The 121080-nt window shown below is 41.2% G+C and overlaps 10 protein-coding genes across 23 annotated transcripts; 3 read left to right on the forward strand and 7 right to left on the reverse strand.

The window, feature by feature from the left end:
* Nucleotides 1-19211: 19211 nt before the first annotated feature.
* On the reverse strand, nt 19212-23318 carry cpb2 (carboxypeptidase B2 (plasma)). The gene is made up of 11 exons (XM_008427237.3): nt 22513-23318; nt 22156-22231; nt 21942-22066; nt 21760-21868; nt 21584-21685; nt 21095-21199; nt 20890-21000; nt 20277-20367; nt 19971-20173; nt 19801-19885; nt 19212-19728 (listed from the first exon to the last, which is right to left on the reverse strand). Exons 1-11 carry the CDS (start codon nt 22587-22589, stop codon nt 19505-19507), a joined length of 1308 nt encoding a protein of 435 aa, XP_008425459.2. The 5' UTR covers nt 22590-23318; the 3' UTR covers nt 19212-19504.
* On the forward strand, nt 22841-26053 carry alg11 (ALG11 alpha-1,2-mannosyltransferase). Its single transcript, XM_008427226.3, has 5 exons — nt 22841-22975; nt 23555-23776; nt 23903-24274; nt 24347-24912; nt 25245-26053. Exons 1-5 carry the CDS (start codon nt 22929-22931, stop codon nt 25526-25528), a joined length of 1491 nt encoding a protein of 496 aa, XP_008425448.1. The 5' UTR covers nt 22841-22928; the 3' UTR covers nt 25529-26053.
* Nucleotides 26054-26949: 896 nt separating this feature from the next.
* raph1b (Ras association (RalGDS/AF-6) and pleckstrin homology domains 1b) lies at nt 26950-64256 on the reverse strand. 5 transcript variants are annotated; one of them, XM_008427272.3, is made up of 18 exons: nt 63986-64256; nt 52282-52361; nt 42289-42408; nt 41947-42052; nt 41642-41836; nt 40470-40903; nt 39280-39366; nt 38627-38701; nt 36701-36778; nt 34794-34953; nt 34587-34708; nt 34295-34360; nt 34040-34183; nt 32981-33091; nt 32104-32202; nt 31896-32016; nt 31676-31812; nt 26950-31593 (listed from the first exon to the last, which is right to left on the reverse strand). In XM_008427272.3, exons 3-18 carry the CDS (start codon nt 42406-42408, stop codon nt 29065-29067), a joined length of 4584 nt encoding a protein of 1527 aa, XP_008425494.2. In that variant the 5' UTR covers nt 52282-52361; nt 63986-64256; the 3' UTR covers nt 26950-29064. The 5 variants fall into 5 exon arrangements, with proteins under 5 accessions (XP_008425494.2, XP_081472642.1, XP_017157628.2 ...); XM_081616516.1 differs by lacking the exon at nt 63986-64256 and adding an exon at nt 57877-57988; XM_017302139.2 differs by lacking the exon at nt 38627-38701.
* A 2221-nt stretch (nt 64257-66477) lies between these two features.
* On the forward strand, nt 66478-70499 carry LOC103475569 (uncharacterized). Its single transcript, XM_008427321.3, has 4 exons — nt 66478-66799; nt 67440-67781; nt 67862-68010; nt 70187-70499. Exons 1-4 carry the CDS (start codon nt 66736-66738, stop codon nt 70298-70300), a joined length of 669 nt encoding a protein of 222 aa, XP_008425543.2. The 5' UTR covers nt 66478-66735; the 3' UTR covers nt 70301-70499.
* An 802-nt stretch (nt 70500-71301) lies between these two features.
* Nucleotides 71302-78128, reverse strand: fastkd2 (FAST kinase domains 2). The gene is made up of 11 exons (XM_008427335.3): nt 76707-78128; nt 76521-76624; nt 76329-76437; nt 75858-75981; nt 75583-75722; nt 75336-75508; nt 74288-74445; nt 73951-74184; nt 73790-73871; nt 71831-71945; nt 71302-71531 (listed from the first exon to the last, which is right to left on the reverse strand). Exons 1-11 carry the CDS (start codon nt 77343-77345, stop codon nt 71412-71414), a joined length of 1998 nt encoding a protein of 665 aa, XP_008425557.2. The 5' UTR covers nt 77346-78128; the 3' UTR covers nt 71302-71411.
* mdh1b (malate dehydrogenase 1B, NAD (soluble)) lies at nt 78035-81793 on the forward strand. Of its 3 annotated transcripts, none has more exons than XM_008427350.3 (10): nt 78035-78123; nt 78221-78360; nt 78955-79089; nt 79565-79707; nt 79807-79975; nt 80043-80385; nt 80470-80611; nt 81086-81261; nt 81346-81485; nt 81719-81793. In XM_008427350.3, the coding sequence occupies exons 1-10, from the start codon at nt 78102-78104 to the stop codon at nt 81758-81760; spliced, it is 1452 nt and encodes a 483-aa protein (XP_008425572.1). In that variant the 5' UTR covers nt 78035-78101; the 3' UTR covers nt 81761-81793. The 3 variants fall into 3 exon arrangements, with proteins under 3 accessions (XP_008425572.1, XP_008425580.1, XP_008425587.1); XM_008427358.3 differs by having other exon boundaries at nt 78221-78333; XM_008427365.2 differs by lacking the exon at nt 78221-78360 and having other exon boundaries at nt 78039-78123.
* Nucleotides 81794-81929: 136 nt separating this feature from the next.
* Nucleotides 81930-89345, reverse strand: retreg2 (reticulophagy regulator family member 2). The gene is made up of 9 exons (XM_008427378.2): nt 88983-89345; nt 88505-88608; nt 87835-87865; nt 87487-87616; nt 87310-87394; nt 86580-86717; nt 86377-86474; nt 85824-85959; nt 81930-84446 (listed from the first exon to the last, which is right to left on the reverse strand). The coding sequence occupies exons 1-9, from the start codon at nt 89234-89236 to the stop codon at nt 83716-83718; spliced, it is 1707 nt and encodes a 568-aa protein (XP_008425600.1). The 5' UTR covers nt 89237-89345; the 3' UTR covers nt 81930-83715.
* Nucleotides 89346-90455: 1110 nt separating this feature from the next.
* On the reverse strand, nt 90456-94370 carry prkag3a (protein kinase, AMP-activated, gamma 3a non-catalytic subunit). 7 transcript variants are annotated; one of them, XM_008427420.3, is made up of 14 exons: nt 94207-94368; nt 94077-94116; nt 93841-93941; nt 92886-92975; nt 92670-92751; nt 92528-92586; nt 92154-92214; nt 92005-92059; nt 91789-91915; nt 91487-91652; nt 91361-91398; nt 91118-91264; nt 90839-91022; nt 90456-90627 (listed from the first exon to the last, which is right to left on the reverse strand). In XM_008427420.3, exons 1-13 carry the CDS (start codon nt 94222-94224, stop codon nt 90906-90908), a joined length of 1101 nt encoding a protein of 366 aa, XP_008425642.1. In that variant the 5' UTR covers nt 94225-94368; the 3' UTR covers nt 90456-90627; nt 90839-90905. The 7 variants fall into 7 exon arrangements, with proteins under 7 accessions (XP_008425642.1, XP_008425619.1, XP_008425612.1 ...); XM_008427397.3 differs by having other exon boundaries at nt 92169-92214; nt 93841-94116; nt 94207-94370; XM_008427390.3 differs by having other exon boundaries at nt 93841-94116; nt 94207-94370.
* A 457-nt stretch (nt 94371-94827) lies between these two features.
* On the reverse strand, nt 94828-98601 carry cnppd1 (cyclin Pas1/PHO80 domain containing 1). The gene is made up of 8 exons (XM_008427431.3): nt 98379-98601; nt 97854-97956; nt 97495-97576; nt 97289-97409; nt 97028-97156; nt 96877-96938; nt 96488-96605; nt 94828-96392 (listed from the first exon to the last, which is right to left on the reverse strand). Exons 1-8 carry the CDS (start codon nt 98439-98441, stop codon nt 95778-95780), a joined length of 1293 nt encoding a protein of 430 aa, XP_008425653.1. The 5' UTR covers nt 98442-98601; the 3' UTR covers nt 94828-95777.
* Nucleotides 98602-100103: 1502 nt separating this feature from the next.
* abcb6a (ATP binding cassette subfamily B member 6 (LAN blood group) a) lies at nt 100104-107870 on the reverse strand. 2 transcript variants are annotated; one of them, XM_008427443.3, is made up of 20 exons: nt 107735-107870; nt 105688-106205; nt 104568-104708; nt 104136-104325; nt 103967-104059; nt 103678-103870; nt 103469-103590; nt 102914-103023; nt 102718-102783; nt 102420-102545; nt 102267-102343; nt 102122-102185; nt 101962-102047; nt 101822-101879; nt 101628-101732; nt 101094-101268; nt 100847-100959; nt 100672-100766; nt 100440-100508; nt 100104-100355 (listed from the first exon to the last, which is right to left on the reverse strand). In XM_008427443.3, exons 1-20 carry the CDS (start codon nt 107763-107765, stop codon nt 100196-100198), a joined length of 2592 nt encoding a protein of 863 aa, XP_008425665.1. In that variant the 5' UTR covers nt 107766-107870; the 3' UTR covers nt 100104-100195. The 2 variants fall into 2 exon arrangements, with proteins under 2 accessions (XP_008425665.1, XP_008425673.1); XM_008427451.3 differs by lacking the exon at nt 107735-107870 and adding an exon at nt 106676-106967.
* Between the last annotated feature and the right edge of the window lie 13210 nt (nt 107871-121080).

Here is a 121080-nt window from a genome sequence, read left to right on the forward strand (position 1 = left end):
AAATTAAGTTGGATAAACTTAATACATTTAGTTGGATAAACTTAAATGAATTGCTTGTTACCTACAGAAGCAATTCAATTAAGTTGGTTCAACTATTTTCTTTTTAGAGTGTACTTTATGTGGATGTTATATTAATGAACAAAATAAACTAAATCCAGGGAAAACAAGAAAATCCAAAACACAATGAAACAGGGGAACAACTGGCAACATGGTGAGCAGGGTATAGTATAGGTATACTGCGCAGAACCCTCAAGAGGCCTCTGGACCGAGAACAGAGGATGAGAGAGAAAGAGACCAAGAGAGAAGGGATCTAGGCATATGCTGCCACCCCTGAAAAAAATCCCTGCCCCCCTCTTGCCACCCCATAGATATTTTTCTAGATCCGCTCCTGCATTTAATCAAGAGGGGTACTCAATTACGATCGCGTAAGGTTTTGAGTTGATCCCGGGGTATAGGTGACAAACTGAACGCCGCCAGGATGTTGTGACCAGCACGTCCTCTGATCCAATACATCTTATTAGGGGGAAAAAAATCAACAAAACGTGTTCAAATTAATGGCCCAACAAAATGAATAATTTCAGCACTCATGTTCACTTTCTGTTGAATTCATTTAAGTGGGTCAACCTTGTTTAGGTCGGCCCGGGCTTATATTGTTTATGTAACATAGTACGAGTTTTGTCAATGGACATCGAGGTTCTTACATTATTGTGAAGTAAACTATTTAAGTTTTTTTGTGTTATCAGATTTACAGCATTAATACTGATGTGTGTTCTGATATGTCCTCTTAAAGGCAAATCGACATATGAAACGGATGAGCTCGATCCTGACTGGGTTCCAGTGCTGAATAAGAGTCACTGCGAGGTAAACGCCACAACATCGGACCGACATGGGCGTCAATTAAAGAGACGATACAGCAAGACCGTTGTGGATCAACATGTTACAGAGACAGTTTTTACTATTTACCCCAGAAGAGGTAAATAATGAAAACAGAGTAGCGGAGGCAACAGAAAAGGAGCAAGTTGGAGAGGCTGAGGAGGAGGAAACGCCAGGAGAGGAGCTCAGCAAGGCTGCAGACTCAGAAGAGGAACAGGAACCATTTGTGTTGAAATACAGTTGGAAGAGGCTGTTTCCCTCATTTAACAATTTAATGCATTAAACATTCATGAAACATTTGATTCAAGCACTTCAAGTTGCATGTAAACAGGTGCATGTGTCATGCATGCCTTTACTACTCGCATATATGGTTAAAGGTTGATTTTTCTTTAAAAAGAATTATGCACAGTCTTTGCAGGCTAATATGCTAATGTTAGCATGTTGCTCCTGGGTCCAACATTAGCTAAAACCGCCACACCTTTTACTTGAGAGCCTTTAATGTTTTTGTCCATTGTTGTGGAAAAAAACTTGCCTTATTCGTTGGAGGTATTTGGCTATGGCTCCTTTCATTGTGACCTCTTTGAGGTTGCCATTTGCTTGTGGTATTCCCAGGTACTTGTAACTGTCCTCAATGTCTGCTATTGTTCCTTCTTCGAATGAGACCCCTTCTGTGTGGATGATCTTCCCTCTCTTTGTAACCATCCGCCACACTTCTCTAGTCCAAATGACATCTCAACGTCAGTGCTGTAGGTCCTGGTGGTGCGGATCAGTGAATCGATGTCTCGCTCGCTCTTGGAGTACAGCTTGATGCCATGCATGTAGAGGAGGAAACTTATGGTGGCTGCATTCTTGAGTCAGTATCCGTAGCAAGTCTCTTTTGAAGTTTAGAGCCATCCCATCCTTCCAAACAGCGATGGTGGTCAGATGAGCTTCCCCCCCCCCATTGCTCCTTTCCACCTGCCTCACCCGGAGAGCCAGGCCACTGCTGCTGGGACCTCTGTCCGTGGAACGCCGGCTCCTTCGTCCAAAGAGGCGCAGGCGATTCTTCTTTGTGGCTTAGCACAGGCGCAGGCGATTCTTTGTGTACAGAGCTACAGGTGATATGTTTTTCTTTTTGTTACCACCATTTGGATCACAGCCACGGGGGGGCGGCATCTGCCTGAGTCTGCTTACCAGCAAGTTTCTGGAGGTCCATATGGTGGCTAGGGTGAACCACATCTCTGTGAAGTCTTTTTTTGCTATTTTCCGGTGGCTCACCCCGTGCAGCACTAGCTGCGTGTCAAGGACCTCCCTTGCTGGCAAGTATGGGAATTGCAAGGAGCCAGCCTTTGCCCACAGGTCCACAGCAGCGCTGCACTCCCACAAAAGGTGCCTCACCGACTCCGGGTTGAGGGCAGATATCGCAGGAGTGCATGACGGCTCTGACCGGAAGGATCCCATGAGCCACCATCCTGGAGTCTGTTTGGAAGGATGGGATGGCTCGCGTTGATGATTTGGCTGAGGGGGTTCAGACCTATGCAGAACAGCAGTGGGGCAGAGCATCTCCTGGAAAGAATTATGATTCTTTCCAGAGTTTTTGATCTCTGCCCCATTTGATTGACACTTGTGCAAGTGGTTTGCAGTTGCAGTTTTTTTTTTTTTTACTGCAAACTGCAAACCACTTGCACAAGTGTCCACTGCTGTTCTGCATCTGAACCTCCTCAACCAAACCATCAACAAGACTGGCTACGGATACCAACTCAAGAATGGGGCCACCATTCATGTTACCCTAACCCTCCTCTAAATGGATGACATCAAGCTGTACGCCAAGAACGAGCGAGACATTGACTCACTAATACACACTGCCAGGATCTACAGCACTGACATTGGGATGTCATTCGGACTAGAGAAGTGTGGTCGGATGGAGGGAAAGTCATCCACACAGAAGGGGTCTCATTCGAAGAAGGAACAATAGCAGACATTGAGGACAGTTACAAGTACCTGGGAATACCACAAGCAAATGGGAACCTTGACCAGGTCACAAAGAAAGGAGCCACAACCAAATACCTCCAACGAATAAGGCAAATCCTGAGAAACCAGCTCCATGGTAAGAACAAGATCCGTGCAATAAACAGCTATGCCTTACCAGTAATCAGAGACCCTTGAGGAATAACTAGCTGGCCAATGGGGGAGATAAACTCCACAGATGTTAAGACTTGGAAACTACTAACCATGCATGGAGGGTTCCACCCCAAATCCAGCACCCTGACTAGACACGAGCCGCAAGGAAAAGGTCAATAAGGTAGGCGTTTCCTTGAGTTTTGGTTTTCTAAATTGAGGGAACCAAACCTTTAGAGAATCCTAAAGACCTTTATCGGAAATAAAGGCCCCTATTTAAAAAGCTGGACTCAATGAGAGCACATAACAGGCCCTAAACACTGGGCCTGGCTGCACATGGAACAGGCACTAAACACCAGAGCAATAGAGGATCAGATCTACCACACCAGACAAGACCCAAGGTGTAAGTTGTGCAAGAAGGCCCCTGAGACAGTCCAGCACATAACAGTAGGGTGCAAAATGCTGGCAGGGAAAGCATGCATGGAACGACATAAACAAGTGGCGGGCATAGCGTACAGGAACATCTGTGCAGAATATGGACTGGAAGATCAAAGTGGGGAACACCCACAAAGGTGGTGGAGAATGACTTCCAGAACCAGACAGACAAAATGGTAATGACAAACCAACCGGACCTTGTGGTGGTGGATAAACAACAGAGGAAAGCCGTTGTGGTGGATGTAGCAATACCAAGAGATTACAACATCAGGAAAAAGGAGCACGAGAAACTGGAGAAATACCAGGGCCTCAGAGAGGAACTGGAAAAGACCTGGAAGGTGAAGACCACAGTACCATACCAACTTTATTTATGAAGCACTTTATACACCAATAAATTGATTGAAAGAAGAAAACTGACCAGCAGTAGAAGGGTTAAGAACATGACAGAACCGAGCTGCAGCGCATGCTTTTGCTTTGTGCAAGTGCACAGGACAGCGTTCTCAAATAAAACAGGCATATGGTCTGAAAATAATGAGTCATCAATCACTAAACTAAAAACTGGTAGACCATAAGATAAAACCAGATCAAGAGTGTGACCATGCCCATGGGTAGCACCAGTCACACAGTGCACAAAATTAAAAGAATCGATAGCTTTAAGAAATGAATGAGCCATAGGTGAAGAAGGACAACAGACATTAATATTAAAATCACCAACAATGAGAACTCTGTCATACCTTGGCATGATATCAGCCATGAAATCAGAAAAGTCATTTATAAAGTTTTTGTTGTACTTTGGTGGCCGATAGACTGCCGCACACAGCACAGTGTGAGAACTGCCGAGTTCAGATAGGCTAATCTCAAAGCTAATCCCATAGTAGTTGTTTTACTGTTTACAAGTAAAATAACTTTTAAAAACAGTCACTATTCCTCCACCGGACCTCAACATCCTTGGAGCATTAAAATAGCCGCAGTTCCGCGGTTCAAGTTCTTTAAAAATGCTGGAGTCACCCAAACCACTCGTCCATGATTCTGTTATAAATAAAACATTCAATTAATGAGAAGAAAAGAAATCCCTAATGACCAAAGTTTTATTTGTCAGCGACCTGGCATTTACCAAACCGATCCTGGCAGAAATCGGCGGGTCTACACCATCAGCTGGTTTCCGGTACTCCTGGCAAAGAGGCCGCAGGTTGCTAGGATTCACCCTGTGTCTACAGGGCCGAAGAGCGCAGGGCCCCTCGGGGCAGTCACCTCCAAACTGGAGCAGTGGCCAAAACAGGATCCCAGGAACAGCATCAGACATCTCAGTCCAGAAATGTGCAGTTCTAGGCACAGCCAAGATACTGCGGCTCCCAGGTTTCTGGTAGAGGACCCGAGCTCAGAGGATGAAAGAGTCCACCTGCGGAAGGGTGAAAAGGGATTTTTTATAAATATACTGTGTGTATACACACAAATATACACACACTTTGAGTATCTTCAAGTAGGTTTGATTTTAACTAGTGTTTCACCTTGCAGTAAACTACATTATTTTTCTTATGTGCACAACTATCAAACGTTTCCCAAATACAATGTGACCCCAACACTGAAACTGTGAGTTTCTGTAACAGTATATGCTGAGTAACTCAAGGAAATAACATGAACATACAGTATTTAGGGCTCTCCAACAAGCACCATGATGTGCAGAAGTACTCACATCCCATAATTATTTATAGCATTTGCAATGCTGCAGCCACAAATTTCAAGATATTTTACAACAAAGATGATTACTACAGATCAACACAAAAACTGCTGCATAACTGTAAAGTGTAAGGAAAATAATTTGCAAACTTTCTACCTTTCTGATAACATTTTAAAACTTAGAAATCTGGCTCATTATCTGGCCCCGTCAGAGAACTTGGGAACAGGAAATTTAACAAGGCAAGTGATATCAGATCTGAACCTGTCTGAACAATATCAGATACATAGGGTACTCACAGAAAGGAACATTTAAGGCTGCTTTTAAAGGAGGTGTTTCTGCTTTTTAACAGAATTCCTTTAACTCAAAAGAGTTAATGCCAATTCTTAGGAGTTTAAGATTGTGGGTTTTTTTTCTAATTTCTGCCTTTGCAATGATTCTGCTTGAACATCTCTTTCTGTAAATATTTCTGTCTTTGTTCTGTAGACTATACTCGTTATCACAAAACATTAGGCAATATCAAGAACAGTTCGTTATAACTACAAAATTTCTGGAGAAATTTAAACAGGAGCTGCCAAAGTGTGCTCGTCGGTTGGAACCCAGCACTCTCATGCTAAAAATTAGCCTCAATGCTTATGTGACCAGCAGGTGGAGATCTTTTTAAAAGTAAGATGTACCCGAACACAGATTTAGCAGTGCACAATATTTTATTTAACAATTCTGTAAAACATTTCTTTTTAAAAACGAGGCTTTGTTAGCCTCGTTTTTAAACGAGGCTTTGTCCCTGTAATAAAAGGAACACAAGGAAAAAAGGACAGACAAGTTCAATTCTTCCAAACATGCAAAAGAAATTAGTAAAAAAAACATGCAATGCAAAAGAAATTAGTAAATCAAACAAACAAACAAAAAAGCACACAAATGAGTAACTTCAATCACAAAACAAAACTAAAAGAAAACAATGGAACAAATCGTTGTCATCCGCTTCCAAATGCCCTTCTATGGGGCCAGAGGAGTACTGCCCCGCCCACACAGCCGGCCCAATCCGCAACAAGTTTAGTTGAAAGCGGCCAAAACAACAGCAAGACAAGACAAGACAGCAGAGCGTCCAAAGCGCTGCAGTTCCAAACACAATCAGGTGCCTGAAACAGAAAACCCATTAACAGTGGATCCAGATAAAATAAATCAAAAGCCAAATAGCAGGTAGCTTATCCAGGGGTGGAAACACAGCCTAACCCGGGAGAAAGCGGGTCAGCAGGTGAGGACCAGACGAAAGCCGCACGCCACAGCAACCCCCCAGCTGCAGCCGGCAACGCCATCAGAGCAACACTGCAGAAACGCACGACAGGTGTAGCACCAAAAACCAACCATGATCTCAGCCACGGATAGCAAAATTGTCACTTATGATTGCAGACGAGTCGACCAAACCCACAAGCCGACATGTAGCCGCGGACCGTAGCAACAGTGGGAGGAACAAAGACGCACGCACCCTGCAGCGGCCCGCCCAACTATAAAAACAGTCGCCCCGCACACCAATCAACTTTGCCCGGTGCACAGAGTGGGGGGAGGGTGGAACACCATCCCACCACACTAAAGTAAGCTACAATGTACTAAATAGCATGTGGAGAGTCACAAGCATGCAGAGTAACATGGATTTACTCCATTCAGTATGTTAAAATTAGTGTACAAGGTGAAATTAGCCAAAAATGGTGATATTAGCCTAAATGCAGCCAGTGGCATGTGGGCTATAACTAGCATGTTGTCTTACAATAACTTCCTCCATACAGTGTGCTAAACATGGTTAATAAATAAACAAAATAATTTTAGGAAAAAGGCTACTGTTAATGTGAGCAGTAGTTACATTAGCAATGTTTGTGATAATGTTTGTACACTGCTTTCTGATTTTTACTTTTGCAAAAATAAAAATTAATTGTTTACTTCGTGGCACTTGGTTACCAGTAAACACACTCATCTCTTAGCAACAGATTAGCAACAAAAATTGTTATTGTTCAAAAAAACATAAGATTTCTTCTGCTGTTTTGAAACTTTTTTTTACTTATTTTACCTTAACAGGAATTGTGCAGTTGGTGAATTTTGCAGAAAAGTTAATTCTTTTTATCATTAGTGAAAAATATATTACAAAACACACATTCAACACAAAAGTAAAAATCTCAATTTATACTTCGTGGCAGTTCGTTACCAGAAAAATCCCCGCTTATCTCTTAACACCAAATAATAAGTAATATTGTTAATAAAACATAAGCTCTTTCAAAATACTACTTATCTGGTTAGACACAATAAATTTACAGTTGGCAAATTTTGCAAAAGTGAAAATCAGATGTTTATTTTGTGGAACTTTGTGGAACTTGGTTACCAGAAAACGCGATCATCTCTTAGCAACAGATTAACAGATTAGCAACAAAAAAATTTTATTGATCAAAAAAATATAAGATTTATTCTGCTCTTTGAAATACCACTTATTTTATACTTGTTAAGAATTGTGTAGTTGGTGAATTTTGTAGAAAAGTTCATTCTTTTTGTCATTAGTTTTAAATATTTTATAAAACATTCAACACAAAAGTAAAAATCTCGATTTTATACTTCGTTGCAGTTCGTTACCAGTAGAAAACGCTTATCTCTTAAAACCAAATTAGTAGCAAGTTTTATAGTTTATAAAACATAAGCTCTTTCGAAATAATGCTTACCTTATTAGATACAAGACATTTACCGTTGCCAAATTTTTCAAAAGTAAAAATCTGATGTTCACTTTGTGCAGTGGTGGGAAGTACTTCGTTACTGTACTTAAGTACAATTTTCGTGTATCTGTACTTTACTTAAGTAGATTTAATAATGGATACTTTCTACTTTTACTCCACTACATTTTACAGTAAGTATCTGTACTTTCTACTTCACTACATTTCTATAAAACTGTCGCGTTACTCGTTACATCCAAGTCTCGTTGCTCTTTTTTTCCGTTAAAATGTGAAGTTCAGGGACTTAAGGTGGCGCCGTAAAATCCGAGCAATAACGTGACTTAGTGTCTGTTGTCACCCATCGGCTCCACCTTTACTCGCACGCGGAGCTCCAGACATGCGCAGTGGTTTCCTCTGAGTGGGAGGAGATGTCTGTCTAATCGATAATGGCTGCATAAATCATAAGATATGGCGACATGTAAAATCAGCAGCGCTTCGCTTTCACAGACGGTGGGACTTTGTCCAACTTTTAGCGTCACTTGGAAGGAAAGCTTAATATAGAAAGGTAAGGTCTGTGGACGTGATGCTCACATGTTGCATCTGCGATGAAAAAAAGTTGTCATTCATGCGCTGAATTATTGTGTTGACTGAGGTGTCGCAAATATGGGACAAGCTGTGACCAAAGTCTGCAATATAGTGATATAACATTCAGGAACGATCCGATTCTTCTGGACGGATCTTTACTAAGTCCTAAGGACTGAAGCCTCACTGAGAGCCGTGCTTTGTTCTTGTGTACAGATATCTACTGCATATATATATATACACACACACATACACACATTTATTTAATCGCTGAATAAGTAAAAGTTGAACGTATGAACACAGAGCATGCTCATTGCTCATTGATTGATTTCGTCTCCTGTCATGGTGGCAAACATCGCAGTGGGAGGGAGGATGAAAACAGTCACGGTGCTCATTCTGCTTAGTTACTTGTTGCGCCGTTGGACAGTGTTCATAGTTGAACGTTATTTACCGTTAATTGCAATGTTTCAGTTGTGGTTTCTGACATGGGCAATATGGGCAACCGCCCAGGGCGTTATTTTTCTAGGGATGGCAGGAGACCCTATATCTCCTGCCAAGATGTTCCATCTTATTGTAGCACAGCGATGAAAGCAAAACAGAATGACGTGAGTTTTAATTGATACTGGTTAAATATATTTCAGCTCTAAGTATTTAATATCTAGGTGTTTTTATGGGAATGGGATCTTTCAGATCAATCTGAGAAACAATTTTGATAGGTAAACTTAATTTTATTGTGTCATTTAGCGCGGGGCGCTGGTCTTGGGTTCGGTGGTCTTGATGACAACTCTGCTACATGGCTCCTTGGTTGCCTCCCCTCACCTTCTTTCCATCCCCTTTCAGTTGGATTTCTTTCTAAATAAATGTCACTAATGAAGTTCATGCTATGTTAGGACAGGAGAAAAAATGTTTCCATCCCTGAAATTATGATCCATAGAATCACATATCTAGGTCTAAACTGTTACAGAGAATAAACACAATAAGAACACTTTTAATCTGTGGTTAAACGTGTTCCATTAAAATGGCACATTTAATGTATTAAAATTAAATACGATCGGCACACTTAATGATATTAGCGATTAGGTAATCCATTCAGCAAGTACTTTTACTTTTAATACTTAAGTATTTTTAAAAGCCAGTACTTTTTTACTTTTACTTAAGTAAAATGTTAATGTGGTACTTTGACTTTTACTTGAGTACATTTTTGACTGTGTATTTGTACTTTTACCTAAGTACATTTTTTGAGTACTTTCTCCACCACTGACTTTGTGGCACTTGGTTACCAGTAAACACACCCATGTCTTAGCAACAGGTTAGCAACAAATACTGTAATTGCTCAAAAAACATAAGATTTCTTCTGCTCTTTTGAAATAGGCCTACTACTTATCTTACACTATTAAACAAGATCTGTGCAGTTGCTGAATTTTGCATAAAAGTGTTATTTGTTTGTTTTTAGTGGTAAATATATTGTATAACAGACATTCAACACAAAAGTAAAAATCTGATTTATACTTCGTTGCAGTTCGTTACCTTTAGAAAACGCTCATCTCTTATCACCAAATTAATTATAGGTGTAGAGCAGTGTTTCCCAACCCTGGTCCTCAAGGCACACTGACCTGCATGATTTAGATGCTCCCCTGCATCATCAGCACACATAAATGCAATTGATGGCTGATTAACAGGGTTTTGCTGAATTGCAATTGCAATGGGGTGTGTTGAAGCAGGGGAACATCTAAAACATTGGTGTGTAAACATTGGTGTTTATGCTATGACAAAGATGGACTTTGTTTATTACAGGTTACTTCTGAAAGTGCTTGATTTCACTCGATTTTATTTTGGGGTATCTGAGTAATAATGCTGTACTCAAATGCACCCCAGATTTTTAAATAAAATAAATAAATAAGTAAAATGATAAGATTATTTTGATTCCCCAATAAAATGTCAGGCTGCAGTGATTTGATCTAGCAATTAAACTATAATAAATAACCAGTAGGTGAAACATGACAAACTATGGCTCAGTTCACCCAGGTGAAAAAAAGTATACTTCAGTATCTTTCAAACATACTTAAATTTGTGAAAGTACACTTTAAGTATACTAAGTAATAAGTGTACTATAAGTATATCTGAAGTATACTAAAAGTATACTTGTACCAATTTCGAAATTAGAACTTTAAACACACTTAAACATAATTGTACCAAAATACACTTTTAATATATGAAATAAAAGTATGCTTTAAGTGAACAAAATATATATATTTGCCCAAGTGTAAATATACACTTTCTCAAGTATATTTAAAATATATTTTGTGTATATTTAAAAATATATGCTCAAAATATAATTTTTTAAAATTCACTTAACACTACTTTAGATTATTAATTTCAGTATGTTTTAAATTACATCTCGGTGTAAATTTTAGGCTAATAAAGTATGCCTTAATTTTCTTTATTTAACCAGGTGAACCCCATTGAGATCCAGATCTCATTTTCAAGAGGGACCTGGGCAGAAGTCTGCATCACGCAGCAACCTGATTACAAAATAAAACTAATTGATACATATGCAGAAGTATGTCTTTTTGGCACCTTTAAAGTGTGTTTAATGTAATATGTAGGCATATTTTTAAGTACCTAAAAAGTATGAATTTTTAAGTGCCTTAATAATCTTTTACTATTTATTAAAATCGCATACAATAAAAAAAAAAGATAATCATGATGTAATTTTTAAGAAATTACCCAATCCATTTTCAGATGTGTGATGTAAAACCTGATAATCAACGGCATTAGTTCCAGTTCACACTCCAGACCAAATGGTGGCGGTATTGTCATTTATTTAAAAAACGCCACAAAGAGAAGAAATCGGACATTAAGCGCAAATCAGACATGCGCTTAATGTCCGATTTGCCATAACTATTTATTGAATTCATAGTCGCCAGCTGGGGTCGCAACAGGGGTGGCAAGGCTCTCATTTGGGGTGGCAAATGCCACCCCAGTAGATCCGCCCCTGTTTATGACAGGTGTTTATGACGGTGTCATGTCAGTCTTATTCACCCACCTTCAAATAAAGTGTTACCGACTGGGTTTATGTAGCATTTGTTTTTTAACAAAATATTTATACCTGTATTTCATAAAAATAATGTTTGACTTTTGGCATTTATTTTGAAGTATGTTGGTCCTCTTTACAACTATGATTTTCATGTTCAAAAGCAATTTTTTCATGTTCCATCTTATAGTAATAACTTAACAAAATTGTTTATTTGACTTCAAAGACTAGAGTCAAGACTGCTTTACATTTAATTTATACGTTGAAAATTTGTATAGTAAAATGCAATAAATTAGTTGTGATGTATGAAGATAAACATTAGCAAGCTCAAGAATATGTTTAGCTCTTAATATATAATAGCAAAGGTTAGTTATAAAAACTAGATGACATGTTAATTTATGGTCTTAAATTGCAAAATAAAGTCTGCAAATTGATTGTAGAATGGTTTCATTTTTACATCACTTTGCATGAGCTACTTTCAAACTAAGTGTTTTGGGTTCTACAACTACATTTTCTGTGGACTTAGAATTAAATTTTGTTTCAAAATTATGTTAATATATTAAATAAATTAACTTTAATATATTTTACACTATAATTAACATATGGTATAGAATACAGACTTCAATGGTTTGGATGACAACAGTATTTGGAAATCCATCATTCCATCCATTTTCTGCCGCTTATCTGGGAGTCGGAAGCTGTTTTTAAACGGCATTCGTTTTTAAACGAATGCCGTTTAAAAACAGCTTCAGAAGGGAGCCCCAGACTTCCCTCTCCCCAGCCACTTCTTCCAGCTCCTCCAGGGGAACCCCAAGGCGTTCCTAGGCCAGCCGAGAGACATAATCCCTCCAGCGTGTCTTGGGTCTTTCCCGAGGCCTCCTCCCGTATTGGAAATGTCCAAGATTTTTTTAAAAAGTTTGTGAATAAATCACAAAAGACAGAGTAAAAGGGAGATAATTTCAGTTTTGGGTTAACAAGAAATTGTAAAATTTAACATAAAAACTGTTAAATTATGGAAAATACTTTGATGGAAATTCTGAAAAAAATAAAAAATTAGATTAAATGTTTTTTTTCACAGAATTTCCGTCAGAAGTTTCCCGTAATTTAACAGTATTTTATTTCTATTTTTTCCATAAAAAACAGGGAAATGTCCTGGTAATTTTCTGCCAATACATTTTCTTGTATTTTTACGGAATTTCAGCAGAATTTTTCCGTAATTTAACTGTTTTTCTCCTGTAATTTAACATATACAAACTGTTAAATTATGGCCCACCACCACCACCACTTCAGGCGACATTTCCCATATTCTCAAACTCAAAGCTTGACATGTATGGGGCAACGTGAGAGTTCATCTATTAAACTGACTGACTACATAAACTAAATGCTGGATCATAGACATTTTTAATAAGCGTATTTGTGAGCATGCCTCTTTTTATTAAATTGAAATTAATTTTAGATTTTTGTATAACTTTTTTCAGGTTAACTTAGAAAGTGACTTGTTATTATTGCAGGTTAGTTTTCTAAACTACAAAAAAGTAACTGTTAGGGAAGTTCAAAAATGAAAATTTAACTGATATTGATATCCAATAGTAACACTACTGTTATGCCAGATTTACCAATACTTTTTTTTGTCAATTTTTATATATGATTACTCGATTAATCGTAAGAATAATCGATAGATTATGCGATTACTAAAATATTTGTTTACAAAAGCCCTGATAATATAAATAAAATAGCATTTATAGGTGGCTCGGGGGAATAACGTCTCTCCTTCGTCCCCCTCTTTCTGCAGCCAGACCTCCTCCCACTTCTTGCAATTCGCTGTCCGTCCGCCCCCCAGCACTCAATGGTACGCTAGATTGCCCCCACCCTCTTCGACCCCTCATATCTCACATCTACCTATACATTGAGGGGGGGGCTAGTGTACCACTCATGGTACACTAGGCCCCCCAATGTCTTTCCTTCGCCCCCCTCTTTCTGCAGCCAGACCTCCTCCCCTTTCTTGCAATTCGCTGTCCGTCCGCTCCCCCCTCCCCCCCCAGCACTCAACGGTACGCTAGATTGCCCCCACCCTCTTCGACCCCTCACATCTACCTATACATTGAGGGGGGGCTAGTGTACCACTCATGGTACACTAGGCCCCCCCAATGTCTTTCCTTTGCCCCCCTCCTTCTACAGCCAGAACTCCTCCCCCTTCTTGCAATACGCCGTCCGTCCACCCCACTCCCAGCTCTCAATGGTACGCTAGATCGCCCCCACCCTCTTTGACCCCTCACATCTACCTCTACATTGAGGTAGATGTGAGGTAGATGTCTCTCCTTCGTTCCCTCCTTCTTCGCTTTCCCCACCCCCCACCTCTCTAACGATATGTCAGCCCCCCACCTTCTCTCGTTCTTCTTCGAAACCCTTCTAGCCCCCCCAGTCCGCCACCGTTCTGTCGGCCCCCCGTTCTGACTCTTCGGTACACTCTACCCACATTGCTCTGACTGTAACAGCGGATGACTAAAAGTTTCCGGTATTCTCAGATTGAAAACTTGTAAGCACTCTTCAGGCCATAATCATCTGCTCCGGTAGGTTGCGAAGTTCTGCTGAGGAAACGCATCCAGTTTTGACTCTTCTGACAAGGTGTCCATCCGCTGGTGAGAAAAAATCCTGAAAACACCAATTGGGCATGAGGACCCAGAGGTCTGTCGTGAGACGGAGACAGGTCCTGACTCAGACAACTGTCCAGACACAGAAACTGATACTGACTCGAAGATCTGTCCAGACTCGAGGCAGGTCCTGATTCTGAGACAGGTCCTGACTCTGAGGCAGGTCCTGACTCAGACGTCTGTCCAAACTCTGAGACAGGTCCTAACTCTGAGGGAGGTCCTGACTCAAACATCTGTCCAGACTCTGAGACAGGTCCTGACCAGGAGGCTGGGCAAAACTCTGAGACAGGTCCTGACTCTGAGAAAGGTCCTGACTCACACATCAGTCCAGACTCTGAGACTGGTCTTGACTCGAGGCAGGTCCTTACTCTGAGGCAGGTCCAGACTCGAGGCAGGTCCTGACTCTGAGACAGGTCCTAACTCTGAGACAGGTCCAGACTCTGAGACAGGTCCAGACTCGAGGCAGGTCCTGACTCTGAGACAGGTCCTAACTCAGAGACAGGTCCAGACTCAGACATCTGTCCAGACTCTGAGACAGGTCCTGACTCACACATCAGTCCAGACTCTGAGACAGGTCTTGACTCAGAGGCAGGTCCTGACTCTGAGACAGGTCCTGACTCTGAGACAGGTCCTAACTCAGAGACAGGTCCTGACTCAGACATCTGTCCAGACTCTGAGACAGGTCCTGACTCAGACATCTGTCCAGACTCTGAGACAGGTCCAGACTCTGAGACAGGTCCTGACTCTGAGGCAGGCCCTAACTCTGAGGCAGGTCCCGTCTCAGAGGTCTGTCCTGACACTGAGGCAGGTCCTGTCTCAGAGGTCTGTCCTGACACTGAGGCAAGTCCTGACTCGGAGACAGGTCCAGACTCTGAGACAGGTCCTGACTCGGAGGCAGGCCCTAACTCTGAGGCAGGTCCTGACTCTGAGGCAGGTCTCGTCTCAGAGGTCTGTCCTGACACCGAGGCAGGTCCTGACTCAGAGACAGGTCCTAACTCTGAGACAGGTCCTGACTCTGACGCAGGTACCGTCGCAGAGGTCTGTCCTGACTCTGAGGCAGGTCCCGTCTCAGAGGTCTGTACTGACTCTGAAGCAGGTCCCATCTCAGAGGTCTGTCCTGACTCTGAGGCAGGTCTCGTCTCAGATGTCTGTCCTGACTCTGAGGCAGGTTCTGACTCAGAGACAGGTCCTAACTCTGAGACAGGTCCTGACTCCGACTCAGGTCCTGACTCTGACGCAGGTCCCGTCGCAGAGGTCTGTACTGACTCTGAAGCAGGTCCCATCTCAGAGGTCTGTCCTGACTCTGAGGCAGGTCTCGTCTCAGATGTCTGTCCTGACCCTGAGACGGGCCCTGACTCAGAGACAAGTCCTGACTCTGAGATGTGTCCCAACTCTGGGACAGGTCCTGACTCAGAGACCGGTCCTGACTCCTCTGAGTCAGTACCAGCCTCTGAGTTGACCAAATTTAGAGGCCCAGCTAAGCGTGGACTAAACACGTTTGGTCCACTCTTGCTGGGTTCTTGCCTCTCTTCTTTGTCTGAATCATCTCCACAACATGCAGCCTTTTTGATGAGCCCCCATGCCTTATGAAGAAAGGTGTCTCTGAGATTAATTTTCCTCGGTCGTGCCAGGGTTCTTGTAAAGCACTCCACAACCTTGTAAATGACAATTGGGTTGTTGCTTTTTATCATCTTGAAGAGTAACTCTCTAACCATATCTTCATTGCCCCAGAGAAGTTGCAAGATATCTTGGCAGACTTTTTTTTCCATTTTATCATAAAAGACAAAATCTATGTGCTTGACTTTTCTCCAGATTTTTCTAGCAAGCTTTCTCTGGACACGTTTGAGGTGCTTCAATTTGTAATCCGCACAGCTAGATCTGCTACTAGACTGGTAAATCAATCTCCAAACAATATTTTCCACCATAACCCTCCTTTCATCTTCTGTTCCACGTCTGAAACCCATTCTGTTTGCGTCCCTCAAAAATTGTTCAGGGTCCATGGTTGCCTGAGTATAATCCTCACTCAAGCAGTTTTCATCTGCGTACAAGTCCTCGTTAGGAAAAAAAGTCTTTCTGAACTTTCTTTTTGTTGATGTTAACATTTTCTTTGGAGGAACAGGATTCTCCAGGTGCTTTTTGAATTTTTCCACAATGACTTGGTGTCCTTCTGGGTAATCAAGTAGTGCAATTAAATGCAGTTCATTGGCAAAGTGGAATGCATCTCTCGCAATACTGTGGAAAATCCTTTCACCAAGCTCTTCTGACACCTCCGAGAGTATGTCCACATTTATATCTCCAGTTTCTCTCAAAAGCAAAATCAAAATTTGACTATGCTGATCCTCAAAGTTTGGTCTGACAAGATGCAGAGTTGGTCCATCTGCAGCCTTTTCAATCACTTCCCACAGAAGTTCACTGAGAAAGTATCTCTTTTTGTAATCTGGGCTTCTTTGACCTGGTTGAACTTTGTTGGAAAATGTTTTTTTCATTTTCGTCCAAAAGGAAACCTTAGGCTTCACATCCATTTCCCTCTGTGGGCTTTCGTCGTTCATCTTTATTGTGCTGAGCTAAAACGTCCAAATGAATCTTGCGTTGGCTAACCTGTTAACTGTTTTGTGGTAACTGATCAGAGAATTAACTGATCAGTTGGTGATGTCATGGACTCTTATGACATCATAAAGTCATCCTCAGAAGGGCCTCATGACACAGACATCATTTGAAGTCATGCTGATGACATCATTGTCAGAAGCATGGCAACTGTTGCTAAGGGTAAAAATAGCACGCAGTGAGCAGGCATTATGAAAAACAAAAATCTGTGGGCACTAAATACATTATTCCGCAACACAAAAGTCTTAAGTTTAATTCGTAGCACTTGGTTACCAGTAAACACACCCATCTCTTAGCAACAGGCTAGCAACAAAACGTCTTATTGATCAAAAAACATATTTCTTCTGCTCTTTGGAAATATCACTTATTTTATACTTAAGAATTGTGTAGTTGGTGAATTTTGTAGAAAAGTTCATTCTCTTTGTCATTAGTTTTAAATATTTTATAAAACATTCAACAGAAAAGTAAAAATCTCGATTTATACTTCGTTGCAGTTCGTTACCAGTAGAAAACGCTTATCTCTTAACATCAAATTAATTATAGGTGTAGAGCAGTGTTTCCCAACCCTGGTCCTCAAGGCAAACTGACCTGCATGTTTTAGATGCTCCCCTGCATCATCAGCACACATGATTGCAATTGATGGCTGATTAACAGGGTTTTGCTGAATTGCAATCATCTGAATGGGGTGTGTTGAAGCAGGGGAACATCTAAAACATCAAAGGTCAGTGTGCCTTGAGGACCAGGGTTGGGAAACACTGGTGTAGAGCAATAGGTGCCCTATATGCATTGCATGGAAGCATTGAAAAACAGTGTAAACATTGGTGTTTATGCTATGACAAAGATGGACTTTGTTTATTACAGGTTACTTCTGAAAGTGCTTGATTTCACTCAATTTTATTTTGGGGTATCTGAGTAATAATGCTGTACTCAAATGCACCCAGATTTTTAAATAAAATAAATAAATAAGTAAAATGATAAGATTATTTTGATTCCCCAATAAAATGTCAGGCTGCAGTGATTTGATCTAGCAATTAAACTATAATAAATAACCAGTAGGTGAAACATGACAAACTATGGCTCAGTTCACCCAGGTGAAAAAAAAGTATACTTCAGTATATTTCAAACATACTTAAATTTGTGAAAGTACACTTTAAGTATACTAAGTAATAAGTGTACTACCTATCTGAAGTATACTAAAAGTATTGTAGCGGCCTCTCGGACTGAACAGCCAAACGCAGGGAGTTTCAAACATTGACGCTGTGAAAACCAGGCACGTGCAGAGGGGGGAGCTGGGGGTGCTTGAGCACCTGCCGTTTTTGCTCCTTGCCTAGAAGTGCCCTTTTGGTCCATTTTTTTTATTTATTTTTTATTTTTTTTTGGTATTATTATTTCCTAAGCCCTCTTCTGACACATAAAAACATGTGCTAAAATTCTTTGCTTTTTGTTTCTTTTTTGTATTACATAATAAGCCGGTCACCTTGTTACCTTTGACCTTTGACCCTACCTGTGATGCATGACGCAGTTGCCTCTCGCGCAGTGAGATAAAGCGGCTAACTGGAGCTCAACGTAGCGAACGTTCCAGATTACAGAACAGTTTTTGGTGAATTAACTGTTCACTAAAACGTTTTTGGTGAATAAAGTGGAGTAGACTTGCTACTTGTCAGATGATGGAAAACGTTGAACGTTGTATTGTTTCTGCTTCAGCTCGGAGTGGCGGATTAAGTAGAGAGGTAATGACATGCAACGGACACTGACAGGCCTCTGCGTCTGCCTTTCTCTGAAGAACTACTGAGCGGGAGGAGACAACCAGGTGAGGAGAAACTGTTCTTATCTATCGATTCAGTATTTTATCATACAGACATTAGGCTGTTGTTGTTGTGATATTAGCTAGCTGCTAGCTAATGACTTTGCTAGCAAAGCTAGATAACTAAAAAATTCTTCCCTGTATTGTTAATGATATCAGTCATTCTTTAGTATTGTTTATGCAATAGGGGCACATCGCCCGTCCAAAACCGATCATCTCCATAATGGATATATGTCTGATCTTCTAATTTCCTTTGCTGCATAATGTGCATTTCATTTATTCTAGCGTTAGGTAAATGTATCTTGAAGGAATTACATCTCAGTGTAAATTTTAGGCTAATAAAGTTTGCCTTAATTTTCTTTATTTAACCAGGTGAACCCCATTGAGATCCAGATCTCATTTTCAAGAGGGACCTGGGCAGAAGTCTTCATCACGCAGTAACCTGATTACAAAATAAAACTAATTGATACATATGCAGAAGTATGTCGTTTAGGCACCTTTAAAGTGTGTTTAATGTAATATGTAGGCATACTTTTTAAGTAGGGTTGGGCATTTTTGTTTTGGTGCAGCACTTCAGACAGTTTTCTGAAAAACGACTCTTTGTATCCATGAGTGTTGATCAACTGACAAGGCAGAAATCATAACATGTTTATTAAAAATCCTTCAGAAAATTTCTCAATTTCCGAGAAATTCAATTTTGGTTTATTACTCTGTAAATAAATGTAATTTATTGCTAAAAAAAAATTACACATTATCACTGAACAGGGGACCAGTAGACCCATCCACCATGAAGTCATGTATGCATATGAAAGATAATAAAATTGCATTAAAAAGGGGAGAAAACAAACTTCAATGAGTTACATATATTTCTTTACTTTATTTATTTTCATCCATTATTGTGAAATAGGTTTGAATTCCTCACGTATGGCGACACTTCTTTCTGTAGATATAAACATTTTCCAACGCTTTTGTACATTTTGGCTAATGTTGTGATGCTTCCGCATATTCAGAGACAGAAGGTGTAACTCAAAAACAGCTCAAAGCATTTAAATTCACAACTCAAGCTGCAGGTCCAGCTTGACGGGAACCCGTTGCAGCTTGGGGTTTCTCCATGACCTTCATTGCAATGGTCTTCACTGCAAGCAGAGCTTCATTGCAAGCGCCCTGAATGTGGGATGGCGGCAGCAGGAAGCCATATCTGCCACGGTCCTGGAGCTCAAACGTGAAGGAGTATTTAATGCCGAGATTATACGCCCAGTCATCAGAGCCACCGGGAGCCAGGTCTGCAGACAGAAAAGGTAAAGGTCATATGTGCCCTTCAGCGAGTCAAAGGTCAACAAATAAATATTCCGTACAAATTATCTGTGCTCCTGCTCCATATGTGTAGGTGTTCCTGTAATATCTCCTGATTTGATCTGCAGCTGTTTTGACCATCTCGTACTATAAAAAGAAGAACAAAACAAAAATCCATATGGTTTCAGGATTTTGGGGATTTTATATTTCAGCTGAAATAAATGAATCAGACCAGTTCACTGTGATTCTCAGCTTCATCCGTGGTGCAGGAAAACGGGATGATGAGCATCTGAGAGTAGGAGTGGATGCTCAGGTAGATCTGAATGGATTCCTTGTGGCTGCGCAGGAAGTTGGCGACAGCCTGAGACTCCGGCTCCGATTCAGGGAAGGGGCCGCAGTAGATTTCATTGCAGGGATCAGGAGAGGCTCCTGTTGCTGAGTGAAACAGATGATCAAACTAAATAAATAATGTGTTCTTTTTTTTTCTTTTACATTTATTTGTAACACATAAGAGGGATTTGAATTTCTCTGAACTTACTGCACCAGTTGGCGTCAAAGTTTCTGTTCAGGTCAACTCCGATGCAGGACGTACCATTTTGGGGGGAACGGTTCTTCCTCCACATTCTGCTCTGAGGTAAAGAGAAAAAAAACCAAACTATTTTTCGCACAAATTCTCAGGCATTCTCAAACATAAAGTCACCCCAGAGACACGTGATGCAACTAGATCCTAAATCACAATAAATAATGTGGAAAAATCTGGAAAGTACACAATGGTTCAAGGTAAAAGAAAATATTCCATAAGAATGAATAAAGTTGCAACAAAAACACTAAATGAAATATTAAGCGAAGGTTCAAAAAGAGGGCTAAATGGATGTAGAATCCAACTAAAAAAGGATAAAGCAATAAAGAGACAATTAAAAAACAGAAAACATTGCTGAAGAGATCTAATTTGCTGTAGCGAAAAACTCAACCGTACAAACTAAGAGCATGAGTTGCAAAACTCTGGAGGGGCTGCAATGACCTAGTGCTCAGGTGTCACACAAAAAATCTGAGCCTTACTGAAGTGTGGCAAGAATAAAAACAAACAAAAAAACGGTTTACTAGAAGCTGTTGAGGAGACTCGGCAAACTACGTGTTCCAGATGTTCTTACGTTTGTCCAGGTGTATTTGTATCCGTCTGGGTTCATGACAGGCAGGACGTAGAAGTCCATGTTGTTCAGGATCTGAGTGATTTCGGTGTTCACGTTGTAAAATGACAGCAACTGTGAAGGAAAAGAGCAGCTGGCTTTTAGAACAAAAACACTTAGATAGGTTTTCGGGAGGGGGGGGGGGGGGTTGTAAATAAAGCATGCTCACGTAGTGGACGAAAAACAAGCAGAAAGCAGGAGAGATCCACTCTCTGGCATGGATCCCACAGTCGATCCACATGGCTTTCTTGTTTGGTCTGTTATTTAGAGACAGCTGAAACACAAAAGTGCAACCTTGGTTCCAGACGTCTCAGACTCACTTCAAATTATTAGAGACATGGAACCCTCTGCTCTTAAATGCACCGCTTTGTGAAGATGTGTTAAGAATTTTATAAAAAAAAAAGGTTTAACTTCTGTGACAGTAGCATCATCTCACAATGAAAACTTTATTTAACTTAAATTGAGCACATTTAATAACTAGGTTTTAACTAAATCTCCATGGAAACAGTTACTTCCACCCCTAAAACTCTCTCTCTCTCTGCATGTATCACACAAAATATAAAAGAAAAAGACTTAGTAAACTGAAAAAAACATTTATAGTCAAATGTTGAGTTTTTTGTGGTTTTATCATGTTTTAACCTTATATGTAAAGGTTTACCTTTAGAGCGTACAACGGTCTTTTCTCATATGAGGAGCCAACAAGAATAGCTTTAACTTTGTCCGGATAGTCATTGGCTGTTCTGTTAATCCAGTCATAGATCTACAACAGAATAGCTCAGTTATTAAAAGAAAAATAAATAAAATACTGAGTTAGGATCTCCCACAGAGTCTCACATCCTCTAAAGTGTGATATCTGTAGTAGAACGTGGAGCCGCTTCTTGGGTCGCCGGAGTCGTTCCTCATCTGCATTTTAATGATCTCGTCAGCATTGGGTAGCATCACTCTACAATGAAGATTTCAACACGGTCAAATGTGACACAAACAAGCAGCTGTACTTTACAACAGGAGCGACATACTCGTATGTGATGTTGTGTCTCTGCAGCAGGTTCTTGACCGTCTCGGAGCTGTTCCCAGGAACGTAGAGGTGGACTTGTGTTAGCTCTTTGATATTGTGAGGTGAGACGGGCTGCCATAAACCTGTCTGAGAGAAAATGTCCAACATTGCCGTCTACTGAAAGAAAATAACCTCAAGAGGCAAGTCAACGGTAGTAAAGATGAGAACAGTGCTACCTCGAACTGGGTGGACACATTCTTCAAAATCTCCACTTGTTCTTGAGTGTTAGGGGTGATTGATAAAACTTGGCCACTGAAATAAATGTAAAAAAAAAACCCATCGACTTAACAAACCTGGATTTCACATTTACTCAGGTTATAGTTGTCTGATAATAACATTTGTTTGATGATCTAAGACATTTAAGTGAGACAAAAACACAAAAGCAGAATGAAATTGTAATACTTTGACAGGAATGTATGTCACTCATCATTGCTCCTTATGATTACGTAAGAATGTTCCTGTCTGACAGTGTTATTTTCTATAGCTTGTAGAAATAAAATGCATACATTTTCAAAACAACTAAAGCTATTTACCTTGTTTTTGTGCATTGTCCTGTCTTTAGAAGCAGGTCAAAATTTAAAAAAATAAACAACACCCAAAGAGTCGTCATGATGAATGTCCAAGCTCTGTCCAAACTGTGGGGGTAGGTACAAAATTATTGATTGAATCTGTGTTTGTTCAAGTAAACTTTACCTTTGAGAAAACAACGAGCAGGGCAGAGATCAGCAGAAGCAGTACTATTTAAGTAGTTATTAACCAGTGTCATTTAAAGCTGAGTAATCTGAATATATGTAAAATAATCCACACATTTGTTTCAGTTTTCAACTCGGCTCACACTGAAGCGCTGACGCAGTGATACCACCTCGCCTGTTGGTGGCGCCAGACAGTTAACTCAATGAGGGGAGCAGAGCTGAACCGGTTGTGACGCACGGACCAGGCTGACTCAAAGATGTCGGCTCACGATCAGCTAGTGGTGTATTTGTGTGAAATAACGAGGTAAGATGCAAACAAACAGCTAAAATAGGCGGATAAAATAATTAAGAATTTAAATATGAACTATACTGGCACTTTGTGCGAAAAATATAATGGGAAAACAGTAAAATATTTATATTGTTTGCTTCTACGCATCATTAGTCTGTTTAATCCATTCCAATTGTAAAAATATGCAAGCTTTTAATTCGTGAAATCTATCCGTTAAAATGCTAGTTTTGTATTCCTGTTGCAAAGTTAAGACCAAAAACTCTGACAGTGTTTGTGTGTTGATTTAAATGGTGAAAGAATAGCCTTAAAAGATAAATACGTTTTGAACTGAATTGAACAGAATCGTGTTGCCACCAGCGCAGAGCTTGCTCAATATTAGCTGCAGATGAGTATATAGTCTTCAGTCTGATAAAAAAAAACAATTGCAACATGCAGCTGCAAAACTAATTTTAACTTTTTTCTTTATGAAACTTTGGACCGGATGGATATTTTCAAACCTTTTTGCGTCGATTTTTCTCTACCTGTGAACCACTCTGCATCCAATGCAGTGCAAACAAAGATGAGCCAAACACACAGTGCATGTCTTTGTTTCAGGTTGCTGTGGAGGTTGCTGCTCCCGCTGCTGCTTCTGTGCGTGCTGCTGGTCGCTGTCCTCGTCCTGCTGGTGCTGGCCGTCCGGCTCTGGCTGCAGAGCAGCAGGAATGCTCGGCGGGCGCGGGAAGGTCGTCCCACGGTGGCGTTTTTCCACCCTTACTGCAACGCTGGTGGCGGGGGAGAGAGGGTGCTCTGGTGTGCTATCAGGGCTCTGCAAAGCAGGTAGCATCGAAATTTAAAAGATATAGTTGTTCAGTGGGATAAAATGTAAAGAAGATAGTGCTGAATTCTGCGTTTTTATTTCATGAATGCTGCCCTTAGCATTTAACGCAACCAGGCTGTTTGCAGGTACGCGGACGTCAACTTTGTGGTGTACACCGGGGACCTGGGCGTGACGGGCCAGCAGATCCTGGAGGGAGCCCGTCAGCGCTTCAACATCGTGCTGCCGCGGCCGGTCCGCTTCGTCTTCCTGCAGCACCGGGTCCTGGTGGAGCCCGGTCTGTTTCCACACTTCACCCTGCTGGGACAGAGCGTGGGGTCCATCTTCCTGGGATGGGAGGCCCTGACCGAACTGGTCCCTGACCTTTACATCGACTCCATGGGTTACGCCTTCACCCTGCCGCTGTTTCGCTACCTGGGGGGATGCAGCGTTGGGAGCTACGTTCACTACCCCACCATCAGCACTGACATGCTGTCTGTGGTGAGGGAGAGGAACCCAAGGTAATGCCTACCTGCTTCTGCCAAACTGCCAAACTTTCTATGCACTGAGCTAAAAAAGTGCAATTGTTTCAGGTTCAACAACCCAGACTTCATCTCAAACAGTCTGTTCCTGAGCGCCTTTAAGTTGGTCTACTACTGCCTCTTCGCCGTTCTCTACGGGATGGCCGGCTCCTGCAGCGACGTCATCATGGTCAACTCCTCCTGGACCCTCGATCACATCCTGTCTCTGTGGCGCTCCCCCAACCGCACCAGCGTGGTGTACCCGCCCTGCGACGTCGGCGCCTTCCTGGACATCCCGCTGGAGGAGGACGGGGACAGGAGGTGCCACTCCATCGTTTCCATCGGCCAGTTCAGGCCAGAGAAGGATCACCGGCTGCAGATTGGGGCCTTCAAGAAGGTTTTGGATAGAAGGAGGGAGAGGTCGGGCTTCAGGGAGGGGTTGAAGCTCGTCTTGATGGGCGGATGCAGGAACCAGGAAGATGAAGACAGAGTTCTCATGCTCCGGGGACTCTGCCAGGAGCTTGGCGTCGCAGACAGGGTGGAATTTAAACTGAACGTATCTTTCGAGGAGCTGAAGAGGCAGATGAGCGAAGCCACCATTGGTCTGCACACCATGTGGAACGAACACTTCGGAATAGGTAAAAAAAAAAAAAAAAACATTTTTGATCACTGTCTTCAAAGTGATCATGCAAAATGTCAGCACGTCCTCAAAAGGCCTCAATATCGTGCATCTAAAATGAATGCCTTAAAAGTATTAAGTTCATTAAAAATAATAATTTGGCTGCAAGTCTGTTAATCGCAAGTCTTATATTTTGTTGTGCCAGGACTATTTAATCTTTACTGTTATGCCAAACTAGGTTGCAAACACATCTTCACTGCATTCGAGGCAGTTGTGGCTACTGGTAAACTAGCTGCTAAAATATAGCTAGGTTTGTGCTGACTAGCGTGCGCTTACTGTTTTCTCTTCTAGGCGTTGTGGAGTGCATGGCAGCAGGGAAGGTCATCCTGGCTCATAAGTCGGGGGGTCCGAAGCTGGACATAGTCAGACCTTTCGACGGGGGTCAAACCGGATTCCTGGCAGAAGATGAGGACAGTTACGCAGAAGCCATAGAGAAGATCCTGGCTCTGCCGCCTGACAGCCGCCTGCAGATCAGACGCAACGCACGCCAGTCGGTGTCACGCTTCTCGGATCAGGAGTTTGAAGCCTGCTTCCTGGCAGCCATGGAGCCTCTGATGGGAACACTGGAGCGATGACCAGCTTTCGTCTTTTTTTTTTGTTTTTAAAAGTCCCAGCTGAGGCACCTTCACCTTAATGCACTCATGGCTTCGTGCAGGACTGGTGTCAAACATAATTAAATCACTTGTCTCGTGTAGAAGCTGTTGTTACAGTGAGGTATTTAGGCGCATAAGGAGCTGCAGTGTGATGTTGGACGTTTTCGTCTGTAGTGTACATTTTGTAAAATTCTCAGCAGGAACAAATTACCCTTGATTTTAAAACCTGGAAAAAGAGGGTTCAAGTAATTGTTTACAAAAAAATATTTGTCTATTAATATTAAATGTGAATAAAACAAAGATACCGTGTGCATTAGGATTTTATGTTCATGTATCAGTTTAAAAGATCTTGTATTGCAGTAAACAAAGCACTGGAACTAGCTTTAGTATGTTTAGTTTTACCTTTTTGTTTTGCCCTGTTTATTTTAAATTCAGTACATCGTAGAAAAAAATATTCCAAGGTTTCTGTAAAACAATAAAGCAATTTACACTGTTGATTATAAAGTAGCTGATTCTCTCTGAATGGTTTGTTCTTTCTGGAAAGAGGTTCATCTGTCACAGGATTATATACTTTTTACATTCTCCAACCACTGTTGGAACTCTGAACTCTCTTTCTAATCATATAACCCAGACAGACTTAAAGAGGAGCGGCAAAAACAAATGAGGTGGATAAGCGTTTCTCGGCGACACTGACGGTGTCATCCAGGACGTTGCTAGGAAATAACGTCTCGGCTTCCCGATTTGAACTGTTAGCATGTCATCCAGCAACAGTCTTCTGTCAGAGGCCTTTACATTTGTTGCAAGATTGACTGTTACTGGAGATCTTTCCTGTCTACAGTCTTACTATCAACAATTCTGGATATTTGGATAACATTTAGTTTTGCTTTGGAAAAATAAAGTATCCTGCAGAAACAACTGTTTTTTAAGGGTTGTTTCATATTTATTTTACAGAAATTTCTAATATAATTACTAAACATAAATACGATAATCCTGCATCCCTGGAAGTTAATTTAGATTATTTTCTACACTATTTGAATAATCTCTATGCAGTAATGAGACAGAATCTAATAGGTAAAAACATATATAGCAGAAAACATTCCAAGTGTTGAGCCAGAATTAAAACTAATATTTACACTGAAGGAAAACGAGTACTACAATTACCTCCTCTGCTAATGTGTTAATGCAATTTTTAAAAAAATATTTTCTACCACATTTTATTGTTGAACTCCACACATCATGAAACTTTTTCACGTCATATTAAATTCGATTTTCAGGATTGTGTAGCTGGATTACAATAAGTCATCTCATCCACAGGGTGTAGAGTAAAATGTGGCCACTAGAGGGCGGAGTAGGCCTGCATTTCAAGCCAAGAGATGCGAACAAATAAGGACTCTGAGACGGGGTTGAGGTCTGGTTTGAACATGTATATTGGGATTTTCAGTTTATATGCAAGAGGAAACATTGACTTCAACTTTCTTTGCCTTTACTTCACACTTTACCACATTAATAGCTTACAAACTGCACTCTAGCAAACGTCCCGTCAAGGTGGTTTAAGATATGCCGACTCAGACAAATGAGAAGCATGTTGAAGTCCTTCAGCGGAGGCAACCAGCAGGGAAACCGGCACGAACTCCCTCTGCTTAAAACACCAGTTAAATTATGTGAAAATATTACTGATATGTCATCATGGCACAAAAGGACACGTGGGGAATGGGGGACTTCATGGACAGCACAAGAACCCGGAAAATAAAAGTACTGCTGCAAGGCAAGGAAACCCCTTCATGCTCCGCTTTCTAGGCACTGCTGTCCTTGTGCGCCGTCGGCTTAAGCAGCAATGGCACCATGAAGAAACAATACGGGATTCAAAGCACATTCGGTCTAATGCAAGTCTGATGGTGGGTTATTAAATACACGGTGTAATGCTCTGTACATTAACCAGGCGAATACGTCTCCTTCAGTGTGTACTAAGATGAGATTCCAGTTTGTATTCCAGATTTCAAAAGGCGTTGGGAACCAGTGGTGACGTGGGATGAGGTCCAAAAATCAAGCCAACACACAAGGAACTCACACAGATAAACAAACCACCTCCATTTAAACAGTTCCTCCTAATTTTGCATTAAATAATAATAATAAAAAAGTTTTTCCAAGATGTTCATAATGAGGCTTCCTTTACATTTACATTTTTGTAAAAAGATCAATGAATTTTGAACTGAGAAAGTTCTGCAGATACTACAGATGCTTCTCAGTGCATTAGAATACCATCCAAAAGCTTACTTCAGTAAGTTCAGAAAGTGAAATTACACAAAAAAATTATCTATTTTTGTTCATTTTGCTTATGGCTTAAAACCCAAAATTTAGGTTGCAGAAATGTTACATAAAAGCAATAAAAAGAACTTTTAATTCAGAAATGTTAGTGTACTGCTAAGTAATACTTCAATCTTTGATTGGGACTTTTGCATAAGTTAAGGAGGTTTAGATTGATTTGATAATGACCACCAACTCATCTGCATTGTTGGCTCTATTGTCTCATCTTCCTCTTGATAGAACTCCACAGAATCTCCATTCGGTTTTATGTCAAGTGAGTTCAGGTGGTGCCAAGTCCTGCTTGAAATGAAAACCAACCAGCATGAAGTACCACTGTGCCGATTTTGGATTTGATAAAACATAGCAGAACTCAACTTTCCTTTAAAAATCTTTGGATAGAGCCAGCTCCTTTAGCATTTGTGGATTACAATTGTGGAGATGCTCAGCATATAGCATAATATTTCTGTATTAAAATCCTTCTCTTATTTGTCTTATGTAACATTCAAATTTTCCGAGAAACTGAATTTTTCCCAATTTTTTTGGAGATTCATTAGTGTAGCAGAATTCCTTTCTTCTTGTTTATATTCGCCTCAATCCTACATGCTGAAGTGACCAAACATTTCTCCGGTTTAGGCAAAATTTGTTGGCCAGCGTTAAAAAAACAAAAACAAAACAATGTTAAATTCATCAGTCTTTAAATTATTTCATACAAAAGAAAACATGGCAGCCTTCCATAATGATCAACTACTTCACCAATATATGTAATCATGCATGCAGACAATGCATGTTTCCCTCTCATTCATACACACACAGAGACACACACTCAACCCAGGACAACTCCAGCCTGTTATCACATGTGGTTCATGCAGTGGTCAAAGCAGAAACATGTGGTTCCAATCCGTTTCTCTGTTTGTATCCAGTACGTGGCATAGCTTTATGGGAATAAAAAAAGAAAAGAAAAGAAAAGGAAAGCAAACATGATTTGGCTCAGACCTGGATCCTTCATACTTACCTGGTCCAGTCTTAACAGTCTTGGTACTGTTTTACAAAATGCACTGTTTGGATTCGGTGGTCGGATTTGGCTTTTTGTATATACAAGATCACCAATTCATCAATGATCACAAGAGAATTTAAGAAGTTCAGGATTTCATATCCATTTAGGTAATAACGTCTGTTCAGCCAGCTGCGTTGTGTCCTGATCTCAGAGTTCAACGTTATCCGGTAAGTTTGGTTGCGTCCCCGCGTTTGGGCGGTGCGGGTGGTGGTCCTTTTCGCAGCGTTGCATAGCCTGAGATGTTTCCGGACATATAGCCGTCGTTTCCTCCGTTGCTCTGCTTCCCCTGGTCCAGTAGCAGCTCCGGGGGTGGCGGAGGCAGCGCCATGTCGTCCATGGTCCCTGCTGGGTCCAGTTTGCCAGGGAGGCCTGGAGCCTGGCGACCCACCGACTTGCGTTTCAAAGTCTGGCTGAGATCTGCCAGGAAGTTGGGCTGACCTGAGCTACCTTTTGGAGATGTGGGCGGAGGTGGAGATATCCCAGGCGGTTCCGGGGTAGTGTTGCTTCGCCGCCCTAGGGTGGGCGGAGGAGTCTTTTTTAGGGAGTTCTTTGCCCATATTGAGTTGCTAACAAGGGAGACAGGCGGTGGAGGAGGGGGAGCTTGGGGTTGAGGGTTTACCACGGCTACCCTCGGGACATCATTGCCTGGAGGCGGTGGAGGAGGGAAAAGCTCAGAGACAGGGGGAGGAGGTGGAAAGTAGGCGCACTCGGGTGGAGGAGACGGAAAGTCACCACCTGCTTGTTTGGCCTGGCTTACTTTAGCTTGAAGCGCCAAAGGTAGGTTAGACAGGTTGAGCTTTCCTGGTTTAGGAGGTGCAGGAGGCCCATTTGAAGGATCCTTTAAAGGAGATCCAATGGAGGAGGAGACGGGACAAGGGGAAGACGGGGTGCTATTGCCCTGGGGAGCAAACTTGCTGAGCAAATTCCTCCTGGATTCCTCGTAAGAGGCTGACGAGTTGGCCTTAATGCTGGAGTTCCTCTGAGGAGTTGGAGGGGGCTTCTTACCACCGAAACTGGAGGAGCCAGATGGCGATCTCTTCAATGGAGAGCCCATGTTTCCAGAGGGAAGTGGCGGGGGTGGTGGCGTTGGGCCAGTGATGGGTGCTGGAGGCGGAGGCGGGGGTGGTGGCGTTGGGCCAGTGATGGGTGCTGGGGGAGGAGGCGGGGGAGGAGGCGGGGGAGGTGGCGTTGGGCCAGTGATGGGTGCTGGAGGCGGAGGCGGGGGCGTTGGGCCAGTGATAGGTGCTGGGGGAGGAGGCGGGGGCGGTGGTGCAGGGAAGCTGTTGTTGCCCTCTCCTGGAGGAGGGGGGAACTCTGGAGACGGCAGCTGTTGGTTACCGCCAGGCTGCCATTTTGGTTTCGTTTTCACAGCTGGAGGGGACAGTGGGGCTTTAGGGTACTCAGCATGGTTGACTTGAGATGAAGCTCCTGGAAACTGACTTGCCAACTGCTTCACCAAAGACATGGTAGGTGCAGCTCCCGCGGAAACGCTCACTGTTTTAGTCAGGCTGTGCTGCTTGGGGAGGGTAGGCGGAGGGTGGGTGTGACCCTGCTGGAGGCTGAGCTGCTTCTTTAGGTGAGAAGGTGCAGGAGGGGGTGGAGGTGGTGGGGGCGGAGGTGGGGGAGTTGGAGCAGGAGGGAATGGTGATACTGGGGACATGGGTTTGGGTGCAGTGTGAGGTATAAAACCAGGAGTGAAGGTTTTGGGTGGAGCTCTGGGGGGTCCAGGAGGAGGCGGAAACTGTGCTGGTATTGGGCATTGCTGGGGTGGTGGAGGAGGAGGTGGGGGTGGCGGTGGAGGTGGCGGAGGTGGTGGTGGTGGTGCTGGAGCAGGCGGTGGGGAGTCCTCAAGATCCCCGTTGTGAGACAGCAGTTCTCGTGGCGGACTGGGAAACCGCTCCTTTAGTACCTGCTGCAGCCCGCTGGCGTGAACAGTCTGTCTCATGGGGGTTGGTGCAACAGGTGGAGGCAGAGGCGGAGGAGGAGGAAATGTCATGTTGCTGGCGTGCAATGCAGGAGGCAGTGGGATGAAGGGGGGAGGAGCAGCCGGGTTGAAAGGGCCAAATCGCAAAACCGCCATCGCGGACCCCGGGGTTGGCATTGACGGTGGAGGTGGAGGAGGAGGAGGAGGTGGGACGTTGGTCCTTGCAGCAATGTGATTTACGTTGGGCTTGATGACCTGCGCAGGTGGCGTCGGAGGTGGAGGCAGGACTTGCTTAGCCGTCGCCGGTAGCTTGAGAGAAGTCTTCTGGTTCTGCAGCCGGGTGATGGTGCTGTACTTGTACATGGTGGGGGCCGGCGAGTGGTGCGACACTATTTGCACTGGAGGCAGTGGAGGAGGTGGAGGGGGTGGCGGTGGAGGGGGTGGAGGTGGACTGGGAGCAGCAGCTGGTTCCTGCTGATCATAACTAATGCTGGGCTGCGGCTCTGGAGACTTGGGTGGCGGAGGTGGAGGTTGTAGAATCTCTGGGGGTGGAGGTGGCAGCATCTGGGGAGGTGACGGAGGCTGATGTGGTTGGATCAATGTCGGTTGTTGCGTTAAAGATGGCTGAGGTGGGTGGTGCTGCTGCTGCTGCTGCTGCTGCTGCTGTGGAGGGGGAGTGAGGATGGGGTGGTCCACTGAATGCTGGCTGTGAAGCCGGTGGCTGTGGGAGGAATGCGTCGATCCACGCGACGCCTCCATCCTGGTCTGCTGAGCAAATATTGGCAATAAATAAATCACAATCTCTTATTTAACATACATTTTAATGTCTGTGGACAGAAAGTCATACTTTAGAACTCTCCTCCATCTGGGTTCCCCTCTTCCAGGCTTCAGAGAAAATGGAGCTCACCACACTCTGGGACCGGCCATGAGAGGAGGCTGTGTCCACTCCACTGTCTGAATGACCTGAATGATTGGACTGGGACTCTGACAGGATGCAAACACAATAATCTTGGTTTTAACTTCATGCTGCATTATCAGTGGAGTCTGTGATTAGAAAATAAACTCACCAGGTATACTGGCAGAACTGGAGCCTGATCGAATGCTGGAGGTAGACAGAGATGACCAATCATAGGCTGCCTCTGTCCTCTTCATTGCTTCCTGGTAGTTCACATATAACTGCTTGCCATACTATAGATAAACACATACTTCAAGTCATTTATGAAAATACATATAAAAACATAGCTTATTGCCCAAAATGAACTGATTTGGACTCACCTTGGCGATGCGGATGCCATTCACCCACTGGTGCAGGGTCCTAACATCATCACAGCAAAGGTATTTGATGTACTGGGACTTCTTCTGGATTTGGGGATGCTGATAAAGCAAATAAAAATAAATAAACAGCCCCATCTAGTGGCTACAGGTTGCATAAGACATAAAAGGACAAAAATATTTCCCGTAAATAATCTGAATTTTGCTCAGTAAAAATCGGAAGGAATCAGGATTTGATATACTTTTGAAAGACCCATTTTTTTTATCCATTTTAATCCAGATTTCAAATGAGATTAATTTTTCTCTGGTCGTAAGGTTAGAAAATCAATTTTTTTAAATGTTTTTCTTATTAAGCTACACAACTACATTTTCACGCCTCTTCATCCTCTTTAATTGATTTATTTATTTCTCTCTTAATACTTTATCTTCTCCTTAACAATAACGTAATTTTGTAGTTTGTTTACATAGTTTGAATATTTACAATGTTTCTCTCTAGTAGCTTTTAGTTATTTTGTATTTTTTTTAAACATCTGTAAAGACTTTTCCCCCCACATTTATAGATAAAGTTTGATTTACTTATACATCAAACTTTAACTCTTAAGCGGAGCGTTTGGTGGCAAAAAAAGCTTTATGTTAGTTTCATCTGACCAACGCTCACAGTTCCAGTTGACGTATGGGTAGCAATAATTAATTCTCTTTCATCTTTGAAAATTTGTAAAGGTGTACACATATGTGTTTTGATTGCTAACAAAGCACACTTGAACACTATAACAAATAAAGCACATATTTTTCTGTAGGTCTAATTATATATAAAAGTGTTGATTATTAAGAGCTTCTTCTATACCTGTCAACTATCTACAAAGGTCAGTGATTTTCTTACCTTCAGGGCCAGGCAGTAATCAGTAGGAGCCTTGTATTTGCTGCGGTAGTCCTGTCCATAATACACATTAACATGATCCAACTGCAGGAAGCACACAAGATCTCTGGACGCCTTCAGAGACACAAGATGCAACATTATTAATGCGTATTTCTCTAATTATAACAACAACAAAAAACTGTTAAGTGAAGAATTTGTAAAATAATTCCTATCACTTTGAAAAATACATATAGAAATTTGAACATTACGACATTGTAATCTAGATTACAACTAATTCAGAAAGAATTCCACAAAATACTAGTTAAATGATGACTATATGGGGGCTTTAGAACATAGAGCATGTTTCTAAATTTTTAGATGTCAAGAAGATAGTTTTTGAGGGAGAAAAAGGTTAGAAGATGATGATTTAGGGAATTATACACGTTGCACACATGCGTACAAAAATAAGAGCACATGTGCACTTCAGATCTAGAACCGTACATGATAAATGGCATGTGTTGTTTGTTGCAACTGTTCTTCAAAGTGATTAAGCACACAACAGGAAATACCACAGAGCAGACTGTGAATCTGGTTCTCATGATCCCAACTCACATTTCTGTTTAACCCTTCAAAGTCTGGCATATAAAATTTAAATTTTTCCAAGTGAACCTGTTCAAAATTCGAAACACTGCTCGACTTTTTTAAAACTGATACATAAGGCTTTTTGCAATTATGCAATTATCATAAAACAGAAAATTTCCTCCCGTTAATTTTTTTTTATACAAAATGTCCAAAAATACTTGGCAACATTTTCACTGAGTACAGCAGGTTTCTGGAGAATGTAACAAGGTGTTAAAGAAGTGGTGGCCTTAGTATTTTCTGGAATCTCACTTTAACAAAGTTTTGAGGACAAAGAGTTTTTTTGTGCATCTCCAAATTTGCTAGCACCACTTTTGATAGTCATAAAAGTGCTAACTTTATTAGAAATGTAGAGGCCTCAAAAATATGTTGTGTCATAGGATTATTCATAATGCTGCTAGGACAGAGAGACTGTGGGTCAGAGGTAAACAAGTCTAAGCTGACCTTTGCTTTGCCTTTTGGGACATAATAGATCCCTGAAGCCCTGAGGAGGAAGTAACGCTTTTTCCACGACTTCTTTCCATCCTCTTTGAGCCACAGAATCCCCTCAATCTCTGGCACCGACACCGATCCACCGCAGAAGCATTCCTGAAAGGCAAAAATGAAAAAAAGAATAAAATAAAATAGTGCAATTCTCTGTTTTCATTTCCTTCTACCAGCAGTAGAAACAAAAACAAAGGTCGTTTTGCGTGGATTTACCTCTAGTAGAGCTTCTTTATTCCGGTCAGCCATCTCTGACGTCTCCTTCCGCCCCAACAAATAGTTCTGAAAGGGATTGACGGGAACAGGAAAGTGAGTCGATGACAAAGAGGAGGGGGAGTGAAGCTGGAAACACACCTCGTCTTACGTTAAATAAATTATTCACCTCAACTCGCTTTAGAGTTTTGACCTACTTTCAAGTTCCCTCCCTGACTGGCAGCTGCGTAAGCACTCAGCATGCATAAACTATGTGTTTTGCGTGCGCGGCACGAGCAGATTAATGGGCGTTCACCTGGGGGTTCTTGAAGAGAGCGTACTTCTCGATGCGCTCGATGAACATGAGTTTGTTGTGGCTGTCCCGGGTCCAGTTTAACAGGTTCTCCACCAAGTTCTCATGGTCTTCAAATATACGTTCTGGAAAAGATCACGGCGCAACACAAAACCTGCCATCAACATCATTAAGCGTGCTCATTTGAGTAGGGATGGACTGCTGGCTTACCCATCTGCAGCTCCGTAATGGTTTCCACCAGAGACCAGTCCGGACTGTAGCCACAGTGAGACTTATCCAGCAGGCTGTCCAGCACCTGTCTGACCGACTGCCGCTCATCCACCATCATGGTCTTGGAGCTCTCGTCTGACATATGGACCCGAATCACCAGCTGAGAAAGAACAGGAGCGTTAGAAACAATTACTAAAGCTATTTATTGCTTTTTGTGACCAATAAAATACAGACATCAGATATATTCAACTAAATACATCAGAATATTAACTAAATGTTGATGTATAAGCCCAATAAGCAGAAATGTTATGTTACAACCTAAATAATCATGATGAAAATGCTAAAATTGCTAACTGCTAAAAAAATGTTGAGCAGACAGTTTGCTGACAGCTTACACTTACACTTTAGTTGGTAAGCTCCAAATTCTGATGCTATAAAATATGGCTGCTCCAAGCACACTGATGGAAAGTTTAGTGGAGGGAAAATATGGTAAACGAGCAACAAAAAACATTTGTATTTGAGTTTGAACTGTTTGTTTGGTAGCCGTTATGGATCTAATCTCTTTCAAAGGTGATGCATTATTATATTTGCATATTTTACAGTTACTGACATGAATAAAATCCCTCTTTCCAAAAAGTACCGTTTTATCCTCATGTCTGACTGACCAGTTTGTTGTTATACACAGATAAACAGATACGCACCGAAAGGTCAGCATATGACTGAACTTGGACTATATTCAGTTTGATCAACCTTGATTTACAAAGTTGCCATTTGTAAACTCAAACAGTTCATTCAGGCTGCGTGAATGCGAGAGAGAGCAAGACTTTCCATAACAGGAGCATTACACAGCGTTTAGTGTCCATCTGTTCACAAAGATGCTGAATTTGAAAATGTTGCTACCCATTTAAAAAGCAAGAGGTTGCCAAGCTAAGTGCTAATTTTAAAAGCTAAAATATTAACTTCTTTTGTCTTTGTTGCAATATTTGATTCTGTTTTGTAGCTTGACAACACCTACATCTCTACTCCTGGAAAAAGTTATTAAAACAAAGACTTTAGGAGTGCCTGAAAAACAAATTTTGAAACCTAACGAGATTAAAACTTTACAATATCTGGAGGCAAGTTTTAACTCCCATCGCTGAATCCCCACCGATGAAGCCAATAACTGCACCCCGACGCCTCCGGTTGTTGTTTTGCCAACCCCTTCACCCGGTCGTTACGACAATAAGGATTATTGAGCTGAAACCCAAACCAGTGAAGGCACTACGACGGAGCCTCAGACATGGGGAGCCTGACCTACATTTCTCAGAATACAAACCAACCCACCCCCATTCTGAATCTCTACTGCATAAAAGTTGATGAGAAATGTTGGAATTTTTAATTCAAATACAACAAAGCTGATGGAATTGCATGCATTCAGCGAATCACTGCAGCTCATGTTGCAGCTGTACCAAGCTTCCCTTTATCTGGTCGTGTCAGAGGAGAGCCCTGTTAGCTGGAACCCTGCTGGGCTTCACCCATTCATCACATATTAAAAACATTGGAACGCCATTCTGCAAAATGCATTTGTCCTCACACAGTCGGTTCATTGATGTGGAGTCCAGTATCGACACATAAATGGAGACAGAGGCTGCAGCCGTCCAGTCAAACAACAGAGCAGGTTACGGTGGAAGTGGAAAAACAAAAAAAGGAAAATCGCTGCATTGTCTTTCAATGCACAGACCGACTTCTTGCTTCCACAATCAAACACTGCATTGACCTATTTTCCCTGCGCTTCGCTGCCTCGCCATGGATGAAGTTCAAAAGTGTATCTGACAACGAGCATTTCATAAGGTTGTAGGAGTTTCATGAAGACCGATCGAGTCTGAAAGTGTTCAGGAAAAAAAAAACAAACAAAAAAACGCATTTACCTTTTTGACCTGCGCCTCCTTGATTTTCTCCAGAGCAACACGGATCTTCTCTGCCTTGATCTTGGCGGCTTGCTCCTCCTTGATGGACACACAGGAACATGTTTAATCCATCATGGGAGACACATGGTTTGTTCCAATTTAAGCCTTTTTTAAAAGTTGAAATGCCACAAACCACGTAAGGATTTTTCTCTCCATTTTCGTAGCTTACCTGCCCTCTCCAGCAAGATGCCATCATCTCCATTCTACAGGTTAGCAACGCTTACACTTGTGTAATTAATATGTTATATAACTGATGTGAATCGTTGCGGTTGCAGCTGTGGCATTCCCTCAAACGTGGCACTCCATCATTCTGGATTCAAAGGAAGCTGCTGCAGCTTCCTTTGATCCTCTTAAACAATGCTAGAAGATCCCTAAAGGGCGCGAGGCTGCAGATTGATGCAGGAACACTTCAAAGAGCATCTACGAATCCCGAAAAAATACAAAATCCTCGGAAGAAGTGGGAAACATTGTAAAGTTGTTCCACCATGATCGTCGGCGGCGATGAAACTGGGTAAAAGTCTGCGGCGGCGTGGGGGTTCACTGACATTCACATGTGCACTCAATGTGCACAATTTGACAAACCAAAAAAAAAAAAAGAAGGGGAGATAGTAGGAAGGAAGACACCCCTCCCCCTTGCCTCTTCCCTTCCTCTCTTCAGAACAGCAGCCAGGCTTTGGGAGCGTGCCCAATCGATGGAGCATAATCCCCACAAATATAGTAGGAGCCGAAGGGGTTGGCCAACCAGAGAGCTGCTTTCTCAGGACCCTCCAGCCAATCGGCGAGAGACGATGGCAGCCTCCGGTCCTGAGGATAAGCCACAGTGGCAGGGATGTGCGGCGGCGGAATTTGGGTGAATGAGGTGCTGAATATTTGACGACGTCTACAGATGTGTTCGCAGAAAGAGGGTGAGGGGTATAAACGAGAACCACCCCCTCCTCCCTTTGACCCAGACTGTCTTTTTTCACATGAGTAGCTTCAAAGCAAGCAAACATTAATGGAGTCGGAGTCAGTGTGGCCGACTCGGAGCGGCCGGCGTTCAGAGTAAGGAGGTCATGGTGGGTTTAACCTCAGATTTAACCCTCTGACACCGGCACAACTCCTGTTTCTGATCCTACTCTACTGACACGTTCACACCCAGCCAGTTTTCAAGAGCTCTTCTGCATGTTTTTAATTTTGGCATCCTCACACTTTGATGTCTTTCCACTCAAGACTGGATTGTATCTCACAGAAACTGATCTGTTTTATGTGACAGGACTGCACAAGCTGATTTATGATGAATTTCTATATAATTGTAAAAACCCCTGAGGTAGAGACTTTGTAAATCTAGCCCCGGTTTAAACTTAAATAACAGAAAACTACTGCATAACACTGACAGATACAAGAAACATTAAACCTCAGAAAGGTTGATACATTAGCTTGACAAGATTATTTCCTCATAAAACAGAAAGTAAATCAACAGTAGGCTGCATGCAGAAAAACACGGAAAGGAGACCCAACACAGATCCAAAGACAAAAGCCCCCATGCATCTGAATAAGGTTTAATAAAGACCAACTCATGGTGAAGTTAATGAGGAAAAATTAATTCGATACTATGCTGTAATCACAGCCTTCATGCAGATCGCTGAATATGGCGATCTTGGTTTTCCCCCAATAATACAGATCAGGGTTCCGACACATTGTTATGGGAAACTACCAAACTTTTCCTGATTCAACTTTCCAGAGCCTATGCTCTCGTCATCCAGACGTCGAAAACACTAAAATATAATTCCAAAGTTTTCCAGACTGTGTCGGAACCCGGAAAGATGGATATTTCCCCCCCCACCCCAGCAGGCATGCAGAGACTCCACAGACACCCACACCGATCATGGAGGTGTAAAAGGAAGTCACCTTGGTCAGGAGGTGAGAAGGCTTCCCAGCTATGCTTTTCAGAATGAGTGAGGTTTCTCGGTCCAGATAGGAATGCTTGGGTGAGGAACAGGAGATCAAAAAAGAAAGAGAAGAGGAAGAGACAAAATACAGGGAAGTCAGTGCCAGATGATTATCTGAGGCTTATTAATTGCAGGTGTGATTCTTTTTTTTGTTGTTGAAAAAATAAATAAAGCAGCGTGGAAAAGAGAGAAGACTCTAAACAAAGCACTCAGCAGCTGTGGTTGTCGTTAGCTGCAGCTGTGGGAGCTGAAGGAAAGACTGTGTGAAGTGTGAGGAAAATTCAGATGTAGTTTCACTTACAATTCAGCTGCTTTCACACGTCATTTTACAGCAGTTTTTATATCTCATTGTCTTATGAACAAAACTGAAACATTACGATCGTAGCTCTGCTATAAAGGGTTTTAATTGGACTAAAAATCTGAAAACCACATCCATACACAAATAACTATTTGATTTTTTTTATAAGAACTGCTAAATGTTTTTTTTTTTAAACAGGTGTAAAACATTCCCAAAAACCCAATATGAACACACAACAATGTTCTGCATTTTCAATACCATAAAAGTTATTTTCCACGATTATAGTTGACTGTACTCCTCACATGCAAACTTACAGTGGCCCGGTCCACTTCACCCTCGTGGGAGGTGAAGTCAAGCTGGCGTCTGGCCGGCCTACTGCTGGCCCGTCGCAGTGTGACATGCTGGAAAAGTCGGAAGGTGCAGGCAGGCAGGCAGGCAGGCGAGCGGGTGCGTGTGTGTTTGTGGGAAGAGGCCAACGGTAAATCAAAGGATGCAAACAGAAACAAAGTGAACACATGCAGGAGGGAGAGGGAGACATGCAAGATAACATGGTTGTTGTGACCTGACTTATTTTTCTATTTTTGTCTTTGGACGCCTGTTTTTCTTCGAGCTTCTACAGGCTTGGAATAAAGCTGAGATTTGCTGTGCCTAAAACCAGATTAAATCAGTCTTACCAACACTTTAGAGCAGTGTTTCTCAAACTTTTTTAGGCTGAAGATTAAACATTCACGGACCACCCAACTTTAAATTATAACCGCAATAACACAATAGCAAAAAATTTTTATTTTTTATTTATTTCAAGTGTTGTGTGCGTTAATTATATTTTAGGATTGCTTGCAATTTAGAAGCATGATAAAAGAAAAAGAAAATTGAGTTGCTTGGTAGAAAAACATTTTCTTTCAGCCCGAGGAAAGCCCAACATAATTTATTATTTTATTTTAGGTGTTTAGATGCAGTTAGTCAACGTGGGGTGCAGCACTGCTCACCACCTCGCACTCAGCACAATAGGTATCGTAACAGTGTCTAAAAAAAGTTTTTGCAAACTCACCCCAAGAAACTGAAAACTTCTCTTGCAGACATGAATTTCTCTGACTACATAAGTAGTCCTGGTGTTTTCTTTCTACTGGTATTGTCAGCTTTTCTTTTGAGTGACCTAGTCTTAAGTCACTTATCCATTATTATTATTTTTAAACACAATTCTTTGGAAAGCTAACTGTACCTGTCGCACTTTGAGCTCATATCACAGCAAATAAACGCTTATTTACATGCAGTAAGTTGACGACCACAGTTTGAGAAAGACTGCTTTAGAGGTTCATCTTTTTTAGTGGTGAGTTCCAGGAGTCCAGAAAAAGCTGTTAACATTGCAATCCAAAACGTTGTATATTGCAGTGGGTTTCATTACACAAGAGGATGCACAACACACACCAAAAACATGCAACTCAAACTATCCCCCTTGGTTATTTTGCTGTGTGCTTTGTTTTTGGTTTCTGTGCAAACATCATACCTCTGTGCTGGTCTGGTTCTGCCCCTGCGAGCTCGGACTGCCCCGCTCATCTGCCTCTCCTCCCGTCATCGCTTTATCCACATCCAGGGAGTCCATGCTGGAAGCCGAGGCGCACGCCGAATTAATGCTGGAGCGCTGCGACTGAGCCTCCTGCTCACAGGCGGTGCCCACCGAGCCGGTTCTGCGGTGCTGCCCGCCGCCGGACGATCCGGAGGAGGGGCGCCGCAAAGCTGTGGAGGAGACCGAAGACGAGGAAGACGAAGTAGAAGACGAAGAGGAAGTCTGACGCGCCGCTTCGTCCATGCTGAGGGAGGCCTTCTCCAGCTGGGAGGTGATGTCGTCCAGGGAGATGTTGGAGGCCGCGGGTCGGGAGCTGGTGCTGCCGCCTCGAACCGTGCTGGCCGGCGACGCTCTGGCACTGCTGCTCGTGCTTCCTGAGGGAAATGTTTAAGAAAAAATAAAAACACTGAGAACACAGAAGTGATATACCACAAAAACAGTCAACTTCGACATGTTCAGAAATCCCCGTCTTTGGATTTTTTACAAGTAGAGTTTTTAGACTTTTTGTCCATCTCATTTATAAAAACACAAAACTTAAACACGTTTAAGGCAGATATAACTACAGATGTCAGGATGGACAGATTAAATGAATGGATAAAAGAATAGACGGATGGATGAAAACAGCCTGCTCTCATAATTAATCTCTAGAAATAAAAATAAAAAAAACTGGATCACAACTTCATTTCCTCTTCTTTATCAACTCAACCACTTCATCCTTAATGAAGCCAATATGGATGTGGAGGGATATTTTTTTTAATTTCAAATTGAAAAACAATTCTTAATATTCATCGAAAAACACAAAACCTAGTGAAAGAGCAAGAGGTCCTTTCATGAAAACCCTTTTGTGTATTTTTCTGTGACTGGACAGAGTCTGACTGCTTCCTGTGAGCCGCTGCTCATTTGGTCAGCCTTTTCTATTCTGAACCAGCGGAGAACAAAGCCGGCGCTCATTCTCCCCTCGCAGTGACTCATTTAAAAGTACCTATTTATCCCGAGAGACTCATACTCAAGTCTTTGTAATTCTGCTGACCTTTGATATGCACACAAAGCAAGGGAGTAACTCATGACACAATCTCCTTAAAATGCAGCATGCTGTAAAGAGACTGAACTACCTCCGCTGCTTCCCCCTCCGCTGGTGCCAGGGTGCTTGGTGCTGGCACTGCGGCCCCCGGGACCCCTCTGTTGTCCCTTGTTCTGGCTGCGAGACGCCAAGTTTGGTTTGGAGATGGTGCTGAGCTCTTGCTCGATGGAGCAAAGGTCGGCCATCAGGGCATCCAGGTCGACGGTGTCTCCCTGATTCAGAGCCTCTGTGAAAAGATTTCACAGGGGATGGAGGGGGAAGCAGGTTCATTATGGAGGGAACTTAAATTAGGAAATTAATTGTTTGTTGTGCTGCTTTTTGACACCCGAGTCTCACCATTTATGTTGTACATAGAGAAGCGGTAGGAGAAGTTGGCTATGTTCGTCTCCTGCCTGAGAGGCGGCTTCTGCAGTGCTTTTTGTGGCCGATCGTCATCCAGACTCTGTGATGAATGGAGAAAAAAGAAAAAAAAACAGCAAACACTGAAACACAACCCAGACAGAAGATCATAACAACCACATCTGACTGCAACGCTCCTCAGTGTCTCACACACAGCGCTGCATATCTGTACAATGTAAAGTAAAGGGGAGAGTTGCTAGGAAACAGAGACAGGATTAGCAGTGTTACAGTTGCCATGGATACAGCCTTTTCCTCATTTGCTCTTGCCTGTCTGCCTACCTGTGTGAGCTTGTCCAGCTCGCCCAGCCAGGCCCCAAACATCTTGTCCAGGTCCTGGTCCTCCTTGTCGCTGTCCTCCTCTGCCCCGTGGTCCAGCTCGTCGTCCGATACCTGATCCATCTGCACACATAGAAATGTGAAATTACTATATTATAGATTATAGAAGATAATTATAGATGAGAAGACACCAGTTCATCCCAGAGCAGCCAGTGAAAGTGATGCAGGAGAGATTAAAGGCCACACACAACATTTAAGGCCATAGTAAGGACTGAAATGTGTTAAACTGAGGGACTTCACAGGTGTTTTTAGTGATACAGCACCCCCAAGTGGACAGAAAGAGTAGCTCAGCTGAATATAAATGAAATCAAAATCACTGTTTTCATTTCATTGTAAAGCAAAAAGTAAAATCAAGAGGAAGCATTGTTTCAACTGATGGCATAAATAAAAAGTAAAACTTAAAGAGTAGGCACATACTCTTAACAGGAGTTTAGATTTTTTATTTTATGAACAACTTTTTGATTTTTTATAAAATTTTGGCAAATTTTATAAAAAATTTGCCAAAATTTTTTATAAAAAATTTTGTGCGATATATAATCGCACATATATGTGCGATTATATATCGCACATATATGTGCGATATATAATCGCACATATATGTGCGATTATATATCACTGGATATAAAGAGGTTATTAAATGAATTTGTTTAAAACCTAGGAGTTTAGAATTTCACATTGTACATAAACCTATATTTGACAGCGAGAACGCCTAAATATCTTGGAAGCATAAATGAAAATCAACTATTTATAGCTTTAACCCATAAAGCAAATAAATAACATTAACGTCTTAATACGTAGAAGGACTGAATATTTTAACTAGAACATGAGGAGGAGATGCTATCAATCACAATATGAAGATCTGTGGACAGTAAATGTGAGTCAATCCTTTGATACAGTCCAGCAATATCCCTCCAGAGCCGTCTGATGGAATATGCCCCAGTAATCCCATTGATGTTTTCAGACGGTGTCACTGCCTCCAGTTATCCAACCCATGTAGTGTCAGTCACCAGCTGGGTCTGTACCAAACCAGGATTAACCCCTCTGATGACCCTCATTCGTTTGATCTGGCAAAAGATTTAAAAACTTTTTTTTAAATGCTTTTATGGGAATTCCTGAGCTTCTACAAGAAAAGCTGTTTTAAATCCACGTTGTGCTACAGGAGAGAGGTGAAAGCTTGAAATATATGTGGTTGGAGCCAAAAAGCAAAGCAGTACTGGACGGCAACACAGACTGAAACCCCACAGCAGTTGGGAGACACTTGTTACAGTGTCACATTACAGCATCGATGATGGATAGCTTCCTGCCTTGGCATTGGGACTTGGCCCATCGGCTTGAATAAGAAGGTGGGATATGTATGTGCAACCTAAAAACAAACCAAGTAAATCTGGGTGCGAGCGTGTTTGAAATTGCATCCGTCCTCTCGCAAGCGAGTGTGCGAGGCGGAACAGGAAATGGCCTGGATGTGCAGAATTCCTCATTTCCCTTATGACCCGCTCCGTGTCAGGAAACTCCAGCTGTCCTTCTGCTTTCTGCACCACTTACTGAGAAGGGGAGGGATTTTGAGGGTGTGGGAAGACAAGTTGAAAATGAGGTCCAGACTCCTCCACCCTTACAGCCATCAAATGGACCATTTACTGAGGCCTTGTGGTTTGCCAGTTTACCATTCAGTCATTATCATTTCTTGATTTGGGTACATGTGGCTCCAGCGACACTCACCGACACTTGTTTTAGGGTTACTGCACATTTAATGACACAATGCTTTAGAGACTGTATAGTAACTCTGATTTAATTTACAGCAGATGAAGTGTCAGTCTTGATTAAATCTAGCCAAAAATGAGGTAAAAAAAAAAACAACAACAAAAAACCCAGGGTAAAAATTATTTCATAACCTAAAACAAAGCGCTCTTCGACAATGACGCTAGTTATGTCATCCTAATGGAATCACAGCCTCAGCCAGAGATCCTGATGCAGGTTTAAGTGAATTACCACCTGCGGCCCAGCTTTTAAGCTTATGGACCATGACCTGGCCGAGATGCAGGGCTGGGAGGAAGCTGCTGTGTGTCCGAGAGTGTGTATGCGCAGGAGCACTATCACCACTGAATGCCAGCCTTGGCCTTTTCCCTCCTGATACAGAGCTACGCTGTTCTGTCTCGTCTGAGCATGACCGACACTGATCTGGACGGGTCAGGGGTCTAAACTGAATGAGCAGGGGTCAAAGGACTTCCCAGAGGAGTCTCTTTTCCTAGGTCTTTTTGTGAACGACTGCTGTCACAGCTGATGAATCAACAAAAAAGGAATGAAGAGAAGAAAGCAGAGTGTGTTTTTTGTCAGAATAAGATGCACCAATCTTCCAGCTCATACCGATTATCGGTTTTCTTTGAGGTCTGGCCTGCAGAATCTGATTTTGACAGTTTCTAAAAGGTAGGAAATTGAAATATTTGGAACAACACATTCAATAAATTTTTTACTATTTGAATTTTATCAGCCAGTCACTGCATGGCCACAGCTGATCAAGGGGAAACCGACCAAACTTAGACCAACTAACTTGTAAATCGCTAATTAATCGGAAACAAAAAGGTCGTCTTCTTACAATGAAAAACTCTTCTCGTAAAACTAGAGAAAGTATAGCATTTAGCCCTGATAACAGCAAAGAGGTAGGAGGAGGAAAAGCGAAGGAAAAGAACAGATATCTATCTTTAGCCGCTCAGTTCAAAGAGTGTCGAGAAGATTAGAAGAGCGCCGAGTAAAGACTGTGTAACAAAAGGAACAGATAGTGTACGTAGATTTTGAATAATGCTGCTGAAGAAATGCTCAAAAGTGTTGGATTTTTGGTCAAGCACCTCTCCCTTTGTGCACTGTGTATTTTTGTCACCAGAGAAAGTAGGTTAATAAGTGACTAACTCCCTGACTTCTAGTCACATGACTTGGAATGACTGATCCTGCCTGCGGGATAATTTCACACCAAACTTGACACACATGAGGCGCCAAACCACTGACATTATGTCAGATCAAAGGATTTGGTTGATTGTTTCTTCGTCATAACAATGCTTCTTGGTAATAAATCTCTCGCCATTGGAAAGTCTTACAATTAAATTGCAACACATCTGTATAGATTATACATTTGTATGCATTGTACCAGAAGAAAAAAAAAACTCCCTTTGTGTCAATCAAGCTTGTTCGGTAAAACTGATTGAGCTGCATAACGGCAAACAACTTTTCTTACTTTTGTGCCAAGTTTATAGTGCATTTAAAAAAAACAAGAGATCTACACCAGGAGGCCCCAGATCTCCCTGCTTCTCTCCATTAGTTGGAGAAAAATGCATGAAATTACATCACAGGTCAGGCTGGGTCTTCTTGGCTGAATCCTCGCTAAATTCAGTTTGTGTAATGCCGACATCCCTGACCATTTGGTTCCCATTAAAACGTAGTTTGAGATTGACTAACAAGTTTTATGATTCAGCTTTCAGTTCCAGACAAGTAGTAGTCTTGGGTCTGGGGAGTTTACAAGAACGGTAAGTTGCTGACGTCTCAGTTAGCAACAGGAATAGATCACTGGAGGTTTTCCAGTAAGCAGAGAACAATCATTATGAGGAGTCCTGATAAAAAAAAAAAAAAACATGGTTACATGTTCAAAAGAAGTTTTGAACATGTAACCATGTAACTCTGCTTTCTGTTTGCTGAACTAGGAAAGAGAAGCATAGGTCCTATCTGGCCTGATTCATGACCATGGTTTCCAGTTAACATTCAAATACCAAAAGCTCAATAACTGTGGGTTAATAATAAATCCTTTCATATTTCAAACAGACAGGAAATACGAGGGCTGAGACGTGGAAAATTGACATAACTAAATAAACAGTTTGGTAGCCAGATATTTCCGCTTGAGCTGATTTTTCCATCAAGTATTTCTAAACAGGCTATTTCTAGATTAAATGTCTCCATGAACTGAAAACTGAATCAATCTTGTTCTTATATCAACCCCTCCCCCCCATATTACCCTCACAATGCCACCTCCCAATTGAAAAGCCTTAACAAATTATATAATACTAGCAAAGTGAGCCAAAATTAAAGGGAAGCACTATGGAAAATACGAGAGTAGGGAACAAGAGGTCGTTAACAGAAACTCATTGAACTCTAAGAAAGCATGAATAGCTGCTGCGGTGCTTGGCTGTAAACACAGATTGGGAATTCTTCAGAGTTTAGTGGGATACAAACATTTAAAGCTCTTAAAGTCGCTGGCAGCAGATGCAGGAGTTTCACCACTGCTAGGAGTGGCTTTAAATTTGCCAGGTCTGAGGATCACAGCTAATAGGCCAGTTAAGATGTTCCCCAGTACAAAGTCAGAGGAGAAATCATTTGGGGACAAAGTGGTGCAATTAACCCTCCTGGTGGGAAAACATATGCACAAAACAATGCTAACGGCTAACATTAGTTCTGATGTTCCTAATCACATTTGAAGACAATTAGACTAATATAAGATTAAGCTACTAATGGGTCTATTTTTAAGTTGTAGTGGAGCATATTTTTTCATTTTGCATGCAAAAAAAAAAAAAAAAAAAAAATACCATTAAAACTTGAGAGTTTCTTAATCAAGTTTATTACATTTTTGTCACCCTAGCAGCTAGTTTAAGAGGCCCCTCTTTGGTTACTGGTCATGTTGCCCTTCTGTATTATTGCAATCCTGTTCTTTTCAGACTCAACTTTTAGATTTTTTTGTGGCCTGTGCTTCTGTTCATCCCTTAAAAAGTCAACTATTTAAGGCATGACACTAACCAGTTTTAAGAAGACAGGAGAGTTGAGCATGTTTATGATGAATATCGCTCACAGTTTAATTAATTAAGCTAATAAGCAAATATATATGCATGCTATTTATATACAATATGGTCCAATTTGAAGGTTTTCATTCTCGACGGAATAAATTTTATCCTCCTGCTCATGTCATCCAGTATGAAATGTGCTTCCAGAAAGATTATGACTCATGACTTACACATACATGCGTCTAGTTGTCAAAATAGCCTGCATGGGATAAACTGAAGTCATAAAACAGACACTGAAATCCGAAGACATAAGACATCACAAATGACATTCTGCATCACAATGAGCCTGCTTAAAAGCCTGCAAAGTCCATCTTGTGATATCGCGTGTGACGAGCCTGTCAGATCGAGACCTTCGTCAAAGAACAAAGCCTCCCGGTCTTGAATGCTTGGTTTCATTGCCACCGAGATATAAAACAGATTCGATCTTTCTGCAAAATGTGAGAACGTCTAATTACTTCCAGGCTTATGTTTGCAGCACAGATGATGGTCACTCACTCATATCCGCTGCTATTTATCCTTTTCTTTTTTGTTCCTGACTAAATCCAAACCACAACAACACAGAAAATGTATAAGGCAGTAGAGACCCACCCACTACCTGTGCAACTGAAAAAAACCCTCTGCATATAAAAGGAGTGGCTTTTTGTCTCAACTCCAGTTTCTAACCAGCTGTGACTGACCTAGACCTTTGACCTTTAGTGAATGTGATACACCACTCTAAAGGTAACATAATAATGTTTGAGTTGGATAAATATTGGGTTGATTCTAGTTAGAAAAACAAAGATGAAGCCAATATCTGAAAACTTTCTGCCGACAACTTTCTGTACATGACAATTTTGGGTAATCCCCAGATAACTGTGGCTCATCCTGCAATCAGAAAGATGTGGCTTTGATTCCAGCTTCCTCCTGCCACATGTTGATACGCCTCCAAGCAAGGCATCAAACCTCAATTTTTTTGCATCTGTGAGTGCAACTAGGGTAATGCGGCTCTACTGTGAAGCAGTGACCTACGTCTATTTTGGCATAATTTCTGAAATGTGGAAAATACTGTAAATATCTTAGAAGCAATAACACTCTTGTCTTCCGCTGAATATTAATGTCGCTGTGTTTTCATATCAGGTCTGTGGTAGTAAAAAAAAAAAGCAACATAGATCACATATAAAGGAGGGACTGTTGTGAGGACAGATGAGCTGGTTAAGTGCAGCAGAGGAAGAAAGGGGTTGATGGATGGACACAATAACAGGGGAAGAGCTACCATTAGACTGTGAATAGAGTTGGGGGCTGATCACCAAAGCAGCGGCTCCGGCGACATCAGTCACGCACGAGCAACAGCCACCAATCAGACGCACACATGCGAAGTCAGGATCAGTCGAGCGTGGCATGACACAGCGATCCCGGACAGTTTATACAGCCAATTAAGAAGGAGGGGCGCATAAAGAATTGAAGGGGGCCGGAGAGAGGAGAGACAGACAGATGGAGAGCAAGAGCTGCACAAACCCAACCTGGAGAGGAGGGGGATAGTGGAAGTGCACGGTCACAGTGGTGGGTGGGAAGTGTGAGGACGCAGCAAGCTCACTAGTCTCACGACGAGGCGAAATTCAGCAGCAATTGTCATGGCAACACATGCACAGATCTCTGCCACACGAGCCTCATCGCTCGCTAGGCTGCGCTAGTTCCTCTAACCACAAACAGAACAATCATGTCCTGGGTTCCGTTGTTTGTCTGCATGGAAACATCAGCAGTAAAATCAACAAAAAACGCAAAAGGTGATCTGTGCTAGGTGAGAACGTCAACTCTGTTCGCTCATGAACAAACGTTACAGAGGATGCGTCAGCTTCCCTGTAGGGCACCAGCCCAAATGTGAAATCAATATTCCTGTCTTTTCCCTAAAGAGATCAGGTTCCGTCCAGACGCATACACCCCCACACACACACACACGCAGAGGGGCTCAGGTGGTCTGCTGTAATATGTTCACACATCGACACCAACGGCAACTTTTAAACATGATGCAGCACTGCTGCTGCTGTAGCAGCAGAGGCTGGGAACACAGGGATTATTCAGCGTTTGGTCAGCGGAGGGTTTAAATAAACCAGACTGCACCTGCAGTGTGAATTAATCAGCCCCAGCGCTGCTTCACATCAATGGTTTCTGCAAACAGGGATTAAAAAGTGACGACACACCTGACAATGTTATACGCTGGAAAGCTTTTAGAGAACGTGACAGTTATTTATCGACACTTTATATTTCTGTCAGCGTTTCTCCGCAAAGCCAGTCAGTTTGATTAAGCGTACAGAAATTTATTGATGAAACAATTACATTAATCACAGCGAGCATGGTTACTTTTGTTGGCATTTTGAGCTTCTTGGAAGGATTAACAACATTTGAATTGCATTATGTAGTTGGTGCCACTATGTTTTCAGTTCAGGGCTGCAACTAACAATTATTTTAGTAATCGATTGTTTTATCAAGTATTCTGATAATTATTTAGATAAAATTTTCAAATTCTGCAGATATTTCATTTAACCACTTAGATCTTCTTTTTTTTTTTACACAATATTAGAAATACAATAAAAGATGCAAATGATGAATTCATTTTTTAAGTAAGAAAACTGTATTTTTCTGTCTAGTAGAAAATCTGCAACAGTGCATCACAATGAAGTTGGTGTAAAGACAAACAAATGTCAGTGTCGAGGAGGAATATCTCTGTTTCTTTCTGTCCATATCCCTCCTGCAGCTGCTGTTTGGTTTTATCCATCTCATCGGGCAGACCTGGAAAATTTGCCGGACTCGTTTCCAGCCATACCTCCTCCAGCATTCCTCGATGTGCCAGGAACGCACAATTACATACCACATCCCCTCCCCAAAAGGCCTTCATGGCTCCATCTCAGAACCAGCAGGAGAGATCGGCTCCAGGGTGGCGTTTTAAAAGCGGCTGAAGAAAACAGTTGCCATGATAACCGTGATCAGCTGTGCGTGATGTGCACGGCCGTGCCGACGGGCGTGCCGAGCAATACGGACAGCTGAGTGGAGGTTAGTGAGTCTGTGAGTGACACAGAAGCAGTGTGAATCGCCAGCGAGCAGCCACAGGCTCGGCCTGGTGGATTATTTGTGTTTGTTTTGTTTCGCTTCTCCTATCAAAAGGTCTTGTGCTCCGTGAGTCGTCGGCTCATCACAGTCACACAGTGTTAAGTCAGCAGTCTAAACACAGATTCATCTGTCTGAACGACAAAGAAAAGCAGCAGCTTTATCTTTTTTTCTCTGACTGAATGAAGCACACAGTATCGCTGCATACTGCTGGTCAGCTGGTTGAAAGAAGGCTTCTACGTTTTACTGACACTTTGTTTTTAAGTAGGAATATTTGGGGCAATTCTGTATCAAAAATAGGAAAAAAAATGCAAAGGAGATTTTTTTTAACTACTGCACATGACACATTCAGGTACAGCTGGGATACTAAAAAACAACTTTTATACAAGGTTATTCTCAAATATGGGTACAATCTTATTAAAAAATGTCTAAACCTCAAACTGACTGTTTTCAAGTGGTTATAATGTTGGATAATCTGTTCATCCAGACATTGACACTGCCTTCGAATTCTACTTTAAGAAAATCAAACCAAATTGCCAATCAGTTCTATACTTTCCCATTTTTTTATTAGTTTACTTTTGATTGAAGTACAAAAAAATATCATGTTTTATTTATTTCCCTTGACTGAAGCGTATTGGATCATGACTTAATACATACCAAACTGTGATTGCTGTGTACCTTTACAACCCTAGTAAAAAAGTGCGGCGCATATTCATTGGTGTTCCTGTGGAACAGATTTATTGGTGAAAACTGAGAATCGTCTTGTTATGCTGTGAGAATCTCCGTCTCTTTAGTAAAGAAATAAGTTCAGTTTGACAATCAAAGACATAGACAGCAAAGAGGAAACTTCTAAATGCTACAAAACGCAACATCTCTCTGCAAACCACAGCTGCGATTCAACCTCACATGCTTCCACTTAAGTCAAGAATTATCTCCTTCGGTGAGGAAGACTCTCCCCTTCCCTCTCATTTAGCTTTGATTTACACAACCTTCTGGAGGCTTTTTGGGGCGTAACCTGTGTGCTCCTCAAACTCTGAACTCACAACAACAAGCAAACAACACAGATCTCTATTGTCAACAGGGAATGCCACTTAGTTAAAAATGTAATTCAGTCAGATGACTGATGGTGCTGGTTTGAGAGCGTAGAGCCCCAGACACGCATGTCGGAGAGACTGCAATATAGCCAGGACATTAGGCCACCAGAAACAGGATTCTGCAGGATTCCTACACATTCATCTGGTAGATACTCCATAATTTCTGTTTATTTACATTATTAGACACCAAAGTTCACTTATAAATTATGGCAGATATTTCTAGAGAAGGCTGGAACGTTGAAAAACAAAAAATAAAAATGAATGGAAAGAAGGAAGGAAATACAAGAAAAGGAAAAAGGGAGGAAGAAGGACAAAATATGATGGTGAGGACATGAAGAAGGAAAGAAGGAGGCAAAAGAGATGAAAGTAAGAAAGTATGACATAGGGGAGGAAAGAGGAATGAAAAGGAGGCAAGACCCTTGAAAGGAAGGAGATGGAAGGAAGGACAAAAGTAAAGTAGGAAGGAGGAAAAAGGGCACAAGGAAGGAAAGAAAGATGGGACACAAAAAGGGTGGAACAATGGAAGGAGAACACAAGATTGGGTGGTGGGGGCACCAACAAGGAAGGAGGCATAAGCAATTAGAGATGTTCACAAAGGACTCCAGAAAGTAAGCAGTAAGGAACAAGGAAGGAGGACACAAGAAAAACAATAAAGCACAAGGAAGAAAGGAAGGAAAGAAACAAGGACATGAATGAAGGACACAGCATTATCCAAACGTTGTGCCCATTCTCACACTTTCCAAGGTGTGGAAGTAGTTTTTCCTCACTCCTATTTTCTCTATTCATACTCACTCAGAGCTGGAAAATACTTGGATCCCATTCCATACTTTAAAAAAACTGTATAGGAACTCTGTGCTTGATGCTTTCCAGAAACCTGCCCTTTCTTTCACCACAAGGAAAAACAGCAATGCCAGCATTTATTAACTATAATTTACAGGAACTCTTACCTCTGAAGTGGCTTTTCCTTTCTTCCTACTGAGGGTAAAGGTCAGACCACCACTCCACTCTGCGGCTGGGCTTTTGTCCCCTGAAAAAAAAAAAAAAAACGGAAACCATGATCAGACATGAGCAAGTTTGTGACTGAGCCTGACGTCAATTCGCTGAAGTTGGCATCTTTGGTCGAACGCTACAGACGGACTTTTGTGTTTCTATTTGCGCTGCAGAGGAGCAGAGACGCTCGACAGCTGGAACGGATCGCAGCAAGTTCTCTGTCACAAGAATGCCGAGGATTAACTGGGAAGGGTGCTTGAGCGAGAGACTTAACTGTGCTCAGACGAAATGACTCGCATAGTCGGAGAAACGCTCTCTGTGAAGTTCTTAAAGCAGTCAGCCAGTGTTCCTGCTAATACTTCTAAATTAAAACAATTCAACTTATTGGGAGGAAAACTACCCTGATAAATGCGCACAGCTGGATGAAAATGGTACCATGCCTTACCCAGTAATTTCTAACATGAGTCAAAGCAGAAGCCTTGCTCAAACTGTTAGGTGTGTGTCAATGTGACTCATGAGTCTGCAAGTTTTAACACTTCAGCAAGTCATTAACTCGCTACAGTGCTGAGTCATACATTAGGAGGTTGTTGTTGATAAAAAAAACTACATGTTCAGGGTAAGTAAGCATTTTAAACAAGTATTTCTACACACTACAGCAGTTTTGAGGTCATTCTGAACAGAAACAAGCCCACAGCATCACAGATTCTCAACCATACTTAAAGTGGGGAAGAGGAACCCCAAGTATAGATCCTCTGTTGTATTTAGGGAATGACGTGCATTTGTGCTCCTTTTCGTGCCAAATCTATTTACAAAGTACTGCTAAACAACTCAATCTTACTTATACTGGACCAACATGCTCAATTATACTGTAGCTGTGTCTGTGATTTAGTTGTGGAGTGTGTGAGAGGTAGGCAGCTGATGTTGTGGCTAACAACAGAGAAGCTTTTCCCGCTGGCCTCAGCTGTTTCTTTTGCTGTCCTGCACGCCAACTGTTGTTCGGACGCAGCATGTGGCCTTACAGGGAAAAGAAAACCGAGCGTGTGTTTTCACAGCAAACAGACTCCCTGCAACAACGCAGAGAGAGTGCTGCAAAGAGATAGTGTGACAACTTGAGTCATCCTTCCACACGTGCCATAAAAAAAGAAAAAAAAAACATAATTGCCCCGTTAGATTATAGGTCAGGCCGCTCTTGTAATTTGCAGACGGTCGACGCGTGATATCACTCAGTCAACACAAGGCTATTGAACAGGTGTGGCAGTGACACACGGCTCTGCGCAGCTGCAGGGAACAACAGTGGCCTCAGTCACAACAGCGAAGGGGCCACTTCGCAGCTGCTCCGCTGCTGAAAACAAAGGCGGGTCTGCGGCACACGCGCAGACAAACAAGACCGGCTTGCCGTCGAGACGCAGGAGTGCTAAAAAAGCAGCTCGTGCTTGCTTGTATATTCAGAAGGTGAAGTGTCTATTTAAATTAAAGTGAAGGTAAACCCACTCCAAAAAATACACACCTCCCCTGTGTTAACGTCACACACAGGGTTCAGTGTGGTGGACACACAGGTGTGTCCTTGTCTCCCCGGGCTAAAAGTTCGGCTTTGGGTTGCTCATTTCCTGTCTGGAGCAGGAAGTGGGAAGAAGGGAAGGGCTCTGAGTGAGCAGGGGTGGTTATGATGTCACTGCAGGAAATAAAGGCAGGATTGTGTAGGGGGGGAAAGTACAGCAAACAGACGATGGCAGAGAAAGAGCGCTACAGTGGTTTACAAGCATGTCCAAGATGGTGAAGATCACACAGCAGCACACAAACATGATCCTCAATTCACCAAAGTTCTGTTTTAAGGGGGCAGTTTTTAGTAAAATCACCTTTTTTATGGCTTTATATCACGTTATAATGTTATTCCCTCCTCAAAAACATACATGGAGGGTCACCTTGATTTTTTTAGATGCATGTTTGAGAAATCCTTTAATCCCTCTTGGTAACCATTCAGCTGTGCAAACGCCAGGGTGGACCTAGCTCCGCCTTCAACGTGCAGCTCCACCTCAGAGCAGCAGCTTCCAAACTTCTGAGTTCCCCTGCGACACCCCCACTCAGCTCCTTCAGACTAGCCAGCAGCAATTAGCAAACACCTGTTGGAACTGTGCATCTGCTGAGCTCATATGAAACTACTTCTCAGTGCATCGCTGGTAAAAATGTTAAAACTTTAATAGAGGAGCACTGTTGAGATGACTTCCTGAAGGCGGAGTGTCAGAAAGAGCAGGAACATCAACTTTACCAAGTCAAATTTCTTTTAAGTCATATTTGACATATGACTTAAAAGGTAACAGCTACTTAATTGTGCTATAAAACGGTACTATGCGCTTCAAAAGCACATAATACTGCCCCTTTAAAATGTTTTAACCAGACAGAGCTAATACCTGGACCACAGTCCGTTTTCTGAAATAGATGAAGCTCAGCGGTGACCCTCAGCCTTCCTGTAAACGACCATCAGCCAGCCGTTTGATGATGTGCCACAAAGTCGACTGGCAATCTGAAGGCATTAGTATTGATCAGTGGATTGCTTTTGTTTCAGGTCAAGTGCAGTCGACCTCTTCATTGGGTGAATACAGAAAAAAAAAAAAGAAGTTTTTTTTTAAATCACTGCTAAGGTTGTTTGGTCATTAGTGCCTTTGAATCTATATATTTTGAAGGAGCGCTCCACTGTGGCCTGGAAGGTGCTAGGCTCGAACTCCAACTTTGGGTCTTGGAGTTTGCATATCAACCCAGAACCTTTCTACTTTCATGTCTTACCAACTATTTACTCAACCACCGCATCTCAGTTAGTAGTCCCATATTTCTGAGTAATTATAAAGATAAATCATCTTAATAAAACTCTTGGGTCACTTTATTGCTACAGGGATGAGATTACTTAATTCTTTGATACAGAAACCTTCCTCAGAGATGTTGGCCCATAGATTTGTCACCTGAACATCCGTGATGTTCTGTTGAATTGAAATCTGGTGACTGCAGAGGTCATTAGAGTACAGGGAGCTCATTGTCATGGTGAGAAAATCAGTTTGAAAGGGACTTGAGCTTTGTGACAGACTATTATCCTACTGGAAGTGGCCATCAGTGGGGGTAAGGGGTTCAAAGTGTGCAAAGAAAAGTCCTCCCCTACAGATTAGTCCACAAAAATTTAGACTTTACCATCTAGATGTCACAGCTAAAACTGAGTGAGAGTCCAACTGGAGGTGGAAAAGCTCTCGCGTCAAATCGGACCACAATCTGGCACCGAAACACATCAACCTGCACCGAGCCGCTCAGTGAAAATGAGGCATTAGAGCATCACTTAATTCACGTTGACTAGAACTATTGAAGCACTTAAATATCGAGTCACATCCCTACTAAAAGCATCATGTTGCTCCCATCTGACTGGCTAATTTGTTGTGTAAACAGGCAGCTAACTCATAAACTGGCTGGTTAAAGTACAATTAAATTAAATATGTTTTATGTTCCACTGTCTTAATGAGATTTTATATTATTTTCTGAAGTCTTTAAACTTCATCATATTTTAAGTAATTGTTCTGATCCCCAATTGTGCCACTCGACTCTTCGACTATGCCCTCTGATCAACTCCCAGCAGAAAATATTTATAGGAGTATATTTATTGAAGTAGCACATCCACATTTAACTGTTATTAAATGATGATTGTTGTGAATCGTACCGTGGAAAACTTATGTAGCACCTCTAGAAACTTGGTTTATTTTTCACATTTTTTCACCGTTGTTTGCTATTTTTTAAGTAAAGATGCAAAATATAACAATTTAAACAATATTTTTTAACATAAAGGATCCACATAATTATGTTACATGTAGAGCTGAACCAGAAACAATGAAAAAGCTGAGATTCTTTGTCGAGATCAGAGCTCAAATCCAGTAGTAAAGAAGTTATTGAGACAAGCTCTACTATTATTTACCTTCAGCTGTTTCCCCTCATACAATATGCAGTCTGGTTCTGATTACAGTGAGCCCATCTCCACTCCTCAGTGGGATTCTCCATGCTCTTAGTGAGCACTTGCCCCCTGGAAAAACCACACATGGTGGGAATTATGGAATAATGCTGTGTCAGGAATGTTCCCACGATGGCCAGTGGGATCTAATGGAGGTCCCACTGGTTGGTTGACAGCCGGTTGGGTTTAGCAATAACACGCATGCAACGTTGCACAGTGAAATACTTCTTGTATTAGCCAACATTTTGGACCTGCTGCTTTCGCGCTGGATCAGAACCGCTCCTTTGTGGAGATTTATTTGCGCCTGGGTTTTGCTTAACGACAAGGGAATATTGTGTACTCCATAACCTCACCGCCGGCACGCCTTTAGAGCAGCTGATATTATTAAAGATACGCATCTCTTCTCATTTACACTGTCTTGCAAAACTGTTCACACCTTTCCAACTTTTCCACATTCAGTCAATGTAAAAGTGAAAAAGTTCAAGGTTCATGACTAAGGTTTCAACAACTCAAATTTAAGATCTAATTAAGACCATTATGAATAAATTTGACATCTGCATCACATACAAAGAAAACTGAGTATTGCATATAATAGTAGTGCACGGTTTTTTGGGATAGGTTGGCAACAGAAGTGAGGTATATGTAAAGACAAATGTTGTCCAGCAGACAGGGGACGAATTTACATTTACCTATGATAGACACAAAAAGCTAGCTAGCTAGCTAGCAAGGGTATGCTAGCAGCTAGTTAGCATTAACCTAAACTGCCTTGAGTCTCAGATCCTGACAGAAAAGTCCCACAAGAAAAATAAACTACATAGAATATGAGATTAAATAGTCCCGCCACCACATATTTAAGGCTAACTTATATTTTTTCTAATATATTTAAGAAATTTTAAGGCCTTAATATTAGATGCATGACCCTGGTGACTGCTTTTACAAATCCCAGCTATCACCAGCAGCTATCGTGGGGGTCAAGACACAACAGCCACCTTTCCCTTGAGCTCTAAAAGCAGATAAATGGGCAAACTTTACTCATCAAGAGTTGGCTGTGAGGCACGTGGACCAAAATAATCAGAAATCACTGGAGAGTGAGGATCATCAGCCAAACAAAAAGAGATTACAAACGGTACTCAGCCACCAACTTAACCCAGAAACTCGGTCAATACAACCTTGCAGGCACTTTCAGAGCTGCTGGGGTATTAGTCCGACAGATTTGGATAGAAACAGTCGCACATGCACACATCGCTTTATGAGATTAAGCTTGTAAGTTTGAGTTACTGTCAAGGGATTCTGCTGCAAAAACTGTGCCAATCCACTTCTGTTACTGCAAGCACGGCACAGCAGCCTTTATTGGCCGGATTCTTTCTGCATTGTAGGTTGCTGCAGTGAAACTCTAGATTCCTTTGCTGTCCTCAATAAACCCTGACGTAAAAAAAATAAATAAATAAATACAAAAAACAGAGCAGCCTGCCAGCGTTAGTTCTTACAGTAAATCCAGAGCACTACATAGAGAGAAAAAGAGAGGCTTCCAGATTTTGGCAGTCGATGCGAGGAAAAAGACGGATGACCTCACCGCTTCCAAGTTGTTGTCTTTCGGATGAAGCCTCTTCCACCCAAAGTGTTTCACATTTTCCTAACAGGTGCGCCTCTGCTTCCTCCAGCCTTTCTGACTGGGGTCACTGCTAACATTGAGTTCCCACCAATGAGCAGGGCAATCAGCCAGCTTCCCCCACACTTCCTTGAGGTTTCACTGCCCGCTTAAGTGCCGCCTGCCGAGGACATGAGCGGGGTAACTTTCCTGCATGTGGTTAGAAGATGCAAGAAGTGCATATTTAAAGAGCGCTCAGCCCTAGTTTTTTGGATCAGAGCTGGTTTGCAGCTTGAACTAAGCACAGAAACACTTGAAACAGTTGGAGGATTTCAATAATGTATGGCTGCACCCGAGTAAGCGTGTCAAGCTGCAGAACAGCTTCTGTGGCTGCAGTTAAAGAAGAGGACAACTTGAAGAATCTGTTACAGTTTTATAATTTATGGATGGGTCTAACGGGGGGGGGGGTTATGTTTAAATAAATCGAACTTTTTAGATGTGCTTTGGTTTAACTGAGCAGTTAAATTTAGCCACAAAACAGCCACTAAAAGTGTTGGATAATGATTTTTGCTATAAATATGTCATTTGTAGCCGTTCAGCAGGAGAGTCTTAAATAAGGTTGTTTTCCTCAGTTATTCTATAACAAAGAAGTGTCTTGAATATGTTTGGAGGGCACTGTACCTAAAATCCAACACAATAAACTGCTATGAGAATAGTAATACCACCAGATTAAACTGCATCCGATAGCCTCATAATGCTGGCACTATTACATTTTCCCCAAATAACAAATAACACTGAATCCTCGGTGGATTTCACTGGCATTCAATCCCGAGGTCAACGGTTCACGCAGCAACCGTATGCGCCGCTCTCTAAGCGGAGGTCGCTCACCTCAGAGTTTCAGGCAGAGCATTTTGCAGTGGCGTAGGAGGAAACAGCAGTTTGATTTGTTTACATCTGTGTGTGGTTCCTCCATCACCCCCAAAAACAAAAACAGAAGCAGCTTGCGCAAGTCGACACGGTGGAGCGACGAAAAGCTGTTGTGGTTTGGTGAGAAGAACGTGAACTCTGCTTGGGTTCTGCTTCTGTTTATCTCAATAGGAAAGGTAATTGCCATTTCATTTAATTCACTATAGGATGTAAAGCAATCTAGTGAGTAGGGTATAAATCCTGCTTCTCCATCTGCAGCTCATGAATCACCTGGTCTATAACCATCGGCCAGACTGCACAAACGCATCTCCTCTGAGTTAGCACTTTGCGCTCTCAGTAGCGCTCCAGCTTGCCTTAAGCATTCCGTGTCATCTCCGATCCAAGAAGCCATTATCCCGAATCCGACTCCACAGACAACCCATGCCATACATCATCCCACCTCGCTACTGTTGTGGTGGAGCATAATCTAGACACGTGAAGAAAGAAACCAAAAGCCATAAATCACATCTTCTGCGTTCTCCGCGCCGATATTGGATACAGCCGCTGAAATTCCAGACGATAACTCCCACAGGGAGTGGGTTTGTGTTTTATTAATCTTGGATGTAGAGATCAGATTTGGGGGTGATTGCTCAACTTCATTTGTCGGTGGGTGCACAAAGCCAGCCCCCTGAGGCGTTTACTGTCTCAGGTGTCCATCATGCTGACTGCAGGTGGGAAATTTAACAACACACGAGGTGAGGTGCAACCAGAAACATCAAAATATAGTTTATCACAATTAAAACATCAGAATCCAAGCATATTATGTGTCAGAATGGAATAGTCAAAGTCCAGACCTAAATCCAATTAAGAATTATTAAAAAGATTTGAAAACATTCAACCCGACAAACACTGAGCTATTTATAAAAGAAAAATGTGAACATTTCCTACTTTTACTAGTGAGAAAATGTTGAAACTATGAATCATTTTGTTTCTTTTTCAAACACATGCACTAGTTTGTGTTGATTTGTCACACATACAAAGTCTAGTTTTTCATGTTCTCTCTCAGGTGGATACATTTAGCCAACCGACAATCAGCCGGGAAATGAAACCGGCCATCTGCAGTACAGTACAGGATAAAGGAAAAGGGTGAGGAGGGGGACGGAGGGTGTCACCCACCACAGAGCAGAGAGAATCAGCCACCTGCCTCTAACTGGAGAAACTGTCATTATATTAGCTGCCTGAGCTGCTTAGACAAACTGCAGGAAATGGATCGAACATGGAAAAAACAGAATAATAATAATAAAAAAAACATCTTTAGGATGTTCAGCAGATTACTGCTGAAAACACAGAGCAGAGTGATATGATGGCCTCGTTCTGCCTGTTCTAATCAGCGGTGAACTGGCTGCAGTGTTCATCAATCCCCCGCCTCAGCGCAGGCAGGTCATCTGACACACCTCGCTTCCTGATGATGCATTAGGATCCTAAACTGTGCTGTTTTTTTTGTTTTTTTTAAGGCATAACACCTTATTGTAAGTAAATGCCTTGGAAAAGGACAGACAACAGTGCAAACAAAAGCATACAAGGGGTGTGACTGTACCTCAAAGTGTTTATTTCCATCAACAGAAGCGGAAATGAGCCAATCTTTGAGTGTGTGTATATGAGTATGGAAAGGCCAACAGGAAGAGTAACCTGCTATCTGCAGCAACAGACGCTTTGCAGGCTACGGGCAGCCCTGGTTAGACATTTGTCTTTGTTTGCAGACATTAGGGGCAGCTGCCACCAAAGGTCAGTGAAATGTTGGCAGAGCGAGGCCCTGCAGAGGCTGGAGCCACGTGCCCTGGGAAAAGCTGAAGACCCACGCCCACTTTTCCAGCCTGTTTTCACCCAAATCTCACTTGAGCAGATCTGTTTTGCTAAGTCTGCAGTTGTGGCATCCCGTTTTCATATACAAAGCTTCATCCTTTCACTCCTTGGTCTTTATGTTCTCTAATTTTGTCTATCAAAACGCCAATATCTTCGCAGAACATCTGGATTTAAATCAAGATTAAATCACACAAAGTTACTTGACCGCTTCTGAAGGCAGACTGAATTTTAGTTATTGGTGTCGGAGTAAATGTGGCTGAAGGCAAACGCACAGCACACTTTTCAGGTTTGTAAAAACATATTTCTCATTCTGCTTCACAATTGCGCACCATCTCTCAAATAAAACCCTAATGAAACACATCAATGTTTTTGGTTGACAACATGTGAAAAACCTCAAGGAGTCTGCATAGTTTCACAAGTATCAGGTTCTGGTCCCCTCCTACACCCCCTACTGCAGCTCCCAGTTGAGCTGCGTTTGAAGTGCCATCCCCCTTATAGCTGCACCTCTGGCTGTAACACAAGCCGAGTAAACTTACACCGACCACCATCAGCACCTCCAGCCTCATCTTTTGAGCTTTTGTGAGGGGTGGTCTAAAGGGACTGACACACACAAAAAAAAAACATGAGCAGCTTTTTGGATCACCCATCCTGTGGCTAAGAATCATTCTCAAAGCTTAAAATTTACATAAGAGGGGTCGTTCTTATCTTATCAACGACATTCCAGGGAATCAAAGAATGCTAAAAACAAGGAAAAAATACGATTTTTGTAGCCTTAGGAAGGAAATCAGACTGAAAGTGAAACTTACAAATGCTTTCAAGCAGCTTTTATCTTGTTATACCACCCTAACTGGACTTTTATTGCAATATACTTGCATGCATTTCCTCATCTGCGATAACCCAGTTGAGGCGAAACTCACAGGCCTGAATAAGACAAGAAACGTTGGCTCCAACAACAAAAAAAAAAAAAAACAGCAAACATCCAACAGACCCTTCCATTTACACAACCAATCGTAATTAAAGTCTTCGGGAGAACTTCTGGACTGGGATGGAGTGCAGGAAACAGATGCCGCTAACAGCACCCGAAGGAATACATCAGCGAGTTTTCCAGATGCGTTTTGGGGCATCTTTTACGTCACAACTCTGACAAGACAAAGAGGGAAATGTGATCCTGACGTGCTGCTACTTTCCTCTCGCTGTTACTACTTGAATAGGGAGCATGCAGAGGGCTAGTGGTTATTTTCAGCCCATTAACTGCACTGTAAACGAATGGATGGTCTACATTGTTGCAGCGCTGTCTCCATGCCCAGAATAATGTGCTTCTAGTCTACTGCTTTCTTGATGCAAATCAAGCGTGCTATAAGGCCACAGACGGTCTATTATAATGCCACTGTGGGGAATAAAGGCAGGGCAAAGTGGCTCTTCAGTGGCTTTTTCTCGGGTTGTTCAGCTATAAACTAAAAGTCATAGATTGTGGAAAAAAAAAAGTCAGCAGAGAAGGGAATAAACTAGTCAGGCCAGCTTTAGTCACACACAGAAATGCATGTGTTTAACAAGCCAAATAAGAGGCAAAACAGATGTAAATGAAGTGAGGTGGCTACCAAAAGAAAGAAAGTGCTGAATGCTGGGTAATATAGAAAAAGAGAAAGGAAAAAACAACACAAAATGAATGCAAAATTGCCAAAAACAATTATTAAAAAAGAAGGGGAAAATAACCTAAATGAAATTAGAAAAGGGTGGAGTTCTTGGCTGGAAAATGATCAACTCCTCCATCCAGTTTCCTGGACAAAAAAATAATCTTGATGTCTCTGTGTTTTCTGAAAGGACTGAAGGAGAACTGGATGGGTTAGGAGGGCTTTAAAATCAATCCGCCGCCGTTACATCACTGAGCCACCAACCGAGGTAGCCACAGCTCTGCGTCTCTTTGCTTACGGAAAGCTTGTCCAAGGTTCAACACCTTAATGTTGCCTTTTCAAATGCTTCTGATAAAAATATCCAAGGCCGACGTCCAGTAATCTGCTCTGTTTGAGTGCAGGGTAGCACCTTGAATGTGTATTAAGGACGCCAACTGATGCACCATGGCATTCCTGTAGCTGTCAGTTTTGCAATGAATATGAAGAGACTTCTGACTGAAGACTAAAGCTTAAATTTATGTTTGTCAGAGGTACTACAAACAATGGCTACAGGCGTCGCCATGTTGAAATTTCGACTTTTTAACATCAAAGCCACGACTTCAGAGGTCTGAAATGCCACATAAATCCCACATTGAAGTGTTTTGTGAAACAAACTTTTCCTCTGCCTTATGGCGCCCCTTAGGCCAGGGCACCCTGAGTGGGAAGCCACATCACCCATGACCCAGCCAGCTAGGAATACGGTTCACTAAGGTCAACCCAGGGTCACCATCTTCTTGTTGTTCAAAACACTTCAAAGACTTCAGTGGAAAACAGTGGAAGACAATTTTCAAGTCATAAATAATCATTTTATGGACACTCCAGGCTCCAATTAGAGCTGAGCACATAATAAAAAGACCCACTGGTCAAACTGGCTGAATGTTATCCAATCTGCTGCGACCAGCGTCACCCAACAAAGAGGATTAAACCGGTGGTGATGAACTGCAGAGGAGGGATGGTTCATCACCGGCTGAACATAACCATAACACCCACAACCCGGTTATTTTACAGCATTTCTATCGTGCTGCATTCCTCAAATTCAGCAGCGAAAGCCCAAACATTGGCTCGACATTCTCTTCGGCCATTACCAGAGGCTGAGCCAGCCTCCTCCCGGTGACAGGGTGGAGACTACATCTTTTTTGTTTAGCTGGATGATGCAGGCAGGGGGAGAAACTAAAATTCACCCTGGATATACTCCCGGGCAGCATCAAAGCTGGGCCTTGCCAACAAAAACTGACACAAAGCTCCCAAACAATGAGCTCATGTTGAAATGTCCCTCCCAGGAGAGCAGCGGCTCTTTTCCCAGTCGACCCAAACGCTGCACAGCCCTTCTCCCTGAGAAAGGGATTGTTCAATGGCCGCAGATGAGGCACACGGACTCCCCTCATTCAAACATCCTAATGCAGAAAACAGCCAACAAACAGACACATACACAGGCTGGTATGGAAGGATATGGTTTTTGTTTGAGTCTTTAAAGTCGGATAGCTACTTCTTGTTTTCTTTTCCCCGAGGTCACAGTTTGGGATGGGCTAACAATGTGAATATACAACATTAAAGCGACATTTATGGGATTTTATCTATATAAATAGTTTTAATAAAACAGAATAAAAGCGATTAAAGTCCCCGACGTGCCAGAATTGAGAATTAAATCCACTTACTGTGAAATAGGATTCACAAAGAGGCTTCCCGTTTTTCCCTCAGTGCTGTCCAAGATAATAAATAAATATCCTTCTCCTCAACAGGAGAAAATATCGGGACAAACTCCTGTTACGATGTGGATAATTAACGATTTAAAAATATGAGTCTATTTTAAACTGTCCTCATGTTTCCACGCGCTCCCTCGCCTGCAATCCACAAATCTGTTCCCATTCCCATTCTTCTCTCCCGCAGCTGCTGGGGAGACACGCTGCGCGTCTCCGTCGTTTCCTGTCCAGCCCAGGAACGGACATGGACGCTGCCTTCAGGGGCCGTCGGAAATTACGTTAGGACAGGAATATGGGGAGATGCAGAGTCTTGCAAAAAGTTAACACACAACTAAATATTTTATCATATCTGGTCACGTTAAAACTACAAACCTTGAAGTATTTTTGGGGGGGATTCTGGATGATTTTTTTTTTCGAAAAAAAGAAAAATAAATAAAAATATTTTTGCGTTAATTCAGGGACCAAACATTTCGATCCCTGGTTCTCAAACTGCGGTACATGTACCACTGGCGGTACTTGGGTTGCTTTCAGTGGTACTGCGGTGAAATTTCTGTATTAGTTATTTGAATACTAAATACAAATTAACTACTAAAAGATTAGTTAAACAGCCCTGTCAAAATCTAGACCTAAATCCGAGAATCAGAGACAAGACACGGAAATTCATGTTCACAGGCTCTCCGTCTAATATGGAGCTAATTTGCAATAAAATAAAATAATAAAAAAATAGCTGCGACAAAAAAAAGAGAGGTAACCCTTGTATAATTTTCCATACACTACATAAACTCCCAAAGAAATACACTAAATTTCACGTTGTGTGAAGACACAGGAATCATTTCATGAACAGGGTGCTATCCTCAGGTCTGAGGTGGGTGTTGCAGATTAAAAGATTGTTGTCATCCATATGGATCTCTGTCCTTCTTTCCTGATTTGAATACTTTACAATCCTTCAAACAAAATAAATATTTTCTTCCTAGTTAAGGTTTCTAACACCTATTAATGTAAACTGACACAAATGGAAACGTGGACAGTAATTTTTTACCACCAGCAGAATGATTATAAAGTGCGTTGTTGCCATCTAGTGGATCTACGTGAATGATTCTCCTCACTTTTTTTTTTTTTTTTACAGACGTTTATGCTGACGCGTTTCAGACAAGTCACCATCTCCTACACCTGGTCTGAACATGCTTTGCTTGTACATGCTCCTTAGATAATGACTCATAATACTTTGTGTTTCTTAATCATTTCTCATCAACGTGTCTTTCTCTGCCTGTCAGCGTTTCCTGAAATCACATAATGTCAGGCACATAAATGTCAGCAGAGCATTTGCTGCCGTCAGCCGGAGGGTTCACTCCACCTGGTTCACGGATCGGGTCACTGCCCTTTTTTTATTTAGTTGTGTAATCACAGAAAGGTACTTTAGACGGTCGAGATGTTTGGATGTGTTGCACAATGTTACATTACGAGAAAAACAAACTAAAAAGGGAGAAGTGGATACCGGAGGGTCATAATTTGAACTCTTAGAAGCGACAGCACTGGCCAACTTCAGCCGCACTCAAAAAACGTGCCAGTCTTTCTATGCCACTGGTCAAACAAATTTTGGTAGAGGGAGTGTGATGGTGTTGATCTTGGGCATAAACGGAGGCAATCTCGAAGCAACGAGATGTTTAAACTAGATTCTGCAGCAACTGGTAATCCCTTTTTCCACTCTTGAGAACTTAAAACTGTTGGCTGAAGAACATGATTCCATCCCACAGCAGTGTATAACCAAACTGCTGGCGGTGTCACCCAACACCGCCAGCAGTTGGACTCAAACATCCAAATTCACTAAACAACACCCAACAAGAGTCAGTGGCAGACTAACCTGCAAGTTTCCTTACAAATGTTGCACTGTTTACAGGAAACTAGAGATGCTATCCAACATCTAAGCTGCAAAAGGAAACATTTCGACAAACAGGAACAACTTCAGGTCTTTGCAATAATTTTTGTTAGATGTGTGTTATTTTTTATAAAATACCACATAAAACCTCATAACATTTTATATTTAAATTCTTTATGTACCAATTTGTTCCGCATGTTATTTTAGTGTTAATTTTAAAGGAATCACACTTATGCGGCCTTATGGTTTCATTTTCCAGCAAATATGTTCTATTTTTAACAAGTAAGGGTCATCCGGGGCGAATAGAGGAAAAAAAACAACACTTATCAGTGTGTTTTGTGTGACCTGTGTGACTTTCATTTCTCCAATATATACTCTATGACAAAATAAATCTCAGAAGTTAAACAGCACACACAAAAGAAAGCAGGGAAAAAAAGGCAAATATTTGATGATTTCTTTGTTTAATCCATGATTCATGATCACAAGCTGTAAGTCACAGGAGGTCGTAAACCACCAGGAGAGAGCGGAAACTTCATAAGAGGAGGCGTTTTCTGCCACAGGATGTTTTCTCTCGAGAGGGCGCGTGAGCTTCAGTCACTGCAGCTCTGCGGGTGAGCTTCGTTCGAGGGGTAAAGCGAGGATATGATGTATTAACATGACAAGAACACGTGCGTGAAAGCGGGATTGACTGTATCGGGGTGACAGATCAGATTCCTCTGCAAGCACACGGCTTCATGCAGCTCGCCGCAGGAGCTTAGAGTTGGTCGGTGATGAGGGGAGATCCTTCTGCTGGAAGCAAGTCGTCGCTGTCCGTGCAGAAGACGGGACCATGATGGGAGTTTACTGGTTGTTAATAATCCTGCTGAGCTGCACGACATCTGGCAGATGCAACGGTAAGTTAATAACACAATATAAAAGTTTACAACTTGCGGTAGAGGTTAATATGACAATAGGAACGGTTATCAACTTTAGTTAGGCAATTCCAAAGAACACAATAATGTCTGGTTTCATGTCTTGAATTATTGCTATTTAATTTATTTATATGTAGTGTTCAACAAAGTAGAAAATTCAAGAAAAGCAGAAAAATATCATTCAGCAACAAAGTTAAAGCAGTTGCTGCAAACACAGAGTTATCTTGGAGAAAAATGAACTTGACACACAACTTTGCGGTGGCACAGACGCAGCAACACTGGGTGACTCAACTGTGCCACTCGCTTCACAAACTTGTATTTTCATCATGCCTATGAGAGGTAAAAGTGCCTAAAACGGCTGATATCAAGCAGATTCCACTGTGGGCGTGTGGTTGATGTGAAACAACCATTTCCATGGTTAGACTAAATTAAAGCAAAAATATCAAGAGGGGTGGATTTCTGAAGCTCTTTTTTTTTTGTAAAGCTCTTTAGATTTTTTTGAAGGACGTTTTGAAAATATTAATTCAGAACATACATTTAGCAATCAAGCATGAATGAAATGTATGACCACTGCGCTAAAAACTGAACTAATGCTTAATCTCGTTCACGTTTTCCTCTTCAGAGCAACAGTGGGACGTGCAATGCACAACAGCAAAAAGTCCCGAGTATGTGTTTGTGCCTTGCCCAAACATGTTTGTCGGACACACCACGGACAAAGACACTGTGGTGACACATAAGCTTTACAAGAACCAGCAGGTGGTTCAAGTGTGCCGTAATACTCAAAAACTGTGCAACCAAACCGATCCAGACATCCACCCAGAAAAAGACGAGAATGGGACACTTACTGGTTTCAAGCTCACAAGAAATGCAAACCCAAAGCAAGCCATCTACATGTGTGAGGGTAAAGTTACTTACCCTCCTCCTGTCATCAGCAACAACAGTACAGTCATTTTCCTTGAGGAAGGTGAATATGTCAGAGATTACATCATTTCAATATTAAATGTGCATATTGTAGGATTAACCTTTAACATATGGTTCTTTCAGGACAAGGATGCCCGCGCAAAACAGAAGAATGTAAAACAGAGGAACCAGAAGAACAAAAAACAGGCATACCTGTATGGATCTGGATAGTGGTTGTTGCACTTCTTAGCACCTACAGCCTAGCAGCTACTATTACTGCCTTGATTATCTGGGTAAGTAATTCCTGTATGTCACCCATCTCAAGGAGGAAACTAAACCATTAATTGATTTTTTTTTTGCCAGTGCAAAGTCAAAATATTTCTTTTATTTTCTTCTTTAGAACAAAGTAAAAAAAGTTTCTCCACAGCTAACAATCCATTACAAATCTTTTGAATAGCTTAAATATGCATTATAACCATGTAACTGGACATTTAGGCTTCTGTGGTGGCAGCAAAAACACCAAAAACAGAAGCTGGACAATAAAATGTCTATCAACAACGTTTGCAACACTTTAGAAGCTACCAAGAAGTAAACAAACGTTAGACATCTAAATGTTAGTTATTAAATTGTAATTATACATCAATTAACCCATAGTACATGTTAATTGGGTATTAATAAATGTTAGACAACCTTATTGTAAGTCAGCATCATGTAACTAACATTATCAAATGTTTCTAAAGCAAATATTAACAAGGATTTTAGAAACATTAAGCATAAAAATTAAGCATTTTTAAATGTAATTTAAGCATGCTGGTTGCAGTGTACGGATTGCAATAATGAAAAACTGAACGCTGACAGAATCAAGAGAATGTCTGGTTTCCTGGTCGGGTGTAAAACATTCAACTTTCTCTTTAGTTCTTTTACAAGATTTAAAAAGTTGCTGAAGTGAATAATTACAGCTGGAAATGTTTGGAGGTTTGTGAATGTAACTTCTAGCCAGTCTCCAAATTTGAACATCTCACTGAATGACATTTTCACACCCAGACGGCGGCATGCTAAACGACAAGTTTTTGCTCGGTCAGTCTGGTTTTTTTTTTTGTTCATCAGTCACCCAAAATTTATGCTGTCAAGCAAAAAGTGTTTCTGCTTTGGTTTTTGCACATGTGAGAACTGTGCAAGCCTAGAGTTCAGGCAAAATAACTTCTTTGGTATCTGACGTCAACATCTGCCTTCTTTGCATAACGTGAGGCTGGCAGCGGCTTTTGTGTGACCGAAGTAAATGATGGGCAGCAAGTCAAATCTATACTGCATGGATCTATATAGGCTACGCACAAAGACGGCAGAAATTAAGTGATGAAACAACTTGATAAACTATAAACATAATCCTATTTAGAAACAGACGACTAAATAAGTAAATGCAACTTTAAATTATATATAATTTTTAAAAACCATGTTATAGAAATTCTTAGTTCCTCAAGAAATATGCCACTAGCTAGTTATTTAATCAATTATCTGACTGGTAGTAACTTTGTAGAACCTGACATTAAAAGCTTAAGCATGTATTTATTTAACTGAGAGGAACATAAATCCTTGATATTCATGTGTATTTTATTATAAAACAACATTTTTGGTGCGAATGGCTGCTAGAAAAAAAATACAGTTAAAGGGCTTTTTCTTGTAGTTTTACCATATTTAAAAGTGAACATGCTCAGCTCTAAGGCTGTAACCACCAACAGTGTCGACAACACGAAAGGTTTATGAAACAAGGATCTCAGATATCTGTCAAATGGTCAGACATTTGCTATACAAAAATGTGAAAGCAGAAGCATTTTTCATCAACGAAAGCATTCAAGTCTGGCTTGAATAATCTAAAAGCATTGGAGAGAGTTTATTTAAAGATAATTTAAAACAAGCATGTCTGAATAGGGCTACAAGACATTAGGAAAAGATGGAATAATATGTGTGAAAGTTGCAAGAGCAATATGATTGCCTAAAAATAAATAGGCAAGGTGTAGATGTCTTTTTTGCTTTGCACTCGTGGCAAACAGACTCAGAGTGAAATACGGTGACAGTATCAACGTTGTAAGGGGTATTATTTTTCTCAGACAAAACTGGGTCAAGTTAAATAAAACTGTGACTTGTTCCAGATATCAGTCAGGTCCAAAATAATAATGGCTTCACCTGAAAAAAAAAATAGGTTCCCCTAATTAGGTCTTGTACGTTTCTCGACTGAATTGCACAGGACGTATGTCACATTGACGGTAAGAGTTTGAAAATGTTTGTTCACAATCTCCTGCGTTTTAGAAGTCTGCCAACCAAAATGGATTAAAACTACATTATACACATTTTAAAAACATTTTTCCAACTCGTAAGCAGCAACTTGACTTCAAACTTTGATCATATCTGCTACTTTTCCGTGTAGATTTACAGCTTCAAGTCACTGATTCAGTTGCTTTGAATGTCTCGCAGTACAAGATGAAGGATGCAGATTCCCAGAGCGACTACATGAACACCAAACCCAGACCTCCTGCGAAACGCAGGAAGAAAAGAGAAGTCCAGCATCCTATACCAAAACACTTCTGATGATTTGGACATCCCTGGATCATTTTCCTTGCAATTCCTTATCTGTAGGACTTACAATGAATATAACATAACTGTAATCAGTTTCTTTTGTATAATTTTTTTTTGTGTATGTGTTCATCTCTAGCAAAAGCAGCACTTCCTTTATGTGGGCGTCTGAAACATTGATGCGTATATTAAAGACAGTGTCAGGTTTTGCTCACTTCCTGTTTCGCTCACTGTAAAAGAAAGATGCGTTCTTGGGAACCCCTATCTTTGTGGTCGAAACAAAAGGTGGTGCCTCGATGAGGGGACTTAACCACATTTAAAGAGTTCTCGAGTTCGTAAATCAGTGCAACACCTTGTGGATCAACACTGACCACAACTTAAATAAATAGAGTTTTACAAGGCGCAACGCCTCGCCTGTGAATGTGTGCTCTCATTCATTTTCTGAGAATCAACACAGAGACCGAACTGAGGTTGATGACTAGCATAAACACAAGGAGCTGCAAGCAGATTGAAAATAACAAGCTGCACCATTTCCTGTCTCCCTACATTTATGTTTTTTTTTCCTCTCTCTCTCTTCGGTTGTTGGTACTTTCTGCAGAGGTCGGAGCTTCAAAGGCGCGCCACCTTTACTGTGCTCACCTTGCAGTTTCTGTGCAAGCGCTCACGCTGGTTTTATTGGTTTCATTTAGTAGCAAGTTTCTTTTCACAGTCACCACAAGCACTGACGGAATTAGCATAGCGTTTCTGTGAAGCCTTTAAACTGATTTGGGAGTTAAGCAGATGACTAAAAACACGTATAAATTTGTCATTTGACAGTTATGTCAGTTTTTTTCCATAATGACTGAATAAGCAACTCTCAGAAGAAAAGATCATCTCAGGTATTTGCTGTAATGCCATTACAAAGCTGTTTGAAATTTTAAAAATAGAAATTGTTTTTATCATTACAAAAAAATGCATTTCAAAGGAACGGCTCAGTTCTTTCGTGCTGACCAAAACAGAAAATACATTCAGAGCCCTTCATTTTTAAACACTTTATTAATATTATTATATACAAGTTTTCATTCTGACAAAGAATTAATTTTTTACAATAAAACCTGAGCCATGTAGAGAGTCCTGTTTGATATGTTTAGGATTCCACATGTCCCACTTGTGGTTGTGTTTCTGATGCATGTTCTGGAAAAATGAGTCCTCGCATCTTCTCTGTCATCTCCTCCTCAGATAAAGATTGTAGAAGCTCCTCTGTTACCTTCAGATGAAGAATACAAATTTAAGTTTTGCTTCATCTGATAACAGCCGCTATTTCAACATACACAACTACATCAATCTGCTTGCATTTTATTAACGTCACATTCTAGGAAGACGTTAAACAGATATTGCCTACAGATTTTTAAACTGTACAAATTCACATCATACTTAAAGCAATGCTCGTTCAATACATTTAATAAATTGCTAAAGTATGAGCTGCGTATTAAGAAATTAAGTAACCAAACTGTTACTGAGAGACAACAGGGAAGATTAACGGGTACAATAAGACAAAAGTCTCACCAAGACAGGAGTGTATCCCAGAATCTTCAGATGATGGATCTGGAGAGCGAGGGTCCCCCGGGGGTGTGACGTACCAAAGCAATAACTAGAGTTTGGTGTATAAATAACAGCAATTCTAGAAGAACATGAAGCAAACATACAAAAAAAGATGTGTCAGCTTTAACAAAAACAAAATAATTAGATTTGGATATAATTGGATTTGGCTATGTCTTTGAGGGAGAAAACATAAAAGTAACGATAAACTTTTTCAGTATGATTACTTACATTTTTCATGATCTTTATGCAACAATTCTTGGGTGTTTTAAAACCCTTTCTGAATAGTTTCCCTAGGTTAATCCAGTTGGTGTGTTTACTTTGATTATTCCCTTTTTCTTTTATTCTGCTTGGAGTCTTATGTCTAGTTTTGTTCAGCATCATTTCATTGTTGCTATAATTCCTTATGATTAGTTTCTTAGTGCTACGCTTCTTCTGCATTTGTCCTCATATTCTGAGGTTCCTGTCAGGCCTGTTTCTCCTTTTAGCTCCAGTTGCTATTTGGTTGTACTTCAGCTTTTATGTCTTTGCAATTAGGCCCCTTGTACCGTCCTTTGCCACCCCATCTCAGTTATACCCCAGCTATTTAAGTTCCAAGCTTTTCTTTGTCCAACTCTTCTCTGTTCAGCTCAGGTTAGTTTTCTGCTCGTCCCAAGCAAGATTTTTAAGTTGTTGAAGTTTTTGCTTTTTAATGAAACAGAAAACATTTCAGCAATCATCTGAAGATCTTTCCTGATACTTTATTGTTGATTTTATTCATGTTTGTATTCTTATTAAATGTTGCCAGTTAACTACGCTCTAAATTCAAAATATGGCTTGAAATAAACTCATGTTCGACAGTATTAATAAAGTGTTATGACGCATATATTCATACCAATATCACTCCAATTAAAAAGCTAAGTTAACAGTTGCAGCTGTTTTTATTTCAGTAATTTTGCATAGAATTATTAATCCAGATAAAAGCAGGGGAGAAATAAAATCCCAACACTTAAATGACAATAAATATAAAAGTTTACTAAATTCCCCTGTAACTACAACTAAATCGTAATATAATAAACAGCTTAAAAACCGGGTCAAAGTGCAGATGATGACAGAGAAATTAGAAAAAGATGTACAATGTAACTACTCAGACTGCTTTGCAAAGTCTACAATTCAAAAATGACTCATTTTTTGGTAAATGTTTTTAAAATCATCACAATCAGTGGAAAAAGAAAAACTCCTTTATCAACAAAAACGCTCAGGCTGCCCACGCATTAAAAAACTAAACTTCAAAGCTGTTCTTTGACAAAAATATCAATGAATAAATTCTACTTGATTTATTGTTGAGGAATAGGTCTTCAGCAAAGATGCGCTAAAGTTTAATTTCTGAAAAGGTTTGCTTGTTACGCTGCTGATATGAAACACCCTCAAAAACGACTTGAATCTCCAAACATCTCATCAGAAAACTGACTCTTTATTAGTCTTTTGAGTTATTTATAGTCTTTTTTTAAAAACTGCATGAGGAGAAACTTATTATGGATGCAATAAAACTGGTGTCAACTATTAATCAACAGAGGAAACAACAGAACAAAAACCACAACATCTGTAGAACTATCTTCTACTGTATTTACTCAAGACTTTGTGGAAATATGCAACATCTTGCCATTAAATGGAAATCTATTTGGACATTTAATTGTCTAAGACATTTAACTTCAAATTTTTGGACTTTGTTGTCGTAAACTGTTGTGAGAACAGCAGTTGCACGTGAGAAATCACAGAGGACATCATTACCTGGAAACATCATTACCTGCTTTCATAGCAAACTTTACCAAATATGACATTTACCAAAAAAAAAAGAAAAGAAAAACCTACCACAGACTGCAGATTTGCAAAAAAAAGCTGAGCTTAATTGCGAGACCAACCAGACTACTGCTGCAATTTCCTTACCTTTGACTGCTCTCTGCTGGGGAAACGCTACTTGTTTCCGTCACACACGGCTGGTTTGGAAGAGGTTTGGTTACAACAGCATCTGAGAGCGCAAACATAAAAACGTGTGTTGAACCAGTTCGTGCACGCCAACGTCCTTCCTCCAAGACCAAGATCTTTACCTATGACGTAGAAGTTCTCTACCACCAACATTTCCTGCAGCGTTGCATTCGCCTGATCTGCCAGCAGACTCTGCAGGCTCTTTGAGAGGCGCGGATTAACCGACGGGTTGGGAGTGGGGTTCCCCAGGACGGACGGGGGGACAATCAAGGGCTGAGGAAGAGGAGGACGGTCCAGACGGAGACATATGTCCACTCTCTGAAACATTCGCTCCTTGCTCTTTGTGAGACTTGTAGCTGAGAAGAAAATGGTTTAATTTAGAAATGCAAAATCAAACACACAAATGAAATACAGCCTAACCTATCAGATAGTGCATGTTTATGGGTTGATTATCCTTACATGCTAGCTGCTTCAGCGTACTACTGCTCAGGAGCTGCTCCAGGAGTGCAGATGGGAAGTGATTCATTCCACATAGGTAGTAGGCAGCCTTTAGCAATTCCAAGTCAGACATTTTGGGCAGATAGGAGATGAGAGCATGGTTGAGACTATCAAGAAACCTAAAGATATGGAAAAACAAAAAAAGGAAAAAAAAATCTATCTTCATATATAACTACGGAAATGCGGAGCACCTAATATACAACTCCTAGATGTTCGAAATATTAGCCTCAATGTTTCTACAAGCAGAAGTTGGCAAAAGCCAAAGCCTGATCCATAGAATGCTGCTCTAACAATTTAAAGGAAAACAGAAAAAGTAACCCATACAAGGACATAGCTGTTTTATTGTCCAATAACATCTTCATTTTATGAAATACTTTCAGAACAAAGTAGGAAATTTATGCTTACTTAATGTGATTGTTTTGCCAGAGCAGCTTGAACTGTGTGCAGATCATCCTGGGATTATTGAACTGTGCTCTATACATGCGATTTAATAAAATATTAGTTACTTTTTTGAAGAAAATACTAATTACAAAATGCGGAGGCACATAGCATTTTCCCTCAATGGTAAGAGCTTGGTGACTGCTGTGTGTGTGTGTGTGTATGTGTGTGTACACATTACATTTATACTCACTTTAACTTGAAGGGCTTCCTTGCTTTGAGAATATGAAGTGAAGTTAATGTTCAAAACAATAAAATTATTAAATTATACTCACCGTAGCTTTTTTTTTTTTTTTTTAAACCTTGTTTTGTTGCTAGAGCAACTGTAGTGGCCAGATAGTGATCCAGGTACGACAAGACACTAGAGGAACAAATCTGCACCTTCATCTAATTCATCACATGTAGCACTTCTCTCTGAACATTAAACTGGTAAATAGTCTACACCTGAACTTAAACTTAGGGGTCTTTAATTTATTTGATAATTTTATTTGCTGATATGTACTTAAAAGTAAAAGTAAAAAACATCTTTAGTGAGACAATTCTGATTGCTAAGGAACGGTTGGTGACTTACGCCTGTCTTTGATGCTGCAGATCGTAGTTAAGCGAGGAGTAAGCCGCTAAGACGGACAGGAGGTGTTTAAGGGTGAGCACATCAGGGTTGGCAATCACTTTTTCAGTGTAAGGCTCCATTAAGGAGGTAGGACAGAAGAGAAGATCCTTAAATGCAGACAGGAAGAAGACCAGCTGAAAAAAGAGGGTATATTATTATGCAACTGAATATGGTTAGAAGGTTAGAAGATAAATGTCTCTTCCAGCACCTGCTTATCGGTCCATATGTCAAATGTGGAGGCAACATGGTCTGAAATGCTAGTAAGCAGGTCTGTGTCTCTGTAGAGAAGCTCCTTATAGGACTGCAGTATGTTGTACAAAATGTTAAAAGGAATGTGATGAAGGTTGTCTGCCAGAAAACACAGAAATAGAAATAGAAAGAAAATACACAATAAGTACCAGTAAATATATCTCCTACATATCTTTTTAAGTTTGCCAACAGTTCAAGTGATTCTCAAGTCTTTCCTTGTGGTTATGGTGTTACCTTTGATTTTATCACTACAAACTTTCAGCAGCGGTTTGGAGTGGAACCCTACAGCGGCCATGATGAAGGTCATGTGTTGGGCGTTGGGGAGGCTGAACTGGTGGGTCATTGATAAAGCCTTTCTCTGAAACACACGGGGTACAGAAAATCTGACGAATCAGATTTGGTCCAGCAGAAAATAACACATAAGGTGCTTCACAAATACAGGTCAGTTTTGAACTTTTTCATCATTTTGACTGGAAAATGATGGATGGGCGAATGGATAGTTACATTAAAGCTGCAAACATATTCAATTAATATCATTATTGCAAATTCAGTATGTGTAAATGACCTCAAGGAACAGTTGGGTGATTGTAAAAACAAAATTTCAACAAGAGCGAATAGATTTGCAAGGTGCTGTACATTTATTTATAAATTCAGATAATTAAGAGAAAAATCTGAAAACCTAAAGTGGTGAAGACTCAAACTTACCTCTAGTTTCTGTTTGAGCTCTCTTGGAGCATCTCTTCCCAGGAATCGCATCATGGTCTGGAGAGTCAAAACATTTTGAATCTCAGGAAGACGGACCTCAACCACCAGCCTGGAGCAGAAAAAAAATCTGTAAAATAAGCTTAAAAATCAACTGACCCTGCCTAATACTTGACTTAAAATATCAAGTGATACCTCATGCCTTCCTTTAATGCATTCACATTCTGACTAGCCTTCATACGCTCCAGAACAGAGGCCAACATGGACAGCGCTTTCTCATCAAAGTCATTCAGTCTCTCCTGTTTACGAATAAAACAAATTAGGGTCAACATGAAAACAATAGTGTCTTTAAATTGAAGAAGACAATCTCTGACTGCTCACTTGGCAAGTTCGAAGGAAGGTCTGGATCACACGGCTGTGCTGAGCCACCCCCAGGTTGACCACACTCAAAAGAGAGTAGGCAACATCCTCGTTACTCATGTACTGGATAGACCTCGTCGCCCTTTGCAGAAGATTTTCAAATTCAGGATGCTCAAACATCAGCTGCAACTCGTAGCGCCGCTGTTCTTCCGACATCTTCTTTGTGGAGAACCACATGCGGCTGAGGCACTGGCTGATCTGTCGATTTGTGGGTGCGTACTTGGATGTGAGGTCTAACACGTCTGATGGGGAGTTGCAGCGACGCAGGAAGTCCAGAAACGGGGAAGTCCTCTGAATCTGCTCTGAGGTCGTCTTGTTGAGTTCATGAGAAGAAAGTGAATTCTCTGTAGCGAGACTGTTGCTGTCTTTTAGACCTTCATTGTGTTTCTCACCATAGGAATAGAATCTTGTGGTACTAAGAGTCCCAGAAAGGCAGCTTTGGTTCAGCCTCCCGCCCCAGAAGCCTGTAAAGCCATTTCTAGATAAAGAGGAGTCTTTAATTGATGCTAACACTGGGATACTAGTCCGTTTCCATGGAAACCTGCGGCAGCAAAGGCGCAGTGACCATTTTATGATGTCATTTGTCACCCATATATTCATATTGTGGAATTAGATTGAGTTTAATTACCTAAATATGTAAATAAAAGTTTTTGCTTGCTCGTCTGAAATAATATGCAGGTCATGTATATTTTAATATCACGCAGGTGACACGTAAACAGGCAATACGTTACTTATTTCCAATTTTAGTCAGTAACACTCTTAAATAGAAACCAGGCACAAGAAAGTATGTGTTGGTAGGAAAGACCAAAGTATTCGGCTAACAAGGTCAAAATGCTTCCTTCCAGTTAGGAAATGACAAGCTAGCTCTCGTTAGCTGTCCCTGTTTTTCAACGGAACACAAACACATACAAAGCAAACAATATTCTGTAGGCTTTGCAGTTGCCACTCCATAAAGAGTCGAAAAGAAGTTTTCTTTTAGTGATAGTGAATAACGCTAAAAAATAAGACAAATCTTGCCTAACTCATGTTAGCTTTCATTCCCATGTGCAGGTTAAAGTCGCGTGCGCTGCAGTATTGTGTCCCCCCAGCAACGCCTTCTCTTTACTTCAACCTCACGCTGTTGGTCAAAGTATTTAAAATAATAATTCCTAAAAATAATATATGCTTATATTAGAAACCATGTCTTTGTTTGTTTTTCTCACATGTTGAAATTTGAAAAAAGTTTACAAATATATTTGAAGGATTTATTAAAAATGTTTCCTACCCGGATTCAAATATACGCAACAACTCACCTCGGTTGCCAAGCAACAGACGCCTTGTGTTTTCAATGGTTAAGATGCGACAGTACCTTGTAAAATGGCAAAATTTGTGCTCGCTGGTAATCCTTTATCTTATTTTATTTTATGTTTTAGAATATATTTCTAATTATAATAATAGTTACATGAAGGACGTATCAAAAATTTTCACATCTATAGGTAAGGCGGACTGTCCTCTGTATGCCCAAGCGGAACGGTTAGCAGACACTCTGCAGCGAACCCTTCCGAGCTTCAGGGTCCATAAGATCCCCGTCCTGCCATCTGAGTGGGAGGTTGTTATGCCTCTACCATTTTATAAGGTTTTAATGTGACTTGTTGCACCTTTGTTGTAGTAAGTGAAAAGAGAGAAATATGAAGTTAACATTATGGACATTGAGAAATGCAAATGTATCATGCCATCCACTACGGAAGCCGAGAGGGGACGTTTTCCGGAAGCAGATGTTTCACTATATCCATCCATCCATTTTTTTTACACCCTTATCCCTTAATGGGTTCGGGAGTTACACTATATTGTTCCCCAAAAACTCAAAAACAGTCCCTACTGTTATTTGCACAGGTTCTCCCCACTCCCCCATTTCTTAGAAATAGTATTCTGTTGTTTTTTACGGATTAATATAATTCATATTCTGCCAAATATGTTAAATAATAATTTATCTATCCTTCTCTCAGTTATGTTTTTATACTTTTATCTCTGTGTGAATCTGCTTCGATTTGACTGTCACTTTGCCACTGGTAATCTCCTTCAGAGAGGCAGTTATGTTATTTCTATTCCATTCCATTCTATTTTAATCTAATGCCGTTATTTCACCATAATAAATCATTTTTATGTTTTATTTACTCTTGTTCATTCTTCCTTATTTGTCTCTACACTTCTGCTTTTACTCTTCTTACAGAGATGGCTTGAATTAACGTGCAATAAAAATGGCTGGAAACACGAGGAAAGTCCCTTAATTTGGAGGGAGCTAGTCGAACAAGGGGGCAAAGGGATGCTCTTAGGTGGTTACAATGAATTTGTGGACCATTGCCAGGTAGAAACTGACATGTTCTCTGGTTAAACATACAAATCACCTATTGACTTTTCTGCTAATGCTACTATTATATTAACTGCTATTGTTCAAGTCGGCCCAAAATCTCCTTCCCAGACTTTTAAATCTACTTCAAATACCATTATATTTTTGAAGTTAGTTGGTGTTTTTTTTTTTTCCTGTGGCCTCACTTTGTTGTCATGCTTAGAAAATGTAGTCTTCAGTAGTTCTAGTTTCTCCATAGATCTTATTACTCTTTATTCAAACCATCTTGTGAACTTATCTTTTTTTAAAAACTGGAAGGACTTATTGATGTAATGTGGAGTCTGGGGGGCCACATAAAAAGCTGCGGCGGGCCAGATTTGGCCCCCCGGGGCCTTGAGTTTGACGCCTGTGTTTTAAAGGGCAGTTCCGAACTCCGTGGATATGTTAAGAATTAATCTTCAGATTCAATTAATTGTCGATTATTGTTGCTTAGGTCTACTACGGCGTCACCTTGACAATACCCGAAGATGAGGTGGAGACAATTGTAGCAGAGAATCTGGAAACACAACTTAGCCTCATTGCGGAAGAACAGCATCGCCTCAGTCTAATTCATCCCTGCAACGTATGGATCACAGGGTAAGTCAGGATGAATGTTTCGAATGGAAATACCCCTACAATCTGTTTGCCTTGATATTTCTTGTTTTTGTTTTTGTTTTGTTTGTTTTTTTTTTGCAGCGCTCTCTGCTTAACATCCCAAATCTTGATCCCATTCCTGCTGTCCGATGAGGCGTTCCCTGACGTTCAAACGGTTGCCCTCCATCTGCTGCACCTGAGAGGAGATGCGGAAGACATGCAGATGCTCAAGTCGGACACTGAGGATTTGGCACTCGGTCTGCTCTACCGGGTACATCGCCTTGACGTAGCTTAGTCGTGCAGATTTAAAAATGTAATCCAACACAGTGAATTCACAGGTGACGGTTCACACAGATCTGGAACAGGCTTTCCATGAAGCGCACGTCGTCATCCTGCTGGACGATTTCAATGCCGATTCAGAGAATGAGAGCGACAGGGCCAGGAGGCAGCGAGTTAAAAAACTATCCGAGCGCTACAGAAAGTATGGGCGCCTCATCGACGGACGCGCCGACAAAGAGGTGAAGGTGATAGTGTCCGGGATGTCTTTCGTCAACATGAGATGCTCGCTGCTTGTGGACAGCGCTCCTTCCATCAACAGCCACCAGTTTGTTGCCATAGCAACCCAGCTGGTGAATGAAGTTAGAGCTGTGCTCGCAAACAAGTTGTGCGTGATGCCATCAGGTGTCTACTTCTTCTGCATAAAAAAAAAAAAAAGAAAGTTAAACGAGAAGCAAGTTATCCTAATTTGATCTTCCTCTGCTTCAGATGTCGTGGATGTCATTGTGTGGGGGAACATCAGCGGCAGGTTCGTCATTGACCTGCGGTGGGCGAAAGTTTTCAACTATCCAGGGGCGATCAGGGTACCGCCTACCTTTTCCCAGCCAGTCCTCAGGGTTTTATACGACAGGTTTGTTTGACAAGATTCCAGCTAGTTTTACAATAATCCTTTTTCTTTTTAATGTAGGATCATTAAACACGCAGTAAAATATTCAAGAGCTTTTGTTGCAATTACACATAACGCTGTGTGTAACTGTGTAAAAGAAAAGTTGAGTGGAAGGAAAAAGTGCAGTAGCTGCTTTACTGACCTTAATTGGCCATCAAATGTGCCTGACTTAAATCCCATAGGAAAAAAAAGTGAACAAGGGCTGTTTTAGCTGTATGGAATAATTATCTAAATTATTAGAAATTGTAGTGAAATAAATTTACATTTCGGTTCAATTCCACCCAGTTGGCAGAGTTCACATCTGCCAGCTATTAGCTAAAAATCAGCCTGTGCAAACAATGTCAGCACAATGCACCTGACTTGCAATCTGCCCCGAATGATCGCATGCATGATGTGCAATGACGGAAAACAAAAGGTAAAAGCCTCCTTTTGTTCCAGAAAATGGCTGGAAACAGAATTTAAACCACTGGTCCATCAGCAGCGGCAGGCCTTGCTTTCAAACACCGAGCGGGAAGCCGCAATATCAGCCACCAACGGGATCCTGCAAGTGCTGAAGGCTTGGCACGGAGCTTATGGTCCAGATGAGTTTTTTTCAGTCGGTATAACTTGCACAGGTTAGGACCCGGGCGCACAGATTTACGCAGCAGGAAATCGAAACGTGCGTTGATATGAATACTGTTGCAACTTTCTGTACTTAGACTTCTACAATCTCCCACACGGCATCATCATCTCAGCTCCGGTTACATGTACAAAGGGCAAATGGTCTCTTCTGAAGGGTGTGACTCTTGAAGAAAAGATGTTGGAGGAACTCGACCTTTGTGCAGATGAACTGCAGCAGGTTTGGCACGGCACAACACACACACACACACACACACACACACACACACACACACACACACACACACACACACACACACACACACACACAAAATGACCTACTGTTGACTAAATATTGTTTAAACCTGCATTCAGGTTATCTTTTATGCCATTTTTTTTTTTTTGACGATCTGAACATGTTTTTACATACAGTCCCAACTTAATATAGTGTTTTCTTTGCTTTCCGTTTTCCAGGAAATGGGAATCCAATTACAAGATCCTGTTCGAAAGACGTGAAAACAAATAAAATGTTTGGTCAATTCCTTCTCATTTGGTTTCAGTTATTAAAAAATATATTCCTTTCCCCCCACCCCTCATAATTATTAAATGTCACTTTTTATAGTAGTTAAACATAAAATTATTTTGTTAGCATCACACGTTAACAACCCATCTCCATGTACAGAAGTCTTTAAACATTAAACTTTTATTTCCATCATTAGTAACAAAATATCAAACTGAACCTCTTTTCACCTGAAGCATTCAACGGTTTGTTGGATTTTTTTTCCCCCCATCACAAGTTGTGCAGTACTTTGTCTGAAGACAAGGAGAACTTGAACAGTGCTGTTTTTACATGCAGAAAATACACTTTCCATCTTTTTTTTCTTCTTTTTTTTGGATTTCTACACTATTAACAACTGGGAGAGAACAGCTCAGAGATTAGTATAAATACGATGCACTACGACTGGTCAGGAAACGGAGACATATTCTGCTGTGTTACGTTCGCTTTTGTACAACCTGAGTCGGATGCTGAGTTGTTTATGAAAGCAGAGAAGGCCCCTCCTTATGGACTTGATCATTTCTGAGCAAATTGTTGTAACAATTCCCCAGCCGTTACAGGAAAGGGAGAAAGAAAATAGAAAGAAAAAAAAGAAGCCGACGTCCCCTGAAAACAAGATTTTCCTACATGCGTGATGCACCGCATGCATGAACAGTAACAAACAGTGACAGCTATACACATGTAGGGCCTATATAATATTGTTTTCAGTCACAAATGGACCAATTATGTACAGATGACAATAGGAAAAAAAAAATAGCATCTTTCTTGTTTCCCCACGCATGAAAGTCACTTGTGTGCCATTTCTTTATTCATAACATCCAATAATGTCAAAGCTGTAATTTTCAGGCAATGAGTCATTAAAAAAAATTGCTTCTTTTTTTTTTTTAAACGAAAATGCAGAGGTTCAGTAAGGGATTTGTGTAATTTTCCTATAATTTACACCTGGATGTACACCTATATACAATCAATATGGTAGCCAAAAGGATAAAAATAAACTTTCAGTCTTTCTATACTAGCTGGCTGTTAATTTAAATAATTTATAGCATATATTAATAGTTAGAAATCTAAATCCATCATTTTTACCTTCTCATAAACTTAATGCTTGGACGGATTCAGCTAGTGAGCTACTGTAATCAGGAGCCAGATTCTAGTTGCCAGGCAACCACAACCTGTAACCGATAATCCTTCATTCAAGTTCTGCCTCAAACATTCAGGAGGAAACGGACACACACCCTCTACTGTACCGTCTCAACCAGGGGACACATTTGAGGTTCAGGTACACTCACCATGGGAAGCAGTTTCATTAAACTCCATAGTTCCATAGGCCAAGCACAGTGGTGGCAGCATCATGGTGTGGTTTCATTGCCACTAGAATGAAGACAGGACTAATGAAAAGTAACAAACATCCAGGCCCAAGACTGTGAGACTCTTTCCCATGATGAGTAAAAATCTGACTAGCACTTCATATAAAGGGGAAAATTTAGGGATTTTACCTGAACATGTCATGAATTTAAACTTTTCTACAAAGTGCTGGCTGCTTCCCACCCGTAAGACGGGAGTATTTTCAACTTGAGCTAATTTAAACCCAGACTTTGCATCAATAACGGGTTCATCAGAACCAGCTTTTGATTTTTAAATTAAAGGATATTGGGAGTAATAAAGAGAATGGAAGAAGTTTGACTGTAAACACATTAGAATGGGTAGCTCTTAAATGGAATATCCCATATGTCCCCTTTAAAAGGTACAGTAGAGTTTTGTTTTACTGAATGGAGTCTCACTAGTAAACTGCAGGATTAATGCATTATATATATATATATACATATATATGGAGAGAGAGACATATATATATTTAGGGGGTTTTATGGATATGATGTACAATTAAAAACAAACGCAGATGGAAGGGGCACCAGTGGGGCTATGACTGTGGTTGCTGAGGTGCGTCTGGATCTGGATCTGCCCCCCCCACCTCTCTGTCCAGACCCTCGTCCTCCTGCTCCAGTTCGCTTTGGTCCAAAAGCTCAAAGTCCTCTTCCTCAGTTGCTACTAGAGTGTCATCCGGGTGCTCTTCGCCAGTTGCGCTTTCCGTCGTCGTAGCCCCGTCCTCTGGGTCTCTGTCCGGATCCAGCGCTCCCACTGTAGTGTCGGCAGACTGGCTGGGTGACTCCAGAGCGCCCGGTAGGGTTTCAGTCGGGAGGAAGTCGGCCAGGGAGGGGTCCTCGCCGGAGCGCAGCAGCGCCGACAGAGTGTTCTGCACGACGGTGGAGATGGCCGTGCTCACTATCTCCTCACTCAGAGCCTCCAAGGAGCGCTGCGTGCCCTGACTAACCGCCGCCTTCGCCTCCGCCTCTGCCTCCGCCTCTTCCCTTACCCCCGCTCCCGGCAGGGCGCCCTCCTCGCCCCCCGGTGGCCGTCCGTGTCCGTTGAAATGTGTGTTCACAAAGTGCAGAGGCGACGCTAGGTGCTGGATGAGAAGCGTGGCGGGGCTCAGCGGTTCCTTCTCCGACTGGCCGCTATCGCCCTGAGGTCGCGGGGGGAAGTGAAGCAGACTGTGCTCTATGGAGGGGAACTCCTCCACGGAGGGGAACTCGGGAAGATCTCGCAGGTAAGCCTCCTCCGGGTCGCTGTGGAAACTTGGCTGTTCCAGGTCTGGATCAGAGAAGTAACACAAATCTATCACTACTTAATAGTAGAGGTGTGCCGATCGATCGGTCACCGATCATAATCGGCCGATTTCCGTGAAAAAGTGTATGATCGGTGATCGCCGATCACGGTCTCTTGTTGCCGATCACACAAACCGATCACCTGCATCTCATTTCGCAGCCTGCCTGTGCAGCTGGTCTCCTCTTTCCTTCACACTGCGCAAACGCGCAGCAACAAATCCTAAGCGATGTGGAACTAAAAAACACTGAGTGACTGGGGAAGTTTGCATGTTGCGGCGGAAAATTGAAGCAGGTCAAAATGCATCAACACGACGAATCTAATATGGCATAAAAACAATGCCATACTTGACGGAGTTTGCCTATATCGAGGCTCACTGCAGTAAAAAAAAAGACATATGGAGGATCAGATAGCAGGTAAAGCAGCGCACAGCTACAAACATTCACCTGGATTAGCATGACTGTCAGAAAGCTAAACAAATAACCCGCAAAAATATTTAAGTCTTCGAGCTGCGATGTAAGACGCTGGTTCTGCTCTCTCTGTTGAACCGCTGCTCCGCGCTACAGGTAGTAATATTTCACAGACGGAGCGCCGCTTCTGCTCCACCTGGTAGTGACTCTCACACCGAACCTCTGCTTAAAGCTGCAGCATCTAACTTAAAAAATACATTTTACATACATATTAAAACCTTCGCTGTCCTAACATGAGACAGATAATCTCTCAAAAAAATAATCGATCTCCTCCCTGTTCTGCATAATTACTCCGCTCAGTCAGAAACAGCCAATCAGAACTAGCAGTAATCAGCTAGCCGCCATGCTACCAGGAAGTTTTCATTCAGTAACTTAGGATTGTTTATTGTAATGGATCCCGTATTTGCCTTTGAATGTTAAGTTTTATACTTGAATCTTTTAGCAATGTTGAGAGGTTTTATTTTGACTCTTTACATTATTTAGCCTCTTCAGAGCCTTCATATGTTTTCAGTCTGTTAAAGATAGTATTACCGATAGCAGTACAATTTGCACAATGCCTGTTTTTTTGGTTTTGGTTTTTTCTTGGAAAAATCTATTTAAAAGTTCTTGTCTAAATTAAGGTGAATTCATGGTTCCTTTTTCCACATAATGTAACCGTAATGCTTGTGATTAAAAAAATAATAATTATGCGATCGGTATCGGTGATCGGCCCTCATGGGTGATCGGAATCGGAAGGAAAAAACCTGATCGGCACATCTCTACTTAATAGAATTCTACCGACCTGATTTTTAGTTCCTCCTTAGAAGCAAACATCTCATAATTCATTGTCGGAATAATTGATGAATTAATTAATTACTAAAATAATTGCAGAACTGACTGAAGGAGTCAGACTTACCTTCCGAGAAATCAGTTAGTTGAGGCGTGGTGGCTCTAGAGACCGGGAAGCCTCCGCTCTCCAAAATGGACGCTTCTTCATCCGACAGTTCAGAGTCTGTGATGGCCATCGCCAGAGCTGTCGTTTTCACATCCACCTTGCAATAACACGAGCAAAACAAAGAAAGAAAGTTTAAACGCGAGTCTCGTCTTTGCCTTAAACTATTGACGTAAAAAAAGAAAATACTTCTTCTGTGGCGACGCCGGGTTGCAACATCAGTGAGACTTAAAGTAAATTAATCCAGGAGATCAAACAACTGCTAAGCGCTCTGAATCAGATCTAGGAAGAATCCTGTGACTAATTACAACACGATGCCTTCACACGCCTTCCAGATGCAGGAATGTAGTAGTACTTGAAACACTCGAAATGAAGACAATCACTGCAGCCCTCAATTTCACAACTGAGTTGATTTCAGCATAAAATATATCCAGGCTCCACTTTTCTCCTGCTTCCTTTAACAGTCCCATACAAGTTATATATTTATATACAACTTATGTGTAGTATGAGTCCATACCGTTGGAGCAAAACAGGACAATTCCTCCTCCTCTTCCTCGCTCTCACTTTCTGTTTCTGCTCTGGGCTCATCCCCCTCCTCCAGCTCCTTTTTTACCTCTGTGGAAAGTATTTAAACGCATAAATAATACATGATACTCTATCAGAAAACAGTCAAAAAAAAAGTTTACCGTTTTATTGTAACAAACACTCAAAAACACTCACTCCTCTTGTCGTGCTTCCGGTGCTCGGTGTCGCCCTTCATGCTGTAGTCCAGTTTCATCAGAATCGGCTCCAAGCCGGTATACATCCTCTGGATCAGCTCATGATACACCACCAGGGGCCACAGCAGCACGCTGAGGGCTGAGAATATGCACACATAGAGAAAAATCATTCACAGATTCAAAAAAAAATTTTTTTAAATGGCTTTCTGTACACATTTAATAAAGCAGGACGCTGCAGAGAATGGAGGTAAATGCCAACAGCACCTCCTGAATTTATAACAACCCCTGATAAAACTGGGGTAATAAGCAGCCTCTTATTGATCTGACTGTGCAATTAAGGCAAGATGCTATTTTCACAGCTTATGAAAACTGACACACGCAAGTCTTAGTTAGTTAGTCTTGTTTTTCCATTTATCTTCTCCTTCATTTTGAGGAGAAGATACGAAATAGGACCTCTGTCGTATATATGACTGAAGTTTCTAGACACTCTCACAGTCAGCTTCTGACATCTTTGCCAGGGGTGAAAATAAATGTTGACAGAAATGTATAATAAGTGATCTATAAGGACATCAGCAGTTTAAAAGCTGCATTCTCCACATAACGGTTTTTTTTTTCTACCAACAGGATTGTTATCAACACCGCATTTACTTATCATCCTGCAGGCAGTTTGTCACGGCAACCAGACAGCTCAACTGTGTGTCTGCATGACAATTAGACACAAAGAGACTCACCTATGATATATGAAATCATGATTCCTGGCACATAATGTCCAACCACAGCGAGGACAAAGCAGCCGCTGCACATCATCACACAGAACTGGGAACCAGAAAAAATGATTTTATAACCAACATTTTATAATTATTTATACAAATTCCCTTGGTTAAAATGGATAGAATGTCTGTGCGCACCCTTCCATGGTTTCTGCGTTTGTACTGCAGCGTCTCCTGCAGGTACAGGCAGCAGGTCAGGTAGCTCTCGGCGAGGTGGTGGCTGAGCTCCGGGACGCTGAGCAGATGATGCTCCGAACTCAAAGTTGGGCTTTAATCGGAAAAAAAGAGAAAAAGAAGGCGTGCAAAGAAAGAGAAAATTAACGCCTGGGCAGAAAATAAATCTGCCTTAAACTGCAGCCTGAAATATGAACGTGCTAAGCTATTATCTTCCTGCATTGACAGATACAGAAGAGGAAAACAAAAACTAAAAATTGTTTTCTTAAAGGAAAAACTGAAAACACACAGAAAATGTGATTTTAAGCAGACCTTTGTGCAGGTTCAACCTCAGCATGTTGGACTGTAGGGATAAAAAAGAAACATAAAAAATGTCTTAATTTGAATCAGAAATCAAGAATTATTCCCTCATCTTAGTACAACACAGCTTTAATCTGGTCCAGTTAATATGATTCATTGTTAGATAAATCATTTATTTGTATCACACAACATTCTTAAATAAAATTAAACTACAGTGTGCAGGACAAAAGTCACAGTGTGGACTCTCAATGCTCTTCAGAAGACACTTTTAAATCCAGTCGTAGGGTGCCGGTTTAAGTCTCTAAGCTTTCACACTTAATCCCTCCCCTCCACCCTCAACTTCATCCTGATCACAATTATCATAACTTTATGAACTCAAATTTAAGCTGGAGATTTCAAAAATCAGGATTTTATTTTTGTCTTCCATGCTTTTACAACGACGCAATGATCCCATCAAGTTTTTGCGCTTGCATTTTTTTAAATTTTCGAACAGTTCTGATGTGTAACCATGGCAACAAAATATTGTTTTTAGAGCTGATTAGCCTCTCCAAAGTTTAAAAAAACACAAAACTTTTTAAAAAAAAACTTGAACCACGACTTTGTGGAGTATGAACACAGTAAAATAGGCTAGAACCATGCTCAAAAGATCGCCAGTAATAACAGTAGTTAGACCTGGGCTCACCTGTAATGATGGGTACCTTGGGCTTCCATCTCTCCAGCAGCATCAGGCCCAGCAGGGACACACTCAGCAGGAACAGAGGCCGCAGGGAAGTGGAGGATAGAAGCCTGTGGAGCCAAAAACAGATCCTTATAACTTGCTGATGCATTTATGGTCTCGGAGCCCAGCGAGTCTGACACGGACAGCTGGTCCACAGCTCCGACACCCAGCAGGACAAGAAATGTCTGTTTGAGCAGCAGCAGGTGTTTCAGTAGGAAACAACTTATTTATTTACTCAACAATGCATTTACTCAACAGACAAGGCTAAAGCTTTCCGTGCTAACTGTATTTAAATGACAAGCTAAGTTAGCATTAGGCTAGACGTGGGATTAGCTAACTTCACTTGACATTTATTCGTGCTACCTACGCTGACATCATCTTAAAATGCGATTAAAAGCCGTTTTATTCCTAAAACGTGGATAAACACAGATTCATTCGTTACCAGAATAAAGTGTTAAGAGTCAGGGCGGCTGAAACGCTGTACAGCGGCCTCTCCCAGACCAGCAGCCTCTGCACCCACAGCAGCAGGGGCTCGTACGGCGATAGCCAAGCTTGGAGATGTTCCCGCAAGCGGTCGAGCTCCGGGTTCCCGTCCCCGCACGCCTGCTCCGAGGTCCCGGCAGGGAAGAGATCCTCCAGGCCGACAGAAGAGGAGGTTACCAAGGGGCGTTTTGTGGCCTCCTCTCCGCTCGCCATGTTTTTCCCCCACTTTTGTTATGTTGTTTTGGAGATCACGGGGTATATGGAACGGTGTCTGTCAAGACAACACCCTAAATGAAAGCTACAGTTTCCGGATGACTCCTTCAAAATAAAAGACACTAAATCCAAACAAAATTTTTTATTATGCAATCAAAGATTAGAAGACTGGCGAGATGCTTTAAACGTATACAAATTCAAAAGTAAATCTACGGAAGAGGATTTGGGAAAAATGATTCCGATTTTCTTCTTCCATTAATGAAACAGCGTTTATTTACTTATGAACTTTAGAACAGATATGTTTTTTCTTCTTCATAAATTCCAAAACAAAAGGTCATTTGGTAAAATAAATATGCATTACACAATCATACCATGTATTTAATTAAAATTATAAATTAAAATATTATTAAATAATCAAAAAAAAATTATTATTATTATTATTATTATTATTATTATTATTATTATTATTATTATTATTATTATTATTATTATTTTACCTTATTTCTGTGGCAGCAGTACGTGTGGATCTAAAACATGTTTCTTAAAATTAGCAGCAATATTTTGAAAATTATTTGGACAACAAAAGGAAGATGAATATTTTACATACCACAATGTATTATTTAATAAATTGGCAGTTTGAACCCAGGTAACAAATTTAGTTCGACTTATTTGTACTGCAAAGCAACAACAGCACCAGATAGCTATTAATTATCCATCCATCCATTTTCTTACACCCTTGTCCCTCAGTGGGGTCGGGAGGGGTAGTTATTAATTAATGAATTTTTATTAAATTTCCATCTGGGATTAATTGTTAAATTGAACTGAAAATAACGAATAAATAAACGTAAATGCATCACGATGTAATATTCTTTCAAGCGAATGGATCGTTGACATTGTATTTGATTCACGTTTGCTCAAAAACATCTCCTTCCGCTGTAGCTTCTTATCACTTCAACTTGACGTCCTTACGATAGGAGCACAGATGGGCGGCGGCATCATCAGCGCCGTCACAGATAAGGGGGGAAAAGGGTCACGTGCTCCTTGTTTACCGTGCAAAGTGGGAAGAGAGGGGGTTAAAGAAAGCTAGAGAGAGGCACCATGCGGTCAGGGTTCCTGCTGGCTGTTTATGACAAAGCAATAAGTCAGCGTGAATATGTCGATCCCCGGTTCAATAAAACAAAAAAACAAAAAAAAAAACAAAAGCACACACACACAGCTGGATCTGTTCACATGTATTTAATACAAACACAGGATTACAGTGAGTAAAATTATTGATCACGTTATGCAAACTGAGTCAGTGTGGGGAGCCTCATGAGAGATGGGATTGGAGACACTCATCATCTTACTGTAAACGGCATCGCCTGGTAATCTTCTCTGCTTTCAGTCATTCTCTAAAAGTCACAAATCAACATAGCAAACTATATCTGGTGCATCTTAAACATATTCATACCCGTTGAACATTTTTATATTTTAGAAATGTAAACATCATAGGTAACTTCTGAAGGGAGTTGAATAAAAACACACCATAGTTATGGTAACTAAATAAGATGGTGGACGGCTGTTGCTAAGAGTGGAGGGGAGTGGAAAAACTTCAGAGCGTACCTGCTTTTGCACATTGCCAGACGTCAAGCCTGCAAAGGCAGAAAAGAGGAACTTCTTTTATTTCCTCCTAGGATAGAAGAGCATCGATCCCTGCAGGTGTAAGGACCAAAGCCTGCAGGAGGTCAGACAGAGAGATAATGCCCTTCACGACGTCCAACCTGTCCACCAGAACCAGCCGGTGGACCTGGAAGAAGAAGAAAAAAGGTTTTTTTTGGTGTGTTTTTTTTAGCACCTGATCTCCCGATCTGATGGCAAAACACAAGCCTTAATAACACAAACCTCTGCTTTAACTATCCGATCTATGACCGTTTCTAAAGATTCATCTGGATAGCACTTCATCACACCCTCAACGCAACACGTGCGTCTTCGAATGGCTTCCTCCATCGTCATGTCCAGGTTGTTATAGGTCTTCTGGGCTGCCAGATTCTGTTATGGAAAATAAAAAAAAGAAGAAGTCAGCAAGCAATGGTACCGAAAGACAGAAATCAGAGCCTTAGATCAGATCTTTTCTGCTGTACTCACGATGACATCAAATCTTGAGTAGAGCGCCACCACTTTGCCTGTGAAAACAAGCAACTTGAATGCTGATACAGTCTGAAGAGCTGATAATATCGATGAGATGTAAAATGCTGGCTTTAAAAAGCATACTTTGCCCATCCACCACAGGGAGTGCCGACACTCGCCGCTCCACAAATATGGACAGGGCTTCATAAAGCGATGATGTTTGGTGGACTGTAGCAATGTTCCTGAACGTCCCTATGCCCAGCTCCTGGACAGGCCTCTTTAGAAATGCAGGCTTGGGCAAATTTTTTCCCTGAAAATACATCCGGAAACTATAAAGTACAGTGCTGTGAAAAAAGAAAAACGTTTTTGTCCCCATACGGATTCCTTCTGGTTGTGTTGTTTTATTTCAGAAAATAACAGCACTAATGCAGATGTGACTAACTCACAAATATGTGCAGGAACTTGAGGATTCGCTTGTGGGTCAGGATGTGCAGAACGTTTCCCGACTCCGGGTCGATGACAGGCAGCCTGTGGATCTTGTATCTGAGTAAGGAATAGATGGCATCGAAGAGGCTGGACAGGAAAAAAGGGACGTAAGAGAGGAATTTGATGCTCTGCGGAAAAGTCTGTGAGAATTTACTCTAAGAGTTTTTTGTTTTCACCTGGCCTGCGGAGAAATACTGATAAGGAACTGAGTTGGAGACTTTAAGTACACATCTAGATTAAAAAACAAAAAACAGGAAGAGCTCAATTTGATATTCAGCGAGATTTTAGCTTCAAGATAATGTTATTGTTAGTGGTTGTTATTTACTTTGAAGGGAATCACCTCTCCATGTTTCAATCTTATGGCTCTCCAGTCCATACATTTGGACCTTTGGGAGGAAACAAGAACAAATAAGAAAAGCTAACTCTGTTTCCCGCTCTTCCCTTTACGCAACTTTGTTTTACTCTCTGCACCAGTCTTTACAATCCCAGAGTTGAGAAGCAATAATGTAAACTTACAATCATCAGATAAGAAGTAAAAATTACGATCCAAGAACAGAAAATATAAGTTTAAAACAAACACCAACTAAGCAGTTAGATATCAAGTCCTAATTTGTAGATAATGTTGGTGTAAAAGTGTCATACAGCAGAACCTCCACCAATACTGACCTAACGGAGTTACTAAAGTATATTCATGCTCACCATTGGTGACTTGTAATAACAATGGAGTATGTTGATGAAATCAGTAATAGTCAGCATACCTGTGGAAGAAGCGGAGTTACACCCCTGTTCTTACACAAACCAACATTAAACAACACTGTAGACGGGGAAATACAGGCCTTACCCACAAACCTCTGCAGCTTGCTGTCCCAGAGAGGGGCAGCCCTCAAGCCATTTGCCACCAGGGCAAAAAAGGCCTTTTTCACCTTCAGAGAAAACGGAGCGAAAGTCAATAGCAAGCAAGTAATGTTTCAGTTACATTAGTGGTTTGAAAGAGGTGGCATAGAGAGTGTGAAGTCAGATACCAGCATCATAGTTTAGCTTTAGCAAATTAAAATACTTTTATTCCTCTGATCTTGATCTTAATGTGCTGCTTCGGCTGCAAGAACAGGAAAGAGGAATGTGGTCCGACCTCCCTGGGCTGGAATACCTGTTAACGGACGCTAAGCGTTGATGAACTCCAGACAACACAGATGTGAAGCAGTGATATAGCTGGACATTAACTCAGCAGATTACTGGAAAGCTAAATAGTCAAACACTTTTTAGTTAAAATGGTACCTGAATGTTGGAGTTTGTATAGAAACAGGAACGACTGCTCCTTTAATAGCATAATGGTGTAATATTATGATATTGATAAAGAATTGATAAACATTTCATGTTTTGAATTGGAATAAAATGTTCAGTGTTCCCAACATATTTGCTAATATGAAAATGACAATCTATTATTACTATCATTATCATTATTGTGTATGGAGTTTCTAGGCTTTTGTTTACTTTTTTTTTTTGGCAATTATTCCCTCTGATTTTGGATGCTGTGCAGCTGGAAGGATTTTTCCTATTTTTCTTTTCAGACAGTTGCTATGATACATAACCATGGCAACAATGGTGGCAGACAGAGATTTAAAAGGAAGCAGCAAAAAGCAAATGAGGTGGATTAGAAGTGCTGACGCTGACATCCAGGACATTTTACTGCAACTTGAACACTGAGCAACAAGATTGTCACACGGCAACACACTTCAACCAGAGGCCTCTTCAGTTTAGTTGCAAGACTGACTGCTACTGGAAATCCTTCCTGCCCACAGCATCCTCATCCACAACATTTTGAATAAGAGTTACAAGAACATTTAATCCTCCTTTGGGATGAATAAAGTATTTTTAATTGAATTGCAAGGATTTTGAGCTTTATGCAGTTCTTAAGCTCCCGATATCAACAAAATCTAACTTTATACGTTTATATACTTTTCTGATTGAGAATCCCTTGTGTCCACGTTTCTATTGGAAAAGTCTACGCTTACCTGTAATGTTGTATCAAATATAACCAGTTTGCAGCTGATTGGAATGGCGTCGTAGCAAGTGTGACTTTTCATGAAGTTGAGGTAGACCGTGGTATCAGCCTCTGGGAGAACCCACAGCGGTTCATCAGCGTGGAGACAGACGCATGCATACAATATGTGATGCACTAACACATACCAAGAAATGTACAAATGCCTGCATGTGCACAACTGCAACAGAGTGGCCCTTGTAAACAAACCTTGTTTCTTCACCTTCGGCTCCTCTGGTGAACACGACACCTACAAACACAACGCGAGTATTTTCTAAAGACCTTAAAATCCAACCTCTGTAAATGATCCATTTCATTGGCAGCTCAGTAGCAAACAAACCTGTGAAAGAGGCTCCATTATCCTGCTTGTCCATGAACAAAAAGGTCTCGAATGACAGGGACTGTTTGGTTTGTTACCCTCTCCTTCAAACCAGTTGGGTCTATATTAGGAGCTGCAGAGTGGCATGCAGAGCGTTAGGCTGTTGGCGGCGGAGTAGAGGGGGAGGGAGGGGAAAAGGAAGCTGGCAAGGGTTCAAGGGGAGGGACAGTCTGTTTTATCCCAAATCTAGACATCTGCTTTTTTGTCCTTCAGGACATTGTGTCCTTTTACTCCCATTGTCTCTCCTGGTGAACCTGCATAATTTGAGAACATTTATTATTACATGAAATCATATAAACCACAACTGAGATTGCACCGTTTAACTTGAAATCTTCTGGCACTGTAACAAGGTTCCCAGGAAGAGAAATCAAGCCCACAGCATCACCTCCACCTTACTGCACCAGTAGGACTCAGGTTGCTCATCATCTCTGATGACTTTAAGTCACTGCGAATACGCTGCTTTATTATAATAAACGCTAGAATATTTAGAGAGAAAAAGTTAAGAGTTCAACTTCAAATAAATGCAAACAAGGAAAGAAAACACTTTTTATAAAAGCATTTATTAATTATGGGTTCATCCTATTTTTCTTACACCATTTACAAAATTAAATGTTTTTTCTGCTCCAAAATGTATTAAATCCAAACCTTGAATGTATTTTTACCCCCATTCCTTGCTTAATTGCAATAAAAATATGTTTTTCTTCTTCTATGGTGTTCAAAGCAGCAATAATAAAGACAAGTGGTGTATTTAAGCAAAATGTGCAAATTCCAGATTGCATTAAAAAAGAAAACACTTCAGTTAGCCTTCTAATGTGTTGGACACAGAGCCAATGAACCTGCTACAAAACCCATAGAAGCCAAATCTTCAACAGGTATTATTACCAACATGAAATACGGTGCATAAGAGAAGGAAATGTTAAATATTGCAGAGAAAACAGCATGTCTTTAATCTCAATGAAACAAGTGACAGGTGCATTTGGATATGCAGATAAAGCTTCCACTCAGTAGTCTACTTCCACTTTGACACTTTCCTTTGCAGGTATCGAACCCCAACTACTTACTCTGAACAAAACAAAATCAGTGCTTGCAGCAAATTTGACCAAAATCTGACCCAAACTGATAGAAGAACAGACAAATGGTAACGCAGAGTACGCATGAGCAAAGTGAAAACTTAGGAAACAGCCTATGCTGGTTAAATTCGTCCTCCTTGTAAAGCTAGTAAGATAAGCGCTCACTGGAAAGCTTTCTTATAGATATGCTTAGCAACCTTTAAACAAATACGCTAACCGCCCCGATGAGATGCCATCTTGTTTTTTTTACAATTTTTATCATGTATAACTCAAGACATTCGGAAGAAATCTTGTTCATCCCAATATGAAAAAGCAGATTTGTCACCCTTAAGAGCGCCTCAGTAAAAATAAAAGTGCCACTTTACGTCTGCGCTCTTAACAACATGACAGTGGTGAGTCATGAAAACAAAAGCTTTTACGGTTTCCAGGGGTGTTTCCAGCATGACAATGGGCGACGCCTCTCTAGCCAGGCATGAGCAGAGCCTCAGGTCGGCACGGCAACAGATCTACAGTTGAAAACACCCTAAAGTGTGAGTCCAGGCTTGATCCTGCGGCTCCCATCAGGCTGGAGGAAAGCCACGCCGACTGAGGATAGGGTTTGACAGGACCGAGGCGAGGGAGTGCCGAGGTGTTTCGAAGTACACACTGAAGATGAGGAAGGTTTGGAAGACAGCCGGAACAGTCGAAGGAGGAAGACGGCCAGGCTCGGGGAGATTCCGCGTTGGGATTTTTGACACGATGTGCACGGCTCATGGAGGCCAGCAGAGAACCCCAGAGACACAAAACAGAGTTTTTTGCAGAACCAGACGGAGAATTGTTCTGTCTGTTTTGCTGGCTGATTTCAAGAGAAGTGGTTTGACCGTTCAGAGACTTATTGGTCAGAACACAACATGGCGGGCGGTGGGCCGGCGTGGCTGCTTCTGGGCTGAGACTGGGGGTCGGGAGGAGGCCGATTTCGTTTGACGAAGGCAGCGCGGATTGGTCGCCTCTGCACAGACTGAGCTGGTGCACAACGGCACTGCTAGCAATAAGACCGGCTACACTGGTCAGATACACCAGGCCGAGCATACAGGACACCTAAAAACACACACGGGAAATATAAATTTACTCTCTTTGCATTAAAAGCCTCTTCTATTTTGACTCCACTGTTCCCTTCTAAACAGGTTTCTAACCTTTACAAAGTGCTGATAGATGGCAGCGAGGGCGTGACTCCATGCGGAGTGATCCAGCAGCACACACAGGTCAGTGTAGGTGAACCAGCCACGTCTCATTCCTTGCTTCTCCGCAATGCTGCAAACAACAGCCACCGCCAAAATGCAAAACAAACAAACAATGAAGATCCAAAATCTCTTATTACAATTTATTTTCTTTTTTTTAAACAAAACACCACACCCTCGGTCAAAAACTGTATTGATTCATGCTTCTGCAATCTTTACTTATGGCTCAACAAGAAGTAAAACGTTCAAACATTTCACAATAAATTATAACCTAAACTGATATTAACTTTACTTTCTGAAAATGACAAAAAAAATTTCACATTTTAAGATTAAAAAGTACACACCTCGTTTCCAGGTGGCGGAGTATATCAAAGAAGTCCTTTGGCTCTGTGAAGAGGCTCCACTCCTGGGGAATAAAACACGAGTCAAGATAAATCATACATGCAGAAAAACATTAACACACACACACGTCCGCGCGCGCGCAGTCTCACTTACAATGGCATTCAAGAAACTCATCTCCAGGTTGTTGATCGTTTGGACGTCCAGTTTCCCAGCTGCTCCCCACTCGTCATTGAAAACCTCCTCTTCCTCACCTTCATCGTAGAGGTATTTGCTGGCAACCATCTGGAAAACAATCAGAGAGAACATTTAAAATCGCCTTAAAATTCACACACATGCTATTAATAATGCTACTTTGTATTTATAACGACACATGACCCCCAAAACCCCAACCTCCCCAGCCTTCGAAGTGCATACCATCGAGATAAGGAAAAGGTCAGACGAGGAGATCTTTTGCAGATACTCTGGGTTTCTGTGTCGGAGTCTTTCTATGTAAACCAATGCCAGCATCATGGCACATGGAGAAATGCAAGCTTCCCTAAGCCAAGAGAGAAGCGTGTTTTAGTAAAAAATGACGACAGGCATAATACTTTGAAACAAGTGATATTATGGAAAGAACTAACCTTGCAACATGAGCAGCATACTTCTTTTGGAGCTTTCGGATTGGGCTCGGGGCAGACTTTTGGAAAATTTCAACAGCAATATCTGGAAGCACAAAGTCAACATGATGGCCACTAATAACATAAACCGACATGGAACTGCAAAATAGCACAATACAATAAACCTAACGTTATAATAAAGTTATAAAATAATGAGTTTTGAGGTGAGTCGTTTTTGGTATTAGTTTAGACTAATCTAGATGTAGTTTGAAGAGTCTAGGTATTCTAGGGAAGATTAAAAACTCTTAATAGGTAAAAATGCGGAATTTCCCTTTAGCAAGCCCCGCTAAGTATTTCTGGTGCTAAACCAGGACAACACTCACCTGTAACAGGGCAAGAAAGGGCATCTAGTGAGACATCTTTGTCCAGGCCATAATACAGTCTTTTTCTCACTCGCTCGCTCAGTTTTTGGTGTCCAGGAAGAAACTGCAATAACATGAGCTATAATTCAATGCAACATGACAAAAATTACCACATACAAAGGACAAAAACAGCTTAAAGTCGACATAAGCTGACATGAAAGATATGTTCCTTTTACACCGCAGCAGTAGAGGAAACCATCTGTAATAACAATTAACCACAACCCAGACTCTGACGCTAGTTAGCGTGCTAGGCTAACAGCTAATAAACACCCGTTACTCGCTAAGAAATACCAGAGTTACAAAATTATAGCATGTTATTTTTAATTTTATAGCAATAACTAGTGTTAAAGTTGAGTTCAAACTTGTTGAATAGCGGTTTCACAATTTTCTCCCCTGCCATATAAGGCAGTCCGCGTTATCTGTCACTCACATCGGCAAGCTAACGAGCTTAGGATCTGCTAGCATGACTCTAACTCATCGACATACCGTGAACTCCTGGAAGTCCGAAAACTGAAACGTGTTTTCATTAAATAACGCGTCGAAATCCATAGTTACTGTAAATTACACATCAGTAGGTCAAATTTAGAGGAGAAATAAAGTCTGCCCGGCCTGGTGCCTCCTCCCTGCCAAGCTTAACTTAGCTTGAAAACACGCCCTGACAGCCAGTGACGACTAAACCGCCTGGTGTTGTGTTTGCTTTCGTTTCAGGCAAATTGAGGCCTTTTTGACGGCAGGGGGCGCTGCGAACACAGGAGTACGGAACCCAGAACGTACCAAAATACTTCTACTTCTTCCTATCTATAATGGCGGATCGCAAGGAACTTTAAGTTGCATACCGCCACCTACTGTACATGAGTATGTAGCTACATTACTTTACATCTGTTAAATTCTATTTTTTTACTTTGTATTCTGAAGATAAATAATGATTTCCTTAATCTGTAAATGTCCACTATGTTGCCTTCATTTCCTAATATTCTTTTAAGACTCCATTCCTGTCCTGTCCTTCCAACCATTCTTCTCAGTGTTTCCCTTTCAGGCTCATGATTTACAATTCATCAATATATGTTCTACATTTTCTTTCTTTCCACATCCTTCACATTTACCAGTTTTCCTCCCCTATTAGACATAAAATATCATTTGAATAGGTATGACCTACTCTTTACCAAAATAATTTCTGATCTTTGTGCTTATGTATTTTAATATTAAAGTTAAGTTTTTACAAATTTGAGTTCATCATATGAAGAGATGCTCAGAAAGAATTTCTTATTTCAACGGCCGACACCCAAAAACAAACTTCGAAGCGTATCACATTCTTTTTTCTAAAAGCTTAAAATCCTTATCCTTCAGTAATTATTAAAGGCAATACATTCTCATTAAAATCTAATGGAAATTTATGTTTTTCATTTAGAGTCCAGAACTTGTGAAAAATAGATTTTTATTGTTTATTATAACAAGGCAATCACTTCTATAATTTCCACAGAACCAAGTATACATTTTCAGATCCACAAGTCGGTAGATTGAGGGAAAAAAAAAGAAAGAAAAAGAGTTGAAATAACACGGTTCAGCACAAAGTGTATGTTTACATTTCACATACTGAGAACTAATAGTTGTGTTTGTGTGTATCCTGACGGTGTGAAATGGTTGGTACAGCAGAAGACATGCATGACTGTTTCTGTGAACCATTAGGAGAATAAAGCAATTATTACATCCCACTATGCTAAACTGAACTGTACACTTAAAAAGTTTTACCTCAAGTAACCTACATGTTGACATATAAAAGAAAATTCCTGACAGCTTGTACTTCACCCCATTGTCATTCATAACAGTCGCGCTGAGTTATTCATTTCTTGATTAAGCTGAATGGTCTTATTCCCTTGTATTTTAATTTCTTTAGAGTTCAAAAATTGATGGCTTATTAGAAGAGAAAAAAGAGAGATAACATAAAGTAAATGCAAAACATAAGAACAAAAGGACAAAAAACCCTGACGAGTAGTAGAAGTACGGCTTTTTTTTTTTTTACTATTTTGATATTTTGCCCTGGTATCTCAATATCATATCAGCTAGGATATGAGCTTCAACATGAGTGTATATTTTCATACGTCTGACAGTAGTGTCACATCCTCAGTTCTTTAAAGGCACCTTCCCTTTTTCTACCTGACCTGACATTGCACAGACACTTGGAACGTTTCCTAAAATAAATAACATCACCACGTCGCTCAGTGTTCTTTTACTTTTAAATAAAGCATCAAATCTGACAAGAAGAGTACAAAAACACACTTTGTTGTCTCAAGCAATAAATACATTCAATGCCCTTGATGGGCTGAAGAGGTGGACGGTGGCTGTAGTTTCTCAGACTTGCGATCTTTTGCTTCGGTGTCTGAGGAGGAATCCGAGTCGTGGGCCTGCTGCTGCTTCAGCCACATGTCTGCATATAGACCCCCTTTGGACAGCAATTCGTCATGCCTTGGAAAAAGAGCGGGTTGACATTTAATCCCGATTCAGGGAAATTTGCTCCAAGTTGGCGACAGGATCAGGGGAGAAACCTACCGTCCTCGTTCAGCGATCCGACCCTCACTGATCACCAGGATCTGATCCGCTCCAATGATGGTGGACAGCCTGTTTTTTTTATTTAAAGTAAGGGAGTCCATTAGTGACAAAATGAAAGTAGATTGTTACTTATAGTCAAATAAAGCCAGAGCAATACTTTTTCGTTTCCCTATCCGTATGCAGACGTGAATCATATACAAGTCAAACTCTGATTCCTGCGTTTTCCTCTTACCTGTGCGCTACGACGACGGTTGTGCGATTGGTGCAGACTTTGGCCAGAGAGGCCTGGATGTTGCGCTCTGTCTGCGTGTCCAGAGCTGATGTTGCCTAAAGAGAAACTCGGTTATAAAACTTCAGACTTCTGGTATTTTATTCAAGGTTATTTTCGTGCAGCGTTGCTCTGATACCTCATCCAGCAGGATGATCTGAGGTGCCTTCAGGATTGTTCTGGCAATAGCAACCCTCTGCTTCTCACCTCCGCTCAGCTTCAGACCTCTCTCGCCCACTTGCGTGTCATAGCCTGCAAATATCACAACATGGTGAAAAGAAGTAGAAAAAAAATACATATATATATATATTTTTTTTTTCAAATTACCCATAAAGCAAACAAGAAAATAAGAGGATTAATTGTAAACTGCAAGTTTAACAGGTTACCTTCAGGGAAAGTCATGATCTTGTCATGTATGTCTGCAGCTATGGCTGCCTCCTCCACCTCGCTGTCGGACGCAGTGATGCGACCGTAGCGAATGTTTTCCCTGATCGTGTCGTTAAAGAGCACCGTATCCTGAGGAACCACACCGATGTGCGCCCGGAGAGATCTTTGCTTCACCTGAGGAAACACAAGGCAATGATAACTGAAGTGTGTAGTCAATAAACTAAAGTTAAATTAAAGAGCAGACTCTGTGCCAGGCCACAAATTCAAATGAATCCAAATTCAAGCTGGTGGGTTTGCTCACACTTATGTCAAGATTTGACAATGTGGAATGTGTTGATGCCCAGGTTTTGCCTTACAAACATAACTTTACAGCCTTTGGTCAGCTTTCGGCAGTGCTCCTGGCTCAAACTTTCTGTGTATTTTTTGAGCTTTACGCACGAGTAAATTTACACATTCATGCATTCATTACACATTATTTGCCCTTAAAATAGGACAACATTTTGAAGAATTCTGGTGTCATACCAGACTCTTACGTTTGAGATATCCTGGCCATCAATGCGAATGCAGCCTCCCTGAACATTATAAAAGCGGAAAAGAAGGCGAATGATGGTACTTTTCCCAGATCCTGATGGTCCAACCTTAAAAGGAGAGCAAAAAAACAAAAGATCGTAAGAGAGCACATGAAATATATTAATAATGAGAAATTCCCTATTTAAATTCACCATACCAGTGCAACAGTCTGTCCTGGAAGAACGGTGAAGGAGACATCCCTGAGAATTTCCTTTCTGTAAACATGTTCAAAATCCTTTAGTATTTTCAGACTTTGTACGCAACTTTACACTAAAATAAAAGTAAACGTGAACAAACCCATTGGTGTAGCTGAAGTAGACGCTGTCAAACTCCACTCTTCCCAGTTTGAACTGCAAATTTCCAGCATTAACTTTGTCTTTCACCTGAAGAAAACACGCAGAACATTTAGAAGAAACGCTACACCACCAATCCAAGCGCTCTGCAGTTTCAAACAAACCTCCTCTTCTTCCTCAAACAGCTTGAACATGCTTTCCATGTCGATGAAGGAATTCTGGATCATTCTGCAGGACAAAAAAGGCAAAAAATTATTTTACAAAAGTTTCAGAAGAACTTATATAAACCCAATAGAACCTCATTTTTACCTGTAGTAGGTTCCAAACCAGTTGAGAGGGGTGTAAAGCTGGATGATGTATGTACCGAAGAGAACAAAATCTCCCACCTGGAATCAGAAGGCTGCCGTTGTCACAATAAGAAGAGAAACATCAGAATATGGTGAGAATAAACCGATTCAGCACCTGAAATTTCCCCTCTGTAACAAAATAGGCACAGAGCAAAGAGCCGGCCAGCAGTCCAGATCCGATGATGACGTTCTGGGTTTGATTGAGTAAGGCGAGGGACGCCTGAGTCTTCCACTCTGAAGCCTAAAACAGGAGCAGATATGACACAATTAATATAGTCGATGTTATGAGAACAAATAATCGTTCTCCTGAATCCCAGGTGGATACCTCGTCTAAGATTGCGTGTAACAAAACTTTTCAAAGAAACTATTCTCATCACATTGCTTAGAAAAAGCCGTCACTACCTTGGACCTACCTGATACTTCAAGATGGCGTCTTCAAACCGGCCGACCTCGTAGTTCTCTGCGTTGTAGTATTTTACCTATTAAGAAGACAAAAGAAGAACAAATTTGACTCGGGGGGGATTTTAAGGCATACAAATATTTGTTTTATTTTGTTTCGTATCGTAATTATAACATAATCGACCGACATCGGCATTCATTTGATTATACCGTTTCAAAGTTCAACAACGAGTCCACAGCTTTGGACTTGGCAGCGTTGTCCTGCAGATTCATGTCCCGTCTGTACTTGGTCCTCCACTCAGTGATGATGATGGTCAGAGCTACAAGACATCAATAATTAAAGCCATCCTAAGCCTTCTTTAAGATTGTTTTGCAGATGCAGAGCTGTGAAAAAGTAATTGTTCCCCATACGGACTTCAAGTTTATGCTTTTCTGCCTCACTATAAAGATTTCAGATTGTCAAACCAAATTTTTAATCAAATCTGAGTAAATATACAAAAAAACCCCAATCCAAATCATTAAATAGAATCTGTCTGACAATGCGAAGCAGGCAAAAAGATCTTACAAAGCAACACAACATGTTCTGATCTAAAAATAAAATTCCAACGTGGCTGAATTAAAACAATTCTGCTATGAAGAGTGAGCCGGAACTGGCAGGAGCAGTTATTAAATTTAAGGGGCAAATACTTTTTTGCAGCAGTTTAATTTCAGACTCTTGTAGGCACAGGTCATCGTCATGGTTACGCTTCAACAAGCAGTACTTACCGAGGTACAAGGTCATGCAAATGAAGATGATCAGGCCGAACCAGGCGTTAAAGTTAGTGATGAAGTAGATGATGGAAATGACAATATCAGCGATGGTTGGAAAGATGCTAAACACAATGTAGCTGTGAAAAAAAAACATTTATTTTAGTTGTTTTTTTATTTTATTTTATTGGTTTTGGTTTATTTCACGATGCGAACAAAACACAGACCTGAGCAGGCTGTTGATTGACGACGTGCCGCGGTCGATGCTCCTCAGCACGTCGCCGGTTTTGCGCCCCAGGTGCCAGCGCAGCGAGAGAGAGTGCAGGTGGGCGAACAGGCGGACCTGCACCACCCGATTGGTGAATTGCTGCACCCGGATCCAGAGGAACGAGCGCATGTTGCTGACGAACCCGGAGGCGCCTGAAGAAGAGGACGAGCGGAATACGTCAGAATACGTAACAAAGTCAAGAAATCTCTCCGATTCTAAACATTTACACATGTAGAGGCGGCACTCACCTGCTCCCCCACCCTGCAGGAACTTCAGTCCGACATACACACCCACTGTGGACGCCACGGTGTGCCAGCTGCTGCCATTGGTTAACCCATTAACTGTGAAAAAGGGCAACAAAGAAACATTTTTATCCAGCTCAAATCTCACACACCTAAAACATGTGGTCTCACTCACCGATATTTTTATAGTAGATGGGTACAAAGACATTAATAACTCTCTCCACTCCCAGCAGGCCCAAGCAGAAGACGACCAACAGCTGGAGGACGATGTTGCCTCGGGGCCACATGTAGGGAAGAAGCAGACGGACCTTCTTCCTGAACCCCTGCCAGGTGGACTGGTTCTCCTCTGGCCTTCCTAACAGGCTCTAAATAAAAAAAAAAAAAATAAAAAAAAACATGAAATACAGGCCCATGCAAAAGTTCTGACACATTGAACTTGGGCAAGTTTTGCAAAAATAAAAAATAAAGTAGAAAAAGTATCCGTCCCTATCCTAAAACACTGCTGTGGACTCAGGGGGATGGAACAGAAATGCAGATTTTTTATTTTTTTTTTAAAAGGTTGAATATACATTTTTTATTATTTTTTTTGTTGCTCATACTCTCCAACCTGTGCGCTGTTTTCCACGTCCCGCTCGTCTTCATTGATAAGGAGAATGTAGGGCTTTCGGGGCAAGCCGGGGGCTTTCAGACCAACGAAGAAGAGCAGCCCGGAGCAGACGTAGCGGATCACCCAGAGAGCAAACTCCACCTGAAAGATTCAACGACATCTTAAACTACATAGACAATATAGATGTTTACTTATCTTCTGAATGAGCTTCAATTTAGGGCTGAAAGGAATAGAATAATAAAAAAAAGAAAATACTTTACTGATCCCCCAGGGGAAATGGCTTATTCGTTGACAAGCTACACCGATCTTAGGTGTTACAATACAAATATATCCATAATAGATAATGTTAATAAGTTATATATATATATATATCTATATATACCTGGAGGGATGAAAGTAATTCAATATGACTGAATATAAATAAATAAAGGAAAGGAATGCTGTTACTGCATTTCAGGCAAGTAGAGGTTTCCCACTTCTTGTAAAAAAAAATAAAAAAAGATTAACTCAATTATTTGTTTATTTAAATTTTTAAATGCATTTCTAGTATTGTATAAAATAAGCTTAAGTGGTTAAATGAAAAATCTGATCAATTTTATTTGGTTAATGATCAGAATAATCAATAGAATAATCAGTTAGCTGCAGCTCTTGTTTAGTTACATGGAGATTCAATAAAAACATGTGTTTACACAATAGACAGATAAGCAGGCAAACTAGAGAAGCAGCTTTGGTTATGAGCTGACTAACTCTGACTCAGCATGGGTGGAGCTAGAGATTTTCTTTAAAAAAAAGGAAGTTGATTGAGCAGAAATGAGAATCTGAAGGCATGAATCAGCAGAAAAGAGAAACATCTTTCAGCATGTGTTGTTTGTTCTCAATGCTTTGCATGTTAGGCAGGTTTTGTACCTCGAAAAGGAGTGGCGCACAAAGCAAATACTTATCCAACCTTTGGCCTCTTTGACAATAAAATGAGATTTATTATAATCATCATAATCACCAGATTAAGTGCGACAATTGGGACTAATGCATGGATATTACACAAGATTTCAGGTTGTAGACATTAAAAAAAAAAAAAAAAGAAAGAAAGAAATCAAGTCTTGTTTTCTAGGTTTTGCCTCACCTCTTGCTGACTGGTCTCCAGCGCCCACCACCACTGCGAACTGTACCAGGAGACGAAGGCCAGGTTCTCAGCAGAGAAAGCAAAGGCCCAGAACACCAGCAGGGCGGTGCTGTGACCCCTCGTCCGGTCCATCAGGGGGACCCTCCGCCTCTCCACCCAGAGCACGCCCAACGCCCAGGACCACCCCAGCATCGAGAAGCAGCCGTACAGCACCACGTAACCCGGGAGCTCCCCGCCGTCGGTCGCTCGCCACATCAGCCCAGCCAGGAATTGGAGCAAGAGGACAATGGTGAGGACCAGCTGGAGGCCGTAGAGGTGGGAGCGAGGGATGAATTTGGACTCCATGGGGGTGCCATACTTCTGGTAGCAGATGCAGTGGACGGTGCCGAGGAAGAAGCAGATGGAGAGCAGGATGGTGGAGACGAGGGTGAAGTGGAAGCAGGGGGAGATACCCAAATCCACCCAGGTGTGGGAGATGGAGATGTTTCCCTCACAGTAGCTCTGGATGAACATTATCACTGCAGGAGCAGATGTAAGAGAAAAACAATAGGAGATAAGTAGTTGATGATTTCAGTCGTTCAATTAAAAAGTGGAACACAAGCAAGATGAAGATCCAATGCAGCTCCAGCGTTTTAACCTACTTGTGTTTATTTTTAAATCCCTGTCAAGCTGTATTCAAATTCGAACACATAATGTTTGGGTTTTGCCATAAAATTAACAGAAATAAATGCTGACATTTATAGCATGCTGCGTGCAGGGAAATGTTAAATACGTTTCCTTTTTCTTTCTAAACAGAAAAGAGAGACATAGAGTAAAGTGCGCAACATTTCTCCACGAGAGCCGCTACAATGATAAGGTGCATCAAAATATGGAAACGGTTCACATTTAAACTGCGGTATACTGAGAAAAATGAGTAGCAACCGTGCGTTTACAGATCTGCAAATACATTTGACGTTCAGTTTCGCTGTTGTTGATGTGTGAACCTTACCTTGCTCGTCCAATTCAGATAATATAGAGTAGAGCCTGCACTTATCGCCAACAGAGATTAGCCGTCCGGTGGGAGGATAACCGGTTTGTTGTCGCTAAAACCCTCGGTTTTAAAACTAAACCGCCGTATCTAGCTGAAGCTTCAGCTTCTTCTACGCTGTGTTTCTTCTGTCATTGCTGCTCTCAGCCGGGCGGATAAAAGCTCCAATACAGTCCGTCCTTGTAGCGTCAGGCGTTAAACAACAGCTAACCATGACTCGGCAATCGACGCTTACGCAACGACGTCTGACTGGACGGCAGCTACCGCGCCCCCCAGTGGACAAAAAATAAAACGACCTGTTCGAAAAATTGGATTATTGAAAGGTTCATTTATTTCAGTAGTATATTAATCCGGTAAGTCAAATACAAAATATATAGATTCATTACACTGAATGTGTTTTCAAACCTTTATTTCTGCTAATTGTGATAATTTTCTGCTTTAAGCGAATGGAAACACAACATTTAAGATTAGAAGATGAGCCCAGAGGTGGATAAAGTACCCAAAAGTACCACTAATTTAACATATTATTACTCAAATAAAAATAAAAAAAACTAGCTGTCAAAGATGTAAGAGTAAAAAAAGCAAAAAGGTTTTTGAAGTACTGAGTGATCAGATCATCTGATTTAATATTTCAAAATAATTTCATCAGACAGACAAAATATAATCTGCAAATTCTGATATTTTAGGCTAAAATGAAGATTAACACAAATACATAACATAATTGCAAAATTACAAATTCAAGAAGAACAAACAATATGTGATGTTAATTGTATCTTCTTGATCCCTAAATGACACCACAGGCTTAGCAGACAGGAAATAGCTCTTGTCACTTTATATTAAAGTTATGTGTCTGAGCATTTTTGGTTGAAACGTTTGTTCTTATTTCAGTGATTGTTAGTCCAGCAACTTCAGGGTACAGAGGTTACTCAAGTGTGCAAAGATAATGCGGTAAAAATACTCCTCAAAGTATCTCCGCTTTTAAAAAGTTATTGAAGTAAACAAATGTAAATAGTTACCGACCTCTGAATATGGTCATGTATACGTCCATCATTTTACAGACTGGCAACGTATCCAAAATGGAACCAGCTTACCAAAATCCCATAAGTCCTGAAATAACAAACCAGTTCAGCTGGATGGATATGTTTTCTTTTGAATGTATTTTTTGTCTTTACTTGTGTTGCATTTTTTGATTATCTGAAACAGTTAAGTGTGACATGGCAACAACAACAACCCAAACACCAAAAGCCTTATGGGAAAAGTGCGGGGAAGGGGGTATACTTTTTCACAGCCCTGCACTATTTATTCAGCAAATAGTTTGCTTTCTACTAATGAAGTTGCTCAATTACAATTAGCACGCCTCGCTTCTCACTTGTTGATCTGCTTTAACACTAGCACATTTATAAGCAGATCTACAGAATCAGAAGTTGTTTCTGCTTATTGTGTTAAAATTGTAGGTTTTCTATGTTGCTTTTTTAAAAGCAAAGATCTTTCAAATAATTTAAAAAAGTGAGATTAAAGCTTCAGATGAAAGTAAATCAGATTCAAACTAAGGGTTAGCCACAAAAGGAAAATGTTAAAGAAGTCGGCAGAATACAGCATTCAAGCATATTACTGAAAAGTTGAGTGGAAGGAAAAGCTTTTATTTAGACGACATGGACTACAGCTGGAGTCAGAGCTTCAAAAGCCACCACACACAAACATATTCAGGTTATAAGCCACAACGGTAACAGTCCTTGTGCTAAATTACTTCTGAACCAGAAACGACATCAGAAGTGGCTTACATGTGAAAAATAAATTGGTTTTTAACCACTGAGTTTTCTGAAGTCCACTTGAACGCCATTTTATCCCCTGTAGGGTTGGGAGGTGAACAGTAGATGGCACTAGATGCAAAGGTGTGAAAACAGACACACAGACGACACCCGTGAGTACAAGTTTTTCCCACTAAATCTTCACACCCGTTCATGCAGGTGGGAGGAGAAACTGCCTCTAGAAGTCACATCACAACACATGAGACGTTATTAACGTCAGCGCATCATCTGACAGCCAAATAAAAGCCCCCGACTGACTGGCTGATGACATTGTCCAGCAGCGACAGGGTTTGTCTTTCACTTAAAGGGGTAATTTCCAGCTCAGGGAACTCACAGAAATGCATCATCCTGCAGTGATGAGAGGCTTAAAGCTGAGTGCCTCGCCATTCAAACTGTAAATTCGGGGTTAGCAAAAAGAAAGGAAAGTGACTCTAACACCAGCTGTTATTCCTCTGGAGGAATAAATTAATCCCCAGAAATAGTCGGCGAACTAAAGAGGGGGTGAAGGCGAAGCATACACCCTGATGTGGAGTGGATAAAAAAAAAAAAAGAAATGAGAACTTTTTATGTCTTGTGTGAATTTACCCGCTCTCATACACACACACACACACACACACACACGCACACACACACACACACACACACACACACACGCACGCACGCACGCACGCACGCACGCACGCACACACACACACACACACACACACAAGAGGAAAAGAAAAAAAAGAGGCTAAATCTTATCATTTAGAGCCTTCACAAAGGGAATAAAGAGCTACTAATCTGCTTCATCTCCCTGGTTCTTTTGTATGAGTGGAAATGGACCTTCTGTCCACTGGCTGCTTGTCACCCTGCTCCTTTGTCCCCCCTGTAGATGTGATGGCCTGCCCATCACAAACCTCATCTCTCGCCTTCTTTTGTAAGGAACCCTCTGCATACAAGCATCAGCTGGAGCCCTATAAGTCCTTTAGGTGTGTCTGTTCTTGTCCCCAGAGCTGCTTTTTCCACTCGCCCGCCTCTCTTTGTTTGCCGCCTGACACATATAGGCGGTAAGAAGTGGGGATAAGATGGATGCATATGCCAATTTTATCTCTTGATTTAGTGGGAAAGGAATACTGGTGGCATTAGGAGTGCTACGTCCAATCTTATTAGCACCGAGGGCGATCAATAAAGCTTTCGATTGTGCTGAACAGAAGTCACTGGGAGACTCTGCTTTTCGAGCTCGTTTCTTATTAAAGCGCCCTGGTGAATCGCCTTTGCTGCCTTTAATATACGCCAGTCGTTCTTGATATTGTTTATGTTTAATCAGTTCAAACACAGCGTTTCGTGTGGGGAAACATTTTCAGTGTCAGATCATTTTTGTCTCATGCATCGTGTGATTCTAGCCACTCTTTTTGCAATTTCTTGAATTTCACAGTAAATGAGAGCAAATCAACCCAAAGACTTTTACTCAAAAGCGTTCTTGGGGCACCCAAATTTGCTTTTAGATAATGTCTTAAGTGACCCCAATCCTGTTCTTATTGTTGAGAATTAACTTTTTCTTTTTAGTCGAGACCTAAAAAGAACATTTCAAACTGAGTTAGTTTAGTCATTTTTTTGGACTCACAAATACTTTCAGTTGAGGATTGTTGGTCCAGTTGACAAGCGGCTTGGACAACACTGGCCTCTGGTTCAACATGGTGGTAGCAGAATAAATCAGGTCAGAAACGGTGGGAAGATGAACAGAGCTAAAAACTGGAAGAAAACCCATTAACCTGGACTATTCTGGAATAGTAACAGTTCAAATTAAAGCATATTGATGCACTAGTCCTCTATCATTTGAATCTCTGACGTTCTCAGACACTCTTCATCCAATCCTGACAGAATTTGAGTTATTTTCCAAAAAATGTCAAATATTCAACATGCAGAACTGATGTGACAAACGCCTGTGACTCCGGTTTCACACTTTAGATGAATGCCAAATGCATTCTAAGAATCTAAAGGCGCATCTGTCTGGGAAAAGACTTCCAGCTGTACCTCACTTTCCTACCGAGGTCAAGTCTGCACTGTCCAACCCTGCCGACCTACAGCGAGAGTAACTCATCCACCTTTCCTTTGCCGCGAAGAGAACAGCTCAGGGGATAAGATCTGCTGTCAACCTGCTCTTGACAAACACAAAGAGGGTCCTCTGCACTGAGATTGAATTGAAACTGAGCTTCAGTCCAAGACAGACAGAGAGAAGGGGGGAGAAAGGGGGCTAAGAATTGATTAAGAAGTAGCTGAGATAAAAAAAAAAGAGATGAGATTGAATCTCTGTGGTATCGGCGTTTGTTGATTTGGAGATACAGATAGGCTGAAGTGGAGGAGTGTAGTTAGAGAACCTCAGAACCAGACTTCAAACAAAGTGTAACTTTGTATCCACTTTGATATTTAACTGTTTATGTGAGAATCTCCGCACACAATAAAGCAGCTTTAGGGCAAACTAACATTATGTGAGAATGCAGCATCCTGGGACTAATATTATGCAGATTAATTAAATTGCTTATTGTATATCTCATGCACTCAGACTGCGAGACAGGCATGCACTGCTGCACAAGGCTCTGAGGTGAACCGCTGAATTAATATGAGCTCAAAAAGCTGCAACAGAGCTTTTGCTCCTGGCTTTTCTCCAAAAGAATCAGGGATTATTTTGTGTTTTCTTAGTGCTATCTTTGTCTGATATCGAAGTTAGTTGGAATATCTGAAACATTTAAGCACGGAATAAATATGTAAAGGGCCAACTGCACAAGATTATCATTTATCGTTTGATGCAAAAGCATGAGGTTTTTAAATAAAGAGAAGCAAAACAGAAAATCCACGGTGTAAAACTCCTTCCCGTTGCAGGCAGAAGATCATGGATTTTGGGGTCGGCACCAGCACCGATGAAGTCTTTGATGAATGAGAGCAGCTCTTCATGGCCTCCGACGGCCTGCTGTAAATGTCATAAGGTGGATACAGTTGACCTCCAAACACTTTCATTCAACTTGTGCCAAATCCAGAACCCTGGAGAGAGAGAAACAGAGAGAGAGAGAGAGAGAGAGAGAGAGAGAGAGAGAGAGAGAGAGAGATTCAGAAGCAGCGATGTGACCATAGCTGCCTCTGGACATCAGGAGTCTGCTGATGAAACGGAAAATCAGCAACTGCAGTATCAGGGAGTTTGGAAACAGCTGTGCTGTGACCTAGTTTGGAGGGTTTGTTTTAGGCTGACTGATGACCGACTGAAATCTACCAAAAACGAGGCACAAGCGAGCAATTTAGAAACGGTAACAGAGATTTCAGATTTAGCTCCAGCTAATGTTTAAATTGTGAACTGGAGGGAAAATGATAAATTCAATTCAATTCAAATCAGTTCAAATAAATGTTTTCGTATCTCGGATCAATTAAGTGTCTTCAAAACTCTTTGTGGATGGTGACACCTTGGGCATGAAGGATCTTCAGTAGCAGTCAGTCTTGCAATGAATCAGAAGAGGCCTCTGACTGAAGACTCCTGAATGCTCAATATCCAGGCAACAGAGGCTACATTTCACAGTAACATGTCCTAGAGCATCAGGTTTTTAGCAAGGACTGAAAATCCACCTCATTTGCTGTTGCCACTCATTTTTTAAATCCCCGATTTAGTTATTATTTGAGCTTTTGAGATGCTAATCCACTGCTTCCTGTTGTAAAAACAATGCCTTGTTGCCTGGTTACGTGTCACAACAACTATCCTAATGTGAAGAAGAAAGGGCTGCACAGCATCCAAAACTAGAAGGAATAATTGCCCAGAAAAGCAATGCCTCAAACGAAGAAATTACGAACAAGTCTATAAAGTCTATAAAAGACTTGTGTAACAGATCTACTGCAACCATGTCAACCACTCATTCCACAAAATCCTAAAGGTTTTCTTTTGAATTTATCACTGCTGCTGTTTGAGGCTGCACACTTTCTTGCTACGAAGAAAAATACATCCATTTCAGTGTCATTTATCCCCAACAGGTCTAAATAATGCAGAATAAAGTGAGACGTATTTAATGAACTTGAAGTGCCTTTATGATTCCCCACTTGAGAAGGATTAGGAAGGAGGGAGGGAGGCACCTTCCCGCATGAGTAGCTCTGCAGCCGGGCTGACTTCCACATGGCTCGTCGGGGACGCTGCCAGGGAGCAGAATGTCACTTTTAAACGAGCATCTCTTTCCTTTGGGCTGGGTGGTGATGGATAATGCTTTTCCTGCATTAGGGAGAGAGGGGGGCCATTCATCACTGCGACGTGAACGTGCCGGTTATAGTGGCGCGTTCAGCGCATCTGCATGCCCTGATTGCATGCAGGTAGCGTCGCACTCCTGTGGGCTGTAGGAGTGGAAAGGGGAGGATGATGGCGGGTGGAGGGGAAAGTTACAAGACAGACTGAGCATCTGGAGACAAGAGCTCTCACTGGTGTCAAGCTGAGGGAGGATATTTATTTGGCTGGGGGTCGTGGGAGTACTGGAAGTATTTCTTGCGGTTTCATTCAAAGCATATTGGAACTGACAGTATAAGTTTTAGAAACAACCAGCAGCTGTTTTGGAATTATTCTTACTCCCAATTCTTTCAGAATGCCTCACATACAAGATATCTAGGTATGCCATGTTTTGGAACAGCTCATGCATGCTACCTACTGGATATATTTTAACATGTTTTGATAGTATTGAAGGCAAGAGGATTTCAATTTTAATCTTAATACGTATTGCTGAGATTTCTGGTGTTGTGGAAGCCATATTTTGTTGAGATCTTGTTAATTATCGGAATACGGCTCAAGAGGCTGTCATTTTTAAATTAAGTTTGTAACCTTTGTTCAATTAAGAGAACAGTTTACACTTTTTTTTTTTTTTTTTTTTTTACAATACTTTTAGGCTGGATCACGATCATAACCTTATGGTGCATTCACATACACATCTAAAATGATACAGTAACATTTTGTTGATAGCTAATAAAGCACATTTAGTTTAATTCTGACGGAATTCCACAATAGTGTCTTTTAATATTTCAGTATTAAATGATTAACAAGGTCAAACTTACTGTTTAGTACCATGGACAGCATCACCCTATTGGTTTGGTTTAAATTATAGTGGAAAACTGCTGGTGTTCGCTATGTGTAGAAACCCTTCAGACTTAGGTAAACTTAGTCTTTGTGATCACTTCAGCACAATTTGAAATCTATTTTTGTTAGGACATGTGTAGCGTTGAGCACAAAAAGGAAATCAGCATATTTTACACCAGGAAAACAAAGCTTAATTTTTGGTACAGGAACTTTAGTTTGCAATTCCAGATCAGATGTTTCCTGTAGTTCTTGACGAGGTTTACACTGACATTGACGAGGAGCAGGGTTTTTGACCCACTCCTCCATCCAGATCTCTAGATCCTGCAGGTTTTTGGGCTTTTCCTTGGCAATTTTGGTTCTATTGATTCAATTGCTCTGTGTTTATGTTTCTGGGTTCAAAATTTCAAAACTTATTAAACTGAAAGTCAACAAAACAGCAAAGTAAATTATTATTTTAGAATTTATCCAGAAAAAACTGATTTAGGTCAAGGTAAGTGTGCTAGCAAAAAAAGTTAGCAAAAATGCTAAAGCCCCAAACTAGAAATTCACTGGTGGAAGTGTATCCAGCACACATGTTATGTTTGGATTGATTATATTGTAAATGAGTCACCATGGTAATTTTTTGTCTTGTTTCCTTTTGTTTTTTTGGATTCTGAACTACCTTTCTCAGCTGTGTAAAAAAACAAAACACACAGTGATAACAAGTCATATTATGTCACACATATTCTGTATTTAGAAGATATAGCAGAGTGAGAGGCTTTAGGAAAAGTTACTTAGTGTAAACCATAAGACGTTCAATTTAAGAAAGGCACACCAACTATAAAACACATCCACTGTACCATTAATGAAATCTGCGACATTTTGGACTCAATATTGCTGAGATAGAAAACATTTTAACTAATTTGAATAGTAAACTGAACTAAAAATGGTTTAATAACTCAGATAATTTGAATGAATGGATGCATTAATCTGTCTGTAAAATTGGATTGACATTTTGTAAAGTGTCTTCAGACAAAACTTGTTGTGAAATGCAGCTTTACATTTAAACTGAATATAATTAAGCATAAACAGGGAGGCTGTGACACTCAGCTCACTTGAACTGGAGCCATTCTAACATATCATTATGCTTTAATATAAGCGTTCTGTCGTAGCTCCGGCTTTAAGCTTAAGATCCGGATAGAAGGTGAACCTTCTCTTAGGTGGCTGACTAGTACTTTCACTTAAGTATTTGTTTAAATAACAGTAGTTTTTGAGGGAGAAATTTCCAAACACACCCATTCACACATCTCAGATCTTGTTTTTCCCTTCCTAACTCGTGCGGAGAGGAGGGCAGGTGGTGGATGCTCCCCTGGCAATGCTCTCCGGAGGTTATTACTGTTACAAATAATCCCATGATGACGCCATGTTAACACTGTGTCAAAGACAAAGACGGGATATTGATTTGATATTTGCTGCAGCCTTTGCAGGTGGATTTGATTGTTTAGCTGTTGCTCTATCCACTGTATATGTAGAAAGCCTGGCCATTGTAGGAAGGGTTTGTTTATAACTTGCTTATGCTATTCCTATGATATGTTTACTTTTACTCCATGCTTGTGTCCCAGTGGCCTGGTGCTGTTATGCCTCAGAGGACCCAAACTGTAGTTTCAGAGGCACCGATAAGCAAATGTAAGCAGGACCCCCCACTTTTCCGTGCTGCATGAAGGATTGCTCCAATTGTCGTATTTTCATCTTTTACTGCCTCTTCTCTGTATCCCTGCATAAATATTTCGGCACGAGAGCTCTAATGCTGGTGGGGGTGCTGCAGTTTCAAGCCTTCCGCTACTGAGAGATTTAAAGAGTGATATAAAAATTCAGGTGAAAAACAATGCAAGGCAGAGAGGAATGGGGGCGATAAATCTCCAAAACGCCTACTGCAAATGTCCCATGAATCTGCCGCCAGGGCGAGAGCGTCTGTGTGAGTGTGCCGGGCTGATATGGAGGAAAAAAAAAAAAAAAAAGCGAGAGAGGAAGGGATTGCTAAGTTGGCTGTTTGACTGATATTTAGCTGGAGCTCAGCGCGGATGAATGAGGCTGAAAATCCTCTTTTCCTCCTGGGTGCAGTTACTCTGAGCACTGTGATACGGAGCTACCTCAGAGAGAAGGATGCTCTTGTAACATTATTTCTGCCTCCTATAAGGAATAAAATATAACCGTCCTCAGAAGATTGGAGTTATACACAGAGCTGAGGCGCATTAACCAAACAGAGAGCTCTCCGCTGAGGCTTCCCATGGACACAGGCCTCTCTGGCACTAATCTCCCCTCTGCCCCATCACTTTCCTCACAGCTCACACTTCTTATGATCCAATCATGAAACCACCAGGAGAGGAAAAACAAGAAGAAAAAAAAAAGAGCCAGTGAGTGACAGCTGCAGTCTGATCTCAAAATACAAGTCAGTTTTATGCAGTAAGAAAAAGGAAAAAAGATGTTACCATTTTTTAGTTTTTACAGTATTAGCCGTAAAGTTAATAGTTCGTATTTACCGTAATGCCAACATTTATTTGAAGTGCTATTAAAATACAGCAGAGGACTACCGGTGGTATTTGCCACTGTTTTAAGAATCAGGGGTAAAGACCTGCAGACTGAAAAGTTGCAGTGTGTGGGAATATGCTTAAATCTGACTACCTGCAAAATCCAAGCTCCCTTTTTCCTTCCAGTATGATGCAGAAAAAATGACAATTGCCCAAGACACAGTACTACATTCCTCAAAAGCATCTTTCTAAATGCTCAAGGTGTATTGTTTAATTCAGCCTTTGCTGACATGCTGCAGTGTCCAAGTTCAAAGTAGGACTGCTGCAGCTGCTTATTCGAAGCCACTTGGTAAACACACGTTACTTGTGGAGTTAATTAGTTGCAGATGAGCAGATTTATGAGCAGAGTCATGGAGACTCTGGAGGTTCTGTCTTTTGTGAAGCAGAGAATCGTCAATTATTTGGGAACAGATGGCTTCAAAGTGCAATTTTTGATTTTTGCCTCAGCGGACTAGATAAAAAAAAGCTTGGATTTAAAGAGTTATGAGGGGCCGTTTTGAGTTTAAAACTTAAACTGGGGTAACATTTTGCGTTGTAGACATTAAGACAATGTTATTTCTATCTTTTTTCCTTATAAGCAGTCCGCTTCTTACTGAATTTGCTCCCAGACACATTCTTAAGCATGTCATCCTCTTGTCATTGTTGGTTGATCACAACTTTTTTCACTAAATACAAGTTTATTTTTTATTCTATTATTGACACGCTTGTTCAAATAATAACAGGCTTTACAAGTCAGCCCAGCTGAAATGATCTGACAGCTTCGGAGAGAAGAATTGTCTGAGGTGCCAGCGTTGAGCAGACTATTACAGAGGCTATAAGATGTTTTGGCAAAGAACGCTCAGACCCTGACAACTTGTCAGGCGTGATTGCTCCACTAACAGCTTTCCTTTACTTGTGACTGACAGGTACATTTTTAGCTGCTCTTCCTCTCAGGTTCAAGACTTTAGTGAAAGAGATTTCAGAGACCTGGTTTCATCTTTTTTGAGAATGGGGTTGTGTTAAAAGTTTCTGTTGTCTGCAGTTGCTTGATAATAAAAGCACAAGTACAAAAAACCACATATTTACTCTTGGAAAATAGTTCGACCACTCTTTGATGTCAACTCATAAAGTGGACACCAAAAAAGAAACGACTAATAGTATTATTGCTTAAACAGAAACTGTCTCCCATCTTGAAGCAGGCAAAAGGAGTCATTGACATCTATCAGTCTACAAAGGGTTACAAAGCAATTTCCGAGGCATTTTAATTGGCACAAGGAAACAAGCAGGAAATATATATATATATAATTTACCAATGTTGGTACTTACCAAACCCTGGTTTTTATGTACTTTCATATCCCTAGTAAACACACAATAGAAACATCAGCGGAGAGTGTTAGTTCTTATAATTTTGTCAATTTGTGGATGTCAGTAGATGGAGAACACATAAAAAGTAAAAACCACAGTAAAATGCATTTTCTTGCCTGAGCAGCTTTATGCTAACAAACAACACCCAGAGCCTAGGCATTCAGTTCTTTCAATCGAAGCCAAAATTCAAATAGTTTCATAATACTGGAGCAAATGTAAGAATCCTGACTCAGTCATTTTTGTTGTGTTGTTTCCTTCAAATGCCAACATGTTAATCAGCAAAACAATCCATTCTTTGTGTAAAACAACTGGCAATCCTGTTGTTTCATGATGCATAATGGTAAGGGTGACCACATTTTTAGAGGCGTTGTCTTGATGGATCTTTGCTTTTTGACAAGAATGTGTTTTATTGCTGTAAACTATTAAGCAGATTTCAAAAAAAGCCCTTTTGACTTGCAGTACTATGAAAAAAAAATGTTTGCAGTCCATGGGAATAGAATAACAAATCAGTTTTCTCATCTGGTAAGCAATTACCAGCAAAATGTAATAGATCTATTATGTCAAGATCTATGATGACTGCAACACAGTTTCCCAAACTCAACCATCATCGCTCCAGACAGATGGTTTGTACCGACTGTGCAAGGCCTCCTGCTATGCCTGATAACAAGGTTCCTGGTCTATATAGGGCAACTGTGACTGTAAACACAGCAGCCTCAAGTGGTGTGAACAGGTGGCCTGCCTCATAGGGCCACTGGTCATGTTGTGTGTCTTACAATAAAAGTTCAGTTATGAGGAAATGCCCGAGTGCCTTAATAGCTTGAGACAGAATGGCTGGCTCAGATGTGCTGATAGAGAAAATGTCAGTGCTGAGAATCTTGTGGGAAATCAAATGTGGTGCCCTGAACTAAACTGGATTCATCAGAGGTACAGTCTTTGGTTATAAGCCATTAAAGATGCTGTTGGTTAGACTTTACAGCTATATGTTCATTTCTTCTGTCCTGCTTCACAATGACATCACTTTTGGCTTACTTGTAGCTCTGAATGTGGCTTTAAATCACTTCCTCCACGTATTTGTTCTTTGGACACAGTATCCTCTGGAGGGTAGCGGATGATATTTTCCAAGAGAAAGGAGAGAAATGGTTTGCTAAATGCCAAGATTCAGCCCTTTGTTGTCATTAGGTCGGCGATTATTGGCAGGCATGCTGCCACAGAGGCCCTGTTGAACCACCATCCCCTCCCCCCCCTTTTCCTATCGTCCCCCAGCCCTCTCCTCATTGACCCATATAGGTGCTTTGAATCACTGGCAAGCCAAGTATATCTGGGCCCTCTTCCCAGGAAGACCTTAGAGAGGTGGGTTTGTGGTGGTCGTGCATGCATGATCTAAAAATGTAAAAATATAAGCATGCCGTCAGACCCCGTACATGCATGTGTACAAAATTGGGCTTCTGGCTTGTGACGGTACTTTGGATGCAGATTAAAGTATCCTAGGCTTTGAGTCTCCAGGTGGTTCTCTTCTAGCAGACTCAGCAATGATTTAAGGTGAGGAGGGATAGAGGATTTTGTTATTTATACAGCGTTCCTACATAGTCTGGAAAAATATGGAAATGTCTGGGATTCGTTTGAAATGTTTTCCAAGTTTGGAGGAATTAGGAAAAAATGTAGCGTTTGTTTTAACCATCTCAATCTTGTATGTCCATCCATCCATTCAGCCACCAATCAATCATGTATCTGTTTTTTTTCCATCCATCCTCCTGTTTTATTAATTCTTTGGTTTATGCAAGCTCCATGTTTGAACTCTGGAACTACACCCTAAAAAATGTGTAGCAACCCTTTTTATATGAGGCAGTCCTTGGTATGTTTAATTTTAATCTTAACATGTTAATGTTATCCAGGTCTAAACCTGAATCAAAGGGCAAAACTTAAAACTGATGTCCTTTACTTTGTAGTAGCAAAGTCAGAGGCCCTTGTAGTGAAATAAATAAATAAATAAATAAAAACAGAAACACGAAGTGATAAAGTTAGACGACCAAACAAAGTTTCCTCCAAGAACTGTGTTGACTGGCGTTCTTCCTGTATGCCCTCTCTTGGAGTCTGATATATAATCCCCAGATTAATTAGCTGTGTTTCAGTCATTTCGTGTAGCGCGACCCTCAGCAATCTTGCCTATCAACTTACAGGGCGCCAGAGTTTTCTTCTCTTTGAAGATCGCCTTGGCTTCAGAGTCAAAAAAGCCTTCTCTGATCTGACAACTAAAGGAAAGGGCCCCTGCAGTGCACCGTTGCAGACTGATAAAAGCTCTGAAAAACAACATTTGGGCAACACACACATCGACAGGGACGAAAGAAAAAAAAAAAAAAAATTAGGATTCATTTGGTTGTGAAAACAAGAGGCGGTATGGAACAATGACAATCTGGCTCCTTTGGTAATTTCCTGTCGGCATCTATTCCTATGATGTGGCGGTGACTGTTCTGCCAGGATCAATCAAACCTGTGAGCAGATGGCATCGCACTCCTCCAGCAGACCGAGGGTTGTAAGAGATTTTTTTATTCCGGAGATGGTAATTGGCCTGCTATTCCATAGACCGGGAAGTGTGCTAACAACCACTGCCATCACTGCTGCGCTGCGGCAACACCTCATGTTCTGATCTGAATGACTCATAATGTGCTACAGGCTCCATTTAGTTTCAATGTCAACTTGTGTTTAACATGGCTTCTACTAACAGGCAATAATGACAGTGCTGGAAAAGCAGCTACAAAATAGTCTTCTACGGGGCTTTGTGAAAGTACTCATACAATGTTTTTCTATGTTGTCAAATTACGGTGGAGGCGAAATTATGGTTTTCATGTTTTGTTTTTGACATGCCATGGCAAAAAAAGAGCAAATAATCAGAGAGGCCGAGGATTACTGGAGGAGTTGCAGAGATCACTGCTATTTGTCCCATTAATAAGTGTTTTACCTGTAGAAGAGTGACCTGAAGTAAGTAGCATATTATTAATTGGCAATTTACAAAAGTAAGATTATCCTGACAAAAATGGTTCTTTATCACGAATACAATAAACTCCTAACGATGAATATGCAAGCCCCCAAAAGCGACGCTATGGCTTCGATCGCGGCTTTTATTGCGCACTGTTCTGAGGCGTCATTTTTCTTCCACTTTACAATTACTGCACTACCAATATTTCAAGAAATATGCACTGACGTTTAACAATGCAATGCGAGAAAATGTGAGGGTATAAATTCTTTTTAGAAGCAACTTGGAGCTTCCCATTTAGTACATTCAAAATGTATTTCCGTTGAGCACAAATATCTGGTCCCGTACACATTTAGTTAGGCAGTCACAGTGGACTAACAGCAAACAAAAACACACAGCCTGCGCTTCATTTGCAAATAGGGCTTGTATTTAGGTGAGGAAAGCTTATGTAGATAAATTGAACCGTGTGTGGGAGACCCAGCAAGCTGTATAAAAGGGAAACAGTGTAATTGCTTGCGCACTGTAAGAGTGTGTGTCTTGGAGACGGCGGGCACTTCAAAGCTTTGATGTTGGAGCTCCTAAATGAGGGCCACCAGAGGTCCCGA

This window comes from Poecilia reticulata, chromosome 2 (genome assembly GCF_904066995.2).
Source record: "Poecilia reticulata chromosome 2, P_reticulata-male-v2, whole genome shotgun sequence".
In the NCBI taxonomy this organism is placed as follows: Eukaryota; Metazoa; Chordata; class Actinopteri; order Cyprinodontiformes; family Poeciliidae; genus Poecilia; species Poecilia reticulata.

What these genes read in the sequence shown, in the direction of transcription:
- cpb2 (XM_008427237.3), bottom strand. Translation starts at nt 22,589, where the DNA reads ATGACGACTCTTTGGGTGTTGTTTATTTTTTTAAATTTTGACCTGCTT. An exon ending in ACAAATACACCTGGACAAAC is followed by an intron (nt 20,368 to 20,889) that starts GTAAGAACATCT and finishes TCTTTACCTCAG; the next exon opens with AGCAGAATGTGGAGGAAGAA. An exon ending in CTTTGACGCCAACTGGTGCA is followed by an intron (nt 20,174 to 20,276) that starts GTAAGTTCAGAG and finishes TGTTTCACTCAG; the next exon opens with CAACAGGAGCCTCTCCTGAT.
- alg11 (XM_008427226.3), top strand. Translation starts at nt 22,929, where the DNA reads ATGTCGGCTCACGATCAGCTAGTGGTGTATTTGTGTGAAATAACGAG. An exon ending in TATTTGTGTGAAATAACGAG is followed by an intron (nt 22,976 to 23,554) that starts GTAAGATGCAAA and finishes TCTTTGTTTCAG; the next exon opens with GTTGCTGTGGAGGTTGCTGC. An exon ending in ATCAGGGCTCTGCAAAGCAG is followed by an intron (nt 23,777 to 23,902) that starts GTAGCATCGAAA and finishes GGCTGTTTGCAG; the next exon opens with GTACGCGGACGTCAACTTTG.
- raph1b (XM_008427272.3), bottom strand. Translation starts at nt 42,408, where the DNA reads ATGGATCAGGTATCGGACGACGAGCTGGACCACGGGGCAGAGGAGGAC. An exon ending in CTCTATGTACAACATAAATG is followed by an intron (nt 41,837 to 41,946) that starts GTGAGACTCGGG and finishes ATCTTTTCACAG; the next exon opens with AGGCTCTGAATCAGGGAGAC. An exon ending in ATGGCATCCGCATCGCCAAG is followed by an intron (nt 32,017 to 32,103) that starts GTGAGTCCAAAT and finishes GTTTATCTATAG; the next exon opens with TATGGCAAGCAGTTATATGT.
- LOC103475569 (XM_008427321.3), top strand. Translation starts at nt 66,736, where the DNA reads ATGATGGGAGTTTACTGGTTGTTAATAATCCTGCTGAGCTGCACGACA. An exon ending in GACATCTGGCAGATGCAACG is followed by an intron (nt 66,800 to 67,439) that starts GTAAGTTAATAA and finishes TTTCCTCTTCAG; the next exon opens with AGCAACAGTGGGACGTGCAA. An exon ending in AGTCATTTTCCTTGAGGAAG is followed by an intron (nt 67,782 to 67,861) that starts GTGAATATGTCA and finishes TGGTTCTTTCAG; the next exon opens with GACAAGGATGCCCGCGCAAA.
- fastkd2 (XM_008427335.3), bottom strand. Translation starts at nt 77,345, where the DNA reads ATGAATATATGGGTGACAAATGACATCATAAAATGGTCACTGCGCCTT. An exon ending in ACATATGGACCGATAAGCAG is followed by an intron (nt 75,509 to 75,582) that starts GTGCTGGAAGAG and finishes CTCTTTTTTCAG; the next exon opens with CTGGTCTTCTTCCTGTCTGC. An exon ending in CCAGCAGAGAGCAGTCAAAG is followed by an intron (nt 71,946 to 73,789) that starts GTAAGGAAATTG and finishes ATGTTCTTCTAG; the next exon opens with AATTGCTGTTATTTATACAC.
- mdh1b (XM_008427350.3), top strand. Translation starts at nt 78,102, where the DNA reads ATGGCAAAATTTGTGCTCGCTG. An exon ending in TGCAACGTATGGATCACAGG is followed by an intron (nt 79,708 to 79,806) that starts GTAAGTCAGGAT and finishes TTTTTTTTGCAG; the next exon opens with CGCTCTCTGCTTAACATCCC. An exon ending in GTGCAGATGAACTGCAGCAG is followed by an intron (nt 81,486 to 81,718) that starts GTTTGGCACGGC and finishes TCCGTTTTCCAG; the next exon opens with GAAATGGGAATCCAATTACA.
- retreg2 (XM_008427378.2), bottom strand. Translation starts at nt 89,236, where the DNA reads ATGGCGAGCGGAGAGGAGGCCACAAAACGCCCCTTGGTAACCTCCTCT. An exon ending in GAGGTTGAACCTGCACAAAG is followed by an intron (nt 87,617 to 87,834) that starts GTCTGCTTAAAA and finishes TTCCGATTAAAG; the next exon opens with CCCAACTTTGAGTTCGGAGC. An exon ending in CCGGAAGCACGACAAGAGGA is followed by an intron (nt 86,475 to 86,579) that starts GTGAGTGTTTTT and finishes TACTTTCCACAG; the next exon opens with AGGTAAAAAAGGAGCTGGAG.
- prkag3a (XM_008427390.3), bottom strand. An exon ending in TCAAGTTCCTGCACATATTT is followed by an intron (nt 91,653 to 91,788) that starts GTGAGTTAGTCA and finishes ATGTATTTTCAG; the next exon opens with GGAAAAAATTTGCCCAAGCC. An exon ending in ATCGGATAGTTAAAGCAGAG is followed by an intron (nt 91,023 to 91,117) that starts GTTTGTGTTATT and finishes TTCTTCTTCCAG; the next exon opens with GTCCACCGGCTGGTTCTGGT.
- cnppd1 (XM_008427431.3), bottom strand. Translation starts at nt 98,441, where the DNA reads ATGGATTTCGACGCGTTATTTAATGAAAACACGTTTCAGTTTTCGGAC. An exon ending in ACCTTTTCCTTATCTCGATG is followed by an intron (nt 97,157 to 97,288) that starts GTATGCACTTCG and finishes ATTGTTTTCCAG; the next exon opens with ATGGTTGCCAGCAAATACCT. An exon ending in CTCCGCCACCTGGAAACGAG is followed by an intron (nt 96,606 to 96,876) that starts GTGTGTACTTTT and finishes TGTTGTTTGCAG; the next exon opens with CATTGCGGAGAAGCAAGGAA.
- abcb6a (XM_008427443.3), bottom strand. Translation starts at nt 107,765, where the DNA reads ATGATGGACGTATACATGACCATATTCAGAG. An exon ending in TGTTTGAGGAAGAAGAGGAG is followed by an intron (nt 102,048 to 102,121) that starts GTTTGTTTGAAA and finishes TGTTTTCTTCAG; the next exon opens with GTGAAAGACAAAGTTAATGC. An exon ending in TACTTCAGCTACACCAATGG is followed by an intron (nt 101,880 to 101,961) that starts GTTTGTTCACGT and finishes ACATGTTTACAG; the next exon opens with AAAGGAAATTCTCAGGGATG.